Here is a 144,179-nt window from a genome sequence, read left to right as displayed (position 1 = left end):
ATTTCTTTCTGTGATGGTTTCCCAGGCTTCAGTAACTGATGAATGCTACTTCCTGGAGAAGTTGGAAGAAAACCATTACAACACGTATCGGTCTGAGAGGTACAAGGAGCACATCTGGTATGTTGGACTGAAGAAGAACGGGAAGCCAAAACTGGGCCCAAGAACCCACATCGGACAAAAAGCTATTTTCTTTTTGCCTCGACGGCTGGACGTCACGGCGGAGTGATGGGGGCCTGTGGTCTACTCTCTACTACACCACCTACCAGAGCACCATCAACTGTGCACCATCTACCTTCAACTCTATACTTCATGTCAATGACTCCAAAATAACATGTACTGTATTAGGCTGTAGACCCCCATTCGAAAAAGATTTGTTTCCGGGGCCCCCATTAGAAAAGATTTGTGAGATCTAGTGCATAATTTTAGAACTGTCCACTGTAGGTGGGTAGAGAGAGAGACATACAGTATGATCTGAATAGTCAATTCAGAAATTAAACACTTTCCCCAACTAGGAGTCCCTATTCTGGGCATGTCATAGGCAAAAACAAATGTAAGTGTTGTCACTGGAACTGGTTTGATGATCTGACACTGAATGCTTATATTCCTAGACCAGGGGTTTTCAAAGTGGGTGACAGGGCACCCTGGGGTGCCGCAATGGCAGTCCAAGGGTGCTGTGAGATAATTTGACATTAACATTTCAAATTTATTTGGACACTTAAAAATATATTTTGTATCACATTCAACTACAGTACAAAGTTGTTTTCACTTACCAAAACGGCTATCTCAACATTTTCCTCGCAACACAATCTTGGGGAGGATAATGGCAAAAATGCCTTTGTTTTCCCTTATATGGAGGTGAATTCATTTGAATCTACAATGCAATATTGATTTACTCAATTAAACACAAATTATGTTATGCTAAAGGGCATAAATACACTATAAGGTGCTGGGAGTAAAAATGATAAATATAATGTAGGGGTGCCTCAGAGGGAAAACATATTTATAGGGGTTCCCTGAGCCAAAAATGTTTGGGAACCACTGCCCTAGACAATATCTAGATCTATAAAAGAGCAATCTGGCTATAGCCATCGTCAAAGAAAAGGGAAAAACAGACCCTCTCTGTTCTGTTCCTTTTCATTAGCACTACATCTGTTCTTGAGAGATTAATAAAAGAGAGATAGTGCATGCACATCCTAATCACAGTCCAGCAGCATTGAAAATAGTCTGCACACTGGTTCCCAGCTCCACCTTTGTCACACTCTGGCATCACAAGCTCACAGCAGCAGTATAACCAACACTAAGTGAAGTATCACTAATCGAATTTCTGGCTAGTGATCTGTTGAATGTGCAGTCCGGAACTTATTTTAATGAATAATCAGACACTGACATTGATTTTAATACATAACCAACACAACCACTGCAGTTGAGTTAGTTATATTGTATTAACATACTCTATCATGCAGATTGGTCAAAAATGTTGTATTCTTAAAAAAGAAAGGAAAAGCTTAAACTACTGATCTGTTTGTGCTCATTAGTCATTATGCACTGTTTGAGGAGATATTCTCATAAAACATTCTGTTTAAAGCTGCTTGTTATAACCTTTGAATGTATCATAATGTGCTGTAGCATTATGGCTCAATGTGAAATTGTATTTTAGTTTTTTACCCTCACATAATGAACTGCCTCATCTTTGTAATTCTGACAATCCAAGGCAAACGTAAATATTATTGCACAGTGCACACATTATGAAAATAAATGTATATGTACCAGCATTATCATGCATTATCATGATTGTCTTATTTATCACCTGTGGAACTAATAATAAACCCTTCATAATTTCATACAATGAGGACATGGGAAGATTACAACATTTTTATGAACTGTGCTCGAACCCTCGCATCCCTATTCTGGGGTGAACACACACAGCAAATATAGCAGATCTACAAGCTCAAGATATTTGGTGTAGAGGGAAAATATTAGGGGGCCTTGTTTAGGGCCCTGGGGGGGGGGGGGGGGGGGGCTTCAAATGTGTAAGTTTGAGTGTTTAATGTCATTAATGTTTCACATTTATGCACACAATATATCTTAATTTAATCCACAATAGCTGCTGTTCATCTGAATGTTATATTTTGTCTGATGGATGCCCAATATTTAAACACAGCACAATTTCGGGAAGAGCTAAATGCTAAATGTCATAGACTAGAGGCAACAATTTCTCTTCTCTGGCAAAGTTCAGCCATTCTTATTCCTTTCCCAGAAAGCTGCCTCTGAATGAGGATAGAGGGGTCCTTACTGCATGCGTGGGGGGGCAGTTTATGCAGAACAGGCCGTCTGAATGGGAGGCAAGGAGAATGCAGCCATCGCATTAAATCATTTCCATTGTTTACTTGAAGGAGGTCTTCATTCCCTCCCTGGATATCAGTGGATTCGATGTGTATAGAACAGAACAAGACTTATTCAAAAATAGCATTTGCAATGCATTGTGAGCTTGTATATTTGCTATTTTCAGTTTTCACGCTATAATAACATGCCCCAAATAGTTTAAATGTTGTGCCAAACCTCATTCAGTGTTCACTCATGTTCAAGACTTGCAACAAATTCTTCCTCATTTATTACTTATTACTAAATGCAAGAAGTAACTTTCACTTATAACATTGTATACAAACCAAGTTACTATAACCCAACTGTTGAGTCAGAAACTTGTATGATGTGCATGGAAGTTAATCCAATTACACACAGTGCAATTCACTGTATGCAGCCTTTTAATCACTGCTCTTAATTAGGCATAGTTAGAAATGTTCAAAAGAATTTCAAAGTCTAATTTGTTAAAGGAAAAAAAGAAAGTTGACATGATGTGAACATGCACTGTACAACATTATCAGACTTAATTGTACCATTCAACTTCTTGTCTATGCCCCAAAATGACATATTTACATATAGCAATTGTAGATATTAGACCTTAATTGTCGAATGTTTAAGCATGCAATGATCATGTGTAGGCCCTATAATTTCTTTTATTTAAGACAAATTTAAAATTATAATAATAACAAATAACATTTTGGACAACATAGCAAATTTGGTGCCCAGATGTCCCTAGTGCCCACCTGAACTGTTACCCCCAATAAGAATGTTTTGTGACATTACAGAGGGAGATGATAGAAGCATAACTATAACACAGTGTGATAACAATGTCTTTTGTCTTCTGTGGAGAAAAAGCAGCTTGTTGCATAATGATGCTGAGGAGAACAGTTCCACTCATGGTTTCCTCCTACGCATTCTTCTACCTCCAACCATCCTCTTCAGCAGAAACAATACAAAGGCTACTGTCCGTACTTTATCATCACTGTCAGTGGTTCTCAACGTGGAGTCCGGGGACCCCCAGGCATCCTTGACAGGGTCCCAGGAGTCCCCAGCGACAATGAAAGACCTCTGTCAGAAACATCAGAACCTGCACTGAGTTTAACCTTTTAAACCCTATACTTACTAGTGGAAACGTGCCTTTAGTTTATCAGAGTCCCCCAGGGCGCTGTACTAGAGCTCCTCCTTTTTTCACTCTACACTACAGGCTCATCACTATGTCCAGATACACGGACAAATGTGTCCGTGGCAAAGACTGGTCTTGTCCGTGGAAAGTTTTTGATTTTCTTTTTTTACACGCCATTATAATGTTCTTATTTTGATCACATAAGACCCAATTACTGAATGTCAAGTCTCCAGGGTTTCTTCAGAATATGTACAGTAGTATGACACTTATTTACCACAACACGCTCATTAGGAGTCCAACTAGTACTAGTGGTTCACAAATGTTTTATTTGCTTAACTCTGAGAGTGTACAAATGAAACCAAATGGACCTGTAAGGGTCAATTTGGTTCCATTTGAACACTCTGAGTTACAGACCTGTAAAGGCCAGGTCTAGTTCACTTTGAACAAAGTCACAAAAACATATGGCTAACAAAACCGAGCGACTCATTCTGGTGTTGGTGTAGGTGAATAACACCAGAATCCCAAAGATCAGTGTATGGAAGGCCTATAAAAGGCTGGATAGAAGCCAGGGTTTTGTAACCTAATGACAACATGAGTTTCAGATCTTCCTTGAGTTTAAGTGTAAGTGTAATGAATCTCAGAAAAAAATACATAAACCGCCCATCTGTTTAAGTTAATTTCATTACCACAATCTGACAAGTCGAAAGTTATTAAGTTTTGTGCTTTTTAAGATTCCCCGGTTTCATTAAACATTATCAACATTGACCAGTCCCAGTTAGCCACTAAATGCCATCGAATTCTAGTCTGCCAGGAGTTGGAAAGAGGCAGTTTGGTGTGGAGACACGAGACACCTTTAGAAAACAACTCAGCATGGTCATGTCTTTTGTTCCTCAGAGACCACAAACTTCTGTGTGTGTGTGTGCGTGTGTGTGTGTGTGTGTGTGTGTGTGTGTGTGTGTGTGTGTGTGTGTGTGTGAGAGAGAGAGAGTAAGTAGGCCTACATTTTGAAGTACTGTAGGAATTCGGAGTTAGTTCAGCCCCAAAATAACTTTTTTTCTATTTAGTTTTTGACAATAACAATAATAATTTCATTTATCCGCATTGATTCCGGATTATGGGATAGGAACCCAAATGCATTTGGGTCCCCATCCGGAATCAATGGGGGTATATTTACTAATCAATATTTTTTCATAGGAATGTGAAAAATACAAATATATTTATGTATTATTGAACTCAAGTCTCCATATGGCATGAGTAATCAATAGGAGGGAGAAAAAAAAGTCATTTTGGGGTTGAACTAGATTAGTCAATATTTGTACTTTACAAGTATTTAATTATTTTACTTAGACAGCTAGAGTAGGCCTATTTTTAAAAGTATTAATACTTTTACCTAAGTAAAACATTTGATTAGGCTACTTTTTGTGGTACTGTGTGTGTGTGTGTGTGTGTGTGTGTGTGTGTGTGTGTGTGTGTGTGTGTGTGTGTGTGTGTGTGCGTACACGCGCGCGCGCCAGTGCGTGCGTCATGCGTGTTTTGTTGTTAGGCATCTCGGACCCCCCTCTTCGCGTGGTGGTCGGTGATCTGTAGCCACTCCGGGGTTGTAAAAGTAGAAAACAAACCCTGTTGAATTATTCCACCAAGGATCGTTCCTCGTTCGAGTGCATGGAATTGATCCGTAATTTATGCGATAATAATAAGACGATAGCATTGATAAAGGATGGCGGATGGAGAGGTGTTAGTTTCAGCAGCAGCAGCAGTGCCAGGGCCCTGGATGTAGCAACAGGAGCACATGAAGCTGACTCGACTGTACTGCATGAATGGCGGACATCACCTCCACATTCTGCCTGACGGCACAGTGGGAGGCACCAGGGATGAGCATGACGTTCATAGTAAGACTGTCTGGAGGCTGTCCTGCATTAAAATGTGTACATGCTAGTGGTGGTGGACCGTGGAAGAAGTCTGTAGGACTATTCACTTTTGCTTATATAGCCTTAGTAGCAATAGCACAGTATAAAATAGCATGCTCTGTTACAACAGTAGCCTATAACTATAAGTAAAAGTCCTGCATTACATGTTTTACTTGAGTAAAAGTAGCCTATAGTCTAGTCTGTTATATAATCCTAGGCTATATCAGCATGCATCAAATCTTCAAAATAATAAGAAATTTAAGGATTCCACTTAAAGGGTTTGCAAGAGAAATGTTAAATAGTGTTAACTAGCTCTAGCCTATTTTCAGATCAGAGTTTGAGTACGAGGGGTATCTATCTCCAGCTCTTTAATAAGCATAAAATACATTTTCAGATAACGTTTTAAAAATTCAAACTGGAGATAAAACAATCATACATAGGCCTACATGATATTGGCAAGTGAAATTGGAAATTAAACAAAAGCAAGAAATCATCAGACAAAATTTGATGGAACACTATATGAATGTACAGCTGATTGATTATTTGTGTGGGTTTCTCTCAATTGTTGTTTAGTGTACATTTAACTTTTAGAACTTTAAGAAATTGGAACAGAAATGTTAAGCAAGCATTGAAAAAAGCAAGCGAGAGAAGAGAAATGACTCTCAGGTAATACAATGAATCTGTGGCTACTGGCTACAAGAGAAGTTATTTCTTCTTTCTTATCAAATATAGTGCATAGCATGCATACCAGAGTTTTTCTTTCTTTTTCTTCTTTTTTAGGTATCTACCTATCACATAGCGAACAAAAGCTACTGTATGTCTTTTCTGTATAAATGTGTCATGATAACAAACCTGAAAAGACAGTGATACAGTGTTGGGATGGCAATCTCACAAAGAAACATAAACACATTATATTCCTGATTGATTGATTGCTTATAAGATGTATTTAAAAAAAATCTCTCAACAGCACAAATTACTTTATTTTGGTCTGTCTATTTTCTTTTTTGAACTTTGATTAAATGTTTCAACTTTGTACAGCTGTTCTCAGGTTGAAAGCTGTGGAGCGAGGGATCGTTGTCATCCAAGGGACTGAAGCAGGAAGATATTTGGCCATGAACGACGAAGGACGTTTGTTCAGTTCAGTGAGTATCTCACCCTTTACCGAGGGCACGGCTCAGACAAGCTCAATAACAGCAGAAGAATGCCAGCACTCACGGAATTGTCCTCCAGGTACTTTTTATCCAGACAGAAAGTGGTGGAAGAAGTACTCAGATTGTTTACATAAGTTAAAGTAGCAACCCTGTTACTAAGTAAAAGTCCTGTTCCTGTATTCAAAATGACAGTAAAAAAGTACTGTACTGTACTTAAGTATAGTACCTGAGTAAATGTACTCACTTACTTTAGATAGGCTATCTCAAACATGTTGGTGTGTTGGCCTTGCCCTCGGCAGAGCCATCCTCAGTGTGATAATGCTTATCTGAATAAAAAGAACCTGAAAGGGCACTTCTGTGAGTTCTGGAATTTCTTTCTGTGATGGTTTCCCAGGCTTCAGTAACTGATGAATGCTACTTCCTGGAGAAGTTGGAAGAAAACCATTACAACACGTATCGGTCTGAGAGGTACAAGGAGCACATCTGGTATGTTGGACTGAAGAAGAACGGGAAGCCAAAACTGGGCCCAAGAACCCACATCGGACAAAAAGCTATTTTCTTTTTGCCTCGACGGCTGGACGTCACGGCGGAGTGATGGGGGCCTGTGGTCTACTCTCTACTACACCACCTACCAGAGCACCATCAACTGTGCACCATCTACCTTCAACTCTATACTTCATGTCAATGACTCCAAAATAACATGTACTGTATTAGGCTGTAGACCCCCATTCGAAAAAGATTTGTTTCCGGGGCCCCCATTAGAAAAGATTTGTGAGATCTAGTGCATAATTTTAGAACTGTCCACTGTAGGTGGGTAGAGAGAGAGACATACAGTATGATCTGAATAGTCAATTCAGAAATTAAACACTTTCCCCAACTAGGAGTCCCTATTCTGGGCATGTCATAGGCAAAAACAAATGTAAGTGTTGTCACTGGAACTGGTTTGATGATCTGACACTGAATGCTTATATTCCTAGACCAGGGGTTTTCAAAGTGGGTGACAGGGCACCCTGGGGTGCCGCAATGGCAGTCCAAGGGTGCTGTGAGATAATTTGACATTAACATTTCAAATTTATTTGGACACTTAAAAATATATTTTGTATCACATTCAACTACAGTACAAAGTTGTTTTCACTTACCAAAACGGCTATCTCAACATTTTCCTCGCAACACAATCTTGGGGAGGATAATGGCAAAAATGCCTTTGTTTTCCCTTATATGGAGGTGAATTCATTTGAATCTACAATGCAATATTGATTTACTCAATTAAACACAAATTATGTTATGCTAAAGGGCATAAATACACTATAAGGTGCTGGGAGTAAAAATGATAAATATAATGTAGGGGTGCCTCAGAGGGAAAACATATTTATAGGGGTTCCCTGAGCCAAAAATGTTTGGGAACCACTGCCCTAGACAATATCTAGATCTATAAAAGAGCAATCTGGCTATAGCCATCGTCAAAGAAAAGGGAAAAACAGACCCTCTCTGTTCTGTTCCTTTTCATTAGCACTACATCTGTTCTTGAGAGATTAATAAAAGAGAGATAGTGCATGCACATCCTAATCACAGTCCAGCAGCATTGAAAATAGTCTGCACACTGGTTCCCAGCTCCACCTTTGTCACACTCTGGCATCACAAGCTCACAGCAGCAGTATAACCAACACTAAGTGAAGTATCACTAATCGAATTTCTGGCTAGTGATCTGTTGAATGTGCAGTCCGGAACTTATTTTAATGAATAATCAGACACTGACATTGATTTTAATACATAACCAACACAACCACTGCAGTTGAGTTAGTTATATTGTATTAACATACTCTATCATGCAGATTGGTCAAAAATGTTGTATTCTTAAAAAAGAAAGGAAAAGCTTAAACTACTGATCTGTTTGTGCTCATTAGTCATTATGCACTGTTTGAGGAGATATTCTCATAAAACATTCTGTTTAAAGCTGCTTGTTATAACCTTTGAATGTATCATAATGTGCTGTAGCATTATGGCTCAATGTGAAATTGTATTTTAGTTTTTTACCCTCACATAATGAACTGCCTCATCTTTGTAATTCTGACAATCCAAGGCAAACGTAAATATTATTGCACAGTGCACACATTATGAAAATAAATGGATCTAGACTCGTAACTATCAATTTTCTTTGTGATTATTACTATTCATTAATGAAATAATACAAATTTACAAATCTATATTTTTCAATCCGATTAACCACTTGAGTTTGTTGAATAACATCGTTGTGCAAAAATAGTTAGCCAATATACAAGCCCACAATGCATCAAGCTTGTATAGATCTCGCTATCTTCACTATTTTGTATTTTCTTTCCCCCAGCCATTATGCCCCAAATAATTTATTTTAATAAAATATAGTTTTTTAAATTATTGAGTCGATTTGTTTGATTAACCGTTGCACCCTGACTCTGGAGCAACATCTGTTGGTGCAGTGCTGTCCCTGATTTGGGATAATGTAATAATAATGAACAGTAAACCACAACGCATTAAAAGTGACATTTATTTAACATGAAGCTTCTGTTTACAATAAAACAATATCATAACAATAAAACCCCAAGGTTGCAGCTCTACAGCACACATAATTAAGTATGTGGTTTTGCATTGAAGCTATGGTTGTCTTGCCAATCAGAAGAGAACCAACTCTAGATTGGATTCAGGCCTTCTGTCTGCTTCTACCAACCGACTGCACACAAAACTGATGCGGGTTTAGCTGATAAGTTGGATTTCATCATGAATAACAAGACTAATAATGTTACAAGCTCAGTCACCCCGAGTACAAAACGGAACCAACGCGATGCACCGCTTCAGTATGACACTCATCATGTAGGCCAGTGATTCCCAAACTTTTTAGTTCGAGGCCCAAAAGAGAAATTAGACCCAAACTAGTGAAGACAGCAGATCTACATGCTTACAATGCGTCGCTTCGCACTGCGTTGAGCTTGTAGATCGGCTATAGCCTATTTTGGCTACTTCTTAAAACATTTGTTTTCTAATTTATGGAATTTCATAGATTTTTCTGTAATTTATTAATGAAATGACTTAGAAAAATTATTACATTTTCTTTTTAATTCATAAAAATCTCAGCTTTTGGGGGAATGTTTTTTGAAAATGTTTTGAAATAATTAAAAAACTAAATGTAGGAAACTAAAAATTAAGGGACCCATAAAAATATGTCTGCAAACCACAAACGGGTCCCGACCCAGTTTGGGAAACTGATGTATGCCAGTCATTCTGAATCCTTCTCATTTCAAAGACCCCCAGTTTGATATGCATCAAGCCTGCATTTAATACAACAAAATAAAAATGATCTCTGGAACCCCGTTCTACACTGTAAAGTCAAAGTCTTATTATAACTCTGAGTGTACATAAGGGACCAAATGGACCATTGCGGGTCCATTTGGTCCCATTTGATACAATCCGATACAGATGTACAAGTGTCCACTTGGTTTCCATCTGATACACTCTCGGAGTTACAGACCTGTAAGGGTCCACTTGGTTCCATTTGTTCAGAGTTACAGACCCCTATAATATCATTTACCCGTGGACCACCTGGGACCCCCTCAAGATCCCATGTTGAGAAGTTATGAGAACCACTTATGTAGGGAGAAGCCTGTGGGTTTTAATTGGTTACGTTTCTAAAAGTGCACCTGCTTACACACAATCTTTGATATCATAGTTTTAACACCGACTAAATTACTCTTAACATACATACGTAATATACATACTATGCAATACGTCGCTTAAACCCCCCCCCCCCCTCAAAGAAAAAAGAAATAACAAAAATAAACATCTTTTTCTAAACATCCCATCAGAGACAATTAAATCTTTGTGTAAAAATCCACCCTAAAACATTAAAAAAATGTGCCTCTAAAATTATGAACTTAAAAGAGCTATAGTCAACCTTTTCTTGAAAAACGGATGCTAAAATAAAAATAATTTTTCGAAAATATTTTGTTAAAAAAATAAGCTTCATACATGTGTTTCTATTCAAAAATGACCACAAAAACGTAAAATAATGATAAAATAATCATTTTGGCCATTGTCAGACCGACACTTTGTTTAGATTCTAGTCTATAGACTAGGATGTAAACAAAGTGTCGGCCCTACAATGAAAAAGTTGACTATAGCTCCTTTAATTTCTTTTTTACATTATTTCTTACTCTTTGAGGGCGTTGTAAGAATAATTAATAGTATGCTGTCTGATGTTTTCTCAAGTGTTTACATCCAAAAGAACCTTTATTTATCATTTATCTCATTTTAGTGGCAAAATGTATAAAACAGAAAATGTTCCCATCGGTACAAACACCATCAACAAAGTCACATTTTAGGTTAAAACTTAAAACTAAAATAAATGCTGAACACATTCTGCTCTAGAGTGGATTTTTCCCTGATTTAATGCACAACAAAAGACTTTCAGAGGCAAAAATCATAATTTCTTGATGCATGGATGCAATTACATTTTACACTTTTTTCCCCTCCTCCATTTTACTTGGGTGAAGTATATTTGAACTGCATGCATGAATGTTTGTATTATGACAAGGCCCTTTATGAATAGTTTGTAAAAAAAAATAACAATAAAAAGGAAAAAAAAGAAAAGAAAGAAAAAACAAACTAACATTAAAGTGGAGACACTGACTCCAATAAGGACAGCACTACTAAAAGCCACCAGGAGAGTGAAATTCTATGTGGTAATAGACATATAGACAACCAAATGATAAATGTGGTCACTTGAATACATCTTATAATAGTCATAATAGATCAACATATAAGGTGACACTACTGTAGAGTACAAAGCGTATTGCATGCTCATGGGAAGTGTCTCTAAATCATAATTAGGAGATGAAAATACCTGTTGGCTTTCAGCAAAGTGTCGTCAACGCAACGCTGATCCCTGGTGGTGGGAGGGGCAGATGCATGCTAGTACAACTACCATCAAATGATATTATAATAAGGCATTATTATTACTCATACATTACAGACGTGAGAGTGAATAGCACTTAACATTCGCCACTAATGAGCACAGAACTACTACTGTTTCCGTTTTTCCGTTAATAAAGTTTCAAACATGACAGAACACGTGACATGGTTCCTGAACGTTAATGCATGCTGTCATCGCTCGTACTTGTTAACGCCACCTCCCCCGGCTGATCCGACGATGACGCGGTGGCTTCCGTTTAGTTTGAAACGTTTCGAAGAGTCGTTGGCTCTGATGGTATTCAGTTCCTCTACATCCAATGTTCCTAAATCCACGTTATGGAAAGTTCTGCCCCATTTGAAGAGAAACACAAGTCAAATCTAGTTAAAGATTGAATGGACTACATCTTCAAATTGCATTAAAACCCATAAAAAAAATATTACATGTTGGTAACGTCACTATCATGACATTTTAGATTAATGGTCATACAAACAATGAGATAAATGATTTAATTTGTTTTTGGCAATTTAACATCGGAGTGTATAAATTAAATTCTGTTTGCCTTTTACACAAAAAATAGCTTGTAGATCTGAAACTGTAGATTTTTCAACAGAAGAATTCATACAGATAAATGATTATCTCAAATCATTGCGACCAGGCAATTATATGTAATAATTGTGACAGGCTTACGGTATGTGTGTACCGTGGCCTTTCAACAAAACAGGGTGTCTCACCTTTAATAGATAAACAGCACCCTTGTCCGGGGGAGGGTGGCATATGCTGGGTCCGCCAGTTTACGAACTCTGGAATAGTTGACGAACCCTCGGATGAACAGCATGAAGCCTGCAATTAAAAACACAATAGCACATTATCAATATATGAACCAGGGCTTGAAAAAGGTTCAAAAAATCGAAAGGAATTGGAAAGAGTTTTCAGAAATATTTTTGTTAATTCCTGCAAATGTCAAAAATCGTTGGGGGAAAAAAAGCACCTGTGTTCCAATTAGAGGATGACATTTTATTCCCGTTCCCGTGGGTCCCGCGGGATTCCCGTGGGACAGGAGTCAAATTTGTATTAAAGGACAACTTTAGTTTTTTACAACAAGGGTTCATATTTTAGATTGTAATTAGAGAAAAGAAAAAGTGAGTGTTAAAATGTTTTAATTTTCTTCGATCTATTGTGTTATCGCGTTTACCGTGCTAAAATGTGGGGCATGCGTACGCATGGGGGCATGCGTACAAGTGGCTAAATATGTCTTTTTAGACACAATTAGCCAGCAGTTTCTTTATTGCTATTTACAGTAACACTTCTAGCCCCCATAAGTCACATCCAACCATGAAAGGTTGCGTTGTATCTTGGGAATGTGCTTATTCTGTGTAAAATAACATATTTAGACACTTGTACGCATGCCCCCAACCACTGAAATAAGAATCTCTAAAACCATAGAAAGAAGTAAATGAAATAATTTTAACACTCATCTTTTATATTCTTTAATTACAATCTAAAATATGAACCCTTGTTGTAAAAAACTAAAGTTGTCCTTTAATGCCAGGATTGGGACGGGACAGGAATGAAAATCAACAGGAGTGGGCAGGAGCGGGAATCATCCCAGACCAGTTCATCAAATCGCAGAAATAAATTGCACAGGAAAGTGAGGTCTTTGAACTGCGAACATTATAAAATTATACATTATATAATAATAAACATGATATCAAATATAATATGGATCAAAATAGAAAAACATCTGCGCAATTTTATTTTTTATTTTTTTTTCGGGAGCGGGATGTGAACGGGAGTGATTTTGACCAGGAGCGGGATGGGACCAGGAGCCATTTTACAGGAGTGGGACAGGATGGGATTTTTTCCCCCACTCTAGCCCAGGATTGGGATGGGACAGGATTTTTTCTGCAGGAGTGGGACGGGACAGGAGTGAAAATTCATCAAAATGTCATCCTCTAGTTCCAATGGAACCTGTGTAGTTAATATTTAGTTCTTGTCAAACTCTTGTTAATACTAAATATACAAAAAAATCATTCCTAAACCCTATAATGTTTGTTAATCACAATTATTTAATTTCTATAAAAATCTCTCCTTTACATCACTGGTTACATAATGTGACCCAAATAAGGAGGAGCAAGCTGACAGATTATTTAATGGTGGGTAAAATTACAGTTTTCACGCAGGTCTGCTCTAGGTTATTTTTGTGGTAGAGATCATCAGTATGCTGCCTTCACACAACAGCAACATGAAGAACATTACACATTCATTTGTCATTTCTTAGACAGGGGGAACTGAAATGTGTTAAATACGTCATTGAAATGAAACACCCTATTTTAACCTATTAAGACCTGGAATTATTTTACACTTTAGCTGTAAAAAAAATATACTGTACAAGCTCATAGCGAGTGCCGCACTGCAAGCTTGTAGATCTGCTATTTCTGGAAAGATTTGTGCTAATCTTTGAATACATCTTTTCTTCTGGGGGGTCCCTGGAAAAAGTATTTTGAGATGGGGGTCCGTGGCCAAATACATATCATTTGACAAGAAAAGGTTTGAGCACCACTGACAGAGACATAGGTTTTTCAGAAACCTGTTCAGATTTAGGAGACATTTATAGAATAGGGTCAACATATTCAAAGTCAAAGACTTGCTCAAATTGTCATGATCTTTAAAAAATAGCACATCTACAAGCTCGCAGCGTGTGAGCTTGTACATCTGCTATTTTTTAATAATTAAAGCATAAAATAATGGTAATAATGCGTTCTTATTCAATGTAGTAGTCGGAGAGAGAGACGTGAGCATATTTTTAAAGATGATGACAGCAGTGGTACACAGGGGTAATGTGACCAAAGGTTTTGAACTCACCCAGTGCCAGGAACACCCACCACAGCCAGTACTGACCATCGAAGTAGCCGGGGAAGTAAGTGGAGAACTGCAACGTGTGGAAGAGAGAACCAATTAGGAGCAATACATCGGTTCTTAAGGTTGTTACACGGATATACGATAAGAAAATCACCAGCGAGTATTTTGCATCGAAATGATCCTTATTGTTGATGCATCCTGAATGTTGATGCTCGTATTCCATGTGGTACTCATAACACAGGTTGAAAATATATACTTTCAGATGAACTAATCGTATGAAAACACATTGAATCGTCCACTTTTCCAACATGACAATACCCCTGACGTATGCACAAGTAAAGTTTACCCGGAACCCATTATCCACATGCCAACCTCTTGTGTGTGTGGAAGGATCATCATTAGTAAAATTACAATTTAGATAATTAGCTGATGCTAATAGCCAGGGTGACTTACAACGTGCAAGGTCGGACTAAGCGCCATGAACCTTTTGGACAACAAACACAGCGTATGTGGTTAAGAGTACTTTTTCCACCACTGTATACGGCTCAAAAAGGTTCTTACCCTGACAATGAGAACCCATTTGATGAGCGACAGGCCGAACCCGGAGATGGCGCCGTATCGTCCGGCGGCCGACGTGGTCAGACAGAAGGACAGGAAGAAACCAATCCAGTTGAAGAGGAACGCCACTGGAAGACACACAAGGAGACCATCATTCATCGGGTCACAGCAAACACACCAGTTTCATTTAGTTAAAACACTAATTATGTTTGGCAACCCAGACTATTGAGTCCACAGTGCAAAGAACTGAATATAAAATTTAAGGGTCATTCCCACCGGGCAAGATAAAGATAAAAAATATCGTTCTCAATTGAAGTGTCCACACTGGACGCTACCATCCACTTCAATTGAGTACGATATGTTTTATCTTCATCTTTGGAATGACCCTTAACTCATTGAGTGCCAATCCCGAACTAGTTCGGCTTTATTAGCGTATCGTAGAGTGCCGATCCCGAACAAGTTCGGCTTTTAAAAAAAAAAAAAAAAAAAATTGAAAAAAAATTTTTTGAATTTTTTTTTTTTTTTTTTGGACCCCATCAAATCTGGTGAACATGATTTCAATCGCGATTTTGCATGTTCCACCCCCATACAACCCCATCTAACATACAGGGCAGCCATTTTTGTTTACATTACATGTAAAACATAATGGCGATTATCTCAAGAATGCCTGAACGGATTTCCAATCGGATTTTTTTGTTTGAAAGCTGTGAACAAACTGCACAAATCCACTCCAATGCAATCCAGGATTGCATTGGATTTTTTAGAGCTCATTCTTCTCTGTTTTTTTCCCATGCATGAGGTGTGCAAGGTTTAATCATGGCTAAGTTGACGAAAATAAGGCTTCTAAAATGCTTGGTAGCCAATAGCTAACTTCAAGCTAACTTCATCCTCTTCCTGTACATGCACAAAGGAAAGTGTTCAGGCAAGTAGGGCTTGGGCTTGGGCTCCAGGGCTTGGGCATGCATTACCAGCATATCTCTATTATTCTCTGGTCACTGGGCGCCCTCTAGTGGTGATAGGCTGGCACTCAATATGAGGAGGTCCACTGATGGTTTCTTTTATATTCCATATTTAGCACAACTAGAACCATTTAAACCCAAAATCAGCATCCCCTAGGGTTCTACAATAGGCCCACAATAGGTCCTTTGCGTTGTTGAGGGTTTGTAGATCGGCTATAAACGTCAAATGATTACCCTCGAATAGTGATAGTAGGGATTAAATGGTTAGATAGAAAGAAGCTAACACACACACACACACACACACACACACACACACACACACACACACACACACACACACACACACACACACACACACACACACACACACACACACACACGTACTGTATATGCAGCACAGTCCACACATATCAACCTGTCGAGCAGGTTTTTACATAATGTTTAACGTATAAGCATTCAGAATTATACTAATCACCTATCAGACAAACAGAGACTTTAACATACTGAAGAACGTCAGCATGAAGATTCCATCGTTTCCTATTCTCAGCTGGTCGGCATCTTCAAAGTCGTCCCGCGCCACAAAATCATCCTCCTGCACCAGGAGCAAAGAATGAAGAAAATGATTACATGTTTTCTCTCAACTATGTTTTAGTTTTTTTCTGTGTGTGCAGGGGTGAACATTTTACCCAACCTACCTAAACATTAGGGACTTTTCTTTATTATTAGTGACTAATGATATTATAATAATTAATCCCAAATTGTATTGTAACAGGATATCAAGGTGAAACTAGTTCATGTCTAATCATTTCAGCTGAAAATATTTAGGAAATTATAATACAAATAATACTTCAAACTTATTACCGTATTTTCCGGACTATAAGGCGCACTTAAAAGCCTTTAATTTTCTCAAAAAACTACAGTGCGCCTTATAGTCCAGTGCGCCTTATATATGGATCATTCATTGACATTGACATTCTCTTTAGCACAGCTCCATCTGTTGGATGCATAACGCAACGGTAGCGTCTATTATGTGCGCCTTATAGTCAGGTGCGCCTTATATATGAAAACAGTTTGAAAATAGACCATTCATTGACAGTGCGCCTTATAGTCAGGTGCGCCTTATAGTCCAGAAAATACTGTATATATTGCTTTTCTAAAACACTCAAAGATGTTTTACAGTGGATGAAAAGAATACAAACAAAACCAAAGACTTCAATGAGGACGAGTGAAATAAATTAACAGTAAGCCATTTTTGCTTCTTCTCTCCGATTTCAAGATGCAGTTTGCTCTTAGGTCCTGTCTATGATCAACTGCCAGCAGAGGAATAAATGAGACATCATTCCATCAAGCGTGTGAAAGTGAAACACTTTAGAGCCCGACTGATTTTTGGGTCCGATTCTGATCCTGATTTTGGAGAGTCCACCGATTGCCAATGTTTTTGTTGTCAAAAAGCACAACATTTTCTAATCAATTTAGAAAACTGACTCAGGTTTGTTTAGACATCTCAGATTGGTTTCTATATCAGAACATTTGACATATAAGCAAACAAATAAATAGATAATATAGAGATACGTACCGTCACTCTGCCAGTGACCAGAGGGACTGCAGTCTCAGCTTTGCTTCTCTCCGCTTCGTCGTAGGAGGGGAGCGTCGTGGCCACGTTGTACGACGGTGGGTTGGGGAATCTGCTTCCATCTTCTTTGTAGTCAAAAAAAGCTATGAAAGCAAAAGAGGGGAAATGGCTTCTGGTCTGAGTGAGAACGTACCGGTCTAACGTCTCAGCAAATAAACTGAAAGGACTAACCCCAGCTTCTCAATGATACTCCAGTCCATACGGACACTAAACTGAAGTAAATATAGACTTTCATATACTGTATGTAGTTTTCTCTCTGCGTGGGTTTAAAACACCAATATTTGCTGCTCTGGGGACCCAAGTCATAGCTAAAAATAACCTGACATAATGTATAGATTAACCACGTGAAGTTTAGCGTCCCAATTCTGGGGAGCACAAGCTCATTGTGAGCTTGTAGATCGGTGTTTTTTGCCAAAGATATTTGGTGTAGTAGAGGAGGAACAGGAGCGGGCATTATGTCAATGGATTCAGCATAGTCTAAATGTTCAGGAAGTGGACTCACGTATCAAAATGAAATCCATATTAAAACCTAAGAAAGCCTTTGAGCTCTGATGGAGTTGTGCATGACAGGAAGTAGAAAACTGCTGTGTTTGTTGAAGCATTGCATTGTTTTTGTTTGAAGCTACGAGGCAAAGCTTTGTTTGAGCCATTTGACGGTTGGGAGTCTCCTGGCTGTTTAGTTTAGATGTGATTAGCATTGATGCAGCAACACAGCCTTATACCCACAAGCAATAAAGAATCCACTTATTCAATCTGATGACCTGGCTGTGCCCACCTCTACAGTCTGCCTGCCTAACATTAGAGACACTTAAGGGGCTGTGTCCACACTAAGCATTTTTGAGCAGGGGAGTGCTTTGGATATCACGTTTCTTACAAAGCGTACGGGACATTTATCAGCGCCTCAACGTTCAAACCTGTTAACCGCTGCTGTACTGCTGTATCAGCACATAGCCTAACTGTAAACATGGACTTCTCATGGTTGTGGTAAAGATTCAAAGTCTGGTGAGGTAGTAAATGACTGGGTTGTCAGACACAGCCAAATGTGACAGGACATAGATGAGCTGCACTCATTTCCAAAACTATGTTCTGCTTGAAGACCTCAGGCACACTTTCTATTCACTATAGAAACGCATGGCAGCAAGAAACTGGCAGTTAAAAAATAAAAACCTTTCAGTGGACACGGCCCCTAAGGCCTTTCTCTCAGGCACACACCTACACATAACATATTCCATATATCAACACTGGAGGGATCATGTAAACCCCTTTTAAATCCCTTCTGAAAACTCACACTATTATAAAGCCCAGCCCTCCCCACCCCCCCCCTGTTGTGGACTCTTCTGAGACATTATTCTACACAAATAAGGCTTATTATTATTAACTCGTCATGGAACAGTGTGCTGATGGGGTTGTGCCTGAAAGCAGGGGTGTCGCACCAAATTCTGGGCACTGGGTACAAGGAGTCACTACGGCCCGCCACGAATGTTCTTCATAGGGGGAGGGGGTTTAACCCATTTAGACTGGGAACGCGTTATTACGTATTATTTTGTGCTTTAACCAATGAAAAATAGCAGCTCTACAAGCTCCCAGCGTGGCACTCACGCTGTGAGCTTGTAGATCTGCTATTTTTCAATAGCTAAAGTATAAAATAATTCCAGGGCCAATCCAGGCCCCTCCACTTTGGGTCCTAGTAACTCAGTCCCACTTTCCCCCCCTTGTGACGCCCCTGCCTGGAAGAGACGGCTGCAGATCAGTGAGCTGACCTGCGTTTGCTGCAGTGACGCTGCTGTAGGGTGGGGGGGCGTCCTGGGCGGCGGCCTCCTGGGACGTCTGGGCGGGCTCCTCCTCCTCGTTCACCAGCTGGGAAGACAAACCAGCATGTCTCACACTTTGAATTGAATCACAACCGTGTCCTCGTGGTTCAACGTCATACGGGCAGCAAATAACGTCAATGATACAGCTCCACAACAAGTGTGGGCTGAACAGATGTTTGTCCGCTGACATTTATTTACCAGATGAGACAGGCTTATTATCTGATATGAAGACAGTAACCTTTGGTAAAGCAATAATCACGCTGTAACTAACCAATGGACCGGGGTTGTTAAGCTATCAGGATTTCATTAACTATTTAGAAAATTAGAAATACATAGTCTAAACCAGTGGTTCTCAAATTATGGGGTCACTCTGAGGACCCCCAGCCCCAGGGGTCCTTGAGGTAGCTGGTTGCCCACTTCACAGCTAAAAGATTGATTGACAATATTATGAAGTGAATACAACTAGACAACATTCAAGAATGTCTATTTGATCACTTTTCACTGTTTCACTGTTATCTCTCTATACCTACAGTACACAGACAATTCTGGACATGGAAATTACATACTGTGTCGGACCAAACCCTGTCCAATGCTTCTTTTAGATTGGGGTCACAGAGATACAAAATTACAAATCTTGACATATTGGGGAGGGGTCCTAGCCTCGTCCTTGACATAAAAAAAAAAGGTTGTGAGCCACTGGTCTCTCTGTCCAAACATGTAATCTCAAGTCATGTCCCACCAAGCGTCCACTGACTGGCTGTGTTTGTTTACAAATTAATATTTATAGGTGTACTACTACTAGACTAGAACGACACTGGGAGGCATAACTCCTCACTTATGCCAGCAGGGGGCGCTGTATGCTTTTAAACTGAAACGTCAAATATAAATGAGACTGTATGTTACATAACATGATCATGAATGATTATTAACTACTAATCAGTCCAGATTGTCGATTGTCACTTTGATTAAAAGACAGCCAATATCAAGAAACGAGGTCTTTGACCATTTCCTTTACATTTACTCAGACTAGAGGAGCTGACCGCTTTTAAGTGCTTTTATTGTGTTTTATGAAAATGGCAGATCTTCAGGCTCACAAGACGTCACATCGCGAGTCGTGGCGACGCGTTGTGAGCTTGTAGATCGACTATCTTCGGCGAGCGACACCGTTGCGCGACGAAAATACAAATGAGGCGTTCTTAGCCGTGAATGTAGCTGTGAATTGTCGTGTTTACGTACCTCTTGGTATCTGACGTTGCTGTTTTGCTCCGCCATTGTGCTCAGAGCCCCGTAGTGATGTAGGAACGTCCACTTCAAGTGTGAAGATGCGCTGGTATTTTTGTATAAAACAGATCTTTGTATTAGCTGAGATAACGTTGACTTCAATACAAGTCGGCCATCTCCTTTTCCCCCGCCCGTCCGAGTCAATACGCTCAGCGTTACACCAAATGTGGTGTCCTATGGAACTCAATGACTCCAGGGGTCGCTGTAGCCTAATTTTGTTTCATCTTCCGATTAATAATAATAGATTAATAATGTACATTTAATGTCAGACTTATATTAATGGAAAACATAGGCCAGCAGAACAGAATCTTAACACTTTCCATCCATTACTTTCCATACAGATATCACTTTCCAAGCGCAAGAGCCATCAGGGATTTACGATTATCATGTGACCGTAACTAAACTAACGGATCCACAGTGTCACACTATTGTATAGGTCACAAATGTTATTGTAGCGCATGTTTCCCTGTCGTTGTGGTCGTTCCATGTCATGTGACACGAGAAGAGAACAGACAGCATGAAGTAGAGCACGTAGAACAAACGTCCCCATTCTCCAGTGGTGGAAAGGGTACTCAAGACATTTTAAAGTGAAAGTAGAAATACCACGGCATGGTGTAGAAATACTGTTACATTCAAAAGTATTAGGATTAAAATATACTTAAATTAAAAGTACTCATTCATTATGGCAGCAATGGCCCATTTCAGAATATTACTTTATAATATAATAAAATTAGGTCTACTGCATCTGGTAGTAGTGTAATTTTATCTTAATCTATAATAATAATAATCCTAATTTGTTTATTATTGCATATAGTTCAATCTGCAAACTAAGGTGTATTGGAGACATTGTACTTCAGTAAAATACCGTACTTGAGCAAATAACACAACAATACTTAGAAAAGTTGGAAATTAAATCATTTTTAATTAAAAGAAGGAATACAAAGTAATACCATACAAACTGGAAATGTCAAAGGCCCCTGTAATGCCCGCTCAAAGCAAAGACCTATCGGTTTCAATTCATTAGATTTCACTTCTGTAGGCTATTAAATGATTAGTTCTGTTGTTCACCATGTAGAAAACAAAAACAATGTCAAAGTGCGGCTCATTTTCCCTTAACGAGGTTTCTCCACCAAGAGACAAAGGAATCAACTGAAGATGAAGATGAAAGAGGAGGTCCTTCAGTTCTTCTTGGACATGCATGGCAGTGGGTCCACCAGCTTGTTGTGTACATGCATCATACCTGAACAAACAACCAAACCAGTGTGTCAACACAGGAATGCTGTGTACAGTAAAAAACTAAATAAATAACAAAAACATAGCATCCCTATTCTGTGATGAACATTCTGCAAAAATAACAGATCTACAAGCTTGCAGTGAGGCACAAAGCGATGCGTTGTGATTTTGTAGTTTGGATATTAATCAGCCCAGATTATTTAGCATAGTGTGAAAACAGGAGGTGGCATATTAGTCCCATTAGTCTCCTAATCCAGATATAGCTTCATTTAGCTCTTACTTTCTATCTCGACACTAATCAGCACATTGTTTATGATTCCTGTTTACGTGACAATGATCTGTGGCATAAAGAGAACTGAAGGCAGCCTCGAGTGGCCCGGTGTGGCCATAAAACGATACCTTTATGAGTCATAGCAACTTTAATGACTCAGCCTCACCCTTAAAGTACTTCACAGTTTTGACACGCAGCTCCAGAGTGGCGTCCTCGTCACAGACGAATACCGTCTGCGGGTGCTGTTGGAACGCAGACACTGTCCACATGTGATTGACGCCATCCTCGATCGCCTTATAAAGAGCAAAGGACTTGTGTGCTCCGGTGATCAGGATCATCACCTGAGGAGAGAATGATTCATAATAAAGTAATAAAGAAATAATATTATTCACCGCACGACTTTACACATTCTGTAAAGTCGTGTGGTAAGTACTGGGAGCTGATGGTAGGTGTTGGGCTGAGGTGTCCCTCAGCCAGGAGTCTAGCCCATTGAAACAGGGATAGACTACCACGTTCTCTGCTGATACAGACAATACGCCTCTCAGATCTTACTTAATAATAACAATTAAGTTACATATAGAGCATCGCAGCGGAAGTGGATTCCTGGGGTCACTTAATATTCCCCATTCATTTTCGCCATAGACTTTTACAAAAATATTTATAACAATTATGTTAAGCCTCGAACCAAGCCATCCAGGATGGAGGTGAATCATGACCATATAACCTTTGATCCTATGTGAAAACATATTTTAATATTAAATTATTTGATATACTAGTCTACATTTAATAACTACCCTTTGTTTAGCGATTTTCAAAATGTTCTTTTCATAGAAAAAAAGGTTATATGGTCATGATTCACCTCCATCCTGGATGGCTTGGTTCGAGGCTTAACATAATTGTTATAAATATTTTTGTAAAAGTCTATGGCGAAAATGACCCCAGGAATCCACTTCCGCTGCGATGCTCTATAGGCAAGCAATAACAGGCCCTGACCCCTGTCAACATGTCAGTTTAGGTGACACAAGCTGTCACAGGCTTTGTCACATTATGCATATATATATATAATATGACCTTGAATACACTTTTATATCTGCTGCTGTCGTCTGTCGACTGTTGCCCACGACTATCCCCTAAAACTAACACTAAGACTAGTCAAAACGAAACTAAAACTAAGCCTTTAAAAAACAAAACTCAAGTGAAATTGAAAGCAAAAAGTCAGAAGGAAAGAAAAACTTACACTAATAATAAAACATAATAACCTGGAGCACTGGCAGCGGGATGTCCCTTACGTGCATGTCTTGTGGTATAGGAAGAAACCCACGTTGGGTTCAAACCCAGAACAATCTTGTTAGGGACATCATGTTTAGAAAGCATATAAGGATGAGCGCACACCTAAGTGAGTGAGGTGCTGACCACGCAGATAACACTGAATGAGAGGAAAGAGGCCGCACAACTCTTCAGCCACGATGCAAATAATTTATTTAACCAATGTTTCGACTGTTGCCAGTCTTCATCAGGGTTTTGATAAACCCTGATGAAGACTGGCAACAGTCGAAACGTTGGTTAAATAAATTATTTGCATCGTGGCTGAAGAGTTGTGCGGCCTCTTTCCTCTCATTCAGGGACATCATGTTTAACAGGTATTTTGTGTGTATACTATATGTGTCTTGTAAAAGTGCTTTACAGTTTAACATTGTCAATATTATCTTTGTAAGTTCTGAGGAAACAAGGTTCTGACAGCATACGTCAATTCATAATGTGACAATCGGACAAATGTACCGTTCAGGAACAGGAAATAAATAACAAACTGCACAAAAAACAAAACAAAAAGGGGGTACATGTGAATGGGGTTTCAAATCTAATCTCCTGACCTCTTTGGCGTCCATGACGGTGCCCACGCCCACAGTCAGCGCCATGGTGGGCACCTTGGAGAGGTCGCCATCGAAGAAGCGAGCGTTAGCCATGATGGTGTCTTTGGCCAGCGTCTTCACCCTGGTCCTGGAGACCAGACTAGAGCCCGGCTCATTAAAGGCGATGTGTCCATCTGGTCCAATACCTGCCATGGAAGCACACATAATTATATTAGTTATATTATTATTATATTAGTGTTATACCATTGGTTCCCAAACACTGGGTCGGGACCCATTTGCGAGTCACAGACCGATTTTTAAGGGTCATCCTATTTTATTCACATTTTTTAAGAATTTTATACATTTTAAAAACAAAACAAACAAAGACATCTAAGAAATTCCATAAATTAAAAAATATATAATTAAGAAGTGGTGAAAATAGCCGATCTACAAACTCACAGTGGCTATTTTCATTAGTTTGCGTCCTGGGCAAACGTTACTCTTTTGGGTCTCGACCTAAAAGGTTTGGGAACCACTGTGTTATACGATTGGTTAATATTGTTAATATTGTTGTTGTGATCAAAACATTTGACCTCCTCACCTCCTACGAAGAGTTCAATTCCCCCAGCAGCTTTTATCTTTTCCTCGAAGGCCTCACACTCCACTACAAGATCGGAAGCGTTGCCGTCCAGAATGTGGGTATTTTCTGCTTTTATGTCAATGTGCTTAAAGAAGTTGTTCCACATGAAGGAATGGTAGCTTTCTGGGTGGTCTCTGGGAAGTCCTATACAGTCATTTCACACAAAGTATTACAAAGTCACACATCACGTTTCTACTTCAGAACTGAAATTATTCATGCAAGAAAATGGTCAGTCAGTACATACCTACATACTCATCCATGTTGAATGTTTTTACATACTGGAAAGAGATATCTCCGATTTTGAAATACTCAATGAGTTTCTTGTAACAACCCAGAGGAGTGCTTCCTACAGAGAATAATAAAAAGAATAAAAACCATAACCATATTGATTAAATGTATTTTTATATAACAATACACTAGGAAAATAGGCTACATGTAAAGTGGGCACCAAAACAAAGTTTGGCCCATGATACAATTGTGCAATCAAATGAAGTGGGCACAGAGAAACTTAAATCCTTGTAAAATAATGTTCAGGCCTTTTCCTCAAAATTAAAAAAAATTTCACATGATAGTGCCAGGAAATCACCAAGTAGTTCCAAGTTTCTGCCCAAATATCCCCAGGTAGCCATCCCCAGTTTTCCCTCAAATATAAAGACATATTCCCAAAGAATAAAGAGGTGCCCATGTAATTTCAAGTGTCTTCTGCATGCCATGCCCACTAGCCTAGACCCTACTAGAGAATTATGCAAGAATTGCTTACCAGTGGGAAGTCCCAAAGTAAAGTATCTCTCTGGTCCAGGACTGAACTTCAAAATCTTATTTCTAATGTACTTGGCAGCCCACTCGCTTGCCTGTTCGTAGTCATTTAGGATGATGAGCTTCATGGTCCCCTCCTGAAAAATCAAGAACAACAACCGTGTCTCTTAGGAGCTGGAACAAATTAATCAAAGCAACACACCTTAACGAGACTTTAGACTCATAAACCACATTGATCAACACCATGACATGATCCAACAGTTACAGGGAGGAGCGAATTAAGAGGAATATAAAAAGGGAGTCAGATGGATTAGCCTACACACTATTTCAACCGCAGTGTAAAATGTTGATCACTGAGGAAAGTTGATTTAAGATAAAAGTGAAGTGCAGTGCATCTACAGTAGCAGTAGCCTACCTGTTTATTCAACGCTGTTCCTCTTGAATGTGCTCCGAAAAAGCAGCACGGAACCAGATCAGGTCATATGACTGGAGTCGGATGCAATGCAAACAGCGCTCATTCCGGAGGGAGGCGGGCGTTAAACCAAACTCCTTCCTTGAGGTGAATCACTGGTTCTTAAAGTTGGGGTCCGGGCCGGGGACCCCCATGCTTGAGGGGGTTCTAGCAGTTCCACAGCGAAAAGAAGAACAGATGAACCAGTTAAGCCCTACTTTCAACTTGAAAAGGGTCGATCTAGGAGCCTAGATGTTACTGCGGTCACGCCATCTACTCTTCAGGAAAAGCTGGTCGCGCTATCCTCACTTCAAAATATGTTGCGCTTCTACACGGCTGTTTACGGTTTGACAAGGGGATGGTGCGTTCAAGGCGAGCTGGTAAATTAGAATTTCTAGACTTTCGAGACCAAGGGTGTATAAAATATGGAACTACATACTATTCAATCGACAGATGCTTTAAATTAGACCCCCCCCCCCCCCACGTAGTGATGTCAGTAGCTCATATACTGAATGAATATGATGCATAGTAGTGATGTCTGTAGCTCATACTGAATGAATATGATGTATAGAATAGTGATGTCTGTAGCTCATACACTGAATGAATATGATGTATAGAGTAGTGATGTCTGTAGCTCATATACTGAATGAATATGATGCATAGAGTAGTGATGTCTGTAGCTCATACACTGAATGAATATGATGTATAGAGTAGTGATGTCTGTAGCTCATATACTGAATGAATATGATGTATAGTGATGTCTGTAGCTCATATACTGAATGAATATGATGTATATAGTAGTGATGTCTGTAGCTCATATACTGAATGAATATGATGTATAGAGTAGTGATGTCTGTAGCTCATATACTGAATGAATATGATGGCATAGAGTAGTGATGTCTGTAGCTCATATACTGAATGAATATGATGGCATAGAGTAGTGATGTCTGTAGCTCATATACTGAATGAATATGATGCATAGAGTAGTGATGTCTGTAGCTCATATACTGAATGAATATGATGTATAGTGATGTCTGTAGCTCATATACTGAATGAATATGATGTATATATAGTAGTGATGTCTGTAGCTCATATACTGAATGAATATGATGTATAGAGTAGTGATGTCTGTAGCTCATATACTGAATGAATATGATGTATAGAGTAGTGATGTCTGTAGCTCATATACTGAAAGAATATGATGCATAGAGTAGTGATGTCTGTAGCTCATATACTGAATGAATATGATGTAGTGATGTCTGTAGCTCATATACTGAATGAATATGATGTATAGTGATGTCTGTAGCTCATATACTGAATGAATATGATGTATAGTGATGTCTGTAGCTCATATACTGAATGAATATGATGTATAGAGTAGTGATGTCTGTAGCTCATATACTGAATGAATAAGATCTATAGAGTAGTGATGTCTGTAGCTCATATACTGAATGAATATGATGCATAGAGTAGTGATGTCTGTAGCTCATCTACTGAATGAATATGATGTATAGTGATGTCTGTAGCTCATATACTGAATGAATATGATGTATAGTGATGTCTGTAGCTCATATACTGAATGAATATAATGTATAGAGTACTGATGTTGTCTGTAGCTCATATACTGAATGAATATGATGTATAGAGTAGTGATGTCTGTAGCTCATATACTGAATGAATATGATCTATAGAGTAGTGATGTCTGTAGCTCATATACTGAATGAATATGATGCATAGAGTAGTGATGTCTGTAGCTCATCTACTGAATGAATATGATGTACAGAGTACTGATGTCTGTAGCTCATATACAGAATGAATATGATGTATAGTGATGTCTGTCTGTAGCTCATATATCTTGAGTGGGACTTGGAATCACAATGTCTGGCTTTTGTGGGGCCTTCGCAGCTCCACTCGCATCCGACCAAGGGGCCTCCGCCTCGGACTACAGAGTGGCAGACCCTTCACCCGGGGACCACCTCCAGGGACCCCTGGCGATATACCAGCGCCCCTGGGGATATAGAGACTGAGAACCGGGTGGCGAGGGGCCGACGCCGCTCCTTCTCGCATCCGACCGAGGTGCCTCGGCCGAGGGACCAACCGGGGACCCCCTCGCGCCGCGCCGATTTTTGGACCTCCAATGTTAACTATGATCGGACACATTTTTTTTGAGAAATTCGGGACTTTGACTTCGTAGACCCCCTCGCTATACAGCTAAAAGTATAAAATCTGATAAAAATTAAGAAGATTTGTTACCATAAAACAACTATGTCACCTTGTTCATGATGTTCCTAAGTACCTCTAAAAAATATTCCCAAACTGTTTTACTGTGCCAATAATTTATAATAAATTCGACAAATATTACCATAAACCTTCGCTATACAGCTAAAAGTATAAAATCTGATAAAAATTAAGAAGATTTGTTACCATAAAACAACTATGTCACCTTGTTCATGATGTTCCTAAGTACCTCTAAAAATATTCCCAACCTGTTTTACTGTGCCAATAATTTATAATAAATTCGACAAATATCACCATAAACCTTCGCTATACAGCTAAAAGTATAAACTCTGATAAAAATTAAGAAGATTTGTTACCATAAAACAACTATGTCACCTTGTTCATGATGTTCCTAAGTACCTCTAAAAATATTCCCAACCTTTTTTACTGTGCCAATAATTTATAATAAATTCTACAAATATCACCATAAACCTTCGCTATACAGCTAAAAGTATAAAATCTGATAAAAATTAAGAAGATTTGTTACCATAAAACAACTATGTCACCTTGTTCATGATGTTCCTAAGTACCTCTAAAAAATATTCCCAACCTGTTTTACTGTGCCAATAATTTATAATAAATTCGACAAATATCACCATAAACCTTCGCTATACAGCTAAAAGTATAAACTCTGATAAAAATTAAGAAGATTTGTTACCATAAAACAACTATGTCACCTTGTTCATGATGTTCCTAAGTACCTCTAAAAAATATTCCCAACCTGTTTTACTGTGCCAATAATTTATAATAAATTTGACAAATATCACCATAAACCTTCGCTATACAGCTAAAAGTATAAACTCTGATAAAAATTAAGAAGATTTGTTACCATAAAACAACTATGTCACCTTGTTCATGATGTTCCTAAGTACCTCTAAAAAATATTCCCAAACTTTTTTACTGTGCCAATAATTTATAATAAATTCGACAAATATTACCATAATCCATCCGCTCTAGAGCTAAAAGTATAAAATCAGATAAAAATCAAAAAGATTTGTTACCATAAACCAACTCTGTCACCTTGTTCATGATGTTCCTGAGTACCTCTAAAAAATATTCCCAAACTTTTTTACTGTGCCAATAATTTATAATAAATTCGACAAATATTACCATAATCCATCCGCTATAGAGCAAAAAGTATAAAATCAGATAAAAATCAAAAAGATTTGTTACCATAAACCAACTCTGTCACCTTGTTCATGATGTTCCTAAGTACCTCTAAAAAATATTCCCAAACTTTTTTACTGTGCCAATAATTTATAATAAATTCGACAAATATTACCATAATCCATCCGCTATAGAGCTAAAAGTATAAAATCAGATAAAAATCAAAAAGATTTGTTACCATAAACCAACTCTGTCACCTTGTTCATGATGTTCCTAAGTACCTCTAAAAAATATTCCCAACCTTTTTTACTGTGCCAATAATTTATAATAAATTCGACAAATATTACCATAATCCATCCGCTATAGAGCAAAAAGTATAAAATCAGATAAAAATTAAGAAGATTTGTTACCATAAAACAACTATGTCACCTTGTTCATGAGGTTCCTAAGTACCTCCAAAAAATATTCCCAAACTGTTTTACTGTGCCAATAATTTATAATAAATTCGACAAATATTACCATAAACCTTTGCTATACAGCAAAAACTATAAAAACTGATAAAAATTAAGAAGATTTGTTACCATAAAACAACTATGTCACCTTGTTCATGATGTTCCTAAGTACCTCTAAAAAATATTCCCAAACTGTTTTACTGTGTCAATAATTTATAATAAATTCCACAAATATTACCATAAACCTTTGCTATACAGCAAAAACTATAAAAACTGATAAAAATTAAGAAGATTTGTTACCATAAAACAACTATGTCACCTTGTTCATGATGTTCCTAAGTACCTCTAAAAAATATTCCCAACCTGTTTTACTGTGCCAATAATTTATAATAAATTCGACAAATATCACCATAAACCTTCGCTATACAGCTAAAAGTATAAACTCTGATAAAAATTAAGAATATTTGTTACCATAAAACAACTATGTCACCTTGTTCATGATGTTCCTAAGTACCTCGAAAAAATATTCCCAAACTGTTTTACTGTGTCAATAATTTATAATAAATTCGACAAATATTACCATAAACCTTTGCTATACAGCAAAAACTATAAAAACTGATAAAAATTAAGAAGATTTGTTACCATAAAACAACTATGTCACCTTGTTCATGATGTTCCTAAGTACCTCTAAAAAATATTCCCAACCTGTTTTACTGTGCCAATAATTTATAATAAATTCGACAAATATTACCATAAACCTTTGCTATACAGCAAAAACTATAAAAACTGATAAGAATTAAGAAGATTTGTTACCATAAAACAACTATGTCAGCGTTTTCATGATGTTCCTAAGTACCTCTAAAAAATATTCCCAACCTGTTTTACTGTGCCAATAATTTACAATAAATTCTACAAATATTACCATAATCCATCCGCTATAGAGCAAAAAGTATAAAATCAGATAAAAATCAAGAAGATTTGTTACCATAAAACAACTATAACCCCTTGTTCATGATGTACCTAAGTACCCCTGAAAATATTTTTCTTATGTGAGGGGGCTCCCTGGTGCCTCAGCGTGCCCACCGAAAAGAAAAAAGGAAAAACGGAAAAATTGGAAGGGGAAAAAAACAGTGTAGCACCGCCTCGGACACCCGGAGAGTGCGCTCTCCCTGACAGCCACCTACTCGGCCGTGGACTTCCTGGCGATGGGTTTTGGGGCTGGGGGGTTGTCGGTAGGGGGTTGGGAATCGGAGATCGGGATGATTTTGCTCAGTGGACTCTTGGGGCGGTCGACGGCACCCACGCGTTTCGGTGGGGGGGAGTCTTAGGTCTCAGCATCGGTCCGGGTTCGAAGCGGGAGGTTGGGGATTGGGGACTGTAACGGTCCGGCTTGGCGGCGTCGTTGGGCGAACGGCGCCACCCACGCGTTTTGTTAAGGGGGAGTTTGAGCCCCGTCGTCGGTTCGGGTTCGAAGTGGGAGGGGGGGATTTAGGGAACTGGGACGGTACGGCTCGGCGGCGCCGTGGGGAGAGCGCCGGCACCCGCACGTTTTTCCGGAGTCGTGGCCTCGGCGTCGGTCCGGTTTGGAGGTGCGGGGTCGGTTGTTGGGGGATGGGGGTGGCCCGGCTAGGCGGTGTCGCGGGCCGGGTGAGGGCACCCGCGCGTTTTTCGGTTTCGGGCGGCGCCGTCGTCCCGTGGTCCCGGCGGCGGTCTCGGAGCGGCAGGCGTGTTCCGGCGTGCGTGCGGGATCGGGAGTTCGAGACGCGGGCGGGCGGCGCCGACGCGTTTTCGGGGTTTGTGTCTCGGCGTCGGTCCCGGTTCGGGGTTGGGTATCGGGGGGTCGGGGGTTGGGATGAACCCACTCGGCGGCGCCGTGGGGCGAACGGCGGCCCCCACGCGTTTTGGGAGTTTATGTCCCGGCGTCGTTCCGGGTTCGAGGTCGAATTTATTATAAATTATTGGCACAGTAAAAAAGTTTGGGAATATTTTTTAGAGGTACTTAGGAACATCATGAACAAGGTGACAGAGTTGGTTTATGGTAACAAATCTTTTTGATTTTTATCTGATTTTATACTTTTAGCTCTATAGCGGATGGATTATGGTAATATTTGTCGAATTTATTATAAATTATTGGCACAGTAAAAAAGTTTGGGAATATTTTTTAGAGGTACTTAGGAACATCATGAACAAGGTGACAGAGTTGGTTTATGGTAACAAATCTTTTTGATTTTTATCTGATTTTATACTTTTAGCTCTATAGCGGATGGATTATGGTAATATTTGTCGAATTTATTATAAATTATTGGCACAGTAAAAAAGTTTGGGAATATTTTTTAGAGGTACTCAGGAACATCATGAACAAGGTGACAGAGTTGGTTTATGGTAACAAATCTTTTTGATTTTTATCTGATTTTATACTTTTTGCTCTATAGCGGATGGATTATGGTAATATTTGTCGAATTTATTATAAATTATTGGCACAGTAAAAAAGTTTGGGAATATTTTTTAGAGGTACTCAGGAACATCATGAACAAGGTGACAGAGTTGGTTTATGGTAACAAATCTTTTTGATTTTTATCTGATTTTATACTTTTAGCTCTATAGCGGATGGATTATGGTAATATTTGTCGAATTTATTATAAATTATTGGCACAGTAAAAAAGTTTGGGAATATTTTTTAGAGGTACTTAGGAACATCATGAACAAGGTGACAGAGTTGTTTTATGGTAACAAATCTTTTTGATTTTTATCTGATTTTATACTTTTTGCTCTATAGCGGATGGATTATGGTAATATTTGTCGAATTTATTATAAATTATTGGCACAGTAAAAAAGGTTGGGAATATTTTTTAGAGGTACTTAGGAACATCATGAACAAGGTGACATAGTTGTTTTATGGTAACAAATCTTTTTGATTTTTATCAGATTTTATACTTTTTGCTCTATAGCGGATGGATTATGGTAATATTTGTCGAATTTATTATAAATTATTGGCACAGTAAAAAAGGTTGGGAATATTTTTTAGAGGTACTTAGGAACATCATGAACAAGGTGACAGAGTTGGTTTATGGTAACAAATCTTTTTGATTTTTATCTGATTTTATACTTTTTGCTCTATAGCGGATGGATTATGGTAATATTTGTCGAATTTATTATAAATTATTGGCACAGTAAAAAAGTTTGGGAATATTTTTTAGAGGTACTCAGGAACATCATGAACAAGGTGACAGAGTTGGTTTATGGTAACAAATCTTTTTGATTTTTATCTGATTTTATACTTTTAGCTCTATAGCGGATGGATTATGGTAATATTTGTCGAATTTATTATAAATTATTGGCACAGTAAAAAAGTTTGGGAATATTTTTTAGAGGTACTCAGGAACATCATGAACAAGGTGACAGAGTTGGTTTATGGTAACAAATCTTTTAGATTTTTATCTGATTTTATACTTTTAGCTCTATAGCGGATGGATTATGGTAATATTTGTCGAATTTATTATAAATTATTGGCACAGTAAAAAAGTTTGGGAATATTTTTTAGAGGTACTTAGGAACATCATGAACAAGGTGACAGAGTTGTTTTATGGTAACAAATCTTTTTGATTTTTATCTGATTTTATACTTTTTGCTCTATAGCGGATGGATTATGGTAATATTTGTCGAATTTATTATAAATTATTGGCACAGTAAAAAAGGTTGGGAATATTTTTTAGAGGTACTTAGGAACATCATGAACAAGGTGACAGAGTTGGTTTATGGTAACAAATCTTTTTGATTTTTATCTGATTTTATACTTTTTGCTCTATAGCGGATGGATTATGGTAATATTTGTCGAATTTATTATAAATTATTGGCACAGTAAAAAAGTTTGGGAATATTTTTTAGAGGTACTCAGGAACATCATGAACAAGGTGACAGAGTTGGTTTATGGTAACAAATCTTTTTGATTTTTATCTGATTTTATACTTTTAGCTCTATAGCGGATGGATTATGGTAATATTTGTCGAATTTATTATAAATTATTGGCACAGTAAAAAAGTTTGGGAATATTTTTTAGAGGTACTCAGGAACATCATGAACAAGGTGACAGAGTTGGTTTATGGTAACAAATCTTTTTGATTTTTATCTGATTTTATACTTTTTGCTCTATAGCGGATGGATTATGGTAATATTTGTCGAATTTATTATAAATTATTGGCACAGTAAAAAAGTTTGGGAATATTTTTTAGAGGTACTTAGGAACATCATGAACAAGGTGACAGAGTTGGTTTATGGTAACAAATCTTTTTGATTTTTATCTGATTTTATACTTTTTGCTCTATAGCGGATGGATTATGGTAATATTTGTCGAATTTATTATAAATTATTGGCACAGTAAAAAAGTTTGGGAATATTTTTTAGAGGTACTCAGGAACATCATGAACAAGGTGACAGAGTTGGTTTATGGTAACAAATCTTTTTGATTTTTATCTGATTTTATACTTTTAGCTCTATAGCGGATGGATTATGGTAATATTTGTCGAATTTATTATAAATTATTGGCACAGTAAAAAAGTTTGGGAATATTTTTTAGAGGTACTTAGGAACATCATGAACAAGGTGACAGAGTTGTTTTATGGTAACAAATCTTTTTGATTTTTATCAGATTTTATACTTTTAGCTCTATAGCGGATGGATTATGGTAATATTTGTCGAATTTATTATAAATTATTGGCACAGTAAAAAAGTTTGGGAATATTTTTTAGAGGTACTTAGGAACATCATGAACAAGGTGACAGAGTTGGTTTATGGTAACAAATCTTTTTGATTTTTATCTGATTTTATACTTTTTGCTCTATAGCGGATGGATTATGGTAATATTTGTCGAATTTATTATAAATTATTGGCACAGTAAAACAGGTCAGGAATATTTTTAGAGGTACTTAGGTACATCATGAACAAGGTGACATAGTTGTTTTATGGTAACAAATCTTCTTAATTTTTATCAGATTTTATACTTTTTGCAGTATAGCGAATGGATTATGGTAATATTTGTAGAATTTATTATAAATTATTGGCACAGTAAAACAGGTCAGGAATATTTTTAGAGGTACTTAGGTACATCATGAATAAGGTGACATAGTTGTTTTATGGTAACAAATCTTCTTAATTTATATCAGATTTTATACTTTTTGCAGTATAGCGAATGGATTATGGTAATATTTGTAGAATTTATTATAAATTATTGGCACAGTAAAAAAGTTTGGGAATATTTTTTAGAGGTACTTAGGAACATCATCATATTCATTCAGTATATGAGCTACAGACATCAGTACTCTATACATTATATTCATTCAGTATATGAGCTACAGACATCACTATACATCATATTCATTCAGTATATGAGCTACAGACATCACTACTCTATACATGATATTCATTCAGTATTTGAGCTACAGACATCACTACTCTATACATCATATTCATTCAGTATATGAGCTACAGACATCACTATACATCATATTCATTCAGTATATGAGCTACAGACATCACTACATCATATTCATTCAGTATATGAGCTACAGACATCACTACTCTATACATCATATTCATTCAGTATATGAGCTACAGACATCACTACTATATACATCATATTCATTCAGTATATGAGCTACAGACATCAATACTCTAAGCATCATATTCATTCAGTATATGATCTACAGACATCACTACTCTATGCATCATATTCATTCAGTATATGAGCTACATACATCACTATACATCATATTCATTCAGTATATGAGCTACAGACATCACTACTCTATACATCATATTCATTCAGTGTATGAGCTACAGACATCACTACTCTATACATCATATTCATTCAGTATATGAGCTACAGAAATCACTACTATATACATCATATTCATTCAGTATATGAGCTCAGTATATGAGCTACAGACATCACTACTCTATGCCATCATATCCATTCAGTATATGAGCTACAGACATCACTACTCTATGCATCATATTCATTCAGTATATGAGCTACAGACATCACTACTCTATGCATCATATTCATTCAGTATATGAGCTACAGACATCACTACTCTATGCATCATATTCATTCAGTATATGAGCTACATACATCACGACATCATATTCATTCAGTATATGAGCTACAGACATCACTACTCTATGCATCATATTCATTCAGTATATGAGCTACAGACATCACTACTCTATGCATCATATTCATTCAGTATATGAGCTACAGACATCACTACTCTATGCATCATATTCATTCAGTATATGAGCTACAGACATCACTACATCATATTCATTCAGTATATGAGCTACAGACATCACTACTCTATACATCATATTCATTCAGTGTATGAGCTACAGACATCACTATTCTATACATCATATTCATTCAGTATGAGCTACAGACATCACTACTATGCATCGTATTCATTCAGTATATGAGCTACTGACATCACTACGTGGGGGGGGGGGGGGGTCTAATTTAAAGCATCTGTTGATTGAATAGTATGTAGTTCCATATTTTATACACCCTTGGTCTCGAAAGTCTAGAAATTCTAATGTACCAGCTCGCCTTGAACGCACCATCCCCTTGTCAAACCGTAAACAGCCGTGTAGAAGCGCACCATATTTTGAAGTGAGGATAGCGCGACCAGCTTTTCCTGAAGTGTAGATAGCGTGACCGCAGTTAGATGTTTGGGTGGGATGGGGTTTTGGGGGTCCCACCCTATCATGAAAAGAGAGAATCAATGAGGAAAATAACATCGCTAAACCTCCTGGAGTACCTGTGGAAGGCAGGTTCCTATTTACTGTTCAGAGCTCAGATCCCGCCTTACAACCCGCCTACTGTATCCAGTACGTTCCTCACACTTTTCTATAAAGGCATACAGGCCGTTTCCGTTCCCCCTCTGGAGCGGATGTGTAATATGCAAAGTGAATTGATCCTAGGATGCGAGGTAACAGTCTGGATCGCGGGACTAACCTCCAGAAAACGTGCAGTTCAGTCGATTTAAGGGGCAATAATCTGATTCCATTCCGTACGAAATGGCCTTAAACACACAACCAAACAAAACAATAAACATATATTTTTGATGTATATTGTACAAAGGCATTGTTCATAAAATATGCTAAACGCTTTTCCTCCGATGCACTTTCACTCCGCGTGCCGGGACTATACCACAAGGGGGCGCCCGGGGCAAGATATCTAAATGGAACCGGTCAGCAATGGTTAATCCACACTGCTGCAACGGTCTCTAAAACGGGTTTGTTGCAATGAGTTGCGTTGGTGTGGACTGGCCTTTAAACTGATTTAAATATATTCACCATAAAGCAGTAAACATTTACTAAATTAACACCACATACTGTGCCTTTATTATATCAAGTAGTTACCTTTTAAAGGTATATCATAATCATTAATAGGGTTGGTCAGAGCTGATCAGTGAATGGAGTCAGAATAATACAAAACCATTGAGTGATTTTCAATAACTTTATTAAAACCATAATGTGACACAGACCAGAACAGATATAATAGGGCACACAACAGAAATAAATACCATCATGTGTACAGCGCTCATTTGTCAGTCAATAGGCTTATTGCAATTGGCTTTTCAATGTTATTTCAGCAGAAATGGATAAAGTACATGCCGTGGTAGCAGTAGCAGACACACCAAGAATCGGGGTCAAATGCCTTACTAATGCTCCGCCATACCATAGTGTCGCACAGCGAAAGTAGCCGATGTACAAGCTCATGCCGCTTGACACCATCGTACAACAAAGTGTAATTCAGGCTAAGTGCTGAAAACGTACGCCTGCGCTTGACTGTTAAGTACTGCAAGTTACTGACACTCTTCAGCAGCTCTGATCCATCGGGTCCATAACTCAATCAGAAACAATCAACTCCCTTTTGCACCATCATAATTACTTTAATAATTTTTTTGATTCTAGAGAAGAACTCTTTTGAACAGTTCGTTAGATGCAACAGTATTATTTGCTGGCCGTCTATTATGCCAATACAATAGGCTCTCTGCATAACTGTAGCACCGGGTTTCCAGAAGGTGGTATAGCAGTTTGCTGTTCCAGTTCAGTTTCCCTTAGCTTTGTCATTTGAAACGAGAAAACACATCTGACATCTTAATGCACGTTTCCAGTTAAATTCTTCTGTTGAGCCAATCAAATGGCGCTATGGAAAAATGAAACTGAACAGGAAATGGATACGCCACCTTCTGGGAAACCAGAGACTACATTTATGCACAGAGACCATTTCCAATGAACAGCTTTGATTTCTCTCCATCAGTGAAGTCATCTTCTGGTGCAGGAAAAGCTTGTAGACGATGACAGCCGGTGAAGGAAAACGTACACGTTGCTTCAGAGTGAGGCACAGGCCCAGCTAAGCCAGGGCTGGAAGAGGTCATTATTTTTGTTGTTGAATGGCCTGCTCAGTCAAGGTCCATGTCAGGTTTGCTTTCTGTGGATTGTGAGGCCGCGTTTCCTGTGTCTTCTGCCGCTGCCGCTGCTCCCTGGTCTGTGGCGTTCTCCTGGCCGGCACCGCCGACGGGTCCGTTCTGCTCCGCAGGCTTGTCGTCTTCCTTGGGAAGCTCGACCTTGGGTTTGGGCTTGGTCACAATGGGGTTACAAGCAGAGAACAGCTCCTGGGGAGAGACCAGAGCAAGAAGAAAACACAATGTATGGGACATTTGTCAACGGAATAAACACAAACAATATGTGAATGCAAGCAGAATTGATAGATAGACCGACTGCTGTCACAGGCTTGTCATATCAAGTCGGAGATCCATATTGTAGCCATGCCTTTTCTATATGGGTCACTAGTTTTCAAAATGCTTTGACATCAAGTAAATCCACTAACCCTGGTTTTTGCCTGGATTTCTTTTACTTTGACAGGAGGGTCTACTGACAGACTGTGTTTACTCTGTTGGTTCATGGCACTGTTCATCCACATCATGGCTTCACTGGACAGTTTGTCCACTTTGTTGACATCCACTTCCTCCAGATGGTCATACTGTTCCTCCTAGCACACACAAAGAGAAACATCAAGTACTGTACTGAGCTCTGGAATTAAAACAAATGCTGTAGTGAGCTCTGGAATTAAAATATCAAATATTGTACTGATATTTAGAATCAAGGATGCTAAAATAAATAAACATGTTGATATTAATCAGCCCAGACAACATTTGTCAGAGGAAAGATTCATGCTGATGATGCACCAGCAGAGGGCACAATTGAGCCACATATAGGTCATGAAAGATGATGAAGAAGATGTTTTTAGATGACTATTAAAAATGTGACAGGGACAGTTGTGTTGAGCATAAAAAGGTGATCTGCATATATCATCAATTGATAACTAAAAAGAACATTAGTTGGTGTGTTGTCCCCTTTGGTGCTCTAAGTGATATGTTATGGTTAAAAAACATCAAGTTAAAGTTATATTCAAGTTATATCAAACAATCCAACTTTTTATAAAAATCACTTCCGGTCTGGTACCGGTCCATTTCCAGATCTGGGTAGGCGGGACATAGCGGTTCTCAACGACCGCATTCGGTTTTCATTCGTCTACAGAGAAAACATGGACGATCGTAGCCCCAAGACGGCTGCATGGATTTCGCTCTGCTTTTGTAATATTTTGTAACGGTGAATGCTGTGCACACGCGTGATACATAATCCGTGGGCCGGCGTGCACAATCTACATGCACTGCGTAAAAGGTAAGAAAACTTCAGCAGTGAAGCGGAAAATGTGATTTTAACGAGTTTTAACACTTAATACATTCATTTGGAGACGTGAAAGCCATTTGCATCTTATTTAAATTAAGCCAATATAAAACTGGTTTAATAAGAAACCACGTCAACTTTATGTGTGGTTGCCAGCCAGACACTCCAATACTGCAGCTCCTGTTCTCCAGAAGCTTTTTGGTTCGCACCTTGGTTTTGTACGCTTCTACTATTTTCATGTACTGCTGGATCTGTTTTCCCAGGTCCTCGAAGGCTTTGGGCCTCTCCTCCGCTTCCATGAACCTCTCCTGGATGGGCTGGCCCAGTATCTAAGAGAGAAAAAAACACCAGACCATCAAAACTTCAACATCCACCAGTGTTAATGATAGATGCTAGTTATACTGTACTACACAGATGCCTGTTGGTTACTCAAATGCTATGCATGTTATTTAGATCGACATATACTGATTGCTTGTGTCAACAAATGTTATGTAACATGTATTTAGATAGTGTGTTGTTTATACAGATGCTAGGTTTGATGTTAACTTAGTAAACTAGTTTCTTTTGCGCACTCCATTGTTTTATTTGCACTCTGTGACCATTATCCTGTTTGTATTCTAGGGATCGTAACACATACTTTGATCTTGTACTTGTAAGTCGATCTGGATAAGAGCATCTGATAAATGCTCAAATTGAAGACTTACCTTTAATTCTTGCAGCTTATCGATGTAAACCTGCTTGGGCTGGTCCTCTCCGTCTTCATACAGCCAGTTCTCAGTGTCTTCCAGTTTTAAAGACAATATATCTCGATCCTGACAAAAAATGAACACAGGCAAGCAAGCTGTGAACGCTTAGATCTGCTATGTAAACCAAGTATAAATCAGCCTCTAGAGAAAGCCAGTAGTTAACCAAGATATTGTGGACTCTAGACTTAAAATCAGTCATGGGGACTGAAAACTTTAAACCATTAACATAATGCACTAGTTTTATTTGACCTTTATTTAACCAGGAAGGTCACAATATAAAACAATATCTCTTCTTTCAGCAAAGTGCTGGAAGTGTCACATTAACGGTGCTATGGGTGACTAGTGTGAGAACAATTCTCCCCGTTTGTGTTGGGCAAGAGGGCAGCTCTACGCTGATGACTCACCGATTCACTGACGAACTTCTCAAGCCTCCCGTGCAGCTTGTCCCTCATCTCATAGACGTACTCCTCCACATAGTTCTTGGCATCGTTACGCTCCTTCTCCAGCTTATCCTGCATGATCATCTTACCCTGTAGAGATAACACTTTGAGTAACTCCATACAACACGGTACACCACATCCACATAGATACAGTTTAAATAATGTAAAAAATTAAATCCAAACTGTTGAAAAATAAGTGTAGCGATGCAACGCATTGTGAGCTTGTAGTTTGCTATTTTGTGCACAACCTGCTATGAAATAACAACTACAAGTGAAAACAGACAGATGGATGGGAGTGTGTGTTTGTGTGTGTTACCTCGTTCTCTACAAACAGATTGAGCATGTCAATGGCCAGCTGCCACTGTGGACTGTTCTCAATGGGAAGCTCCAGGACTTTTGTCTTGACTTTGGCTTTCTTGGCTTGAGGAGGAAGGTCAGATTTCTTCTCCGTTTTACCCTCCTCTGCCGGGGTCTGATGGAATAAAATAAAAAATCACATTACACATACACACACATATGTATACACACATATAGGGCTGTCACAATTATTACATAATCGTCTAATCGTGATTATTTGACATTATCGCAATTATTTTGTCATAATCGTCATAATCGTGAATGTAGAAAAATGTCAGAAATAGTGGAAATAGCAGATCTACAAGCTTGTAGATCGGCTATTTCCACTATCAAAGTTATTTTTTAAGTAGTAAGTTGTCAAATATGTCAGTAATGTATTTGTATATTTAGGTTATGTGTCGTATCTACCATATGCAACTTCAAAGCCTAAAAGCCAAACAGAAATGTAATTATCAACGACAAATACACAATTAAATCGTTAATCGCCAATTATTTGAGTGACAATTAATCGTCATGTAAAATTTCATATCGTGACAGCCCTAATACACACATATGTATACATCTTGTTCCAAATTAAATTTCTATAGCTTTGCCAATGCATAATATTTGCTTATGATGCAACGCTAGGGTTCATGTGGTTAAGAGTGGTGAAGTGGGGAACCAACCATGTCTACGTCTTCAGGTTCTGCCGTGTTTTTCTCCTCTGTGTCTTTCTGCGTTTCCCCCTGAGGCTTCTGCTCTTCCTGGTCCACTGGCATTTTGCTCTACAGAGAACAATGAACATGTTTTATGATCATACAAGTCAGAAAATGTAACCTGACTTGCGCCAGATGGTGGCAGTAGTGCGTACCGCCCTACTTTACCATCTGAGATCTCTCTGGGAGAGTTGATCACACTCGTAAAGCCCCGGGCCGGACCAATCAGCGGCAGCTACGGGCAGGCTCTGAGCGGCTCTGAACCAATAGAGTCTGATTGCAGACCACGTGGAAACCCAGGAGGCGGATGGGTGGTTGGAGTTGGCACTCCCAGACTGTGATAGAGAGACGGCCCCATCCAATCACCTGCTAAAGAATTTGAAAAAATGGCCCGCCCCTTACATCGAGTCTGCCCGAACGGTCCCAGATGACGGTAAAGCGGAGCAGTATGCAGCCAGGCATACGCACTGCTGCCATTATCTGGCACAGTCAGGTTACAGAAAATGCAGACAGGACACATCATCTATCATGGTTTTGTCTTTACCTCGGCTTCCTTGTCGTTGCTCTGGTCCGTTTCCATGGGTTCCTCTGTCTCGTCTGATTTCTGTACCTCCACCAGTGAGGCACTAGACACGCTGAAGATGCCATGGACATTCACCCGGACCTTCACCTTCACTCTGGAGCTCTCCCCAGACGCTTGTGGAACCACCTTCTGGATCAAGAACTGACCTGGAAGGATACAGGACATTTATGCTTACCAATGAAAACAGTTAATACTGTGAAGACTGAATAACATTACAAAAACAACTAGACAAACTAGAACAGTGTGCTCCTCTGAGCGCACATCTCCACACCAGGCTGGGTTGGATACCCAGGGCCCTCAAACTCTCTAAGTCAATCATGGCCAATCGAAACGTAAAATATACAAAAAAGATATATCTTGATCACTTGAGTAAAGAGATAAAGTGTACCAATTTGAGCTCGGGACAAACTCTGTAGTAATAAAAATGGTGGATAAATGTGCCAGGTGGAAACGGACGTGGGCTACATGGGAAGTTGCATCATGATCAGAGAATTCCAGAGATTTCTTTTACTGTATGACCTACGGTTCAAAATGTGAAGCGGTATGTTATAGCATCACCATAGGTTGATTTGAAAAGGTACAGGGACAGAGGTTCTTCCTTGACCTACTGGGAGTGTGTGTGCAAAGTTTCAGGCCTATCGGTCCAGCAGTGCTCGAGATTGTGATTCAGACAGACAGAGAGAAACAGACAGACAGACGAACAGAGAGGGGCAAAAACTATCCCCAGCCTTCGGCCGTCCGGTCTGGAACAGATTTCCTTTTTAACACATTGGGTGACCAGCATTATTAGGCTATTATTAGTCTGTAGCAATATGTAGTAGTCAGTTTTTTGTAGATTTTTTATCCCACGATTTTGTAACCCATTTTTCACCCAGTGCCAATGCCTAAACTGTAATCCTGGGTGCTTCCTTTCCTCTGCCAACCTGGGGAGCGCCCCGATCTGAGCCACTTCCTATCACCTGACAGGGGGTTGTTTCCCCGGTAGCAGTGGTGGACAGTAACTGAGTAAATGTACTTGAGTACTGTACTTAAATACAGATTCTGAGGATTTGAACTTTACTTGAGTATTACATTTGTTGATACTTATCGCTCTTACTTGAGTACATTTTCACGGCAAAATAGTTTACTTTTACTCAAGTAAATTCTTTGGAAGGCTAAAAATTGATTATTAATGATGATTATTCTTAACATGCATATTACCAATAGTGGGATCCGGATAAGGCAGCTCTGCAGGGCAGCTGTAATAGGCCTCCAAAGAGAAGGGTTCTCTCCGGTAGAAGGTCAGAACTTTGGAGAAAGGCGCTGCATGGTTCTTTGGGAACACCTCACAATCACTGCAGTGGAAAAACACTTGTTTAAAACCAAAATATAAGAGGCAATTAAGACTAATTAAAACCAAAATCACCTTCTGAATTCTAAGTGTTCTGAAAACGTAAACATTTATACAGCTAATGTGACACAGATGCTGTCCCGGATTGAAAGGTCTAACAACGTCCAGTATATGTTTAACAGGTCTAATGATACAAAGCATTGCAAACAGGTAGGAAGTGTTGTTTTACCTGCAACCCTCCTCTGCAGCAGAGTTCCACTTCAGAGAGATGTTGTAAGGAACTACGTCTGTGATGGAGAACTCGCGCACTTTGAAGGCAGGAGACAGTATCGCACACTGCAGAGACAAAAAAGAATGTTACCCGATAGCAGTACAGTCACATCAAATTATTTTGAAATAAATTATGTGACTTAGTTCTCACTCACACCAAGCAGCACATAGCCCCCCCCACCCTTCTTACCCACCTGCACTTGCTACCGGTTAAATTACACATCACATACTAACTCCTCCACCACACCTACAAATGCCTTTGTCCCTCGTATCTGTCTAATCTCGTACATCATTATGCTCCCTCACAGGCAGCATATAATAGGCTCTACAGCCCTCTGACACGGTTATTCTGTCCTCACCCCCCAACACCAGAATGCAAACATTTGTCACCAGAAACTTCAGTGTGGCTTCTGTTCACCAAGGCCTTTGATTGCTAGTTTTTCTTTTATTTTCCTTTCCTTGGTTTGGTGTAAAGCATCCCTGAGGGCGCTTGTGCTATGTTATTATTAACTCTCAAATACCTGGAGTCGCGTTAGATTTTATCCACTTTAACCATTATTTTATGCTTTAACTTTAGAAAAATAGCAGATATACAAGCTCACAGCGCGGCGCCGAGTGCCGCGCTGCGAGCTTGTAGATCTGCTATTCTTGAAAAATCGTGAAAATGTGTGCAAGACAGTCTTTGACCCGATCTTTGACCCGACTTCTAAATCCTTCTTCTAAATCAGCTGTTCTCAAATTTCTCTTGTCAAGTACCCCCAAAATGACATGTATTTGGCCACGGACCCCCATATCAAAATATATTGTTCCATGGACCACCCAGAAGCAAATATTTGAGTTACAAATGTTTGCTTTTAAAGAGATATATTCAAAGACTTGCAAAAAAAAACATGATTTTTCAAAAATAGCAGATCTACAAGCTCGTAGCGCGGCACTCGGTGCCGCGCTGTGAGCTTGTATATCTGCTATTTTTCAATTGTGAAAGCAATCAACAATTTTAGGCCTAAATTGGTTAATATTAAATAATGCTAACCTGCAGGGCACATCCTCTGGCTACAGCCTCGTCTGCGTTCAGGGTGGTGCTCAGCTCCTTCCCAAAGAACCTGCTGATTCGCTCCTTGATGGCAGGAATCCTGGAGGCTCCACCCACTATCTCCACTGAATAGATGTCCTCCTTCTTCATCTCTGATTGGACGATAAGACAACATTAGGACAGCCAACACAAATACATTAACCACTTGAACCCTTGCATCGCTATTCTGGAGCAAACATTTGGCTCACGCGCTATGGCGTGTTGTGAGATTGTAGATCGTCTATTTTCGGCAAAAAGATTCAGTGTGGTGGAAAATACTAGCCACCCTAGTATACGGCTCTGGGAGACAGCAGTAAACTAAGTATAGGGTTTTAAATAGGCTGACCGATGTGGGATTTATGTGGAACCGATACAGATCTGATATCAGACTGATCAAATATATTATACTACGTATGACATGACCATGTTTTCAAGCATCACAGCTGAAATGAAAGATATAGCTTAGATTTATTTTAATCAGAATGAACCATTGATGTTTCCCAGAGGATGTGCTCCAAACGGATGCATACAACTGTACAGCAGATAATATGAAACAACCCTGGTGTCTTAAGTTTGACATCCATTACCGACAGATCAAAAGCCCGAGCAACATATATAAGGTATTTAAAGCTTCATAAGTGCCAAGTCTGCCAGCCAATACATGGATGAGGCTCTTTTTTTCTTGAATATAATGTACAGGTGTAGTAAATACTTACTGGTGCTTTCCAACAGGTTCTGCAGGGGGGCTTCAACTCTGGCCAAAATGTCAGCACACATCTCTTCAAACTGACCCCTACAACAAAATATCATACCATAGATTTAACACACCCAAGTCAAAAATATGTAACCAGTGTCATCTCAATTTTGGGTATATCGCTATAGGTGAAAATTCCCTAAATTACCCTCAGCTTATATGCTTAATTAAAGGGGAGATATAATGGACCGAACTCAAGTTTCCACACTTTTTGTGCACGGTTTATGACGGTGTCAGGTTTAAATGGTAAAAAACTAAATCTTTCGCCTGGAACTCACCTGTTGAGTTTTCCAGAGACGTCGATGTCGTTCATGAAACACTCGATGTTGAGGGGCAGGTCAGACATGTTGGCGCTCATCAACTTCTTGAGCTTCTCACACTCCTGGTAGAGACGGACCAGAGCCCTGGGCTTGGACCTCACGTCCAGCTTGTACTTCTTGGAGAACTCCTCACAGAAATGTCTCACCAGCATCTCGTCAAAGTCCTTCCCTCCCAGTTCTGGGTCGCAGGCCGTAGCCAGCATCTGGGAGAACAGAGAGGTTGAGTTCATAGATATATACACACACAAATACCACATTTGGACACTGCTGTTCATTGGAGCAGTGCATCAATAAGGCTGCCATATTGGCAGGGGTATGTCTATTGAGGTAGGACGTCTCTCGACGATTAAAATCATAACTCGCTGAATTCTCAGTGTTCAAGTATTGTGGGTTGTTATGAATGTCAGACAAGTAGTTATGTTATGATATGGGATACTGGGTTAAATAAAAAAATGTGTACCTAATCTTACATTGATATTAACTCTAATGGTTATAAAATAGAGTATGCCAAGGATTCTGTGGTCTGTTAAGTTTAAAATAGACCTCCATAGTGTTTACCAACCTTGAGTTTGCCTTTATTGAAGGCACATATGGAGGTTTGGTACCCAGAATGGCCGATATCCACAAATACCACTGTCCTGGGTTTCTCCTCAGGCGCAGGAAGATCCTGTTTGTAGATCCCATATGCCAATGCCACTAGGGAACATTGAAGGGTTAAAAATGTATCCATTGACACAAACTGTATACAATTATTGAATTATTAATTTAAAATAATTCCCCAAATGTCAATGCCTGTCATTGTTCCACATTGTACTATTTACCTTTAGTTTACATGTTTAACTGCTAGGTAATCATTTGTTCCAATAACTATATACCTGCAGTAGTTTCATTCATGAGCCTCAGGCAGTTGAGTCCCGCGATCTGAGCTGCATCCACCACTGACCTCCTCTCAGCATCAGTGAAGAAGCAGGGAACCTGCCATCAAAACACGCAATCAAGAAAATACACTGGGGAAGTACACAAACTACTAATGTAGGGTGATCCTACAGTCTGAACCTGTTAACCACTTTAAATTAAAACTAGCATCCCTATTTTAGACATTATTAGTTATTATTGGTGAGAACTTTCCAAAAATAGTGAAAAGGTGCAGATCTTGAAGCTTAAAAGGCATTGTGTTGTTTTCACCAGTCCTCATACGAAAACCCCACCCCAAACAACTGCAATGACTTCACTACGGTCACATTCCTGTTTGAGCTTCACCATCCTGTCTCAGTACAGCAGACACAGCCAGCAAATAACATTTAACATGATTACTGTGTGTCCTGGCTGGTACTCACTGACACCACGCAGTCAAACACAGGTTTCTTCAAGGCGAACTCTGCCGTCTCTTTCAGCTTGGTGAGCAACATGGCGGTGACCTGCTCAATGCTGAACACCTTCTCTTCCTCCATGTACATCACCTGTCATTAGGGATGGAGATTGTTGTTAGTGTGGTACTGTGGTTGCTATAGGCAACACACTGTTGTTCCAGGTCCGAGATCTTTTATGCCAGCTAAAGTGAACCTGTTTTTTGTTAACCTTTTAACTGAAGTTATCTGGGTTGAAAATAGTTATCTGAAGTTATCTCTTGGACAATACAATGTCAAATCAGACAGGATTGGTCTTGACATCACAATACAAAAATGGTAAAATGTCATTTCATTGATATATACCTTTGTTGAATCCTGGGTAATAGTGTTCTTATCAACACACTACTGATCAAGATGACGCAACAATAAATTAACAGAAGCGTGTTGCTATTTGTTTAACTTCAATTAATACATTTGGCAATATATTTTGACCAATCATTAAACAACTCTTATGGGAAAATGTGCTAATATTGAAGAAACTGGTTTGTATGTTCTCACACTGGTGTCGTTTGTCTTAACTCTGTCCATTGAGCTACAGCATATAAGAGTACAATATACAATTACAATTTAGGCATTTAGCAGACGCTCTTACGATAGCAAGGTAATTCGTCAATACATCAACATCAATACATCTAAAGCATAGAAATAGTAATCTTAGAAAAAAGTAGGTAGACCAAGCTTTATAAAAAACAAAAAGAAAAAATGCTTTTGCATGCATGTAATCTAAATTACATGTATGGTCATTGAGTGTGGGCAAGTGCTACGGTAAATTCTATGGACTAAAGCTGGTTGCACACTGCTGCGTTTTTCGGGCCGAATATCGGAGTGAATTTCGGAGCACGCAAATAAAAAAAATCAACCTCACGTTGTGTCAGTCACGTTTGCACACTACCGCCCGTTTCGCGCACCACTCAGTCCCTTGCTCTCTCTATCTCCATCTCTCTCCTTGTTCTGAAAAACTCATTTCGTAACGAAAAACGCAGCAGTGTGCAACCACCTTAAGGTGGAGTCTGAAGAGATGAGTCTACTACTGTTGCTTTTAATAAAACGAGAGGTTGTATGATATCATTGGTAGTGGGTGAAATCAGATCTATAAACTAATGTGTCACATTGCGTGTTAGCTTGTAGATCTGTTTTTTTTTTTGATGCGACGAGACACAGAGTATACTTTTCGATGTGCAATGTTGAGGTTGATTTGCTTTGATATTGACTGCTCAACTGGATTCAAAAACATTAATAGACATGAACCGTTTGTATACCAGTGATTTCTTTTGGTGTGTCGTCTCTTGACGCAATACAGCACTTGATGGACACACTAGACTATGAGGGAATTGATAAAACCTGATTGATATCTGGTTCTCAATAATTTGGAACCGGTTCTCGATCCATCATCCCCATCCCTACCATGTCATACCATTTTTGTTTTGTTTTTTGGTGCTGTTTTTAGTATTTCTTTGTAATACAATGTGATATTTTATATATTTTTCCTCTTAGGAAACAAGGCCTACCTTGTTTCCCAAGCGGAAACAAGGGAGGCCAAAAACAACCTGACAGAACTGTGACATCAGAACTGAAAACAGCAACCCCAACTTGGGGCAAGGCTCAACTTGCTAGACAGGATAGGACCAGATGGAAGCAGATAGTAAGTTGCAGCCTTAAGCATCCCTAAAGTTGCAGCCTTAAGCATCCCTAAAATTGATAGGCATCCCTAAAATTGATATATTATCATTAACTGGGGGAAATGTTTGCTTAAAATAAGTGGTCTACACATTTGCGTTGCAAACACCAAGCTTGTAGATCGTCTGTTTTCTGCAAAGATATTTAGTGTAGAGGGAAAAAGGAGGGGCCCATCGTAGACCTCTGTATATCTCTAAGATGGAGCTCAGCTGATGTATATCAATATACATGGCTATCGATATTTGACTTATATCCCACTTTGCGATACTTATAAGCCAGTGTCACACTGTCAAAATAAACGTATATACCATGGGATGCACATGAAATAGTCATGTTAATGTCTTACCTTGATGCCAGTGGTGCCTGTAGGCATTTGTGCAAGGTCATAAACCAGGCTTGATTTCACACGCTGAACAAATGGATCTGAAAACGCTCTGCCATGAAATTTCTTGAACCCTTGGACTGTGTTCTTGCAATTTGTAACAACCTGTTTCACACAGACAGGACAACAATATAAAGTCACTATTTATGTGTCTCTTATGACTGTACGTCAGATAATTATACATTTATCCATTTTCTTTTACTTACTGTTAGTCAAGTTATCTCTTTGTTAGAGTTACTTATTGCTGCTACAATGTTCAGGAACCAAAACAAAATATTTTGACTAATATAATGTGCCTGATATCTAGCATGTTGTGGAAGGAGCTTCTCATTGGCAGTGCCTCATTTCGCTGTGTCTTTTGTATGCCCGATTGGTTTAAATGGTTCATCTGAATAAAGTACACTTCCCATCAAAAAATCTATTAAAACAAATCAATAAAACACCACCACTTCGCATAAAACGTACCTGGCTTTTGGCAGCAGCACCAATCGATCGATTCCGAGGTCCAAAAGAAACACATGACCTATAACAACAAAACATAAAAGACCGACTCAAGCTCTGCAAGTCAAAAGAATATGGTGTAAATGGAGAAAATGTATTTGGGAGAGGCATGATATAGACATTACAATAATACACTACATGGTAGTATTCTAATCTAGTCCACTGGTTCTCAGCGTGTGGTCCAGGGACCATCAGGGTTCTTCCAAATGGACCATCGGTAACTCTTGAGTGCACAAATGGGACCATTTCGTTCCAAGATGTGTGCACTCTCAGAATCTCAGTTATATAACCACTCTCAAGAGTTAAATTAACTGAGGATTTAGAATGACATCCCAGAGACAAAACAAACAAAAGTTCCATTGTCTAATCATATCAAATGGGGCCCTTGGAATTCTAAGGAGTAAAAAAAAAAAAAAGACAATCACTGGTGTGTACACTGTACAGTCAAGTGTAGTGCACTGGTTCTTATGTATTTACACTCTCAGAGCTAAATTAACACAAAGGATTTGGCTGTGTAGGTCCTAGGCTAAAAAAAAATGCATCCTCGAAATGAAAAGGGTTGAAAATCACTGCTGTGTGTGGAGTAGTGACAGTGTGTGGCCTCCTCTCAATATGAAGCCCCATCATTAACACCTCTATGGACAAACAAGGTGTTTACAGAGCACATAATTTATCGTGGATTATTTTGAGTCACGATACGAGGCTTGTGAGAAGAAATCGGACATCCATGATGGCGTGAACAGTGTCGATTATCAGTATCATGATTGTATTGTTATTATTCATCACAAACCGCTTGACCGGTTTCTGTTAGCAATTAGCATTAGCATTCACGTGCTAGCCCATTTCCTGTGTGGAAATTCGTTGATAGCTGGCTAGGTAGCTAGTAGTTAGCTAGCTGGCTAACACGACTGACAAGAGTTAGCCTCCCTAGGCCATAATTAGATGTTTCTTACGTTATGAAATTATATAACTCGAGCCCCGTTTGACGAATTAAAGAAACATTGAGTCACTCACGGTGTACTTCGGTCGCTATATTCATTGGCGACAGTCTCAATCCCTCCGGCTCGTGCCACCGCTACATAGCAGCTCATAAACCCGACGTCAAAGCCGACCACCGACATCCTTACAAACTGTTGCTTAACGGGACAGTAACTGTGACAAACTGGTGATAATTAAAAACCGCGAGACAGTGACAGTATAACTACAGGTCGTGGTTTAAATTCATGGATGTGAGTTCTCCATGAAGGAAGGCGCTGCTGATGCCGGTTGCCGTCAGTCACCACCACCGTGTGTGTCTGCTGGCATAAACCTCGCGTCACCGTGCGTAAGGTTTCTATGTGGTGCTCAGTGCTCATATCCGCTCTGAATCCCGCCTACTGTATCCGTCCATTTCAACGCTCACATACTCACAAGTCCACACGTTGTTTCCATATCCGCTCTGGAGCGGATATGCAAACTGAGAAAGCAAATTGACCCCACTCTCGTTTGTCGTGTCTAGTCTAGAGCCTAGAGTCTGGAAGGACTGTCGCGCGGTGATTGGATAAATAGTTGACAGGGAACCCCGGGCCGTAACCGAGGCAACGCGTGAGCGAGCCCACCTCCCCTGTAGGAATACCACAATGAAATGAATGCATTTCTATTTAGTATGAAAACTTGCAGCTCGTGTCTGTCTGTCTGTCTGTCTGTCTGTCTGTCTGTCTGTCTGTCTGTCTGTCTGTCTGTCTGTCTGTCTGTCTGTCTGTCTGTATGTCTGTCTGTCTGTCTGTATGTCTCTCTGTCACACCTCATGCTCTTCTGACATCACAATGATGTTGCAAACGAATGGCCAAGAAGACAGAATTAATTTGCATGCACTACTGACCTGTTCTGACATCACAATGAACAATGATGCAAACGAATGGCCAAGACAGAATTCGTTTTTCACTGACCTGTTCTGACATCACAATGATGACTTGACCAGCTCAGCAGAAGGATATAGGCCTATAGCGGACCTATTTTGAACTTTTGACATCACAATGACGACTCACAGCTCAGCGTTCTCAACAGGCCTGAAAATTAAGGCTTGGCCCTAACTCGGCCACCCCGAGGCCCTGTCTGGCCTTAGCATACATATTAAGCCCTTCATGCCATGGTGGCCTGAAAACATCAATATTAAGTCCATATATGGGCATTCCCAGATTATGCCCAGTTAGGGCAACCACACTATACAATCCCTTTTATGCCCATATGAATGCATATGCAGGGATTGACACTAAGGCTTTCCCACCTGCCTCCGGCAAGTAAATAAAAATTTCGGGCAGGTGAAGTTTGCTTTCAGGTTGCCCGATCAGGCACGTGCTCATTTGAGAGGGGAACACAACACAAGATATCTGTCTGAAAACCTGAATGTACGTGGCCAGTGTGCTCTGTCTTCTGGTCTGTGGAATGTAAAATAAGAGCACTTACCCAGGGGGCAAACCAGACTTTTTTTAGGAAACCTGCATTTGCCCCGACATAAAAGGTTGTCCACCAGAAATATTATCTATGACCCAGTAGGATCACAACCTATATGGACAACCCGGTCAATTTGTACGGCAAAGTTCCAATATGGCCGCCTCAATATTAGCCCCTATTAGTTTTAATGGGGGGTGAATAGGGAACATTTTTAAACTGAGGGATATTTCCACGAAACTTCACAGGTTGATCAATGGTATACATATGAACATTTTTTGTATTGCAAGTTTCCATGAAATCCAATATGGCCGCCACAATATGGCCGCCATAATGTAAGGACCCAGAAAATAGGTTTTGCCTCTAACTTCTGAACCAGATGAGCTAGAAACGCAAACTTGGTGTCCATTTCATGGTGTCTGACCATGGGAGACTCAATGGAATAGCTAATTTTATTATTGGGTGTGTCTGGACCTTTATTGTGCATATTTGCAAGATGGTGGATTCCCAAAATAGAGCTTTAACATAATTTCTACCATGATTGTTGACTGCTTTTGCAAATACAAGCAATATGAATCCATTTGCTAAGATTTATGGCACAGAAGGGACTTATACCTGTATTATTCTTGAGTTTGCATGTTGTCAAAATGGCTGTAAACGAGATATTATATTTCCTGTCCGATTCTACTGTATGTAGTTGTAGCAATGACTTCAGATAAAATCAGAGACCAAAACAATGTATCTTAGAAATTATTTCTTTATTTAAAAAATTTATAAAAAAAAGAGAGAGATTATCTCAATGAAATGAATGCAACTGCCTTTTTGGGTCTTTCACACATAGACATGCACATGCTTTCCAACAACTTCAGCTTCAGGGAAATTATAATGAACACATGATTAAAACAGGCTGCATTATAATGCAAATAATTGCTAGTCACTATCACTGTCATGTGTACCTATCCTGCTGCATCTTGTCTCCAGTCCTTGGCAACGACACCCCAAGTATAGCATGCAATTCCCTTCTTCGCACATGAAGTTCAATCACCCGAGAGAGACTTGGAGTAGAACCGCTGCTCCTTCACTTGGAAAGGAGTCAGCTTAGGTGGTTCGGGCATCTAGTAAGGATGCCCCCCGAGCGCCTTCCTAGGAAGGTCCTCGATGCACGTCCCACTGGGAGGAGACCCCGTGGCAGACCTAAGACCAGATGGAAGGATTATACTCCCAGAGGGAGTATAATCCTTATAATATATAAGTATATAAGTATAATCCTATAATCCGGTATACTCCCAGAGGGAGTGGAGGAAGTTACGCAGGATAAGGAAATCTGGAAGTCTCAGTTGGAACCGTTACCCCCGCGACCCGATTCCGGATAAGCGGTTGAAGATGGATGGATGGATGGATGGCACATGAACAGTTTTTCTGTCAGCCTTTGATACAGCTACATGATATTGCCTTGTCCATTGATATAGGCCAGGCTGGCTCTGTAGATGGACAGGGGACTGCACTGAGAGACCATCCATATTCAGTGAAGCAAGGGATGTCTGGCTTCGCGATGTGTGCAGTTTTATCTATTATGGCTGCAAGAGCAGCTCTTTTCAGGTGCAGGCCAAAGGCATTTTCTGTAGGTGGCAGCAGCTTCAACAGGGTTGATCGGTTATTTAGGAACTTGTTCACTCTCAGCTTTGCCAGGTCAAAGTCCTCCGAATGGTCAGCTTTTGATGCATATACAGCTATCGTGAGGTCTCTAGCCTGATTCTTGACATCCTCTGAGAGGGAATAAGAGGAATTCTCACCAAATTCCTGAAGTGCAGGGAGATCTAGACCCATGCTGTTCTTGAACCATGCCTTCTTTCCAGTGAAAAAGGGATAGCTGGTGGTATCTCTGCCACTCAGGCTGTGAATAAAGGGCAGGGCACGACACTGTGCGAGTCCAAGGGCTGAGACCATGTGATGGATAGGAAGATATGCATCCTGCTCTGTTCTCACCCACAGCTCTGGAAGGTCTAGGAGGTGGGTGGCAGCATGATATAGATGCCTATATCATGCTGCCGCCATGGGAAGGCAGTCCCCTGTCCATCTACAGAGCCAGCCTGGCCTATATCAATGGACAAGGCAATATCATGTAGCTGTATCAAAGGCTGCCAGAAAAACTGTTCATGTGCGAAGAAGGGAATTGCATGCTACTTGGGGTGTCGTTGCCAAGGACTGGAGACAAGATTCCGGGGTAACTGTCTGTTTACCTTTAATGAGCTGTCTTTACTAAAATGAGCAGTTCTTTTTAATAACAAGTGTGAAACTATAGACATATTTAATCATAGCTATGTATGTATTTGGATTTGGAGGTATTTTAGGTATGACATTTTTTATTGCACAGACCCAGAAAGTAAAGAAATACGACGTTAAATTGAGAGGTAATTAAAATCTTACCTATCATTTTATAATGGACGATTTACTTTTCGGGCAAGTGGGCATGACCTTTAGACAAGTAAACATGACCTGTACTTGCCCGACCGTCAAGTGCCTCTGAGACCTTAGTGTCAACCCCTGCATATGGACATAGTCAGTCATCTCCATATTTTCGGAAAATATTGCCACATTTTGTCCAACTTAAACAATCAACCAGGTCTGTTCATTTTTGAAGCGGTGAAAGCCGCTTCCAAGGAGTGGCTTTGTCTGTCCCGTACATGTCCCGTGCATGCAGAATTGAGGATTGGTCAAGCTTCACATGACAATTGACAAAATCATTCATTAATTCATTCAGAATTCATAAACAAATAGAACTAAAGCACATAGAAAGTATAGATCTAGAACACAGAATGTATAGATCTAGAACACATAGAATAAAAATTCACTGCTTCACTTCGAACCGAGGTTTGATTTTTTGGGTCAAAGTTGATCCCATGCCAAAGTGCCAGCGCTCACCCAGTCTGCTGTCACCCAGGCAGATGCGTGCATGCGCCCATACGCTCCCATGTGCACACGTCCATGTGTGCGCTTTAGGGCGAGGTCGCTTCTCTCCCTTACTGGTATGCCTACTTAAAGTTGTTGAAAAGTAAAACTACTCTATTAGGATAATAGAGTAGTCAATGTGTTGTCAGTCAGCGGTGGGAGTACTGCAGTAGCCTACTCAGATGTTTTACTTATAAAAGTGTCAAAATCTTTTGAAAATAGATCTAACAGCTCACGTTGTGTAGTGAGCTTGCTTATTTATTTATTTTTAATTGCTTTTCTCATTTTATGTAGCCTACTATTTCAGTGTGCAAAATCCATTGAAGATACCATTGTTTAGAAGATCTCCAAAACCACCTTTGGAGGGGGTTAGAAATGCATTTGATAACATGATAATTTACAGTTAGTAGTGATTCTCTATTTTCCTAACCAGACTTTCCATTATTTTCCATTCTATTATCTGCTCATTCATCATACCAATATCAGACAACATTATTCCATTATAAAAAGCCCCTTCAGAGTAGTAGCCTTTCTGAACAGAGATGATGAAATATTTAAAAAAGGAGATCCATGAGTAAACATCATGATATCAACCCCAAATCAGTCATATCAATCTGATAGGAGTTAAACAGAGACTGGTGCACTGGTGTAGTAATGACACATTCAGTAAAGTCCTGAGTGTTACCCATAATCTTTTAAGTAAAAGTTTTTGGATGTAATTCCTTTGGTAAACCAGTCATAGTTTCCTCAAGCTAAGCTGTGACACAAAACTGATCACATTTTATCTTCACGATTCCCTGCAAAATGAGTAAAACAGCATCACTCTATCTAAATGAATCAATATTAGTATGAATGTGGGTATCTCCACATTAGCGAATGTTTCAATTTCCTATAAAGCATGATTTGTTCCTATTTATTGCGACCATAGGTCGCAGTTAACTATGAAAACCGGTATATCTTCTTGTTCACGTATCTCTGTAGGTCACGCCTGACACTGTGGTTCTATGGGTTTGTCGCGCTGACATCATGCTCTGACGTCACTGTGATGTCAGGGGAAGTACTCTTAACACAATGGGTTTGTGGCTCTGACATCACGCTCTGGCTTCACTATGATGTCACACTAGCAGAATCCATTTATGCCCAATTATGGAGTTCCCTGATGCCCAATTATGGAGTTCCCTGACACTAACGGCTGGTTCTACAGACAGGGATCACCATGTATGGGCATAAAAGGGTATGATGTCAGTTTGTTTCACATAACCAATAACTGAGTAAGCGGACCCTGATGAAGGCCACATGTGGCTGAAACGCGTAGGTCGTTTTTTTATTCTTGCTGCCATGACCCAATAAAATTGTTTTTCTACTTTGAAAGTAACAGAGCTGCCTTGGATATTTTCTAAGTTCCCCAACCTTATCCTTGTACATGTTTTTGACACTGGAATGGAACTAGAGTTTTTTGTCTTTATAACTGAGTAAGCATGTTTAGGCTCTCACAGCATATATCCATATAGTACATGGATCTCCATATATGGGTACCAGGGGTCTCCATATATAGGTAACTGGTCCGATATGCATCACTGGCCAGATGGCCGGGCAAGGCCGCATGTCGCCCTGAGGCGTCTTACTAGTATTATTTAGTCTTCCAAAATTGCTGCACCCAATTACTCTAAAATTGGAAAAATAAATGTGTAATCTCTCTATTTCTCTCTCTCTCAGGGACATGATCACAACTGATGTCTCTCTTCACAACACAAATGCAACACAAACATTTATAATTGTTAATAACAATTTATTAACAACACTTATTTGTGTTATCACAAACACAACTGTGTAATTTCCTGTAACACTAACAAATACATATAGCAACTAGAAGCAGTGCTCTTCCGAGCACAGGTCTCCACCAGGCCGTGCGTCCTGGTGGTGCTACTGTATAATAGGCCAATGTAAAAAGGGTGGCATATGTTCTTCACCTTAGATCTTTCATGGCAATCGGACGCTGCATGCATGATTTCAAGCATTGTGTTCCAAAAATGCGTTTTGCTAAAGTCTACCTGCTGGTGGCGCTATAACAGGACAATGTTAAAAAGGTAGCATTGTGGCAAATGTCACGGTAATCGCAAGCTGCGTTGATGATTTGAGGCATTTTGTTCAAAAACGGAGCAATCCTGCAAACTTTGGAAGCTAATATTAGCCAATCAGGATGGAATATGAAATATCAGACGGATCGAACTTGATCACATGACTATAGAGATACTGTGTACCGATTTGCATGATTTTTGGATAAAATCTCAAGGAGTAATATCCAAAAATGTGTTTTACATAAGTCGGCCCAAAGGTGGCGCTATAAAAGGCTGATGTGAAAAATGCAGGGCAAAGGTTTATCCTTAGCCTCTAGGGAGTGCGCTTACAAAGTTTGAAACTGATCGGTGGAGTTATAGGTAAAACCACAAATCGGGCTGTTATAGCGCCACCATGAGGCTGATTAAAAAAAATTAAGTGGCATTTCTTCCTCGGCCTAGTGGGAACGTGTGTGCGCGATTTCATGATAATTGCACTTTGCGTTTGTGATTTGAGGCATTTTGTTCAAAACGGCTCAATCCCACAAACTTTGGAAGCCAATCTTAGCCAATCAGGATGGAATATGCAAAATCGGACAGATCCGTGTCGATCACATGACTGTCGAGATATTGCCTACCGATTTGTAGGATTTTTGGACAAAATCTGTAAGAGTAGTGCACAGAAATGTGTTTAGCAAACATCGGCCACTAGTTGGCGCTAGAAAAGGCCCATTTGAAAAATTTAGGGCAGAGGTTCTAGATTGGCATCCAGGGAATGTGTGTGCTCACTTTGGCAGCGACCGGGCCAACGGCGACTGAGATTTGGCGCTCACAAACTGCGAGGACGCACGGACGGACGGACGGACGGACGCACGGACGGAGAGGAAAACATACTCTCCCCCATGCCTTCGGCTGGTGGAGACAATAACCCTAGATCTGGTCCATAGCTTTGAAAGGAGTGTCTTGCGGTATTTTAAGGATTTGGTTTACGGGGGGAGGAATGAAGGCTCATGTGACAGAGATCAATTGTGCTCGTATTGACTCTTGTCCCCGACCCCTGGACTCCACAATGGTGGTCAGGTATAGGGGATTTCAGTAGTCAGAAAGATGCACAGCTCTTTTTGCTATCTGATGGCAGGTCCTTATTTGTTCATCAGAAAGATCATGACGATCTTGACATGACAATCTCATCCTTCATCAGGATAGTAGGTGAGAGTGTCAGCATTTAGTAGAGTATATAAGCAAGTATTTGAGTGTGTTTGTTAGTAAGCTTTCCATCTCAACTTGACACCTGTGCTGTACCTTGAAGCCATGAAGACTCTCTGTATCCTCTCTCTGACATTTATGATGGTCTACTCAGCACATATTCATCACAACAACCATGGTAATCCTCAACGTCCTGTTATTATTGACCTGAAGATGGAAATTAAAAAGATGGCAGAAGACATGATAACACAAAATGACACGGTAAGCTATGTTCAGAAAATAAAAACATTATGCTAATTCTTTTTCAAATGTATCATTTTAATAAAATGTTTTCAATCATATTCTAATCTCTAAACAGGCGCTATTGAATGAGTTAGTCTACACAACATCAGAGGAAGAAAGATCAAATCCATGTGTGGTATGTTATAAACTTTCCCATCTATGACTATGACCAACTGTTCTTAACATAGTTTCTTATTGTTGTTAATCACCTGTTTCGAGATGTTTTCATGAAAGATCCAGTGCAAGATCAGCAGCATCATGTTGCATTGTGTGCACCCTGACAGACACTAAAATATTGTAAATTCGAAACCACTGTGGAAAAGTAAGTAGTAAGTAAGCCTTGCCGAGCTATGAGGCCCATAGGGCAGGAGCCTATCTCCTGTCTATGTAGCGTGAGGCAGATTAATGTACAAGTACACCCCCTGGACATGACGCAAGTTTGTCGCAGTCTCAATCGAACCTTTGGTGCTGAGCCAAGCAGGGAGGCACAGGAGGCACTGGGTCTTTGGTATGACCCAGCCGGGGATTGAACCCCAACCTACCAGTCTCAAGGCAGACACTCCACAAGGCCACTGAGCTGCTTTAGTGAGATAGCTGAAAAGTGGCATTCCAAAATTAAGGATGCAAGGCACAGATAAACATTTCTCCAAACATTTATTTTCAAAATGTATTCTGTAACATGTTCTGTCTTCCTCCCAGAATAAATTCTTCTGTTTGGCTGAGAAGAGTCTGCGTACATTTCTGGCTCTGAACGAGGTCCAGGACAGAAAGTTGAAGACACTTGATAATCTCGTGAAGAACTTCAACACCCACGTAAGCAATTCTCTAAATCAGTGGTTTTCAAAATGGGGTTCAGGGACTGTCATGGTTCTTTGAGGGGGTTCCCAAATGTGGTAAAGGTGTGTAAGTCCATTTGTACTTATTATTTCTTTGTGTGTGTGTGTGTGTGTGTGTGTGTGTGTGTGTGTGTGTGTGTGTGTGTGTGTGTGTGTGTGTGTGTGACTACCTACTGTACAATAGGCTCACCAACCTTCATTCACAACTAGTTTTTGTCATTTTGTTTCTGATGCAGGTTACCAAGTGTACGTGTGGTGCGCTGATTCATGCCAGAAAACATAAACTGTGCACACTTCTGACACATATCACCGACTGTATCAGTGCCGACACAATTGTGTGTCATGTGTGAACAGTGAAGAGGTATTACATCGCGGCTCTGCAGGAGGATAGTCTCTCAGTATGCGACCCCTGGACCAAATGCTGCCAGTAGGCCAACAACAAAGGAAGCCTCCAATTTTTGTGTTTATCAATTTTATGTTTTATTTTTTTACTCAATGTGCTGTACTGCCAATAAAATATTCAATCAACAAAATGTCATTATGGAAGTCAATACCTTGCCCAAATATTTTTTAGTTGTAATGTACATTTTATTTCTATATCTTGTGTTCCTATTACCGTGACAATAAAGGATTAATTAACACACAATACATTTTGTTGTGTGAATCGTGTAAACTACATACATGACCCACATAAATATGGAACATAATAAAATATTCAAATTAATTCATAAGATAAAACCAAGGGAATGAAACACAAGACAACCCCTAATTTAACTACCTTTACTAGAGGAAGATGTGATTTAATAGTGCACAGGAATAAAATGCAATCATTTGATGCATTAAAAATAGAAAAGTTTGATATAATATCATAAAATGTTGGCCCCCCATGTAAATTCCTGTTCAAAACAATACACAATCAAACTAAAATTAGCTCCATTTAATAAAGATGAACATAAACAAGGGGCGCTCCTCAGTGCAGATCTCCATGAAGTCTTACCAGAGCATTTTTCTATTACATTACTTATTTATAATTTATTTTAACCAAAAATGTAATAAAACATTTCTTTAGACTTTAGACATTTAAAATACAAGAGGACAATATCAGTCACCAGAACCAGGGACGTGTATTTTCAATTACGGTTAAAATAGAGTTTGAAGTAGAATGGCCTATAGGAGGGTGGCACGATTGAACATAACATATCTAAAAAACTAATCTAGCTAATCAAGCAAGAGCAGACATTAACAGGAGTGTTTTAAAATGAATTACCCCTTTAAAGTAATCAAATTGACTAGATAACACATTGGACACATCCGACACAAAAAGACAACCATCTAAACAGACTGGAAGTGGGTCAGATAATCTTTGTCTGCATGCATCCATGAGCACTGCTCAAACCACCATGCAAACATTTAATCATGCACCAAACACAAGTACATGCAGGCTATACACATATATATTAACACTGTAAGGCATATTAGGCCTATTTGATTTACCGTTCCATCTTCAACCGCTTATCCGGGTCGAGAAGGCAATGGTTTCAGCAGAGAACTCCAGTCTTCCCTTTGATTTACCTATATGCTGATATAAAATGTGATTTCGCCTGCTTTTCTTGAAGGCATGGTTCTTTATACAGTTAAATCGTACTGATGCAAGAGGTTATATATATGGACCGGGCCAATAGGGCCAGTGTCCAGGGGCCCTTGACTACCAGGGTCCCTGGGCTGTGAGGCAGATCACAATTTACTAAAATGTATATCGTTTAACACTCAAATATGCAGAACTCTCAGCCCATTCATGTGACTAACAGGACTAACGTCTGGCTAACTGAACTGATAAGTAGCCTAATTTTTACATGTATATCGTCACTTTCAGAAACCTTGCATCTCCAAGTTTCAAATGTATACGTTTATTCGTAAGGTAAAGCCCTGCTTCATCGTACAAGAGCGTCCCACAAAACGAGTGAAAATAGCAGATCTACAAGCACATAACGCATCACAATGCCTTACAACTCGAGTAGTGTGTTTGCTTGCCCATCTGCCTCAGAGGGGCTTTTTCCATCGGTTCCAACCGGTTCCAGAACCAGTGCCGGTTCAACATACTTGGGAACCTGGTTTGTTCTTGTGAACCGGCTTGCGTTTCCACCAGATTGGACCAGAGCCAAGGATTTGGCTCTGGAACCACAAAAACCAAGGATTTTGTGGTTCCAGTTCCGAACCAACTTTTACTGTTCGGAACCAACTCCGGTTCTCGGTGGAAAAGCACACCTCTGGTTCATCCCATGGGCTGGAGGAAGAACCCGAACAGGTTCTTTGCCGGTGGAAAAGGCCCTTTATTTGTCCAGCACACAGGAAGATTCACCTGAACAACTATTCCACCCCTTCAAGTCTTTCTGCTCCATTCTTACATTGTGGAGCTTCATGGTGCAGGTGCTCAACCTGGAAGGAAATGGGTTGAAAGGAGTTGATGTTCTATGTCTCCAAAGTCAAATATCATGTTACCTTCATGTGGCTTTTCACATTAATGTTCAAGCAGAGTTCCCAAAATACTGTATGTTCCAAGGTGACGATAAACATGTCAGACATCCTCAAACAAGCATTACATTGTACTAACTGATCCCATTCACCAAAACGTGTTATATCCAAGAGTGGCAGCTCCCTGACCAGCCTTTCATTCACAATGAACATCTACATATTTGTGGAATAAACTCCTAGTTGCAGACTCACTCCCTAGCTCTTAAGACTCAACTCTTCAGACTCCACCTTAGCCCATAGCACTTGCCTACTCAATGACCATACATGTAATTTAGATAGCAATTTTTATGCTTTTTGTTTTTATGAAGAATTACTGAATAGGTGTTTTGTCTATGTTTTTTTCTTAGATTACCATTTCTACGCATTTGTTGTATTGATGTTGATGTAGTGATGAATTACCTTTACTGTAAATCGCTCTGGATTAAGAGCGTCTGCTAAATGCCTAACCCTAACCCTATTTTAATACGGTAACATTACGGGTTGCAGACACCAGGATTCACTGCAGATTAGAAGAGATTCAACCACAGCTTCTGGCATCACAGATCTTTTCCTGTTTGGAGATATGGTAGGTGCATGATAACTAATTTCTCAGAATAGCAGGATACAGCGATAAGATCTATAGTAACTTGAGTGTAACGTCCTTCTCAGATGCTCACCCAACTGCCTGGTCTTCAAATCTTCAATCTCCCCAAATATTCACGTTCCCCCTTTTGCATTCCCCTTCACTGACTTCCAGTTGCTGCTGTCACCCAAAAGGTCTTGACCTTACTGCTGAGTGCAAAATAACCCTTTCCACTCACTTACATCAGCTGATTTTTCTTTTGAGCTGTTGACCGTTCCTTCCTGTTTTTTCTCCTTACTCTTCTCCTGTCTCCCCCTTTCCTGAAAACTATGAACGATGGAGCCTGCACGACAAGTTTCCCCCATTTCTTTACACCTGAAAACCTCTGATGTGACAATAAAGTTGATTATGATTCTAAGGGTATGGCAGCAGATAAGCGGATTCTGCCAATGCATTTCAATGGGAATGGAGTGGAATTTTGAAGAAATCTGCAAACGGAAGATTTCTCAAAAAATCCACTCCATTCCCATTGAAATGCATTGGCAGAATCCGCTTATCTAGAAAAAATAATTTGGTGTGACCGTACCCTAATACAGGAATGCTGTCCAAGCCATCCCTAAAACACCCTGGACAATACTCCACACATCCCAGACTCTTCTTCCTCCTGGCTCCCAAACATTGGAATAATCACCCCTTGTTTACTTTAGCAGAAACTCAGTTTCCACTGTGGGTAGATTTATTTTATTAATCTTTTTTGTAATTGTGTTACCAATATTTTCAAGGGGAGAATACATATACTGTGTGATATGCTTTATAATGTGTTGTATTTTCAAACTGATTTCAGAGTAAAAACATTATCGAAAATAGTAATTCTGGTTTCAGCATAATACTGCCACTCAGTTCAGGCCAGGGGCCAGACATCGAGTTGAACACTGTGTGTAAACTCTGGATGCCATTACTCTAACAAAGCAATAACATCTAGACTAGTATACAATCTGGAGACAAATAAATGATTAATTAAAGTATCAGCTGGTGTTCCAGTTCAAAATGTGTCTGCTCATTTGTTTCATTACTTCCAATTTCACTTTAAGTGAAAGTAAGTTTCACTTAATGTTTTAAGTGAAAACATTAAGTGAAAACAGAGCTATTTAACACTATTTAACAACGCTATTAATATCACGAACAGTACCTTATTGGTATGAACCCTAGCCTCGCTATTCTGTGGCAAAGCAAGCACCGCCAGTCTGTATATCTGCTTGATTTGCTATTTGTCGTACGACAAAGTATACAGTGCATAAGCGGTTAAATTGCTTTTGTGGAATTCAGATTCAGCAATCAAAACTCACTTCACATAAATATTTGATCTTTAATGGTCAAACATTGGAAGTTGGAAATTGGAATTAACAGAATTGGGAGACAGTAGAGTAGCAGGCAGATCATTCGTCATTCTCAAAGTCGGCATGATTCTTCCTCTTGCCCTGTTGATGGACGTGGTTTCCCCAGGTGTATGTCAGGTACATCATCGTCATCGCTGCAAAACAATCAGCACAGAAACACAGCTGATGAAAAAACTATAGGTGTGAGTTTAGGGGTTTGGGGGGGGATTTCATGTTTTTAAAAAGATCAGCAAATGTACAAGCTCACGTGAGGCATTGTGAGCTTGTAGGTCTAGTATAAAGTATAAAAGTATAAAATAGGACTTGAGTGGTTATTCAGACTAATCCATTTATTTCATAATTTCATTTTTAAATCAAATAAATCATACAAATGAAATGAACATTTATAATGGAAATGTGTCATGATTCAAAATATATACAGATATGAATACTTACGGGGAGCGACTTTGAAGAAAGAAGCGGTAACCCGTCTCCATACATTGGGGATTCCTTTAGAGAAGTAGTTGGGGAAAGCCCTCTGTTCAAATGGGGAGATACTGAAGGATATGATGTGCCTGACCTTGGCCAGGTTTCCGAAGTGGCGACCCATGATGTTCAGAGAGCTGAAGTGAAATAACACATTTTTATGTTACAATCTTAGATAAATCAAACATCAAAAAGACACTAACAACAGTAGCGAGTGCTCTGGAAAAGCAGGTACTACTTTTGTTTCAAACACGATCGCAATGCATTTTAAAAAGCTGTAGTGAAAGAAATATGTATATGTAATTTAGAACCAAAAGTAAATCCCTGCATAACTTTTATTATTTAAGTGAAAAACATTTCACATAAACGTTCAAAAATGTTTTTGCCAAAACTCTTGAGTACGAACAGTCACAGTGGGGTAGAAATGGTTAAACATCTCCATTCTAAGGTCACACATCTCCATTCAGAAACATTTCTATTCAGAAGATTGACTTCCATCATTCTAAATGGAGGTGTCACATAAGCTTAGGTTTAGGTGGTCTAACCAAAGGGAGTGTACTACCAACATGTCAACTGTGGATTTTTATGAATCAAACATTTTGCAGATAGAAAGAGGATAATTCCCGTACAGCTGCAATGTTGGTGAGTTTAACATAGTTTAATACAATCAGTTCAATACAAAAAGCCCACGAATGCATAAGCATTTACGTTTGACAAGCCAAAGGTAAACAAAGGGCAAGGAGGTTAGCTAGTTAGCAAACTACAGCTAACTAGCTAAAACAGGGTCTTCGAATATTTTGCTTTTTACTTTCATCGTCAACACAGTTTGTTAATGGAACCATATCAAACTAGAGGAACCTGTGACAGAGAAACGAAGTAATATCTTGTATACAGTTGTTAATGTAGGTAAATATACAGTCATAGTTATGACATTGAATCTCACCGTTGCTGCTCGAGAAGCCTTCCTAATGGTGCTCAGTTTGGTTGTGGCTGATTGGTCCATAAGTCCACCGGATGCTGACTTTCGTATTTCCCTTGGTACGAAACCCAGTTTCCCAAACAGTGAGTCGGGACCATGGTCGGGACCCCATATAACTATGGTCGACTCGGGACCCATTTTTATGGGTTTTATTGATTGATTGATTGAAGAGTCTTCAATAAAGACTTTATTGATTTGCATAGGAAAAGGTACAGTTACATGACAGTACATGTCACTGATACAAGGTCAACTAAAGGAACTCATAAAATACTAAAATGTCCTATTAAAAATATATATTGCAAAAATGTTTCCTTTTTTTTTTAAAGAAATAAATTAGAATTATTAATTTTAAAACAAACACATCTAAGAGATTCCAGAAATTAAACAAATATATAGTCGATCTACAAGCTTATAGATCTGTTTTCACTAGTTTGGTACCCGGGCAGAAGTCTAATTTCTCTGAGCCACTGGGTGGGGTATAAAGCTATTATTCATACACAACTTTTTGCAATGTTACATGAAAAATGTAAGCCACAGAGCCACCACCATACCCCACCCCCCTTTTACCGATGGGTTCCCAGATTGCGACTTGAATAAAATTGAATTATTTGAACAGCTTCCATGGCTGGTATGTGAAGCGCTTTGATTTTATTTATGTATGGTGGACTGGTGGTGCTAAAACGAAATATAGTAATTCTACCCAAGGAGGGAGTACAGATTTCCACTGGGCTTGCCTTGACCACACAAAATTCATCAAGGCAAAAACTACCATATCCTTTCCATTTGCGTTTTAGACGCTACTGCCATCATGTGGTGAAGCACACTGTTTTTTCATTGTCATCATGAACATGGTTATTGCCAAGAATACTTTCATAACTTGGATGTTATGAATGTATTCCATTTGTGCTTACTTTCTTATTGGAAATATATAGTCGCATTAGTAATTTAGTTGGTAGCAACTGAGACCAGACAGACACCCAAAAAATGCTAAACTTTTTTTTTTTAATTGACATTCTTTTTTCAATGTTTCTCATTATGTGAATAGCCATCCATCAGATGAACACAGACATAGTACATTAATTACATTCATATAAATAAACATGACATGCATTTAGACAGAATTGTCTGTACAAATTCATAGGTATGCCGTCATGTGATGACCAGAGGTAATAAATACACGCTATTTTGATAGATTTCATTCTGGACATTAGGGAAAACCCAGACAAACATCTGTAATCCCCAGCAATAAAAAGGAATGTAAAAGGTATGACATATTACCGTGTTAAATAATAGACAGACCACCCACCCCCTAAAATAAATTAAGAAAAACTTTAAATAATAATAAATTATACATTTTCTTCAGTGCATCAAACGTCTCTGTTAAACAAACACCCCCACCTACTTAAATAATAGAACAAAACAAATCAAAGAAAAATAAATTACTAATTTCTTCATTTTCATTGGAATAAAACAGCTACCATCAATATACACTTGTTTAAGTAAACTCCATCTGCTGCTGTACATCAAAATACTGGTTTTACAAATCCTGACCGACGTCATTGAGCCTAGGCAGGTTATGTGATGGTTAACATCTAGGCATTTACAGGAATAAAGTGAATTAATCCATGTTCACCGCTAAGAAGGGTTTAAGGTTGATACGCTGTCCAGCTTGTACTTTTTCCAAATACATATATATGATAGATGTGGACTTAGCGACAAGTGCACCTGGTGGCCACCATATCTCTTAAATCCTTAAAGACATAGGATCCATCCTTTTCGAATATCATGACACTTAAAGGTCTGTAATGGGAGGGGACGCACGAGGGTCTCGGCACAGAGGAGTCCAGCTTCTCAAAGATGATGTTCTGGACCATGGTATGGACAGGGGATCCGTAGATGGAGCCCATTGGACTCGGACACTGGCCCCTGCAGTACCTGGGATTGTACTTGGGAGGGAAAACGATCCAGTGGTCTAGTTTGAGCTGACTGAATCTCACTCTGAAGTCGTACAAGTCACAGTCGCTTGTTTTGAACTCAGAGCTGGGACGAAGGGCCGGTAGCTGAGTCTCCAGGCTCTGTTCGCCTCTTTTGCCCTTTGGAGATTCCCTCCGTCTCCTGCTGCCGTCAACCTTTCGTTTGGGATTGAACCCCACCTCCCAGCCAAAACGGTTCACTGAGGTACCGAGCCGCTGAGCTGCTTTCACAGGCCCAGGCGACCACTGATGGGCTTGCTTGCTGGGGTCATTGAGATAGAGGAGGAGAGATGGAGACCACAGAGCGGGTTCTATTGGGGCTTCATTCTTGTCCCCGACTTTCCCTCTGTCCCCTGCACAGCTCAGCTTGATGAGCAGATGCAGGTTCTTCCTCTGAAACCTCAAGAGAGGGAGGAGAAACGGACCGATATCAACCTCCACCCAAATCCCCCTGCGACGTCCGTTTCCACTTACTGTGAAGTTGGTAGTGTGGAAGCCGGGGCAAAGCGTACACTGGTTCAAATCCTTCTGCTTCTCTTTGACCTTCAGGTAGCACACAGTAGAGACAGGCGCTTCTTGGTGTCGGTCAAAAGAAAGCAGCAGAATGGATTTCAAAACCTGCTCTTGGTCTCTCAATTGATCCAGGTTGTAGAAGACGTCTTCCATTAGTACCTCTGTGGGAGATGAAAACATACTTCAGTATACAGTATCACACTGTCAGTCAATCCCAATTTGCAACCAATCTAAAAACAAATTTTCTATTTACTAGAGCTGGAGAGACCCCTAGTACTGGACAAACACCTACTGACTACTATGCTATCTGAATATACATATTTAACACACACACACACACACACACACACACACACACACACACACACACACACACACACACACACACACACACACACACACACACACACACTTTAAACCAGTGGTTTAAACTCTTTCGTACCAATGTCCACTATTTATTCTGCATTTGAGCTACGTGCATTGGGCGACCATTTGATGACATATAGCCTCTCAGACACAAAACGTAGAACATTATTTTGCCGTTGGATAAGATGATGTCCACAATTCCAAGCTGTTTTGTATGTGGTGTCATAGGGAGAGATAACAGGCCAAAATAAAATACAATTCTACATTCTCCAATTATGTAGACTTCGTGTAAATTATGAAATGCAGATGTTTAACCATAATTTAACTCTTGAGAGTTTTCAATGAAACCAAATCAATTTGGTTTAATTTTAAGCTCTAAAGAGTTACAGAAAATCTATAAGTGTCCATTTGGTAACCAACTCTCCATCATCACCACCTGGAACTCCCTCAAGGACCACTGGTTGAAAACCACTGTTTTAAACCATAAAATGGGTAGCATGTGACTGAGGGGTCTAAACTATGATACCCTACAAAGCCAAAGTGCAGTAACTACATTTCTGGACACACCAACTTATTTGTGTTTCCCAAAGGTCAAATTAGCCTTTGTGATAAACAATAATTATAACCTCAAGAACAGATATACAATCAGTGTAATATCACTTATTATACGCTGATATCTCATTTGGCTGACCAGTTGGAACACTTGACATCTTTCAGTCATTTTTTTATACGCAGTTACTGCACATTGGAGAAGAAATGTATTCCCCTTTAGCCTAGGGCTAGAAGTCAGAAGAGCCCACTTACCTTTGCTTGGGTCCAGACATTCACCTCGAGGCTTGATCAGCCGAATCGTGTTGATGAGGTTGTTGTCTCCCCCATTCAAACTCCTGCGCTCCCTCGACAACTTCTTATGGACATCTCTCATGTATCTTATGTATCTGTGGTCAGGTTTCAGCAACACGTTTTCTTTTAGATCCGCGGTCCAGGTCTTTCCGTGCTCTGACATGGCTTTGAACAGGGAGGAGAATATGCGTGCATGGGGCAACTCGTCAACATCTAGAGATTTCACCAGGAGGCCACACGGTCCGCTACCACTACTGACAAGCAACACTAGAACAAGTGCATGGAAATAATGAACTAAAACTGACATCAGCGTTTGTGTCTCCATTACAAAATAAAACATAAAAAAGGGGGGGAAAGAAATGGGGAGAGAGTTCAGGTAAACTGAACCACACGCTGAGTGCCACCAAACCCCAGCAGGTGTTTCGAATCAATCATCACGTCGTCATCAGGGAAAACCTACGGGGATGGATGATTGACCGGCTGTGATTGACTTCAACCAGTGGTGGAAAAAGTCATTATTATTTTTTTACTAGCAAAGTAAAAGTATCAATAATGTAGAATTACTCAGTTACAAGTAGAAGTCCTGAATTCTAAATGTAATTGAGTAAAAGTAGGCCTACTTATAGTAGCCTAGACCCTGGCTATTACCAAAAATGCAGAATGTCCCATTTCACAAGTTTTCAAATGTATAAAATGTCTAAAAGTCCTTTGAAAATAGCAGATCTACAGGCTTTATAGATCAGCTATTTTCAAATGACCAAAATGTATATAGCCTAAGCCAAGGGCTGAAGTGGTTAATGTATGTTTTTGAATAATAATCAAACCTACAAAGTAACTAGTTAGGCCTACTAAAGTTTTCAAATTAATCTAGTGAAGTAAAAGTAGACTACAGTAGGCCTATTTGTCTCTCAGATTTAGAAAGACCCAACAACCCACAAATTGATATTTATATTTTATTAGGCGGCGGCGGACCCTTTAGGCCTAACTGAAACGAAGTGAAAATTCAAAATTATTTCCAAATTTATGCTATTCAGAAAATGTCAACAATTGTTTTTATTGATCTACAGATCAGATCTACAAGCTCACAACGCATGGTGTCTATTTTCAAATAGCCAACTATGTGCAGTGGGTCTCCACTCTCCAGTAGTCCTGACATAAAATAATAAGAAATTAAGTATAATAATAGTATACTAGTAAGACGCTTCAGGGCGACATGCCAATTATTGGCCATCTGACCAGTGGTGTATATCTGACCAGTTACCCATATATGGAGACCCCTGGTACCCATATATGGAGATCCATGTACTGTATATGGAGATTTGCTGTGAGAGCCCAAACATGCTTACTCAGTTATTTGTGAAATTTTATGTGAAAGTCCTATGATGTTAATGACATCTGACATCATACCCTTTTATGCCCATATATGGAGATCCCTGTCTGTAGAACCAGCCGTTAGTGTGGTATTTGGCCTCCATATATGGGCATTCCCATATGAAGTCCTGTTAGATATGGGCTTAATATTGATGACATCTGGGAACTCCATATATTCTGTTAGTGTGACATTACAGTGAAGCCAGAGCGGCAAACCCATTCTGTTAAGAGTGGTTCCCCTGACATCACAGTGACGTCAGTGCATGATGTCAGAGTGACGAACCCATAGATCCCCAGTGTCAGGAGATATAGACAGAGATACACACATACGGACAAGCTGTGACCGTTCACATACTAAACTGTGACCTACAGTCGCAACAATACTATGACATTGTGTATAAAATAGCTTAGTAATGTATGTCATCATGTTTAATCAAATAAATAGAAATAGTGAAATAGCCTAGTATGTCATTGTAATCATTAAATGTAGGTATGTATGTCAAATGTAAATGTAATAAACATTAGGCCTATATAAGACAAAACAAAATATTATATACACAATATATTTCTATTACATTAAAATGTTATAACAATATGTATTAGCATAGTATTACAGATTTAGTATAACACTATAGTAGCCTATGACATGTCGTAGTGTAATAGTGTTTGTAAAGCAATTTTTCTCACAGGACAGTGAAAGAAAGGTGAGGTCATAGCTGTCGTTGATGAGGAATGGGCTTATGAGATGAAGACACTAATCGATTGACAATTAGGCAGAGCAAAGAACACAAAAACATACAACTTGCAATGACCCCCAGTCCCCCACAGAGGCCCAAACACACAACTCCTGACAATCTGAACTTGTAACCAGAGCACCTCCAGCTCCATTTCTTTATCTTTTTCTTAATATTGTTTTCCCATATTTTGTAACCCATTTTTTCAATTGTCTAATGTAATCTTGGGCGCTACACTCCCTCTGCCACTTCTTTTCACCTTTTCTTCTCACCTGAGGGGGAGTTTACCCGGCTGGACGTAGTGTGTGGAAGGAGCACGTTATTCCAACCAGTTCCTTTCCCCTCGATCAGGCAGTATAGAGACCAGGATTACTGCATGTTTTTTTGTGAGGGTACCTACCCTAAGAGACATGGGGAGAACATGCAAATACCACACAGAAAGGCTATTTCCCCAACCCCACCTAGGGTATGGGCACTGATGACGCAGAGGAGAGGACACGTCCCCAGCGGGAATCGAACCCAAGACCTTCTAGCTGTGAGGCAACAGCGCTATACCAGCTCCATTTCAATTGCTCTTAAGATCAAGCCTGAGGTATACATTCTTTCCCCAACTAAAACTTGAACCCAACTGAGAATTGAAATGAAATACACATTTCCCCAATAGCTCTTAAGTGTCCAGTGTCCCTATTGTCAAAACTGCCAACTCCCCTCATCCATCACTCAGAATGTGATACAGGGAACACAAAGTACATGGGGGAGAAAAAAAAGATTATGATTAGGGGTGGGACGATTCACTTATACCTCCCTATTCGATATTACGATTTTTGTGATTTCTCTTTTATACCAGAACATTTTAAAGTGATCCCTGGCTAATACGACAAATATGCCTTAATACGTTATAATTGTCCTCTATAACTGCAAAGTAAAATTAAAAACACCTTAAATATTTTATTTCTTCTAGAAATAGCTAATCTTTAACTTAACAGGGTCGCAAGTTGATGATGTCATAAATGTCATGTGTGATCTATCCCTATGGTATTTATGGCATGCATGTGAAAATAAAAACAAACTTAATATTTCCTATGGTTAATATGAGCATCAAATCAATATTTCAAATGTGTTTTTTGCACATGCATGCCGTAAATTCCATAGGGATAGATCACACATGACATTTATGACATCATCAACTTGCGACAGGCATTTCCCCTATTGAGTGAAAGATTTGTTATTTCTAGGAGAAATAAAATATGTAAGGTGTTTTTAATTTTACATTGTAGTTATAGAGGACTATTATAATGTATTAAGGCATATTTGTCGTATTAGCCAGGGATCACTTTAAATATATTTGAGTGAATACATTGTTTCCCCACCCTTAATTATGATTATGACAAACTAAACATAGATGGTTTGAGAATTCACACCAACTCCCTTCAGTCAGTAGATTGTGACTGAGTCAATGAAACAAGCACTGTGATGGAAAAGCTCATTTATTTAATGAACAAGTGCTTGCTGTGACCATTAAAAGCTTACCGTTTCCATTGTTCAGAATCAAGTTAATATCATGTCATACATCGCATACAGTTCCATGTTTTGAGAAGTACCACACAACGAAGACATAGTTCAACATTTAATCAATGGAGGAAAAGATCAACAGGAATTCACACTAGAGGAGAAATAATACAGAGGATATAGAAAAACTATTATTTTGAGACAAATACACCACATTTTCTTTACAATGGATTATATGTACATAATTGAAACTTTAAGCAAAAACAAAGCTTTAAAGAAAGCATATACCAGTGAACGTGATCCGCCCTTAATTTCTCAAAAGTTAATGTCTGCATATATTTTATACAAAATAGATTTTCAAACAATATTTGGGTAGTGCAAATTTCTCTTTTCTTTTTTAGATTCAAGCTGGTTGATTACTTTCACAAACAGTTTGTGTGGAAAACAAAACAAACAAAACTGACTAATTTCCTATTCACAGTATTACACAATTTGACCAAAGCCGTCAAGATAGAATACAAAATGTGTTACAAAACAAAGTGCTGTACACTTCTAAGAGCTAGAGTTCTTATGTTGAAATATGCTGAAAGTTTGACTGTTATTTGCTTTGGTCACCTTGTATTCAAACTTCAAATAGGCTTTCCATCGTGTGCAGTCTGCCTGAATAGTTTATTGACAAGCGTACATCTTTTCCTGAAAATCTGGCCTGCAGAGATAAAGGATAAGTGTTAAAACTCCTCTGTGTGAATAGCTTATATTTGAAAGTAAGAATACATCAAAGGAAGCAGTTATATGTATTTTCATGCAATAATGAAATAGTATGTTTATCTGGCATTTCCTTTGCATATTCGGTTATCCTCGTAAAAAGGCTACAACAGGAAGGTGACCGTAGCCTATACGTTTTTGAGGAGAGGCAAGTGTGTGGTTTTTGTATATCTGTAAAAAAAAGGTTCTGAACAGCAGCAGCAGAGGTGTGAAGACTGGATGTGAAAGTAACCGTTCTGCAGTTTAAAAAGGATGGTTTTCATCACAACTATCTCTATTGAATCACCCAAAAGGAAAACACAATCGTTCATTTTGGAACATGGGAAGGAGTGAACAACAGCTGGGAGGATGACACTTGTGATGACATAAGCCTGATTTATACTTCGTCGCATGACGTTGTCGGGCTGAAAATAGCCCATCTACAAGCTCCCAAAGTGTCACATTTGCGACACGTTGTGAGCTTGTAGAATGCCTATTTTCAGCATATGATGGAGCATAAATAAAGTCATCGGCATGGCAGCCCATACACACCCGGAAAACTTACCTGATCAGTCTTAAAATAACATAAAACACAAACAAACACACAAGCACACCATGTGGGGAGTCCAAACTAAAAACATTTGTTGTTTTTGGTTTTACAGTTTTACCAGTGAATATGGGTGACCATAAACACTTCATCAACCTTCAACCAATGGTGACCCCGAGCATGGAAGTAATGAGTATTACTCCAGTAGCTTCACATTGGATGTTGGCATAAGAGTACTGTATCTACAGTATGGTTGTGTGAGGATGTACTGCTCGATTGTGTGAGAATGTACTGCTCGATTACTGTTCCAATGTTCTCTTGTGTATGAACACAAAATGCAGTTGTCAAAATTACTCTTAATAACAATAACTCAAATTTAAATAAGTACCCAAAGACTCTTGATATCCAATCATCTAAAACATGGACAGTGTGCCACCTTTCACACTTATTGTTTTTGTAAAGCACAGGTGTTACGTTCTTTTCTTTTAAACAATTTCGGCTTTAAGTTTCACATTCATTAGAGTGAAATCTGGATACATTTTTGTGCTTTCAAACACAAAAACATACAGTAACTGGGGTATTAAAGACAGCCATGACAAACTAAGCAGACAAACCCAAATGGTGCTAAAATGACAAAAATAAAATAAATGACAATAACACATTTCAAACTCCCATTTACTTTCATAACACAATGAGTTACTGATAGATCTATGTTATGCTATGTAATTATACAATTAACGAGTGAATCTCTTGCAGTAGAACATAAAGTTGAAATAAATCTGTTGTGATCATTTTGTTTGTGTAGTGAGAGTGCTAAATAAATCCTATTTAAAAATAGGAAAGTTAACTTTCACAAGCTTTACTGTTGAGATACATGTTTCTCTGATGATGCGGTATGAACACTGACTTACGGTATCAAAATGATTTAAAACGGGCAGAAAAACAAGAGTTTGGCACTGAAATGGTTTCCAGAGAATGTAGGATGGAATCTGCCTGCTGTGGAGTCACATACTAGACAGAGTGCTTTCAAACATTGGGGGTTGTCTAAGCATTAACACACACACACACACACACACACATACACACACACACACACCTGCTGCAAATATATGCGGCTTGCACACAAGTGCGCACACATACACACAATAAGAAGCGCCAAAATGATCACAAGGTGCCTAAAAGGTCTCTAAAAGAGGTGCAGGGGGCCTGAATGGTAGATCTGAGGTTTTCAACAGCTGTGTGAGGTTTTACCAGATTACATGCCTGCCACTGGTGGTCCTTAATCACTTAAACCCTATGTACTTAGTTGACCGGAGTCCCCAGGGCTCTATGCTAGGCCTCCTCCTCCCCGCTACACTAAATATCTTGTGAAAATAGCCGATCTACAAGCTCACAATGCTTTTGCAGACCCATAGGGGACACTAGGGTTCAAGTGGTTTATAAAACATGTTTATAAAGGACTCCAGTGGGGATAATGTTTGGCAGAATTGGGACTGCATGTGAAGTTTCTAATTTCCTATCACGACTTAGTAGCTCCCTAAGAAAAACAAAACAAAATAAAACCTCGCAATAAATGACGTCCGCTTTCCCATCATTCTGAGCCACGATGGAACCACAGACACCAACCGGTCATGGAACATGACACATGTACTTTCTAGTACAAAAAAGAAAACCCAACATAGAACATGCCCTCTATAGTCTGATTGGCTGACGCAAATTTCTCTTACATTCCAGTCACATTACACAATTTTGGGAGGGGGAGGGTACTTGACAAACAGACAAACAATACTCCATCATCCTTCCATATTTCATATTCCTCTGTACAGAGATCAGTCCAGCCTCTCAGAATGCCTTCTTTCACAGTCTTTTTAAAGCCTTTAAGTAAGGGATGTTAAGTGCTCAAACGTGCGCCAGAGGGAGGGAGATCACGGCAGGAAGTTTGGATATTCATTCTTATTCCCGTTTAAGGACCGCTTCTTTTCTGTCGTGGTATAGGATGACAAAGCTGCCACTTCAGTAGATTTAAGTAGTTTCAACAAAAAAAAGTGTAGAACTTATTTCAGTGGAAAATGTTCCTTTTTGTTTTTGTCACCGAAGCATGAATCAGGCTTAACATTGCAACTGAGAGAGAGAGGGGGGAAAGATGAAACTGCATGTCTTTCAGAATACAATCAGGTATGATGAGGGTAGACTGTGGTGAATGGATGAAGGGACTCTCACACAGGTACAAACTGAACAGCTAAAAAGCAAGGTTGAAGCGAAAAGGCACATCGTCTTCGTTTCCCTTTTATAACAGACGTGTAAACCTGGAAGAGGTTAGCTTGTGTGAATTGTACACATCCTCATAAAAACAAAACAAAAGTAATTATCCAACAGAAGTCCATGTTATGTCCCAACAACATTGAAGCGATAACGTTAAGCTTTTTTAAATGACTGTTCGGAAAACGAGGATATCACTTTCCTGTGACTGTTAAAACACGCTGTTCCTGTTTGTGGATCCCTAAAAACTAGTCTACAAGTCTTGTTTATTTAATAGCACGAGTTCTACTTTGTTATCTTCTCATGTAACAAGGACCTGGACAAACTGTATAAAGTGTGACATAATTTGAAAAATGTAGAAAATATTATCATAGCCTGTACATAGATATCTGTCTTATCTACTGCGGATACTGTGTTGTTTTTCAAGGATAAGAAACCTGAGATGACATGAATGGTTAGCCTATTTCACTCTGTGATTACCTCATATCATAATCTTACAAAACAAAAATAACAATCCTACTTGTTATTATATACTGTATCTCAGACCGCTCGACAAAACTAAAATCTCTGCATTCGTCCTCCCGTCACTACATAAATGTCTCTCACTCTCTCTCGCCCCGTGAACCCCCACAAGTATGCATACTCGCTCCCGAAACATCCGTCGCTCCCTCTGTCTCTCTCCTCAGAGCATCTCCGTCTCTCCGTGTTCTGTCCACTAACGGTTCCTTCCGTGTCCGTCCGTGTCTCTAGGGACGATGAGGTGGGTCTTTAAGGCATTGTATCTCAGAGAGGGAGGGGTAGGTGGGCGGTGGTAGCGGCCACACGGTCATCTCTGGTGGAAGAGAAGCGGCTTGACGCTCCCGGCTTTGAATTTTGGTAACTGGTTGCTGATGATCTCTGCCAGCATCTCTGGGAACTCCACGCTCAGGGATTTATTCACAAAGGTGTAGAAGCAGAAGTTGAGCAGACCGCCGACCATCTGGAGGCACAGCACCACCACCACCACCATCATCATCATCATCATTATCATTCTCAACCATATATCAGAACATTATAGGAGTCGACTGTAAAAGCTGCTCAAGGACCACTGACGTTTAACAAATTACACAATTGCAGACCTGTCAACCCTGGCAAATTTTTTTGAGTACTCATGCGCGGGCACGCAGCGCCCGCGCAGCGCCCGCGTTGCAATTTTTGTTGTTTTCCCGCACAAAACAGCGTATATTTTGGGGGGTTCCATGCACCTTTTTGGGTGGGACCTTTACAGTTATGTTAACAAAATTTCACACCAGAAATGTAGCACATTGCATGTCTTGACTTACACTAATAGGAGGAGGCAAGATGTTAGAACAACCTTTTAAATAAAAATGCCATTTGGTCAGGAGAAAAAGTAGGCTAGTATTACCAGGCAATACAGTAATGTTGCTTTGGCAATATTGTTGACAAATCTTTAATAAAATATACTAACTGCACTTGCTCAGAGTTAGTTAACAATAGACTAGCAAAACAGTCTCACCAGTGACTTAATGAATGAACATACATCAACATAATCATGTTATTCAAATAGCAAAATAGCTTTACATTGTCAGGTAGGCTATTTACCTTTAAATATTTACCTGTGTCTTTGTTAAACATTGTTCATTGAGCAGCCTAAATAAAACCACCTTTCTATGCATGATTTGCATTAAGTTGAAAGTATTCAACTCATGTAGGTTTCTATTCCATCCATTAATTGATATATAGGCCTACATTGTGTATAGATCACATACAGCCTAGTCTGTATATTCATTCATATAGGCTGTAGGCTACTCATTGTTGATACTGATAGACCATTAATGTCATTCATATATTCACAGGTGATAAATGTGTTCACTGTTAATGTTTTTGACAATACACATAGGCCTAATTCATTCATTCATTCATACTCGATGGGTCACACGTTTTGACATTTTCCGACTGGTTGCTCGCTGCAAAACCGTCGTATGACGAAGTATAACTCCAGGCGGACCGGAGCAGCTCGTTGTTTCGTTTCACCAGCGTCGCCAGATAGGGTTAGGTTAGGCATAGTACAAGATTTCACCAATTCTCACCATCGTGGCTGCTATGACATGTGAATTCACCTCAGAGGAGGGTTTTAAAAGTTTATTACCTGTTACTCGTTGGCAGCACTACAGGGCGAACAGTCGCTGTGCATCGACTCGCGCAACACCACGGCCCTTCTCCGTATCATCTTCTTTATACATTAATCTGATTAATATCGCCGTTATGTATCCGATCGATAACTCGTCTGCGTCGCTGTGAGATGCGTGCATGCTGAACTAAACCAAAACCTTCTTCTATAACTCTATTACCAAAACAAACAGTCCGCCAATCATTCTTCTTCTGTCGATAAAACGAGCATCGCTTCCGTTCTAGTGCTCCCCAGCGCCATGCGCCCCATTCACACACCATTCATGTGGTGCCTGGGAGGAACTACACGGCATGGAGCAAAAATGTTTGCCTCACTTTACCATCACCCGATAATGCGTAGCCGTTAGAGGAGTTTGCGTACCTGCGTACAGAGACTAAAAATGCGTGCTTACTACGCAAAATGCGTATGGGTTGGCAGGTCTGCAATTGATGTTATTAAAGGGGTCATATTAATTCACCAGTGTATAAAGCATGTTAAGAAAGTTTCTTCAAAAGAAAATAAATGTATTTCACAGCATATCTTTCTGCCCATGGAGAAAACAAGCTGTTTTGGTGGGTTGCCATGGAAATCATATTTAGACTATAGCACTTTTGTTTTTACATAAAGCACAGCTCTGATTAGCTGCCAGATTGTTTCAGTATTTAGCATTTGCAATTGGCTGGAAATAAACTTCACCCATTTACAAGGCATCCCAAAATCTTCTTGAAAATCATGTAAAGATTAATGTGCTTCCTAACAGTTAGGAACAAAGCATTTGACATTGAAGTGCTAGTTACTTTATTTAATATTTATGCCATCAAATCTACCAACAACAAGGACTAACTGAGCCCATCTAAGGGATGGGATTCAAACAGTTGGTTGAAGCTGACTGGGTGGACCAGATGGAGCGTGGGATCTTGCCAGCTGTGCCATCACAACTGGGAAGATCCAATGCTCCAAACGGTTTGTAAAAAAATATATATATCAACAACTGAAATGATAGCAAAACAAGTACATGACTCCACGTTGAGGAAGAGGAGGTGTATTCGAAAAGACACAGTATTTCCCTACCTCGTGCATGGAGTCCAGCAGCTTGGTGAGTTGGTAGAAGCGCTGCCAGTTCTGACTGGAGTTCTCCTCGCGCTTTACGATGGCTTTGCCCAGCTCCTTGATGTATGACATCCTGATCTCATCAAACACCGCCTGGCTCTTCAACCCATCCTTTGGCACTGCAATGAAAGAGACAAACCGAGTTAGCATCCTGATTTGTACAGGGTTAGAGACTAGAGTAAATGTGTTTCAGTACAGGAATCAATAATGAGCAGAGAGAGAGAGAGAGTGGTTAGAAGGGGGTCAGAGCATAGAACTGGAATTGGATAGAACGGATGTTACACTGTCTGCCCAGCTAATTCAGCTAGTACACCATTAAATGGCAATTATGGAATAGCTACGGTAACAAAGCAATCGTGTCATGAACCATGTTCAGTTCTGTGGTTAGTTTTAATAGCAGTCACAAATCAAACAGCTCATGTTTATATAACTAATATATAATATATTTAGTAATATATAATATATTTAGATTGACTTAACACAAACTATACTTCTGCTCTAATGTGACGTTCACTATATATAGAAACAGAACTGAGCTTAAAACATGTATTCATCCCAAAAACTCTGACTTAAAACTTTTAGATATGAACATATATCTAAAATACTGCTTATTTAACTTAGAAGACAGTGTCTGCTTGCAAAAACAATTAGTGGTGACATGAGTTCATGAGTAATAGTCGTGAACTCAATAGTAATAAGTCTTCAAAATGGCCGCCCCTTGACCATCCCAGAATGCTGACTTGAATAGCAATACCTATTTTATATAGTTCTAGTTCTGTGTTGGCAAGTTAAAGGAGGGTTGGAGATGGGTAAGGTTGACAGACAGACCTGTGCTGAGCAGCAACAACACCTTCATACAAAGGTATTCATCGTGGGAAACCTGCAGTCGGACGAACTCGCTGGAGATCTTCAGCATCTGGTTACACTGGTCAGACATGTAGGGCAACTTCATGCGGTCCCTGGTACAAACATGGCACAACCACAAAGTTATTCAAAGCGTATTTACTTAATGTGCGGTAAGATATCATCTCATTTCTCTTAAATGCCTAAACTCTATAGGAACCTTCTAGTCTGAGACAAGACAAAAACCAAGACAAACTAGAAAGGGGTGCTCCGCAGAGCGCATATCTCTACCAGGCTGGGTTGCCTACCCAAAGCTGTGTAAGTCGTGGGTTCCTAATTTGGTGAAGATAAAGTTTCTGCAACAAAATAATAACATTTCTAGCCTTTGTGGCACCCCAATAATTGTCAAAGTGAAAAAGGTGTTGGTTGTGCCCACTGTTCAAGAGTTGCAGTATAGGCCAAAACAGACACACAAGTCACTCACAGACACACACAGAGGGGCTAAAACACACCTTTCGGTCCGGCAGAGATAATAACATGTGCCACTTACAAACATTGCTGACTCTTTGTTAGACTCAATGGAATAGAGATCGGATGACATCAACCCCTACTTTTTGGCTAATGTTCACCCAAAATATGTATGATGGGGTGCGAGCAGTTAACATTTAAAGTTTTAAGCATATTTGAATCATCGTAATAATATCATTAAACGCAATTATTTTGTCCACAATAATCATGACATGAAATGTCAGGATATCCCAACCCAACAATGGAAACAAAGATCTTTGAGTTCTGGTCCATAGATAAGTGTACGACATACTCGTTGATGACGAGATCTGGAGCGAAGCAGAGCATGTTGCCGTTACATTGCTGGTACGACCTCCAGCCCAGGCCGAAGGACATGAGGAAGAGCCAGGAACATTGCAGCAAAGTCATCTGGTCATCCAGGTGCAGGTTCCTAAAGCCTAACACACAGCAACATACATACTCTTTCAAACTGACAACAATAGCAACATTCTATATCATATGTGTACTTTTCCCGCTGTATCCTAGGGTTTTGGCTTGTCTCCTACATAGCAAAAAGAGAACATGTTTGTCTCCAATTTATGCAACTGCCAATTTTAACTGATTACGTCTGTCACCAAGACCTCAGACGGGCAGTCCGACAGTAGTCCTCTACACACATACTGTATAGTCACAAGAGAGTGATAGAGAAGAGAGTGATGGAGAAGAGTGTGTTCGTTGTTTTCATGCCAGTTAAATGAATTATGAGACCAACTTCACCAGTGAAACAAAGAGGACAGAATTCAACAACGAATACATTGTTTTGAGCACTAAAATAGAATTAAATTTAACTGCATGGGCCGACATTAAGGGATGTCCAAACGCCCGAGGCAAGAAAAACAAAACAGCAGGCAAGTGAAACCTATCTAGACCTGTCCGGTTGGGCAACTACAACCATAAGCGTGATGTTGTTTTCGTTCTCAATTTCTCTCATCAGTTGTGGGCTGTCTCTACCTGTAAGTGCAATATTGTTTGTTTAAGTAAAACGTCATGATTGTGATTTGTGACAACCCTAAGTGAACCGGGTTCCCATTCTACCTGGCAGAGCCTTGGCCCATTTGACAGCAGAGATGACCTGCCGCCCTCCCAGGCGGTTGAGGGTTGTCATGAGACGGGTGGAGGTGTCGGGCAGGGTGCTGTCGTAGCCGGCGTAGATGGTCTCCGGCTCGATGGCCTTGAGCAGCGACAGCATGGTGGGGATGAGCTGTGGCATGGACTTGGGGACCAGGGACCGAACCTCGGGAGGAGGGGGAGGAGTCAGCTCTGCCTGGTTGCTCTGCTGGACGCCCTTTAAGCGGTTCAGTTTTTTGGTTTTACGGGCTACAGTGAAGAGGAGAACAAAGAATGATCAACCTTTACAGAGTGTTTGAGTTTATCAGGGAGTTACAGACTGCTGCCTCAGCAGCTGATCTAACCACTTGAGCTCTATCATCCCTATAACATAGCATATCTGCGAGCTCATTGTGTTGCTTGTAGATCGCTTACATCTTTTTTAGATTTGGTGTAAAAGGGGGGATAAAGCGCACCAAGTACAGTGCTACCTTAGGTCCGTTTTATTAAGTATAGAGGGTTTAAGTGATTAAGACTTCTCATCTGACGTTATATTTATTATATCTTGTATAATATATTTTATACACATACACACATCTATAAATCTATATCTATATCTATATAGATATACACAGCACACTGTATATGACTGGTTCGTACCTTCCAGGTTCATTCCCGCCATCAGACACTTGCGGAAGCGACAAGCCGGGCAGTTTTTCCGTCTGATCTTGTCTATGATGCAGTCATTCCTCCCAGCACACAGGTAATTATGTTGCCCTGAGAGACACGAGGGAAAGGACAGTTGGTCTGTTACTGACATGGCAAAAAGCAAAAAAGACTGCAGGGGAAATTAGCTTTGGACTCCAACTAAGAGTGTGCTTCCGAGTTAAAATAACATAATGACAACAACTGGTGCAGAATCTACAGAGTTAAATGCAAGGCTGCAAGATGCTCTTCTTCTAGAGGGCATGGAGAAGTGGCCACTTCTCCATGCACTTCTACATGTGTACTAATTTGTGTTACTGCTGCTACTACTACTCACATTAGGCATTACTGCTATCACTACTAATGTTACTACCGGTATTGATACTCCTACTGCAGCCACTGTCTATGGAGGCTCTTGTAATCATCTTCCCTTCTTTCTCTCTCCACAGCCATAACCCACACGGCTTCCACCCCTACCCGGGTGCGACAGAGCCTTCCACAGCTTCAGTATTGTTGTGCAGTAGTGAAAAGACAACCATCATGGCTAGTACCCTAAGAGTAGCCGCCCCAATCCAGCACAACGCAGCACTGTCACATCAGTAACACCACTATGGCTGCCTGAGAGTGCCTGAACCAATTCCCCACCAGGTTTGTTCCTGCAACAGCAGTTTCAACTTCAGAGCACAGGTTGTTTTACATTGAGTCAACATCCAGCCTTCATTCCTCCATCCATCCATTAATCATCCATCTCTCCTCCTCCCACCCATTCATTCAATGTTTTACCATTCGTTGTAAAACAATTCATGTGTGATTAATACAATTCTAAATGGCATAAAATAGATATGCCCTGTATGGAGTTGCATCATGATCCTAAGAAACCAGGGAGCAAATAAATTTGATTGTACCACCTACAGTTCTAGTGTTTTTTTTCCAAACTGTAAATGGTGACGATAATTATAAATGTAACTATGGACTGATGTGACAGAAACTAGATCCCAGGTCTCTTGCCTGGTATTTCCTTGCTCCTCTATCCTCACTTGAACCTGGAAGTTCAAGTCGGTTTGCCATTTTGACAGTCATGCCAGCCAGGTCTCTTATTCATGCCCCAAGGAGAGAGGAGTGTGGATTAGGCGGCATCTCTAAGGACTGAGGAGTTATCAGTGAGGAAACGTGAGTCCATCCTTCATAAGACTTCCCAAGCTCAAAGACTTATATTATTTGCGTGTGTTGGTGTCCCGGGTGCCAATTTGAAACTGTAGCAGTGCGAATTAAACTGTGACATAATGGGCAGCTGTCTTGGGTAGGGGGGCTGTTTGGCAATCAGACTGCCTCTAAGGCGCTGTATTAATGTCCTCTACCCCCAATAGTTATTATGAGCTGAATCAGAGGACAATTTTCACGTTCAAATGTACCAATATTAACACTTGGGCTGCCTAACACATCCAGGAACGTGATAAGGATTACCTCCCGTGGAGTGCCACGGCCCCGTTATCACGTCCAGGGACGTTTACTGGTTACCATGGTAACCAATAGCCCCCGCGCTGCGGCCACTAGAGAGTGAAATAAATAAATAAATAAACTAAATTTCCCATGATGCCTCGCGAAAACAGCTTCTGCTCACTTCCTTTTCCTCATTGCTTTGTATACAAGCTCCTGCACAAACATGGATTTATCTCCACTTCTTTTCCCATATGGCTTGTTTGGTCAAAACCGCATGTTTTCTATGGACCATAGCTTACACACAAATCATTGCGGTTGTATTTTTTCTTCTCCGAGACAAGATTTTGAACGAACAGGAACTGCCACACACATAACCGTGTGCACGGCACCACCAAAAATCTAGTAAAATCAAACCTCGTTCGAAGTGGAGCGGTGAATTTAAGCAGTTCCAGGTCTATGTTTTAGATTCTATGTGTTCTAGATATCTGAATTCTGTGTCTTAGATCTATATAACGCAGTATGTTGCAGTATCCCATCAGCCTCCATGCATCCGGGCGGAGGGGAACTCAATTCGATAGGTACCGAAATGTTGTGTAACTGCTGTGCGCACGTGTTTGTGTGTGTGTGTGTGTGTGTGTGTGTGTGTGTGTGTGTTTGTTTGTGTGTATGTGTGTGTGTGTGGTAAAATCGCGCATGTGCAGATCCTCTTCAAACTTGACTGGACAGACTCGTACTAGTGAGGACAGACACACTCGTACTAGTGAGGACAGACACACTCGTACTAGTGAGGACAGACACACATTACTGCCTATAGCGGAGCTGCTGTGTTACACACACCGCTCCAAAAACAATAGGAAAGATCCATGGCAGTTAATCTACGTTAGTTATGGCAAAACTATGGCAGCATGAGTGTTGAAGACTGTTCTTTCATTGCCATCATTGTTTTGTATGTGTATAAACAGAGTCACACAATCATAAATGGTTGCTTCAAAAAGAACTCAAGGACCACTTCTCTAACAACATATTTCTTCATTTCCTCTATCCTTGCATCAGGTACAAGTGGGGGGTGGGGGGGGGGGGGGGGGGGGTGGGGAGGGATTTAATTTCTAGACCTGACATGTAGCCATAGAGACAGCTTGTGGTCATATATACATATTTTCTGTACCTTCCACTGCTCTCTTGAAGAACACCTTGCAGCTTCCACAGGTGAGAACTCCATAGTGGCAGCCTGAGGCCTCGTCAGAGCACACCAGGCAGATTTTATGAGTGGTCCCGCTGGGCTTTCCCTGGGTTGTGGCTGGAGCAGCACCCCCTTCCAGCCTGGAGGGGACAGACACCAAACAGAAAATGTCAAGTTACCATCGATGAAAAAGGTGTCGTGTTCAGTAATCAATCAGTACTCAACTTAACCACTCATTTTATTTCGTGTGTAAACGGTGTACTTCCGATGCCTACAGACTGAGAGTCAGATGAGATTAGACGCGCGTGATAGCAAGCAATGTGCAGTAGCGTAGAGAAGGATATGAAATAAGTACCTTAAGCCTTGAGTATTTAATTTTTTAATTGTATTTAAAAGTATTTAAAAGGGCATTTTTAAAACCGGCCTCAGGTCTAAATGGGTTAGGCAGGCTTTAGTTTCAGAGTTTAAAAAACTTTACAGCACATGTTGACAATGACATCTGTCTTTTTAGATGTGGAGTGGTTTGGTACTTTATGGCCAGATAACGCTATAACCGAACAATGTCTGTGACTTGACTTGTAACCTATAGTTACTGTACAACAGCGCAAGAATGTTGACTCTGCATCTCTGAGCTCCTCAGGCTTGAAGCCTTTCTGGCAAAAAAAGAGAAGAAGTCTAAAATAGTTAGCACAGATTTGACATAAGCCCCATTTTATACTATGGCTATTCAAAAGATTAAAAAAAGATATAATGCCTATAATGAGATTCCCAAAACAGGGACACCTGATCTAACTGATCAGTTAGATCAGGGCGCTCTGCTGTCTTGCCATTCAATTTGTTCCATTCTGCCTTTCCTCAATTACTATTACTATAGTAAAGAAAATACCTAGTATATATACAGAGTATATTTAAGCTGATAATCCAAGTGCACAACTATAAATCTAAGACAGGAGCTGGAGAGAGACACAAATAGTTAAGCTCTACTTCTGAAAATATCTTCTCAGTTTCCACAAGTCTAACTTTAGTACGCACACGCACGCGCACGCACACGCACGCACACACACACACACTTACGGGTCCGGTCTAGTTTACAAACAAGCAGTGCTGGAGCACCTCCCAACAGAGACAATGCAACCTCTGTTGTCTTCACATTCCCCCCAACTTAGCATCAAGTCCAACATCTTAAGAAGAGGGCGAGTCCCAATGTGGCTTCCTTTAAAAGCCTAAATGATCCTGCGGTCTGCTCATCATGATGCCAGCGGTTGTCATAAAGGAACTAGGCCCCTTTGATTTAAGAGTAACTGCTCTCATTCAGCCGCAGTAATGGCTGGTTTGCAATGTGCACTCGCTTGAGACCACCACTAGAGGGCTCCTGGCTTTGCGGCATTCATTCTGCGCCAGAGGTCCCCACCCCCTTTCCGAGCCTGGCCACAGCAACAACAACGCCCACACTCAGAGGATATGGAAGCCTGAGCAAGGCAACAAACACGTCTGTCCATCCGTCTGTCTGTCTGTGTGAGGCCGTCTGCCACCACAACAAAAACAAACAGCTAACTTTGATGGCAGATATTTTAGTGACCGTCAGCCGTGCGTGCACCACAAACCGTTATACATAGTGGCCCGAAGAAGTTCACATACTTGCACAAGATCAGGTTATTGAGAGAGAGCAGGCCAGGTACTGACAGCCAGTTTGTGTTATTATTGACCACATTGACCCGCATTAGACTTCAAAGAACTGACTCCAGTAGCACTCAGCAGCATGATAAACACCAATCAAGTAGTCTGCCCCACGGATATGACAGGGCTGCTCTCAGTACTGGATGGAAACGATACTGCAATGTGGTCAATAAAGAGTCTGGTCAAGTCAAGTGCCCTTACCTCTGCAGAGATGTGGTCAACAGAACGATTCTGTGCTGGTTGGTGAACTTTAATTTCCTGCATCTTCAAAGTGCTTTAGCATCTGCTTTCATTGGTGCGCCTGAGCAGGGCCCTGAGGGCGGGGGTGTGTTCGATTTTCTCCGTTTCAACAACCAGGCAACGATCAAATCATCGCCCGCCTGCTCTGCCAAGACTGGATGGTCCAGGGTTGTTTTTTGTTCAGTTCATCTGACAAGAATGCAATGCAAGTCAAGACAGAGAAGACGTTCACAGTTCACACCCACCCTGTGGTCATTGATCTCTCCGTCTCTCGCTGTAAACATAAAAGAATAGCGTTGTGCTAAAACAGGTCGTATGATCAAGTAGCACACTGCCTGTGCTTCCGAAGCTGTGATCTATGCCATACAGTACCCCTGCCCAAAAATCTATAATAAATGTAAAACATCCCATATCTTTGAGTTTGAACACAGTAGTACCATTCATTCCCAGACAGGATTCCATTTATCCCCTTGCTGCCCACTTCACAGTACATGGATGTGAATGTAATGACATTGCAAATACATTCTGGGCCTGGTAATGACTAAAACCTCCAAAGTGTGTTGGGAATTATAAATGCCTACTGTTAAAAACAGACACGTTCCAGTCACAATTTATGTACCGTCACCCATGATGGACAGGGAACAACAAACTTATCCTGCTTTATTTAAACTATATTGTGTTTTTCTTTTAGTCCTCCAGATGTGATTTGTCTTTTGCATATGATCTATTTCTTACAATACTACTTAATGCATGGGTCAGCTTAATTGTAAATATTTGTCTATTGTTTCTTTGTACAGTTTATTGTGTGTGTTTCAGTTAAGAGCATAATTATGCACCCCCCCCCCCCCCCCCCCCCCCACCCCATTGTCTCAGTCCTCATGTGATCTTGTCATTTCCTTTCTCCACTTATATGTTGACATGTCAGCATTGTGACACTGCGTGAGGAAGCTTGAAATGTGTCACATTTGAGTAGCTGCATTCCAAGCCATTTTTTGTGTACTGTGCTTTTGGACATTCAAGTGGCTTCCTAACCTCTTCTCTCTATTGGGTTTCTCTATCTATTAGTGCATAAAAGAGAGACAGCCGCTGGCCGCCGCGTCCACGTCCATGGACGCGACCGTGGACGCGTCCATGGACGCGGCCGCGAAAAAAACGTCCGTGGACGCGAGGCCGCGTCCACGGACGCAAACGGCCGGCCGTCCCGGCCGTGGACGCGACCGTGGACGCGGCCGTGGACGCAGACGGCCGGGGACGCGGCCGTGGACGAGGCCGCGGCCGTGGACGCAAACGGCCGGCCGTGGACGCAAACGGCCGGCCGTGGACGGGTCCATGGACGAGGCCGCGAAAAAAAGGCAGCAAAAAAGAAAAAAAAAGGTGTCTATTGTATGTATTTTTTGATGGAGAATTCAAATATGACCTTCTTTTTTGCATAGGACAACTCTAACCTGCATCAATTGGTATTTTATAATTGCCAATTGTACCCTATCCATCTAAAAAACAAATTGGATGTCTATTGTATGTATTTTTTGATGGAGAATTCAAATATTACCTTCTTTTTGGGATAGGACAACTCTAACCTGCATCAATTGGTATTTTATAATTGCCAATTGTACCCTATCCATCTCAAAAACAAATTGGATGTCTATTGTATGTATTTTTTGATGGGGAATTCAAATGTTACCTTCTTTTTTAGATATGACAACTCTGACCTGCATCAATTGGTGCATCAACCTACTTACTATCTATCTATCTATCTATCCATCTATCTATCTATCCATCTATTTATTTATACTTCACCTTTAGTCCAGAAGAGAGTTCAGCCTCAGGAACTTGCACACATGGAACTGTGTCATGACTGTGTCATGGAGCTAAAACAGAGCCATGTTAAATACTCACAATGACTCTGATGGACCAATCAGGGTGGTGGTGGGGGGAGGGATCAACAATAGACAGAAACTGGATAATGCTTTGTTAACTGTCCCACCTAAGTCCCTGCTAGTCTGAACAAACATCACCTTCCCTCTCATAACACTACTACTACTACATTTATATAAAGCTGCTCTTGCATTTGAATTCAAGTCTGACACAAGTTAAGGTTAACTTAGGTAGTATTTCATTTTGCTGGCTTTTAGGGTCTGTGTGAGTGTGTAGGCTCACAAATTATTATAATTGTCATTAAGTGACTCTGAGATCTATCCATCCATCCATCCATCCATCCATCCATCCATCCATTTATTTATACTTACTGTTTACATTTTCTATAAATATTTATTTCTATATAAAACTCAGTTGTGTGGAGTTATTGTGTGCCTTTTCTTGTTTTCTTGTTGCTAAAGAGTCCATTTGTTCACTAGACATTAAGTCAAGGTTACTATTTTGAGTTGAAGCTAAGTGTTTTATTGCTTTGTGGTTTAACATGATTTAAAAGGCAAATTCATTGTTATGGTTACTTTAGAAGACTGCTTTTGCATTCATGAGTTAAGAGAGCCAAGCTAATTCAAAGAGTTAGGTTAAAGGAACACAAAACATGACCTAACTCACAGCTGCCATTGGACAGACAGTTACAACATACTCTTATCTTTCACAGAACAGACAATTATCATTTATTATCTATTTGAGACTATGTAGCTGCTCTAGGGGAAATAGAGCATTATATCAGCCTATTCAATTGATAATGACCAATGGGTGCCAGTTTCTAAGTAGTTAAAGCATATTAACATAACAATATATGTGGCCTAGACATGGACATTGCCCAATCAACTCGTAATCTACAGAAATGTCCACCACATCACACAGTATAAAACCTAGTAGGCTTAGTGGATTACCTATGTTAAATCATGTCAGGTTAGTTTGGTTCAAGATTCAAGTATAATAATTTATGAGACAAAAATGTAAACAGCACAAATGTACAATCACATCTAGGCTAGAATGATAACATAAAGTCCTGACTACTCCTTGTTATTGTGGTCCTAAATACTACAATGATTAGTTTGGATGCATTGCTTCTATCATGTCCAATTAAAAATAAATACATTACATACATACAGAAATCTGCCTTCTCCTGTATTGTATTAGTGACATTCATTATAAATAGTAAAATAACAGGACAGAGCAAAAAAGGCCTCTGTTGTGTCTTTATCTGATCACATGCAATCAGACACTCACACTGCACAGCAATACTTTATTACAGGCTCAAGGCCCACAGGGTAAGAAGACCATACATTACAAAGATAATAATTAAAAAAACAACAACAGAGTACATTCTCCAAGCCCCACCGGAGCTAAAGAGGCACTCATGCCAGTGGCCTCTAACGGTAGACGTGTACCTGACAGAGTTTTCCCCACATTGGTTACAGATATAAGGTTTCTCTCCGGTGTGAATTTGTTGGTGTATTTTGATATGTTCCAGTCTAGGAAAGCTCTTTCCACACTGGTCACAGCAATAAGGTTTTTTTCCAGTGTGATTTTTCTGGTGTGCTTTGAGATGATGCATATCACTGAACCTTTTCTCACACTGGACACAGCAGTATATGGCTTCTCACCAGTGTGGATTTTCAGGTGTCTTTTCAGAGCCGTCTTCAGAGTGAACCTTTTCCCACATTGGTGACAGCAGTAAGGTCTCTCTCAAGTGTGAATCTTCTTGTGTTGTACGAGGCTAGATTTTACAGTGAAACGTTTGCCACAGTGTTCACAGCAGTAAGGCTTTTCTTCGGTGTGAAATCTCTGGTGTACTTTCAGAGCAGCCGTTAAACTGAACTTTTCCCCACATTGGACACAGCCGTACGGTTTCTCTCCTGTGTGAATTCGTTCATGTATTTTGAGATAAGACAATCGAGTAAAGCTTTTCCCACACTGGTCACAGCAATAGGGCTTCTCTCTAGTGTGAATTCTCAGGTGTTCTCTTAAAATCCCCTTTTGAACAAATCTTTTCCCACACTGGTCACAACAATCTCTCCAGTATGTGAACGCTTATGATCTTTTAATTGTCCAGACGAGCAAAATACTTCCCACATTGTTCACAGCTGAATGGCTTCACTCCGGTATGAATTCTCTGGTCTACTTTGAGATAATAAATTGAGCTGAAGGCTTTTTCCACATTGGTCACAACAGCACTGTCTTGGTTTAACTGAGGACAGCACAGGACAGGGAGAGAAAACACACACCTGATAAGAGCCAGATTCACACATTGATCAGCATTTAAGTAACATCATCATTATTATTGTTGTTGAGTCTGAAAAGAACAATACAATGTGATAGATCTTTACACATCTGACCCATAACATTATTAGCAATTCACATGGTTACTATAATAGGTGAGTCTTCTAGCTTTTTAAAAAAATAATATTTCATTAATTCTTTCTCTTACTAAGTGGAACATCCCACTTCTTAATTGTATATTATTTGGAAAGGGTTGAGTAGCAAAATGTTTGCCATAAATTCAATGCTGAGTTGCATTTGTTTTTCTACATTTCCCCTTCAATGTATTATTACAATGTATTTACTATTTCTTACTTAGGTCTACTTAACTTTGTATTTTTACATTATTATATTGATCAACATTAACACATAGTGTGCGTTAGGTTAGGTTAGTTGCAGAGTGTCCACAACTGTCCAGAATACACTGTACATCATTTCAAGACTCCAGACTTCAAGTGAAGATGAAATCTCTAGACGGCACCAGCGGCAATTCTGATGAACAGGTGGAACCCAAAGACCATCAAGATCTCTGTAAGTCACAGACTGAGTAAGTCTCCAGATGAACTCACACACATCAAAGTGTTTAAACATTACTTTTATCATTCATGACATAATATCATGTTACTGTTACCTACATGCCTTTATATGGGGAGAACCAAGCAACAACTTTGACCCAGTGATGATTTTGCTTTTAATAGAAAGGAATCCCGTACATTGTTGTATGTTAAATTACTTTCTGATCTGTTTGTGTTCATTATAACAGCCACAGGAAAGATACATTGTTTCAGATTGTTCCAGAGACTGATGACAGACCCTGGATGTAGCTCTGTCAGGTACACGTCTACCATTAGTGGACACTGGCATGAGTGGCATGAGTGCCTATTTAGCTCCGGTGGGGCTCGGTGAATGTACTCTCTGTTGTTGTTTTTTTAAATTATTATCTTTGTAATGTATTGTCTTCTTACCCTGTGGGCCTTGAGCCTGTAATAAAGTTTATATATTGCTGTGCAGTGTGAGTGTCTGATTGCATGTGATCAGATAAAGACACAACAGAGGCCTTTTTTGCTCTGTCCTGTTATTTTACTATTTATAATGAATGTCACTAATACAATACAGGAGAAGGCAGATTTCTGTATGTATGTAATGTATTTATTTTTAATTGGACATGATAGAAGCAATGCATCCAAACTAATCATTGTAGTATTTAGGACCACAATAACAAGGAGTAGTCAGGACTTTATGTTATCATTCTAGCCTAGATGTGATTGTACATTTGTGCACATTTGTGTTACATTTTTGTCTCATAAATTATTATACTTGAACCTTGAACCAAACTAACCTGACATGATTTAACATAGGTAATCCACTAAGCCTACTAGGTTTTATACTGTGTGATGTGGTGGACATTTCTGTAGATTACGAGTTGATTGGGCAATATCCATGTCTAGGCCACATATATTGTTATGTTAATATGCTTTAACTACTTAGAAACTGGCACCCATTGGTCATTATCAATTGAATAGGCTGATATAATGCTCTATTTCCCCTAGAGCAGCTACATAGTCTCAAATAGATAAAATAAATGATAATTGTCTGTTCTGTGAAAGATAAGAGTATGTTGTAACTGTCTGTCCAATGGCAGCTGTGAGTTAGGTCATGTTTTGTGTTCCTTTAACCTAACTCTTTGAATTAGCTTGGCTCTCTTAACTCATGAATGCAAAAGCAGTCTTCTAAAGTAACCATAACAATGAATTTGCCTTTTAAATCATGTTAAACCACAAAGCAATAAAACACTTAGCTTCAACTCAAAATAGTAACCTTGACTTAATGTCTAGTGAACAAATGGACTCTTTAGCAACAAGAAAGGGCACACAATAACTCCACACAACTGAGTTTTATATAGAAATAAATATTTATAGAAAATGTAAACAGTAAGTATAAATAAATAGATGGATGGATGGATGGATGGATGGATGGATGGATGGATGGATAGATCTCAGAGTCACTTAATGACAATTATAATAATTTGTGAGCCTACACACTCACACAGACCCTAAAAGCCAGCGAAATGAAATACTACCTAAGTTAACCTTAACTTGTGTCAGACTTGAATTCAAATGCAAGAGCAGCTTTATATAAATGTAGTAGTAGTAGTGTTATGAGAGGGAAGGTGATGTTTGTTCAGACTAGCAGGGACTTAGGTGGGACAGTTAACAAAGCATTATCCAGTTTCTGTCTATTGTTGATCCCTCCCCCCACCACCACCCTGATTGGTCCATCAGAGTCATTGTGAGTATTTAACATAGCTCTGTTTTAGCTCCATGACACAGTCATGACACAGTTCCATGTGTGCAAGTTCCTGAGGCTGAACTCTCTTCTGGACTAAAGGTGAAGTATAGATAGATAGATAGATAGATAGATAGATAGATAGATAGATAGATAGATAGATAGTCAGTCACTTATAGACAATTATAATAATTTGTGAGCCTACACACTCACACACAGACCCTAAAAGCCAGCAAAATGAAATACTACCTAAGTTAACCTTAACTTGTGTCAGACTTGAATTCAAATGCAAGAACAGCTTTATATAAATGTAGATAGATAGATAGATAGACAGATAGATAGATAGTAAGTAGGTTGATGCACCAATTGATTTAGGTTAGAGTTGTCATATCTAAAAAAGAAGGTAACATTTGAATTCCCCATCAAAAAATACATACAATAGACATCCAATTTGTTTTTGAGATGGATAGGGTACAATTGGCAATTATAAAATACCAATTGATGCAGGTTAGAGTTGTCCTATCCCAAAAAGAAATTAATATTTGAATTCTCCATCAAAAAATACATACAATAGACATCCAATTTGTTTTTTAGATGGATAGGGTACAATTGGCAATTATAAAATACCAATTGATGCAGGTTAGAGTTGTCCTATGCAAAAAAGAAGGTCATATTTGAAATCTCCATCAAAAAATACATACAATAGACACCTTTTTTTTTCTTTTTCGCTGCCTTTTTTTCGCGGCCTCGTCCATGGACCCGTCCACGGCCGGCCGTTTGCGTCCACGGCCGGCCGTTTGCGTCCACGGCCGCGGCCTCGTCCACGGCCGCGTCCACGGCCGCGTCCCCGGCCGTCTGCGTCCACGGCCGCGTCCACGGTCGCGTCCACGGCCGGGACGGCCGGCCGTTTGCGTCCGTGGACGCGGCCTCGCGTCCACGGACGTTTTTTTCGCGGCCGCGTCCGTGGACGCGTCCACGGCCGCGTCCATGGACGTGGACGCGGCGGCCAACGGCTCTTGCTGGCATAAAATGCCACCGAATGACTACATCCTGGACCTGCAAGAGCTCCATTGGCACAGCGCAAAACCAACCCAGCTTCATGGATCAGAAACATGGCTTTCTTCCTGCATTCTTATCAGCCCTTAAATGTCACAAAGAAGGGGACCAGTAGCCAAGCATACAGCTTCAGGTTAAAGGTTCATGTCAGATGCTGACGAATGGTATATTCACATACTGAATCCGGCCACAGCTATTCTCTTCACTGACAACTTGAAGGGTGCTGTAGTCACGTTAATGACTGATTCTCTGGTCTCTGAACGAGGGGGCATGCATCACGTTAATGCGCTGGTGTAAATTGAGGAGGGCTACAGATTGAGCTGTTGCAAGCTGGACTGTAAACTGAGAGATGCTGCCACTGTCCTCTTTACAAGTGTGTGCGATGGCCTGCAGTTTGTACAATCAGCATATGAGTAACTACAGCTGAGGGAGGGTTATAAATACAGTGTGTGTGTGTGTGTGTGTGTGTGTGTGTGTGTGTGTCACACCAATACAAATATACACACACATAGGGCCGTGCGGCTGCTATGATGCTGCCAACAAGCCATCTGTTTAATCACATGACTGGACGGTAGAAGGCATTTTCACAGGATCTCCTTAACACACAGTTAAGACGGACACACACACACACACACACACACACACACACACACACACACACACACACACACACACACACACACACACACACACACACACACACACACACACACACACACACACACACACACACACACACACACACACACACACACACACACACACACACACACACACACACACACACACACACCTCAAGCCCCTAGAGTGAGGCGTGGGGTGGGTGGGATAGGCTGATGTCACTGCAGGGTGATGTCACAGAGGGGAGTGGTTGCAGCCAGGCTGTTCTTCATTGGTTGACGGAGATCAGGGCTAAAGGTATGAGCAGGACAGCTTTATGGAAAGACTTTAGAAGCTACTGGGCTAAATCCAATTACTATGGCATTGCGCTTGTTATTCCACTTGACTCCAAACAACAAATTAGAGCCAGAGTGACTGCTTTGCCCCCAACACATAGCTGTGCAAAGAAGATCTAGAGACCCATTTGGCAGTAAAATTACTTAAGAAGTACAATTTTGAGGTATTTGTACTCAAGTATTTCCAATTTTCAATGATTTTAATTCTACTCCAGTACATCTCAAATATTGTACTTTTACTCCACTCTATTTCTTTTAAAACTTTAGTTACTAGTAACTTTGTAGATTTTTGATTATTATCACAAAACATACATTTACCACTTCAACCCTATTTAAACTTGGCCATTTGAAAATAGCCAGCTATTTTCAAAATACTTTTATACAATTTAGTTGGGACATTCTTCATAACTAGTACATTTACTTTAGCTACTTTAAGTATATTTTGATGCAAATACTTTTGTACTTTTACTCTCAAGTAGATTTAGAATTCCAGACTTCTACTTTTAACAGTATTTCTGCATTGCAATATTGATACTTTTAACTTAAAGTATCAATATTTGAGTAGTAAAACATTTGAGTACTTTTTCCACCACTGCCATTTGGTATGTAGAACTGTCCCAGCTTCACCCGGCCCGCCCTTGCTGTGATAAAAGTCAAAATCTGTTTCATCTCTTGTGGATTTCACAGAGGCACGCCAATCATGGTGCATGACAAGGCGGAGAGACCGAATTTCCTCTTTTCAAAAACCATATGGCGACTAAGTGCCTGGGAGCTGTCTGCCGGATGTTCTCATTTTCTCTCAGTCGGTCAGAGCACAGAGATAGGGGCTGTGTGTGCGCGGGGGCTCAAGCTAAGGGCTGTGCACTGTGACTCGCACTACATGCTGTGCATGTGAACGCGTGCTGCGGGCTGTGCAGTGCATGGGGACTCATGCGGCGCACTGGGAACCGTGCTAAGGGCTGTGAATGGGGATCCACAGACAACTTTCACTCGCCTCAAGTGAGAGAGAGGTGCTGTGAACGGTAACCAGTCAGGTTAACCCGAGGTGATCACATCAGCGCGGGTTTAAATAAGGTACTTAGCCTGTGTCCCACAGCTCTGCTTGACAAGTCCTAATCCAAGGTTAGCTGGGAGGCTGGCAGATCAGAGCACACTCCCATCTAACATCTTCATCTTTTCAGGTGACGCGCGTGTGTTTGTGTACACGTACGTGTGTCCGTCTGACTGCCCTTGCATGCACATTTGTCCCAGTTACAGCCTGCATCATCCTCATTAACCTACTTCTGCCCCGTCAACCCCGCTGACACAAACAGGAACACGATCCTCAATGCTTTGCTCAGTGTGTGTAGGGGGAGGGGGGACTCTGTTAAGGTCACACCCCTAAACAACCAACAGCCTCCCCATCTCTCTCCCCATTTCCTGAGAGAGGGTCAGCAATAGGGCAGTCACGATTAATACATAATCGTCTATTCGCGATTATTTTTGATATTCGCGAATATTTTTGATATTCACGATTATCGTCAATTATCCAATTTAATTAAAAAGCTCGGAAGTACAGACACATGTACCATACATATCCCGGGACTATATTCCTTTTGATACGATACAGAAAAAGGCTTTGAGGACAAGAGTCTTTACTGCAGCTTAGCTTAGCGCTGCTGCTCTGTTCTGGAGGAGGATGATGATGAATGATCACACAAAGACGACGACTAGACTATAGTAGGCTATAGATGTTGGATTGTGATAAACATCGGCTATTGTCGCTATTTTCAGTTGTCGGCTATTTTTTCAGTTGTCGGCTATTTTCACAACGCATCGCGACGCGTTGTTGTGGGCTTGTAGATCGGCTATTTTCACTACGCGTCACTTTGCTATTTTCAAATAGCCACTGTATAATAGGGCTAAACTAAAGTTTGCAGACTTTGCACGTAAATATACTTAATAGTTACTTTACACCACTGAACTGATGTTCAAAAAGCATTGCTCTTCATCAAGGTGTACAGTATGAGTAAAGCTCATAGCCTACTATCATAGTAGCATAAAATGGAGAAAAGAAAGACGATATATTCGTCAATCGCGATTCTTTTGTCCTAATCGTGACATCGATTATTTTGTCCTAATCGTGACAGCCCTAGTCAGCAAGGCGGTGCTGGGTGCAATTTGTATGTGCTGGGTGGTCCTGGTTGGTCGTGGGTGTGCAGGCCAGGGTGGTGGTGTAAATATGAAGAAAAGAAAAACAGATGGGCCTAACAATTATCTCACAATTTCTCATCTATCTGGCTCACATAAGCCAACCTCATTTCACACCACGACTTATCATAAACTAACTCTCACGCTATTCACCCTCTCTTAAATTCCCTCCCTCGCTCTCTCAGAGTTAACCGCTCCTTCCCTCAGGGCAAGAGCCACCAAAATAGACAGAGGAACTGGTCCCTTCACTCTGAATCATTCTCACGACAAACAAAAGCACAGGGCTGGACGAAGCCTGCAAAGCTTACAGGAGATCATTCTGCCCCCACCCTGCCTGCCTCCCCACAGCAACATGGACTAATTCTCATCTCATGACGTAGCTAATTAATTCTTTTTACGGACACCACGGCCGCCGCGTGGGTCTGTGGGATATTCGCGTGATGCAAGCCGTCACTAGAGAATTAACTGCAATAACAACCACTGTGTATATTTTGTCAGCCTTTCTTCAGAGCAACTTGCTAGTGGCACTTGGAGGAAGAGTTTTCATGGCCACAGGCCTTGATTATATTTGTGATACGCTAGAGAGGAAGCCCTCACACATGGTATCTTTAAACAGATCCGTCTCCATTCTTTCGCTCCTCTGTCCTGCCACTCCTGTGAAGGCTTTCAAACAGCTCACTGCAAAGCCATTATATACTGGCTGATTTTTCTACTTCAAGAGTAGATGATTTACAAGCTCACAACACATTGCAGTGGGAAGTTTTGTCAACGTGTGAGCTTACAGATATGCTATTTATTTCCAATGTGCAACACAACACGTAACCAAGTATAAATCAAGCCATTATTCGCAGCAGAGTTCTGTAGGCAGGAGCAGTCAGCCGCCATTTGGCTTCAAACATCAGAAGGGAATACTGAACCTAACCCTTGACTCCATAAGAGAAAAAAAAAGTTTCCAAATAAGTTTCCATATTAAGCACAGCAGGGACTGCGCGGCTTACTGGAGCTGTGAAAGAGGCTACTAGGGTAGCTACTACTGTTGCTGTAGGACTGTAAAGCAGGAATGCATACCACTGAATGTGGGAGGAACTCCTTCAGAGAAGAAGTTTCAATCTGCTGACTCGGCAGCAACCGACTGTACAGCAGCAAAGCGAGCAGGATATGTTTATCAAACCGAAAACACAAGCTTAGCTGGATCCTCTTAACCTCAAAATCTGAGTTTCTAGAACCCCGTTCAAAAACAAGGCAATACAACAATAACGAAAGAAGATGTGGTTAAAGGAGGAGGAGGAAATGTGCACAGTAATGAGAGAAACGCAACTGGAATGGCAGGCATTTGATCCGGAGTGTTTACCCTGCGCCAGCTGTGGGACGCAAGAGGGAAAAGTAGGTCAGGAGAGTGGAGGAGCGCTACACAGCACAGCTCTGTGGTCTGCCTGCCTGCTAGCCACAGTGCTAATCACACACCCACCCACACGCACTCACACATGCGCACACCACCTACCTACACACTCATGCACAAGTGTGTAGGTGCGAGACAATTTCTCACTCACTTATACGCATGTCGCATTCATGCACTCACACTAACTCGGCTACATAAAAGGTGATTTATGCTAGCACATAGCTTCTGCTGACTGTCAAGGTTTCTGCCCTTGTCCACAGGAAGCTGGAGCACCAAAGAGGACAATAGCAGTAAAAGGGAGAACACGAGCGAGAGAGCGAGAGAGAAAGAGAGGGGACGAGGGCGTGTCACAGACCTTAAGACTGAATAGAGACCCTGTTCCAACGCTTGCTCTCAAAACACTACGTGAAGACTGAGGCCTTAGACTATTCCTGTGGCTTAATAAGATGTGAAAACAGTTCATGACTAAAACACACACACACACACTGACCCAACTGTTCAGCAGACTCCAGATCAGCTGTGCCCTGCCTTCCCAAGTTATCGCTTGTCCCTGTGCTGAACCAGGCATGCCAGCAGGTCAAAGACACTTCAATGAATACTAATTATTTAGCATCTCTGTGCCTGAACAGATTGACATGCTCAAAGGAGGCCAGGCCTCTGTGACGTATGAGGACCAACAACTTGGGTTTATCGTAGTTTGATTAGACCCAGGTTTTGAAGTTGGGAATAATTTGCTACAATAAAACGTGTTGATAACAGGACCTGGTTACAAATCCCAGGCAACACAAGGGCCATTCAAGTAAGTCAAGATTAAACTGGATTGCTGAAATCTCAAGAGGTTTCCTCATCAGACATTGGTTAACTACAACTGACATTAATCACCATGCTAACTTGTGTACATAACTTGTATAAATATTTCAATGATATTTATGTTAGCATGTGTCCAAGATGGGGTAAAGCCACGAGGCAGTGGTTGGAAACGATCCATATTTAAATTGCACAGCTATGTTATTTATAAACAAAAACATCTCTTTCGACAGTGGTTTTAATATTTATAGTCTTCTTTGCTTTATGAACCAACCGAGTCAGTGGATTGTGGCTACACACAGCTTATGAATTACAACAAGAAGCAAAGAGAAAGTGTCCATTTCATTTCCCCAATCACTGACCCAGCTGTTCCATCATACAAGCCAATGTGGCTTTTTATAATTCAGTGCTTTAGGCTCGTGTCATATGAATATATATGGCCCACTGAGTTATACACACAAACAAATAGGTTGAAAAATAATACTTAGCTATGTTGAATTGAAACATGTCTTTATTCTATCGTTTTTTTTATTCCATTTGATAGATGAACTAGCAGACTAGATTATGTTTAAATTGTATTTGCTGAATTCTGGGCTTTTCAAATCAGTTTGTTGGTACCGTTTGTTATATGTGGGTCTGTTGAGACTGTAACAGTGATTAAGGGCAATATAAATAAAGTTGAAGGAAAAGAGACCTATACATTTGGATTCATGGGAATATAATATACTGTAACCCTAGTATGTTAAAACAATCCCAGATAAAGGGCCTTTAAAGTCAATCACTATTGCATCCAATGAAACTTGCCACGCTGAGACAGGCGTAAGAAGACTTACTGATGTAACAAACTAATGTCTCCAAGTTATGATCCATCGACGTGGATTTAAAAGCACAGGAAATGAGGGCAGGAATGAAGAAATTACATTTGAAAACCAACGCCTTGCATTCATCTGAAAGCCCAAATGACACCTTGAAAAAACATGCATATTGGTCATAAAGCACTTCATGCTGTAACATAACATGCCTTAGGCCTTTGTGTTCTGTGTTGTGCGAGCTGGTGATTAACTGATTATATCAACAACTCTTTTCATGAAACCCTATGCTGTGTTCTTTACATCCACACATGATTTGGCAGCAGTCCACTAACCTATATGAGACATTGTGAAGGACTGCGTTGATCATATGGAGCAGAACGTCCCTTATTTCAGCAAGCAGCCATCTCTAATGTGACAAACAAGAGCGAGGCTGTTCTGAAGTCAACAGCAGCATATGTGCTAATTATGCATAATGCCGTTTCTATACAACAAAACATGCGAGCTAAATTCTGAGGCATGTCACTGACTGAGAGAGGAAATACCACAGGGGGAGAAAAAAAAACTAATGTTACATAAGACATACTGCTGGATTATCTACAAGATACCCATCCATCCTGCAACATATTTCATGCAGCTAAGCTTACAGGTAAACCCCAACCCATTCAAGTCAACTCAGAGATAGGTCACGATGCCATGAAAAGAAATGTGAACAAAACGATGAGGGTGTGGGCTTCCAATCCAAACAACAAGAGAAAACAAAGCAGACCATTATAAGACATTGTGAGAACTGGTCCTTGAGTAAGATGGTAAATGGTAATGCACAAACGCATACGAGCAGAGAGGAGGTATGGAAGAAAAATAAACCTCGGCCTAGGAGGGAGAGAGGCACACTGGCATGTGATTAAACTGTTATTCCACCTTTTCTATGACTTATGTCAGTGGGGGTGCAGAGCACAGATCCCCTTGGGGGAGGGGCAGGGGAGGACTGCAAGGAGACTTTGCCTGACGCCAGGGGGGCTCACACAGGTCCACAGAGTTTCAACTTCAGCGGGGTCGCTGCATGCTAATTCAGAGGAGCCAAAACCAAACCCCCTGAAATCCAGGGAGCTGCTGTTTGTAGCCCCCTCTGCGATCTCCCAGGCCTGTAAATGTCACACAAATGGAGGTGGACAGACGCCTCACAAAAATGATGTCCAGCTATCACGCAGCAAATGGAAACACAGGTCATATGACCTCACGTATGCACACACCTCTGGATAGCACAAGGACAGTGCTTAACAAAGCTGTTTTTGCTACTTGTAGATCTGATTTTAGAATGATTTCGCCTATAACAACATACCCAAAATAGGGACACACAGGTGAAAGTGCCAATACTTGAAATCAAGATGTGGCATATCTTGTGTCATGGCCGCATCTGTTCCCGATCACCGCCGTTAGGGCGGCTTACAGGAATCCATGACGTTTCATGACAGAAGGCGTTGTCCATTCAATAATATTATTCCGTTTACACTGCCAATGTCAAGTCAGGTCACAAAATCATTTGGACAGAATGATTTTTCATAAAGGAAAACAAACCCATAAGCTGAGGTGTACTCCTGGCTGGAATGAGACTCTTCTGCATGTCATGTTTTTTCTTTTTTAGACATCACCTCCCTTCAGAAGCTGCGAATCAGACAGGCGTGAAGTTCGTGAACGCGCGTCGACGGCGATTAACACCGAGACAAACCTGAGAGCAGCTGCTTCATTCTTAAGACGTGTCAGTGTCAGCTACAGCTACCGGGCCTCGGGCCCCACGGCCAACTTTACAGGCAAGCCCGTAAAAATCTACACGGGCAGCAAACAAATAAGTGGACAAAAGATACATTGTGGGGTCTCACGCAACACCAGTAACACGATGGAACAATTTCTGCACGAGCTTCGGCACTCACTGTAAATGGCTACAAGCCTAAATGAAGTCAGAAGTCAGCTCTCTACGGGAGCAACAATGTGAACAACTGGACCACTTTTTCCTTTCGGTTATTCCATATTGAAAAAGCTTCCTCTAACAGAACAATTGGCTGTAACAGCATTCCATAGATGCTACAATCCCATTCATACCATTTGTTGAATGAACCCACTGACCTGCTCTGAGTCTTTGGGGGGGGAAGGGGAGGGGTTGAAGTTGGATCACCCAGATACTGCACACCCCGTGGGTTTATTTTTGGCACTGTGTAGCTGGAGGATTTAATGAATATACCTAAAATGACCTAATCGAGAGTGGATCACACGGTAACTGTAACTGTACATCTGTCATCTGTTGAGTTTAGCTGGAGCTACTCAACAGCACAGCGGGACAACAAACTTAAGCAGATTAAAAAAAAGCAAATGCAGGGTGGTTCTTAAAATGAACAAAGGCAAACTTAACAGTGGTAGGAGGAGGTCAGCCTGCTAAACAAGCAGTGAAACTGACTCAGGCTTGTTTTGCAGTCGAATGTTTGAGACTTGAGGGAAGTGGAATTCCCCTGGCGTTTAGCAGTGGTGCCTGTTTTCACCACAACACAAATCTGAGCCCATTATTGCAACGGCGTCATCATGCAATGCACTGTACATTAAATGCTGTGAGATTTGGGCTAAATAAAAACAGATTTTATGCAAACATTTCTCAAGCCTGCCATGAGACAGCACTTGTTGGTAAAGAACCCAGGACCCACTTTCACTCTACTATTGCTAAGGCAAAAGCGCTGTTGGTAAGATCAGAAATGACAGCTGAAACGTCTGGAATTTAAACATTTCTCTATAGTCTCTACACATACTACTACAAACAAAGAAAGTGAACTGCTGCATGCTGATGCAAGTCTCAAAGATGCAAGAAGTTACATTAAAATATTTACAAAACAAATGACCTCATATCAGAAATTAAGTTCAGCTAGATATTAAAGCTCACAACACATCATGGTGCACTGTGAGCTTGTAGACTGGCTATTTCCACACAACACTGTTTTACAATAAAGTATAGGGCCTAAGTGGTTCATCAGAAAAATCGATTTAAAGCTGTACTGTGGAAGCTGCTCAACTAGTGGTCAGTAGCGGTATTGCTTTTTTCGGCCGTAGTCGCCGCGGACCACCGGAACGGGGGTCCGCGGACCACCGCGGTCGTCGCGAGCACCTCCGCCTTGCCGATACGATTCCGTAGAGCCGTCTCCCATCATTTTTAGACCAGAATTGAGGGAGTAGCAAGCAAGATTCCTTCACCAATGTAAACACAGTTGCTGAGGGAAGCTACTTCCTTTAGAGACAGCAAGACTCGCTGTGATTGGCCGGTGGTGTATGATCGGCGCTGTGATTGGCCGGTAGTGTATCATGTGGGAGATGACATCATTTTGCCGGGAAATTCTCCCCCCCTCACAACTCATAGAAAACATATAAAGAGAAGGCTTCAGAAGCTGAAAATAACAGAGTGGGGGTTCTAAAACTTTAGCGATTTAACAGTTAGGACAATTTTAAGATTTGTTTTATAAAAAAAGTTACATGGTATAACTTTAAGTCATTATACAAATCATTGATTTTCTTTTAATAGATTAATTGATATATATTTTTTTAAATCAATTATTCAATTTAGGGTTAGGGTTAAGAAAAATAATCGTTAGTTGTCACTGACAGGCCGTCAGTAACATCCAAAGGCACATATGAACTGCAACTCATTCCAACAGTAATATGTAATTCTGTCTGTGTGTACAGGAGTTCATTCCACTCATGGATCTAAACATAACTCTGACACAGGCCTCCAACAGACCACAGCACACATTCCTTACCTGGAGTAGCTGGCAGTGGAGAAAGTCTCGCTGGCCCTCTGCATTCCCGCCGCGTCTCCAGCCCCCTGGCCCCGGTTCCAGGAATCGCCGATGGTCGTCAGCTGCTGGTACACACTGAACATGGGCTTCTGTTCTTTCTGCTGGGGGGACCCGCTGCTACCGCCGCCACCAGAGGCCGTGGTGCTGCCGGAGGAGTTGACTCCGAAGCGGTAGCTCTGGCCGCCCGAAGTGCTGACCCCACAGATGGAGATGGTAGCGCCGGGGCTCGTGGGGACATCCGATGAGGATGGCGTCCCGCTCACCTGGCAGTAGCTCCGCCCCGCGGACGACTTCTCCTGCTTGATGACGCCGGGGGTGCAGAGCTGAATGAAGCCGGCGTCTTTCTCTTTTTTTACCACCACGGTCAGGGAGGTGCTGGTGGTCGTGGGGGGTGCTACGGGGGTGGTCGGGGTGGGAGTGTTGGACGTGCTAGAGCTGGATTCCTCCTGCGTGCCGACACTGCCGAGGCTGCCGCCGCCATTGAGAGTGGCGGAGCCGGCGTTGGCGGCCCCGCTCAGAGAGGACTTGCCGTCCTTCTCCGAGGTAACGTCCCCAAGCAGAGAATCATCCGCCAGGGTGGACAGGAAGGCGTCATCCCCGACATAGAAATCTGAGGGTGAGCCGGTGAGCTCGAAGTCGTGGAGCAGGTCCAGGGTGTTGTCGCTGAACAACTTCTGGTTCATGTCCATGTCTCTCCCAATGTGCCCGAAGGCAACGTGATCCAGGTCCATGGGGTCCTGGTCTCCCTTATCAATGGAGAAGTCCTCGGTCTTCATGGGGAAAAGGTTGGGGTCTGAGCCCCCTATGAGAGAGTCCATGGAGTGGGAGTGGGTCAGCTCCGTGCTGCTGCTCTCCAGGCGGGAGAAGCAATGGGTCTGAGCCTGGAGCCTCTGGTCCCTGGCGTTCCCTTTGGGTTCTGGATCCTCCAGGAAGAGGCCTACGGAGGCCGAGGTGAGCTCCTCTGGAAGAGAGATGTCGCTGAGGCTGCTGGGGACGTCACCGGGCTGCATCAACGGGCTGGACGGTAGGACGACAGAGGCAGTGGAGGTGATGGACATGGCACTGTGGGGGGCGATCTTCAACGGGGCTCCCTCCTCTGGACTTTCAGTGTAGACCAGCTTACTTAAATGGTCATCTCTGGTATATCTGATCTTCTTCACTCCACCTTGATCCATCTTTCGATCCTTCAGAGAGTCAGTCAGACAGACAGACATATTAGAGGCAAAGGGCAAGGATGGTTGGATTGATTGATTGAATTCTTTATTAGATAGAAATGTAAACAGCAGATATTTGGGTTTTGGGCTAAAAGGATAACACAAAAGTCCTGGGGACTTGTTTTCCATTGTGGTCCTATGTAACAGTGGAACAAATTAACTCCCCCTGTCTTATGGACAATTTATAAAATCAGGAGGGCACTAGCAAGAGGGAAAGTTGAATGAAAAGGATATCAACCCTTGTCACTTAAAGTAGCTAAATGACAAATCATGAACTATCCCATGAACTATCCCAAAAGTAGTGTTGTTTTTTTGTGCAATTTCTGGATTTCAAGTCACACTTGACCCTCATCAACAACTGTATACTGAACTAATCTTTTACTAAGAAGCTCCACCACCAGTTACTGAGTTGATTACTTTTGCGTTCACGTTACACGGGCAGAAGTTGCCACGCGCGCCGGGGTGCTGGTCTCCTCTCTGCGGGCAAGCGCGCGCCCTCGTAAAACGTTTCTTCAGCTAATAAATAAACTGCTAGTGCACACGTCATAAAGTATAGCGCTATCATATCGTGTCACCTAATGAGAATCATGTCCTTCATCTGTAAAAAATAATTTTCCAAAAAGCAATATATCATCTAGTACACTACGGTTGGTGTTTTTAGCGCTCTGCGCAGTGCATGATGAAGTTTGGTCCAAGAAGCTAGGCTAACGTTAGCTCAGCGCTGCTGGCCGTTTAGCCTGACATTCCCCCCCTCAAATGTCGTTAGCAGCAGCCACATAGCTAGGTAGCTTAGCCACCTAGCCAACGTAAACCCCCCTCGTTAATCCCGTCTGTTTGCAAACATAACCCTGCGGCGATAACATTCTCACTCAAAAGCAACAGCAACAACAACAACACAACGGGTGCATATATATATATATTTACCCTTTAAACGCCTGATAGCTGGTGTGTGTCCACAGGTCATCTGACAGCATTGTTTTGGTCGCTGCAAGTTGCTATGATCAACACCAAGCTGTGGATGTTTACCTCCTCCACCAGCTAGCCTTAGTTAGCCGCCTAGCTACATGCTAACGCTGGCTAATGTGGATAATATAATCCCGCACGGGGGCTTTCTTCGGGCTTTCTTCTCTTCTCTGAGCGCTGGAACGGTTCGCGGAGGAACGCGTGAAACGCGGGGCAGCGGTGGAGGAGCCAGTTACCTTAAGCCATGGAGAAAGCAGGCGCTAACCTCTTGAAAAACATACAAAATGGAGAACCGACCAGGACCTGTTTACAACGCGCACTGCCACCTACTGGAGGCGACGGGGTACGGCACTTTGTTGTCAACAAAACAACACCGCCGATTGTCGGCTAATACCTTATTGACGTAATTCATTTTGATCATTATTCTGTCTGACTGAATTCTTCTTTTCCTTCTGAGTTTACATGATATGGCTGAAGAGGCACACTTAAATATGTGGCTCGTGGATTAAAAATAAATATCTGTCTGCGAAAGGCTGTCTGGCCTGACAATATTGTTTTTAGGATGGCAGCAATTAACTCACATTCAACTCTTATTGATTTGCTTCTTCAGTTATTCGTTCGTTGTACAGTATGCTAGTACTGTAGTGCTACCCTCACGCACGCACGCACGGACGCATGCACTCGCATGCATGATGCAGGAGTATTTGTTGTGGGGGGGGGGGGGGGGGTGCGAATGGAGAATTGTGTGTGAATTTATTCATCCATGACGTTATGGCCTTTGTCTCTCAACTGGTGATGATAGCGTCTAATTAGATCATGTACCCAATTTTAAGATTGGCTGCTCATTTATTTATTAATTAGTCTATTACTATAGTCGAGTAAGTTGAAAGCACTGCAGAATATTAAGGTATTTGGCAATAATATTAATACAAGATTGCTACATAAGTTCACATTTAGGTCAATACATTAATAATAAATAATGGGGTACGGGGAGAGGGGAAAAACAAAGTCAATGGGCTTCTCAGTTCTATCTACCACCTAGTAAGTAAGATGTGAGCCATTTAAATTTTTAGGCCTATATTATATATTTGGTTATATTGCTTAATTAGGCCTTAATTGCTTAATTAGGCCTATATTGTTATTATTATTATGTATTTAATTATTTATTTATTGGGGGGCACATGGTGGCAGCCTGGCAGGAATTTGATGGACTTCACAGGAGAGTGGGCCACGTTTTTGATTTATTTAAGTACAGTATTAGCAGTAGAAACAGTAGGCCTATACAGCAGTAGTAGCTTACTGTTATGGGGGGTGGGGGGGATTCCAATTTGGTCAATTGTATTAAATTAATCTCAATTCAGACAATGACAGACAATACATTACATATCAGCAACAACACTAAAAGCAATATATGTTTACAGAAAAGCAATAATAGGTATTTGTACAGAGGGGGGGGGGGGAGGATGCCACTCACACAGGGCTCTTTCTGTGGAGCTCCCTGAGGGAGTGTGTTGTTTGCATTTCTGGGGCAAGCTATTAGGGAGTCAATTTATCGAAGTCCAATTATATTTCTAGAACAGAACAGCCATATTTTTATGTCAGATTTGGTTGGGGAATCGAGAAGTGTTGTGGCTGTTGGTAGGACATTCCACATTTTGGTGGCATTATATCAGAATGTATTTCCCCTCATGTTTGTGTCGAATTTTGGGTGTCTCTCACAAAGTCATCCTGGGGTGGAGGTTGAGTATCCTACTACGTTCTTACTAGACAAGGACAGAGAAATAGAAAAACAGCTACAATCTGGTATACGTTCTTTACCTGTAAACTGCAATATTAAATAAATACCAACTAAACTGGAATATCAAAGCTACTACCCTATTTCATTGCTTGTGGAGTTGTGAGGAGAAAACATTTTGGAGGTCAGTTTGGAGGTCAGTGGTAGTGTTACAGTATATATTATTTATTTTGCCTGTTTCAGTTCCTCTCTGTCCTAAATGCTGTTGCTGCTTTAGGTTCCACCAGCATTTAAAATTATCTCTTCTAAAACATTTTAATAATAATAATTTATATTATTTCCTCCATAGAGTAGGGAGGCCTAAGCCCCATGCACCCTCTAACCCATTGATAGGAGCCACCCCTGTACATTATGTATATTCAGTATTTACCCATTAAATCGTGCACTAAATAAAAAAGAAAAGATAATGATTGACCTCTGCCTGTTACATGCAATCACATGTTGGAAGAATGTTACTGCCCCCACGGCTTTTGGTTGAGGAATTTAACTTCCAGTTTAGCATTATGAGAAACTAACATAATAATTAGGAAGAAACCTTCTGTGTCCTGTAAGATATGGGAGAGGTTCTTGGAATTAATAATAATGGTTACATTGAAGAAGCTTCAGATAGTGTGATAGGTTGAGTTGATTTGTGTAATTCTGTGTTTATACATATCTTATTTTTGGTCTTGGTTTTTATTGATATATATTATTGAGAATAGTTTTTTCTTTTAAGAATTTATGTTATTATACATACTGCCATCTGTGTACATGGGAAGGGGGGCATGCATCTTTTTGGGGGGTTATGTTATTATACATACTGCCATCTGTGTATATGGGAAGGGGGGCATGCATCTTTTTTGGGGGGCGGGGGGTATGCCTTTATTGATTGTACAGTAGGTAGACAATGGGAAGAGAGATTGACACATAAAGGCTGTTGGGATCAGGACTCGAACCTGCAACGCACTGTCAGGCTATACATTGGAGCTTAGGCTGCTGGACTGCTACGCCTGTGGGCCGGGCCCATGCATTGATTGATTGACTGAAGACTTTATTAGAAGTTTGCATTGGAAAAGGTACATGACAGTACAGTTCACTGGTACAAGGTCAACTAAAAGAATGAACACCACAAGAAAGCCTCCAGGCTTGTTTCAATTGTGGTCCTTTTTTTAACTTAACATTGAATGACGGACAAATAAAACACAGTAGGCCTACTATAGAAAATATCATAAAAAAAGAAGAAAATAAATGGTAATTACAGTTGAAAGGTCAGGGGGAGGTAAGGATAGGCTTATAGTCTTTTTACCCATTTTTTGCGGCATAGCAGGAGAAGGAATTTAACCCATTGTTTGAGACAAATCTGTGTTGGACGTGATCTCATCCTTGACGTTTTGGAAGTATTTTGTCAGGTACATGGGTATCTTAATTAGTGGTGTAGTGTATCTTGTACACCAGGCCCATTGCAAGATGTACTACTATACCGGTATGTACTATGTCCGCTACCATGAGCCACCTCACAATTAAAAAGCCTGCCTGGTCCCAGGTTCGATTCCGGTTCTCAGCAATGTGTCAAAGAGTGCTTGAACAAAAGCACCCCTGAGTGCGACAGCCAACAGCTGCTCACTTATGATGGATAAGATTTAGTCATACAGTACTTGAAATGTGTCCTCTGCATTTTATTTTTAAGTGAGCAGCGCAGCATTAACAACTGCCATGCAGCCATTGGTGGTGATATGAGCAAGTGCAACTAGCAGACAGAGCATAATATGCTTTGTGCAGCACTTTGGTTCAACCCTGTTGCAAATGTGCTATACAAATAACATTTGATTTGATTAGTGCATGAGCATCTCAATCATCAACAGGAGTCTCTCAATTTGAGAGACTCCCTCCTATTGGTGTTGGGTTTGATTATGTCTCTCAATTTCTGAAGGCCACTGCAGAAGAAAGAGCACAGTTGCTCCTGGACACGGAGACCTGTTGACCTCCTTCCTGCGAGTGCAGTGGAGAAAGGAACCGGTGGCAGGCCTGGGGCAAACCTACTTGGCTTTTTTCCCTTTCTTTCTTTTTTTAATGATAGCATACAAAGGCCAAATGCAAGGCCTAGGCCATCAAATAAAACAAACAATTAATTGAATGATACCTGAAAAAAAAAGAAAGCTAAATAAGCTTATTTAACTATAGGTATCTCAAATCTATAGTCAACTGATTCCCATGTTAACCACATCCACAGACACACATGTGTCATAGGGCTGTCGCCTACTACCCATCACAACAGTATGTTAATACAATATAACTTATATACAGTTGGGCTGGTTGTACTGTATTCATTGTGTACACCTAGACACAGGATCTGACAAAAGATTATATTTTTACATTAAATACATTTAGATTAAACTTATCCCCTGAGCAAGCAGGCAGGCTCTTTTAGCTCAAAATGGTACAATTTCATGTTCAAATCCGGGTTAGAAAAGGAAAGATAAATATAGTGCAGCTTCAACTATTCAACAAATGACAGTGTCTAAAAACTGTATTGACGTGAAAATGGCAGAAGAGAAAATGATTAAATCAGCTGCGGCACAGGGGCAATGTGGTCATCAAGGCCACACTGTGGCCTCAAGGTCTAAGGACATAAGACCAAACTGAAGGGGTATGGTGGCCATGGCCTTCATGGCCTCCATGAAATTACTGCAACATGAATCAACTGGACCCCCATTGAAAAGGGAAGTAACCCTATGCAGAAGATAAGTAAATCGTGGATTTTAATGTTGGACAGTCATTGAACTAATGACTCTGACCCTGTAGTTCAACTCTGGACTGTTTTGAGAGGCAGTCAAACAAATCATACGAATAAAAGAACACACTAAATATATCATAGACGGAGCCTTTACCTTTTATTAGGCTACTTGTGTTCAAGAGTTTACTCCCTTTAAACAATTTAAGCATCTTAACTTTTTTTCCTCCTGCCATATTCCCATTATGAGTTGACCTTATGGTTACTCCTGAAGTCATTTGGTACAAAACAATGGGTTGTAAGCTAATAGTAGAGAACACCACTTTCCTGGTGCTCCAGTAATTCATAACTGAATATATCACAGATGCATGTTTCTCTTTCTCCATACACTTAAATGCAACACTGCCCTCTAGGGGCCGAGGACGAGGTGCATAAACTGAAGTGGCTACAACCCAAATCAGCAGATTATGAGGTCAGCACAATTAGCCCAGCCTTGTTTTCAGTCCAAACAATGAGCAACTGTTGGCAAACACTGAGCCCAACTGCTATGTTATGAAACCTGCACATCTCTTTGGTACACTTGTGTAAAAGAAACAACAACGTTTTTAGGAGGAACTACAATTATCTTATAACCTTCACTGAATAGTGAATAATCAATGCACTCTAGTCTCTTTAGTCTAGACTCTAGACGTATTACTTTGGGTGCTGAGTCCCCCAAAACGCATAAACACAAAATTAAAGCAATAACAACGCTCCAATAAATCTATTAGAGTACCAACATCCCCAGACGTTTGATGTTAAAGGAGTAGTTCACCCCCAAAATGAAAAGTTTTCTATTGATTACTCATACCATGGAGAGTAGAGTTCAATAATATTTTTAGTTTTTTGTCACATTCCTAAGACATAAATGTGATAACAATAAATTTACCCCCATTCATTTCGGATGGTGACCCGTTTCGAAACGGGTCACCATCCGGAATCAATGGGGGTAAATTTACTCAAATCAAATTTTTGTCTTAGGAATGCGACAAAAACCAAAAAATATTATTGAACTCTACTCTCCATGGCATGAGTAATCAATAGAAAAAAAGTCATTTTGGGGGTGAACTTTATCGGCTTGCTGTAAAAACTTTGAACAATGCCCCCAAAAAAGAAACAAATGTTTTAATCCAACTATAGAGGCAGGCATTAATTTACAGAGTCATGGGAATGTGCTTATAAATCAGTGAAACAAATGAAAGCGATCAATTGTTTACTTTATTTGCAGCATAATCTCATTGCGTCAAAATCCATATTATTCAGTTTGAATATAATGTTGAGCTGATTCACATGCTGAGATACAAATGTTATCAGAAACGGGGATCCATGGACTATAATCATAATGCGACTTGAACCCACTTGAACCATAGCATCCCTATTCCGGGGCAAACATTTGGTGAGAATAGCTGATCTACAAGCTGACAAGTTGTCAATGTGTCACGTTGTGAGCTTGTAGAGCTGCTGTTTTCAGCTAAGAGATTTGGTGTTGAGGGACTAGCCTATAGAGAACACTGTACATGGGCAACTGGCAAATTCATTTGAAATTCTATACAATTTTAACTTTTCAGGATTCCAATTAAAATCACACCCAACGTGAAGTGCGCGGTGGCACGTTTTGCTGAGGAAAAAGGCTACAGACATACGCACAGCCACTTATAGGAGCGGTTTGCACCGCTCAAAAAGATATCTAAAAATAATTCAGGATTCCAATTCCAATAACAGATCTACAAGCTCAAAACATGTAACAGTGAGACGTGTTTTGAGCTTAGATCTGCTATTTTTGCTATTTTTCTGACTGCATATTGTGGCCCTCTCGAGTGAGTGTGAAAATATAGTGGCCCTCTCCATTGTCAAAGTTGCCTGCTATAGAGCCCTGAGGGACCCTGATCAATATGGTGTTTAAGTGGTTAAAAAGATTGATAATCAAAGTCGTAGTTGAAATGTGCTATATAGAGTAAAGCATTTAGGTCAGTGTATCACTGTGTGCTGCTATGAAGCATTTAGTTGAGCCAACTCGCTGCTATGCTAAATGCACTATAGGCCATACTGCATCACACACATTTTATACAAAAACAACTTTGAATGGCCTCCCCACAAACACATAAAACACACATAAACAAACACACATAAAAGTGATTTGAGGTTGTTTTGGTGGACAGTGCAGACAATTCTTCTTTTTGGTGCAGCTACTGGGATGAAGTTGCTATTTTTAACTCATTTTTATTGACAGAAATGGAGCTTATGCCTCTAAAACCGACCCTGTGGTGGCATACATAATGAGATAAAACCGACCCTGTGGTGGAATACATAATCAGATGATCTACTTAGGTAAAAGCAATAGGTAATAGCAATACCACAATGTAGAACATGCTCTATAATGTATTAAAAATTGCCATGTAAAAACAATATTGGCGTATACTTACAATACCAAGCATAAAATACTCATTATGCAGTCCTCCATTTCACAATCCTTGGACTGTAATTAGTGATTCATTGATGTGTTGTCACAAATGTTGCAGCTGGTAATGACTATATGTTGGGTGTAATATAATAAAAAGCCATAATAATAATAATAATAATTAAACATGTCAAATGCCTTAATAATACAATATTTTCTTCAGAGAGATATAGTAGTATAAGTATAGTTTTAAATGAACACAAGTAAGGTTAAAAAAAGTACCTAATTTTGCCTACAATAGGCTACTTGAGTAAATATACTTTCTACCACTGAACCCATCTGACCTGCATTTAAACTTCTTATAACCACTTTCAAACTGGCATCAGCATCCCTATTTGGGCATGGTGTGTGAACATTTAAAAAGAAGAAAAAGAAATCTAAAATCCCAGACAAGGTCGTTGTGAGCTTATTTTTGTTCATTTTTTAAATAAATCCCTGTATAAGATAGGGATTAAGCGGTTAATAATGTAGTAGGCCTGTTATCTTTAGTCTGAACGGCCACAAATGTTCCTACTGTACAAGACAAAAGTGTATACATAAGCCACAATGGTACAGTTAAATGTGTCTTACTTCACACTCAACTGGGATGCATCCATATTGTCTTACATTATTCAAGCTGAAGTTGCATGAAACTCAACACCATATAGAACCTGGAGTATTATTGCGAAACAGCAGTGGAGATGAGTGACAAAGAGAAAACATTTCCAATAGAATAGGAGACTGAGTGAGAGAATTCAGAGAAATATGAACGCTTCAAAGTTCAAACGCTCTATTTGTTTGGTCATCACCTACAGTATAAGCGAATATCACTCACTGCTGTAATTGGTTATTTTCCTAACCTGCATCCCTGCATGAGAGACCAAATGTCTATCTATCTCTCAGGCAAGAGCTATGGGGCTGTTAAGTATGACATCATTTTGTAGGCAGAGGACAATTTTTGCCCCCAGTTTCCGTGAATCTTTTTACTATTTTTACTATTTACACATTTTTCTTCTCTTTGTTGTTGAAAGGAAAGTGTTAGAATTATACTTTAGTCGTTATTTCTGTCTCGGATCTGTTGAAAATAGCAAGGGACAGAAAATGCTCTGGGGGCAGATTCTCCTCTGCCTACAAAATGATGTCACGGCTTAAAAGCCCCATAGGCAGTCCCTGCTCAGCCAGAGGATATGAGCTTCAGACAGGACTACACTACTTGGCAACCAGCAGTGGTGGAAACGTTTACATTTACTCAAGTACTGTATACTTAAAGGGGAAGACCACCCATTTTCAATGTTGAAATATGTCATTAATATACCTTAGAGGAGTTGTGTGGAAATAGAAAAAAAAGTTCCCCCTCTTCTGTGTTGCCTAGAACTGGAGGATTGATTTTGGGGTTTGTATTGTAAAGTACAACTTGATGACATCACACCGTTGTACTTTACAATACAAACCCCAAAATCAAGCTTCCAGTTCTAGGCAACACAGAAGGGGGGGAACTTTTTTTCTATTTCCACACAACTCCTCTAAGTTATATTAATGACATAGTTCAATATTGAAAATGGGTGGTCTTCCCCTTTAAGTACAATATTCTTTACTTTTTACTTTACTGTATAGGCTACTTCCAGTTTTCTATAATTTCATTTCTACTCCACTACATCTCAAGGCAAATATTGTACTTTTACTCCACTATCATTATTTTACCACTTTAGTTGCTACAGTTACTTTGTCGATTTTTATTATTATTACAAAACCACGTCAGACCTTTATACTTTAGCAATTTGAAAATAGACGATCTACAGCGCTTTGCGATGCATTGTGAGCTTGTAGATCTGCGATTTTACACATTTTATACATTAAAAAACTTGTGAAATGGGACTTCATGCATAATGAGTCCTGTACGTCTACTTTTAAGTATATTTTGATGATGCAGATACTTTTGTGCTTTTACTCAAGTAACATTTTGAATACCGAACTTGTACTTCTAACAGACTATTTTCTACATAGATTGATAGGCTACTTAATGTTATTTTCAAATGATTTTTATACATTTGAAAACTGCATAATGAGTACTTTCTACTTTTGGTACTTTAAGTACATTTTGAATAACAATACTTTTGTACTTTCACTCAAGTACATTTTGAATTCAAGACTTTTACTTCTAACAGAGTATTGCAGTATTGATACTTTTAAGTATAAAATGACTAAATAACCTTTTCCACCACTGTCAACGAAAGACCGCTCCATGGCATACACAGCTCTAAATCCCCACTGTTTGAATGCAACTGAAGTCCCCCATCATGGCTGCTATAGCAACCCCTACATCCACAGCAGCTCCACACCAGGCTATTCTGAATGACCACTGGCTGCTCAAAGTCAAAACCATGTGTGTCAAGGGTCCTTTCATTTCGTCAACAACGCCTTCTCGCTCCGAGAATAAAAGGCTTCAGAGATTTTATTTCACCACTGTCTCTTTTTTCTTTTTATTGGTTCAGAAAATGAATATGCAGAGAAGCAAAGAAAGTAGGCTACGCTTTCAATAACACATTAGAAAAAGGGAGCCCTGCATGAATCTTTCTCCACACACACACACACACACACACACACACACACACACACACACACACACACACACACACACACACACACACACACACACACACACACACACACACACACACACACACAATTTCAGGTGAATTAGAACATGCACAACTAGTGCAATTCTTGGAAATTGCAAGTGTGGTTGCACTGACGCTGACCATTTATAATATATATTGTGATGTCAAATGAAGCATGAACCTATCCTGTCAATTATCTGGAATTTTCAACCCAGATAACTTCAGTCAAAATGTTAATAAATAAAGAGGTTCACAATAGCTGGCAAAAAGTTTCTCTGACCTAGAACAATTGTGTGTTATATAGCAACCACACTAATTAGGACAACTTAAGTTAAAATACAGACATACCAAATAGGCTATATAGGTCTAAAGACTTTTATTACTTGGGATGCTTTTTTGGGTATTGAATTCCATCTCTTGCAAGTTGCAACTCACTGAGTCTCTGGATTTTTGTTGTTGCATTGTTGTCTGAACAGTGATGGTTCAAATAGGCCCTATGTCCTAAAACAAACAAAAATAACTCAAGGTTAAAAAGACCTGCATCAGCTGAATTAACACTACCCCTTCAATGACATCAACATAATGTAACATATAGTCTACCTATAATATTCTAATGTCTATTAGACATTTTCACAACAATGGACTCACTTATTCTACGTCGACCGTTCAGCAACCTAAATGTCATTTGCCTTTAAGATGATGTAAGACGTTACTTCACGGGACGTTTTTCCCCCCCTCTCTTTCCCAGCTTGGAGCAACATCATCTTGTGTGCTGTGCCGCGCTGTGCACGCACGACGCGGCGCTCCACCGTACTGCACTTTGGAGAGATGGCGGGTGCGCACAGGGGTCCCACATCGTACCACCTCTCCCAGTAGCCGACCTCGGAGTCTCAGTTTCAGCACCACATTTTTGTGGAAAGCGATGCATATTAGCACAACGAGGGGCACAGCTTTCCAATTACCGTGGACCAATTAGAAGAGGATCCAAACGCACGAAGGTGAACCTTTTCCTTAAAAACCAAAGGCAAAAATAATAATATATAGCCTCTTTTTTTACATTTCCTCATCGTGGAAAATGTCTGTGTGAAGAGAGGATTACATGCAGTTGTATGAAGTTACAGCCATGACTGGTGGTAGCAGATGTGTGTAACATGATGCGTTCTGTAGTTGAAATAATCGATTCTGTGCAGAAGGCAGGCACCGCGGATAGGCACGTTTACGCACGGGGTTAAAAAAAGATATGGGCACACCTTGGAGGGTTGATTCTCGTGGACATTCGTGAGGCAGGATTTTTGCATCGGCGCTGCTATGTGGGTGTGAGGGCGCAGACAGGCAGCATGCATTTGCATCCCATATGCTGCTGAACTTCTGGAACATTTGCGCTCCGTTGACTGAGACTCTGGGATTTCTGTGCAAGAACTGAACATGGCACTGAGTGAGAACTGCAAAACCCAGCCTGCCAAAGAGGAAGGGTCAGTCCAGAACCCACCATCAGATGTCATTGAACTAAATGTAGGTGGACAGGTTTACTACACCCGGCACACCACCTTGACGAGCATCCCGAATTCCTTACTTGGAAAGCTGTTTTCCAACAAGAAGGGCTCTACAAATGACTTGTCGCGGGACCTTAGGGGACGGTACTTCGTCGACAGGGACGGCTTTCTCTTTAGGTACGTATTGGATTACCTCAGAGACAAGCAGATCGTCCTGCCAGACCACTTCCCCGAGAGAGGCAGGTTGAAACGGGAGGCGGAATACTTCCAGCTGCCCGAATTGGCCAAACTTTTGTCCTCCGACGAGTCCAAACTAGTTCCAGATGACTGCTACTACAGCGACTTCGACGAGCCGTCGCAGGGCAGCGACCCCAGGTTCTACTCGTCCTATTCGCTGGACCGGCGGTACGGCTACATCACGGTGGGCTACAAGGGGACCTGCACCACCGCGGGGGGCAGAGAGGGTCACATCGATGCCAAAGCAGCAGCGCCCAAAAAAGTACCGCGGATCTTCATCAGCGGCAGGATCGGCCTGGCCAAGGAGGTGTTCGGGGACACCTTGAGCGAGAGCCGCGAGTCGGACAGGCCGCCGGAGCGCTACACGTGCAGGGTCTACCTCAGGTTCAGACACCTGGAGAGAGCCTTCGACATGCTGTCCGAGAGCGGCTTTCACATCGTCGCCTGCAACTCGTCGCTGACCGCGTCCCCCATCAGTCACTACGCGGACGACAGAGTCTGGTCCAATTACACACAGTATGTCTTTTACCGTAAGTGTATATATTTTTGTTTTGAATAAAGAAGATGCATTGCTTTTGGGAGGCATGGCACGTTTGTTTACACGAGGAGGATGGTCCAAATGTGAAAATGTGGCTTAAGCGCCTACTTTGGCTCACACACACCGCCAGGAGGCATGGTTGGCTCGGTTCTCATACCCTTGACTCTCATTTTCACATCTTTTTACAGAGAGGATGACTTTTAATCTGCCCGACATTAGAGGCAGCCCTGACCTCTGGTTTCAGGGGATGTGAGTCACTGTACAGTAGGATGTGGAATCCCTGTGGTTATGCATCACACTGTACTTAAACATGGATGACTGCCTGGATGCAGGCAGCTTAAGGGGGCATATGTTATGCATAATTTAATACCATTTGGCATGGAAAAAAAAAAAATCCTCATTCAGTGCTGCTAGATGTTCACACAAAAAATTGGACAGACAAAGTTTGGCAATAACTGCCATCATTACAGCCACTAATTTGACTAATTCATTTCTTTGAGGAGGGAGAAGTTGGAACATATGGCCAATTAAAAAGCACTTTGTTCATAATTCCGATTGGCTCCCTTTGGAAACCTGAAGCAAATGGAGCTGCTAGGTCAAGGTTGGTGGTGGAGGGTGGGTTGAGAAACATAAAGGCATATGGTTCGCTAATGAAGTGCCCATAGTCTTAATGTAGGCCTAACTCTAACACAGAGGCATGCTTTGACTTCACTATTCATATTCACACAGCCAAGCCACGTTTTGTCACTCCACCATTCAATTAAATTCACTTAAATTCAATTAAAAGCGGCTTTATTGGCATGATAGACCGTACATTGTCAAAGCAAGTAAGTGTGACATATTAAAACCACCATCAAAACCTAAGGAGAACAGTACCTAGACCCATCAATAGACACTGTCACTGTCATAGGACAGCTTACCCACTTTAAGATCCCTATTCTGAGCTGAAATAGTAGATCTGCAAACTCACAATGCGTTGCAACACAACACTTTGTGAGCTTGTAGATCTGCTCTTTTTGGTGACAATATTTATGCTAGAGGGAAAACAGGAGGGTCCCAACTCCCAAGTATAGATCCCTGGGGCAAGAGGGAAAAGCAGGTTAGCGTTTGCGCCTATAGGGGGTGGAGAAAAGGTGCATGTAGGCCTGTCACAAACATAATCGCAATTATGTTTGTCATCATCGTCATAATCGTTTGCATGTTGAAAAAAGTTAATATATTTTAAAATAGTGGAAATAGCAGATCTACAAGCTCACTATCAATGTTCTTTTTTAAGTATAAAGTTGTCAAATATGTCAGTCATTTCTTTGTATAGCCTTTTTAGGTTATGCCGCCATGTACAACTTGCAAAGCCTACAAGCCAAACAGAAATGTAATTGTCAACAACAAAAACACAATTAAATCATTCAATCTCATGAAGTAAAATGTCATAATCGTGACAGCCCTAAGTGCATGAAAGATTTAGAGAACAGAGCAAAGAGGAGAGAGGATCAGACTCATACTTAGTGCACTAAGAAGGGAAGTCAAAATGGAGAGGGACATACAGTAAGGGAGAGCAGATGGCCAGATGGGTGATTGAGTGCAAGTGAGAGAGTAAAAGTTGCATGAGACCTGACTAGAGAGGAAGAGAGAGAGAGAGAGAGAGAGAGAGAGAGAGAGAGAGAGAGAGAGAGAGTACTCAGGGAGGGAGATGGACTGAGAGAGAGAGGGATAAAGAGAAGAAAGGGAGACAGGGAGAGAGCAAAAAGGAGAGAGCGAGAGGGAGAGGAGGGGGCAGAGAGCAAAAATAGAAAAAGTAAGTAAAGGAGCAGGTGAGTTTGGGAGAGAGAATAAGCTCAGTAAGACAGCAGAGAAATTGAAGGAGAGCAGACAAGATGAAGCTGAGAGGAAGCAGATAGAGAGAGTTAAGAGACAGGCGGGCTTATCGTATAATGATGGACTGACTGACAGGCAAGTCCTCACTCCTCAGGACCAAACCTGGCCCATCTCCCCTGTTCAAAGCGATACTGTAACCTGATTCGGAATGTGGGGCGCAGGCTGCAGACCTGGGTCAGCTAGACTTGAACCAAGAATGAATGGAGACAAGTGCGCCGCTGGGAGCACTCAAAACAGATGTGTTTTATTTTCAGCAGCGTGTGCTGCCTGCCTGGTGCTGCTGCAAGCTCCCACTTGGCTTGTACGAAGGCGAAAAGCCGGGAGTGTGGATTTCTGTGTTTGTTTCGGACGTGTTGTTAAAAGAGCAGCACGGTGCAATGCAGTAGCTAAACAAATTGGGAGTTACCCTCCCAGACCGATGGGTTCCTCACTGCCAGTCGCACATACTTCCTGTCAAATGCACCAGTTGTTTCCTGCAGGCTTCACTGACTCCTTTCAGCATCATGACACCAACAGGGCCCAAGCAGACATTCGCTGATTCACTGCTTGGCCTCGGGGACTGAGTGGCTGATAATGGCTCATCTGTTGCGACAGTGGGGTGGACTCTGTCGCTTTTGACGTAAAGACATTGTACTGTCAATTATTATTTGCAGTCCTGCCAAGCAAGGAATGCATGTTTGGTGTCTCCTTTCTGTCTCCGAGAAAGACACTCTGATGCTTTGAATTAATCAGGAGAGGGCAATGTCAATGCATGAAGCAAGTCTGACGCCATCATAAAGTATGATGAAATAGACAATCTACAAGCTCACAATGCGCCACGAAGTGATGCGTTATGAGCTTGTAGATCTGCTATTTTTGCTGCACCGGCGTATGACTTGTTAAATTAAGCATGCACGACTTGACTATGATTGAGAATTCCCGCGACATATTGAGGTTAAGTATATGGTTTGAGTAGGAAAAGTACCATATTGGAAAGGAACGATGTATGATTTGCATTTAAAGTGTTATGAGAGAAAGCGCATTTCCCATGTGTGCCAGAATGAACAGGATTTGAAGTGGTGGCTCAAGTGATTGGAAGCTCTGGAATCATCTTGTCGTGATCATGGGCTCATTGCTTTGTGCTGGGAGAAGCTGACTGTCAAGCATGCATGCTCAGGAGACAGGAGAGGCGTTCACTGTGGCAGACATGAACCTCTGAGTTTATTTGTTCAGCCGAAATGTAGGTCATTTATTATGATGAGGACGTTTAGGTTGTAGATTATTAGTGACAACATTATTGCCATGGTGATAAATGGCTCTAACCTCCTATTTGCATTGGGACCAGGCTCCATAATACTAATTATCTCTGGGGGGTGGGAAGAATGTTGCCTAATTAAAAAGCAATCTGAGCTCTCAAAATATTACCGTGTCTCTACTAAACCACTGGAGAGTTACAACTTATTATCAAAGACAAGCAATGTCCCATTTTAAATTGCCTAAGAGATTAAGCCAAATTGACAAGATGATTAAAAGCATTAGCCTTTTGTTTAATGTCTGTTTTAACCTACTGCTTGAAACAATACGGCATGTTTTCCATAGGGAGAAACTTTGTTTTGTTGTCGTCATTTATGCTGAGGGAAATTCAGAAGAGGAGATTAGGTGTTATTACTGTTGTGGAATAACATGGCCTCGGAACAATGACAATATTGCTTCCACATCACTGTGGCAGAGAACATAATCATTGTACAGCAGTGCAGGTAATGTCAGACACAATTTCATTTTCCCTCTTCTGAAAGAGCCGTGAAATGGTGTCTGTCAAAACGGGAGGCACACATAGATGGAGAATGATTGCGCTCTCCATGTGCTCCGTTAATATAAATGTGCAGTCTTCTTTTGGCCTGTGAATGGGATGATTTGTGGCCATAATGGCCTCTGAACAATGGCCACAAGACCGACAGCAAGAGAGGGGAAGGTAATCAATTGCTTGGGTGTAATGGAGGCTGAGATTGGGCCGTCCCAGGCCTCCCCGAGAGCCTGGTTGCAGCCTGGATGGATCGGCGGTGCTTACGAGAGATGAATGGAGCCCCTATGAATAAAGTCACATAAGTCTAAAGAGGTCTGAAGTGACATATGGAGTCTATGGACGCGAGCCTCCGCTGAACCATGGATGCTCCATCACTCCATGTAGACAAGCGTCCTCACCTCTGGAGTATTTATTTACAGTGTATTGAAAAGCTCCAGAAGGAAAAGGGGGAGAGTTGTTGTTTTCAAATGTAATCAATCGTCATTATGGATTGGATTTGGTGGCCCTCTATAAAAACAAAACAACAAAGAAACAAGGAAATCATAACACAGCCTTTGTGATCTCAGAAACACAAGGTCACTGTCATATCAGAGCTAGCCTATACCCACGATGGAGCTGGGCTGTCACAATTATTACATAATCGCCCGATCGCAATGATTTGAGCTAATTTTAATTATTTTGCAGAAGCACTGAATCATCGTTTCCATTCATGTACATAAAAGCAGGCTAAGCAGCTGGATGAAATGAACAAAAATGTGACATTTCCATCATAATCATCATTATCCACACTCTTTTATCCACTTTCAACCTGGCATCACTAATCTGGGCATTTAGTAGGAACTAGCCCTTACCCGTTCAAAGATATGAGCTCCAAAATGATGTGCAGTGTGTGGGTTATGGGATGTGCACTGTGCACACAGTATATGAGGGATGGAAAGTAACTTTAACTGGTGCTTGCATGATGTAGGAGCATCAATGTAAGAAACCCGTTTCGTTTAATGGCTACAGAGATACTGTTCCCCCCCCCCCCAGCCCGCCCGCCCACCCGCCTGCACACACACCTGCCTGCCTGCACACACACACACACACACACACACACACACACACACACACACACACACACACACACACACACACACACACACACACACACAGAGAGAGAGCTGGTTAAACATGTTGCCTCATGCTAGATGCAGAATAGATTAGCCTCAAGCTAGATGCAGAATAGATAGTAGATACACCATAAAAATGCTAATATACAGCATACGATTTGTGAAAGTGACAAACGGGCTTCACAGTTATGTCAGGTGTGTTCATATGCTTATGGTGATGCGATTTCAGATCAATTGCTCCAGCCACCGAGGAGAAACGCTGTTTCAGACAGACAGACACTCACTCACTCACTCACTCACTCAGACAGACATTCGCAAAATTATAGTATAGATGTGTTTTTCAAAAAAAAATCAAAACAATGTTCATAGTCTGAGCTCTCTCTTTCTGATGCTTGTAGCTTGTAGATCTGCTCTTTTTGTTATTTGTAACAATTTTATATATCAATTTATTATATCCCTTTTTGACCATAGTAGAACATTTTTATTTTTGTTATTGGCACCTGTCATTATCAGTTATTTTGTTGAATATTTCATTGATTGGCTTTATATAAGCTATTTGTCATATCTGCCCTGTGCATTACAGAAATGTACATTTTATTTATCAGCTAAAATGCCATGATGCTGAGAGTGTCAGTCGGGATCCCTGGTGTTGGTATGCAGGAGGGACGCTGTGAGGACAGGACACCTCCTCCATCCCTCCCTCGATATAAATGAAGTAAAGCGCAAAGCCAGCCAGCAACAATCCCATCGACCCTGAATCTCATCCACGCCAATTAGCAGCTGCGGCGGTCGCGTGGCATTTTTGGCTGCTGGTCGTTCTTTAACACCCGGCCTGACCTCTACCTCGGCTTTATCAGCTATATTCTACGGGACAACGGTTATTTGCATCATTGATCGCGTCCAAGCCTCTGAACGATGTCTTTGTAAGGCAGTGATTGCATTGGCGTCTGTACACCTGCGGGTGCAAGGCAGCCAATTTAGAGAACAAATGACAACAGCGTTTAAGGTCCCAGCGAGGATTCCTCCTCGCGCGCTGGGACCGAAGCGGTCTAGGCCACTGCCTCAGAGATGAACGGAAGAGCTGATGACGGAGGTTGGACTTTTACACCCACCGCGTCTCTCAATGTCCTATCCTCTGCATTGACAGGGAGAGAACTCCCCCAACAAGCACACACATGCACGCATGCACACACACATGCACACACACACACCACCTGCTGTGAAACATTTATGTGATGACAAGCGCTCTCAAATACTCTCCAAGACACGCTCTCGCCCTTTTTCCCTCCCTCTTTCCCCCCTCCTTCTTTCCCCCCTCCCTTTTTCCCTCTCCCTCTCTCTCCCTCTGTCTCCCTTGCTCTCTCCCTGCCTCATCTGCCTCCATCAGTACTTGTTGATGGGAGGCTGTGGGGTTGGGCTAGGGGTCAGGCCTGTGGGGAGGGAGGACACAGCACATTCCAATCTGTGAGCCCGGGTTGTTTATTTCTCCATCAGGGAGACACTCAGAGCCGGGGTTGTTCATTTCTCTGCCAGGGGAGACACTCAGTCGGTCACCCTTCTGACTCTGGGTGAGGACAACGCCCACTTGTCACCGTCCGTCAGCCAGTGGAATTGTAACTCGGTTCTGCAGGCAGCAAGTACCCGGCGGCATGAGTGTCAGTCTGCCCTTGGGTTGTCACTATGAGCCCTTCTTCTTAGATGAACATCTTGTTGATGTCATTAGCTCTGTTTTCATTTAGAATATGATTAAAGGTTGCTTCAGGAGCATAGTGTGGATGAGCAGACGTAATTTGGACTCTGATATTCAAATGTGTGCAAATATTATGGACATACGGTATATTATTATGAGACTAGCCCCATATAGAACCTCACCCTCCACTGTTAGCTCTGGATGAGATCCTATAGTCCTCTATACCGATTGGGGTAGAATTTGTCCACAGCCGTGTAGATCACCCTTTCCAAATAATATCCAAAAAGTAAAGGTAGTTCCAGACACCTAAAGATGTGCCATGTTTTCCCCTTGTAGCAGAATCGGGAGCAGTACCGACACCTGCCGCCGGGGGGTTTTCTGGGTTGAATGGGAAAACATGGCACAGGTTGACAACATAAGCAATTTTAACAGTTTCCCCAACCTCAACGTAAACTTTGTATGTGCCGGTGTTTAGTTTTAAACATCTTTAAGTGTCTGGAACTACCTTTACTTTTTGGATTCGATGTGGCGAAAAGGGCTGTGGCTGAATTCTATCCCAGCAGGAATTGAGCACATAGGACCTCATCTCAGAGCTAACAGCGGAGGGTGAGGTTCTACGTATATGGAGATAGATTGAGACCTGCTGAAAGGTTGACACTCAAGGAGGTAATAATGAGTTCCCTGCTAGGACTGGCATTGGTTTCATAAGACAAGTCTTTTTCCACTGCAAGGACACTCTGGCCTAATTTGCGAGTTAACTCTTTCTCAGCCCCCTTAAATCTGGCTCTAAGTCTCTACTGCCGGATTTTTCACTCATTTTGGGGGACGATTACGCATCGTCTGTAGAGTGTATTGCACACCACACCCATATGACTGGAAAGGCCTGCTCGCGCTCTTTCCGATACATCAAACTAGAAAATCTGTATCTTGTTCTATAGTCTAGTAAATGGCAACTTTATAAAGATTGTTTTGCTATCAAAACAGCCTTTTTGCATAGACATTTTGAGATAAACGACTTTTTAGTATAATAAATAGAATATCTATTCATTCTACTGTGAATATACCAACTTCCATATACGTATGGAAAGATCAATTCGCCCTCTTTACAAATCCGCCAAGTAGTAAGTTGCTATCATTTTCTATTGTTTAGAAATAGGGCTGTTTGTAGGCGATGTAATCACCAAAACAGCTTTCTGAATACATGTTTTCGAAAGGATGCTATCAAACATAACTCTTTTCAGCCTTCTATTTTTGGCTTCAATGATGCATCAGGCAGTATGTTTTCAAACAAATGGGTAAACAAATACGTGTTTTACAGACTTTTCAAGTATAAAGGCACATTTCAGCTCAATCCCTCAAGTTATGTGGACAATAGACCTATAAGGGCTCTGGTCCATACTGATAGCAGTGGATGCAGGCACGCCTGTCATCCACACGGCGGCGCTGTCTATCTCAGAATGCAGTCTGATGCATGTCTCTTACATCAATAAACACACGAGCACGCAACGTGCATGTGTTTACGTTGTGTCACTGTCTCTCTCTCTCTCTCTCTCTCTCTCTCTCTCTCTCTCCCCCCCCCCCCCCCCCTCTGCAACGTGCAACATGCATGTGCACGCGAACATGGGCATGCGCACGCACACGTGCACTCTTACTGTTTTCTTTTTTGTTTTTCTTTACATATCTACTGCATAGTACTGTGTTCTATTTGTCTGTCATTCAATGTTATATGAGATATATGGTTTACTATGGAAATAAGCCTAGTATTTTCATGGATCTCCTTTTAGTAGACCTTGTACCAGTGAATGAAACTGTACCTTTTCCTATGCAAACTTCTAATAAAGTCTTCAATCAATCAATCAATCAATCAATCAATCAATCAATCAATCAATCAATCTCTCTCTCCCCAACTTTCTCAGAGAGAGAGAGAGAGAGAAATTAGAGCAAGAGAGAGAGAGCAGTGTAACAGAGCGAGTGGGTCGAGAGACATAGAGAGTCTGCTACACACTCTCTCTCCCTTTTTTTTCCGCGAGAGGTAGAGAGACATATAGACACGGTGAGAGATTGCCGTCCATCCAGCAAGTCCTCAGTAGTATAGTAAAGCACTAAACTAAACCCCCCCCACCATACACATGGCTGCTGCTACGTGAATGCCGTCCATCCAGCAATCCCAGGCCTGGGGAGGACGGTCATGTACCAAATCACCATGGTAACACAAGGTAACACAAGCTGATTGGCCACACAATGGTAACCATGGTGATTTTAGTCATTCCAGGGCCCAGGACGGCTGAATCCAAGCGTCAGTGATACATATGCTCCTAATCTTGTAAAGACATTCCAGCGTCAACCTTAGCTTTTTCTGAACTGACGCCGCTGAGCTAAACGCCCTGCTCGATCGGCGGTGGTCCGCGGACCACGGCCGATCGAGCAGGGCGTTTAGCTCAGCGAAAAAAAAAGGTATGGCAAAAAAAAGGTATGGCAAAAAAAAAAAAAAAAAAGCTGTCTTTCACGCGCGCGAGGCCCGGCGTGCAAGACACCAGTCATGTTGCCATACCTTTCCAACAGGCACGATTACAGTACATTTTATTATATTCCCCCTGTAGCCAAGGTATGTGAGCTGCCATAGCTTGCCATACCCAATTGACGCCTCTCTTTTAGCTTGGCTTGTGAGACCTGGCTCACACTACCAACAACAACACTGGATCTTACTTTTACTACTGTCTGTTACTACTACAAACTATGGATGGACTATACAAAAGGTAAATATAATTATGATGTGTTTTTCTGTGATCTGAGACAGTTTGTTGTGTTTGGGCTGGTGATTTGAGACTTTACTGTGATGATCACCTCAAACAATGTCAGCTGTTGGGGAAAAAAAAGAGAGAGAGAGAGAGAGAGAGAGTGGTCGAGAGACATAGAGACACGGGGAGTGAAAGATTGCTTACTGAGAGAGAGAGAGGGAAATTAGAGCAAGAGAGAGAGAGAGGTGTAGCAGAGCAAGTGGTCGAGAGACATAGAGACACGGGGAGTGAAAGACCGCTTACTAAGAAAGAGAGAGAGGGAAATTAGAGCAAGAGAGAGAGAGAGGTGTGGCAGAGCGAGTGGTCGAGAGACATAGAGAGTCTGCTACACTCTCTCTCGTCCTGGGCCCTGGAATGACTAAAATCACCATGGTTACCATTGTGTGGCCAATCAGCTTGTGTTACCTTGTGTTACCATGGTGATTTGGTACATGACCGTCCTCCCCAGGCCTGGGATTGCTGGATGTACGGCATTCACGGCAAGGATCAGCCATGTGTTTGGGGGGGGGGGTTTAGTTTAGTGCTTTAGTATACTACTGAGGACTATACTTCTACAGCCGTTACAAAAAGTTTTACTGGATCGTCATGGTTCTTACTTTTACTACTGTCTGTTACTACTACAAACTATGGATGGACTATACAAAAGGTAAATATAATTATGATGTGTTTTTCTGTGATCTGAGACAGTTTGTTGTGTTTGGGCTGGTGATTTGAGAAAAAAAAAAAATACTAGCTCTTTCTCTTTTTTCCTCTCCTCAAACACACACACACACACACACACACACACACACACACACACACACACACACACACACACACACACACGCACAGTGTCTCTCAGTGTCTCTCTCTCTCTCTCTCTCTCTCTTTTTATCAATCAGCCATCTCAATTGCTCTCACTCGGCTAGAATGCCAAGACGGTTCCCACAGCTCTTGTGTCTGGTGATTGTTGTGGTAATGTGATGTGATTTTCTCTGATCTGAGACAGCTGGTTTGTGTTTGGGCTGGTGATTTGAGGCTTTCCTTTGATGTGGTTCACTCCAAACAATGTCAGAAGTTGGGGAAGGCTTTGAAGTTTCAAAAAAAAAAAAAAAAAAAAAGTGCGTAAAAGTGCGTGTCGGCTGGGAGGCTCTTGCGCAAAATTGCGTAATAGTGCGTTCAGGCTGAGAAAGAGTTAACAAGCACATAAACAATGTTCATCCTGAGGCAGTGGCAGGACAAAATCATTTGGGTAACTGGAGATGGGAAGCAGATAGAAAATAGAGCTGTATCTAACATTAGATCTCTGCCTGCTTACATGATGCAGTGTGGTGGGAAAAGTAGTACTCAACCCCAGTCAAAGTATGGGGGGAAATCTCACTTTTGCGAACACCCATCATTTCGACCGGAGGGTTAGCGACTCACTCCACGGAGGTTAAGGTTAGGGTGAGGGTTAGAGTCGGGTGTTGAAAAGATGACATGTAGTAACAGCGACACGCTCCCAGTGTGGGTACTCTTGGTCAGATACTCAACTCCAAGAGAAAGTTGCTCAGTCGAATTTGTACAAAGTACTGGATTATTCATATCAATGCATTTGTAGAAATGTTGGGTTTGGGTATCGGGGGTTCATTCATAGAAATGTGGGGGAGTCAAAAGCACAATATTTACAATTTACATTTTAGGCATTTAGCAGATGCTCTCAATCCAGAGCGATTTACAGTAAACAAGGTAATAGTATCTAAATGACATGTATGGTCACGGCGGAAGCAAGGGAGTGAGTCTGCGGTTCTAATTGCACTGGGGAGTTTATTCCAAAGTTTATTCCAGGAGGGTGAAGAGTCTAGGACGAGTGGATCGTTGCCCTGGGTTTTTTAGCGAGGGTTCTGTCAGCTTCCCTGTGTTAGTTGATCTGAGTGAACGGAGGGGTATTTGAATATTTGTCTTTAAAATGTAGTCATAAGCTTAAAAAAATCAAAGAATACAAGTATTTAAGTACAGATACTCAGAAACTGTACTTAGATACAGTACTCAAGTAACTGTAGTTACTGTCCACTAGGGCTTACATGATATGAGATTAACTCTGCCTGGCTTTAAAAAATATGACAAGGTTTTGGGGTTTTACAGTTTGGTTTGGAGCTTTGTGTATATTCTGTCTTCTGATTGTTTTGTAACAAAGGCTAGAATATACAATGGGCTTGGAATAAATCCATGCATAATTATGTCATCACTCCAGTGTTTGAAAATGAAAGTGTCTTTACTGGATTATTCACACCGCTCAGCAATGCAGGCTTTTGTTGTGGGAAGACAAGACGGCACGCAAAAAAGTGACTTCAAGCAAGCGAGTGAGCAAATAAACAAACAAAACCTATATCTTCTGAAATTCAAAAGTTCAGCAAGATTTGGTCTGACTCAGGCGGCTTAGCTCTTGAAAGGTTTCTTTGTGCCCCAAACCTATTTTTATCTGTTTAGATTGGGGCCACGGAGCATGTTACCACCGAGATTGGATCCTTCATATTTGAGAGGCTGACAGGGTTTGGGTTTCTGAAGACACCGCATGCAATGAATTGCTTGGATTGCTGTTACAGCTCGCTGATGTTGCACAATGCCTTGAAGAAGAGTTCAACCCAGTGGGGTTTCCTCTGTCTGTCTGCCTTTGTTGCTGTCCTTACAGACTTCTGACTCACATTTCTAAGGCGATCTGATGAACGATATGATGGTGTCTGTGGACCAAATGTTTTTCATTATGTTCATCATCCACAGCAGTGGTTCCCAAACTTAAGTTGTGACCCAAAAGAGAAATTAGACATTCGCCCGAGACCCATAGTGAAACTAGCAGGTTTACAAGCTGGCGCAGCGTTGAGAGTTTTTAGATTGGTTATTTTCACTACTTTCACTACTTATTTATTATTATATGTTTTATATATTTTATTTATGGAATTTCTTAAATAAATTTATATATTTCAAAAGATATTCTATATTTGGAAATATATATATATATATATATATATATATATATATATATTTTTTTTTTTTTTTGTAGAAGAAAAAAAGATTTCGAGTCGTGACCCAAGTTCGAGTCCGTGACCCATTTGACCACCGTTTGGGAAACAGTGATCTACAGTATCTATCTATCTGTCTGTCCGTCCGTCCAGCTATCTATCTATAAACTAGTACAATGATTAATTCAAATCTATCAATCATGGTGGAGAATTCAATATGTTGCCATGTATCTCATATATTACATGATTACAAAAGCATGAGATGAATGGGTTGTTAAAAGAAACACATCCATCCACCCTCTCCTTCATCACAAACACGGATGAGTCAATATAGAGACAAAGCAAACAATATCATCCTGGCGATAAATCCACTGACATTTGCATGTGAGTGTTTGTGTCACAGAACACTGCATTCAATCCCCAACTCCTACATCCACCCATTTACTGACTTAATTGCTTCTTTTGTGTTCAAATTAAAAAAGAAACATTCAGACATGTAAACATTGAAATGTTTGCATAAAGTCGCAACCGCTTCCTTCCTTTCATGAGCAATGAGCTGCAAATTCACACTGTCAAGAGAGACGGAGAAGTTGGAAATATCCATGTAACATTCTCTCTCTCTCCCTCTCTCTCTCTCCCTCTCTATCTCTCTCTCTCTCTCTCTCTCTCTCTCTCTCTATCTCTCTCTCTCCTGCCCTTCCTCTCTTGACCTCTCTCACCCCGACCCCCCCTCCCCCTGTCCAGTTATAAAAAATAATAGTAGGTGGCACTGCTGCTATTGAAATGATTTTTACCAGCCTGATGGAGGGGAAAGGAACTGCTACCGAGGAAACTCCCCCCTGTCAGGTGATAAGAAGCGGCCTGGTTCACTCCTCATGCCAGGTTGGCAGAGGAAGAGTAGCGCCCAAGATTACAGCTTAGGCAATTGGAACCAGGTGAAAGATGAGTTACAAAATCGTGGGATAAAGATTTTGAAAAAGAAAAAACACGCGTCCTTCCACAGTGCAGAGCAACTGGCTTCCATCCCCGTCTTATTCATGACTTGTGAGCTGTGCACTCTCGCACAGCCACAGAAGTGAAGCCCCAGCCTTTTTAATGGGGCCTGGAATATGATCCGTTGTGCGGGCTCTATGGATCTGAGAAAAACACATTAGAATCAATGGCTTCCCTGAAAAGATACCATAGTCTATAATACACACCCACTTGTTTAAATACTGCCCGCCTGTGACTACGCCGTTTCCTGGCAAGGTTTTATTACAGAGTCCTGTCTTAATGGCCATCACATCTAAAGACGTCCCCAGTGATACACCACACTGTGCACTTTAAAAGCCACATTTTACACATGACACACAATTCACCATTATTCTTTTTTTTTTGGCATGATCAAGAAGCTGTACGTACCAGACCTGCAGGGTTGGATTTGGGGGGCGGGGGGGTTGATTTGGGGGGTTACAAATCGAACCCTGCAGACTACGTTGAGGTTCAATTTTAGGCGAGAGTCAAGTGGTTGAGATGATGAACCAAAGTGCGAGAGCCGGCTCCTCCCTGCCTGTCAGTGGGCTACATTACAATTCATTTCCCTGCATTGGCCTGAACAGTTTATGATGCTATTATTGGTTGCTGGCCGGAATCCTAGACATACAGGCAGACCCTCTGGACTCACATCCATCCATTTAGAGACAATCAGTGGTGGAAAGTGCATTTACTTGAGTACTACACTTAAACGTACAATTTCGTGGTACAATTATTTTACTTGAGTGTTTCCATCTTGTGATACTTTAAAACTTAAAGGTGATACACCATGCATTTAAAAGTATTTATGTCATATTGTTTATGTCCCAAAAACGTTTTTCAAAAGGTTCGAGGCTAAATTACCACTCCTGAATAGAGAGCCTCTCTCATTTTTGAATGGCTCTCAGAGCATTTCAGCTGCAGTACCACCTTTGGCCTGAACTTTTTTTTAGATTCTTTTTTTATGATGACGTCACAATCGGCAGATGACGTCACAATCGGCAGGAAATCTGGATAGCCTGTTTTGAGAACCCGTGGGATACTTTTAACCTTCGCCTTCTCAAAACCAGAGAAAGACACAACGGTCAGAAATGGGACTTTGTGAGGATAGAAGGTGCTAGTGGGACCCCAAAAAAAGGTTTTACAATAGGAAAAGTGAAATTTCATGGTGTATCACCTTTAACTTAACTTTGAACATCTCAGAGCCAAATATTTTACTTTTTTACTCCACTACAATTATTTTTCACAACTTCAGCTACAAGTTACTTAGATTTAGTGAATTAACATGCATTAACCCTAACCCTTATTTTATACTTCGGACATTTGAGAATGGCCGATGTACAAGCTCACAACACGTTGCATCGCATTGTGTTGTGAGCCCTAGATCTGCTATTTGTAACATTTGTAACTAACATATTTGCTCCTGGGGTGCTACTTATAAGTACTGTATCTGAGTATACTTCTTTCTCCACTGGAAACAATATGCTTGCTCTTCCTCTGCTAAAACGCCAGCCTGCATTTTGTTGCTGTCAGGCAGAAACCTTGTATGTCCATATTTCAACTTTTTATGTGATTTTCCCCAAGCTAAATTAATGCCCTAGTTCATCATAATCGCACGAAAGTCTATTTTCTATTCACACAATTTGTAATTGTTAGTATTTTTTAATAACCTTTTAACGCTTTGGACATATGTGGTTTTCACCCGACAGCGATGATTTGTATGGTGCCAAAGGGGTTGGTTCATTTTCTGTGGGGGGAAATTGGCGCTTTGATTGGTCTCTTTACTCATGGATTAGCCATTAAAAAGCTGTTAGGGTGTCTCCCACTATCAGCCCAACGCAATCATAGCACTGGCGATAAGGTCATTATTACAGTGAATATAGAGGGGTTAAAATCCCTCTTGAACTCTGCTCGATATAAATTGGTATGCACTGGAAGGAGCTAATGGCTGAATTATTGCTCCCACTGAGATATCATTGCTATTGAGTTTGCAGCATTACATCGGAAAAGCTATTAGGAGTGTTTTTTCCCCCGTCAAGCCTATGCCAAGAGTCCATTTGTTTCCTACACAATACACATTGCTGTTTCATAGCGATCAAACCATATTTCTACTCTGCACATTGTTGTTTCTGTGTGTGTGTGTGTGTGTGTGTGTGTGTGTGTGTGTGTGTGTGTAGTCTGTGGTGTGTGCGTACGTACGTGCATGTGTGTGTATGTTTGTTTGTGTCTCAGTGTCTTTGTGTACAGTACATTCAAATGAAACATAGGCCTAGTTGTATGATTTTTCATATCTAGAATGAAAGCTAGCGATGCATTACCGTACACAGAAATGAAACCCTAATCCCCCCCCCCCCCACACACACACACACACACACCCCAACCCACAACAATGGCTATTGCCAAACGATTATGAAGACAGTAGTTGATGAGCACGATACAGAAACCTGTTCCTTCTATAAGACAACATGCCTGGCCACGCCCCCTACTTCCGACCGGAAGCCCTTTTTTGGGCTTGATCGTAGCGCGATTTCCTGTTTACGTTCATCTGATCTGATTCTCCTCTTAACTAATGAGACGGGATTGTTTTACTTTGTAATTTTACTTTGTAACTTATGTTAACAATGTCACTTAATGGCAACACTCATCCACTCTGCTGATAAATAAATGAGCTGTGACGATACACACCCGTTCTGCCGTCATTCAATGTTATGAGTTGGAGGAAAAAAAAAGAGATCTCAATTGAAACAATGCCATAGGCTTTCTTGGGCGTATGCTTTTAGTTGACCTTGTACTAGTGTACTGTCATGAAACTACCTTTTTTCATATGCAAACTTCTTAAAAAATAACGCTATTTAAATGGTTTCAAAAGCTTTATACCCTGTATATATATATAAAATGTCACAATGCGACATAGCTTTTTACACAATGCTGTACTCCCTCCAACTGCATGTCATATTATATGTTCGCCATTTTAAACTGTTTTTATTTTATTTGACACTTGCTTTGGCAATATAAACATGTCTTCTCATGCCAATAAAGCTCCTTTGAATTGAATTGATATAGGCCTACAAATAAACAGATTTGTGTATTTGAAAGCAAGCATTGAACCTAATCAGTATTTCATGGAAGCGAATGTTGTATGATTCTAGCTAGCAAACCTTTTCCCTTTAGAACGCTGGTTGATCATGTCAAACGTCATCTTCTCCATTCTCCACTCTTCTGGGATGTCACCATGAAGTCACAGTTGGCTTGTGTTGTGTGATATGCATTAATGTTTTTACAAATAGGCCTGTCAACAACTCAACCCACTCCAGAATAGACATAATACACATTAGCCCACCTATTATGTGCATCCTATGCTGTGTTCATTTCACTATATCACTGTAAATCATCGATTTAATCCTAATCAAGGCAATATAAATATCCATTCATATTTAATGCTCATTTAATCATTAAATCCTAAACTGTCACGTCAAAACAATGAATACATTTGGCTTTAATAGATACAAAAACAAACTGGATTAATTGAAAATGACAAGTGTTTAAAAGCATTCCTTCAAAGCATCATTGGGAACATTCCTTATCTCAATAACACAATATACAGTACAACATTTGAAACCCTCAACAGTTAAAAAAAAGGCATGGACAAGTCAAAGAAAAGTGTGTATAAATATTTTATTGCAATAAATATGATGAGGAGATCTCGACCCTCACATCTGGCTTCATTGGTCCTGCATGGACGTACAGTACAGGTCTGAAAGACAGAAAACAATTGCATTCACAGATACAACACAACAGCGAAGAGCTTTTATTTCAATTATAATCAATGTTGTGTTGTCACAAGTGAAAATAACTTTTACTTAGTTGTAACAAGAGTAGTAGTCACCATACAGTAAAAGATCGTAGCTAACAATGCTAATTAGCTAGCATGAGAGTTTTACCTTGTTGTTGTTGTTGTTGTTGTTGTTGTTGTTGGTCGTGCTGCTTCTCTGGGGAGTTTGCTGAGTTTAGGATATGTTAAGGATGTCATCAATACTATTAACTGGTGTAGATAGAATAAAAACATCGAAGATAGCGGTGGCTTGCATATCAAGAGACCATGACCGCACCGCACCATCTAGCTGACAGCTGGAAAAAAAAACCTCCGTTGGTTTAACCCTTTCAGTTCATTGTCATAATCTTTTACTGCAGCGCTGGGCAGTGTTGCCAAAATTTGTGAGAGAAATAAGCCAAACAAGCCAACTCTTGCAATATAAATAAGCAAAAAAACAAGATAGTTTAGGTAAATAAATTGACTTGGCAACACGTTTATATGCATGCCTGACAGAGAGAACCCGGAAGTTCCCTTTCGACTTGGGGGCGGGGCCCCCCTCCTGCAATCGGCCAGGAATGTTGTCATACAGAGAACTAGACCAGACAACCAACCAGCAGTAATGTGTTCTCCTGTTTCTATAAACTGCAGGAGGAAGTTAGGTGAGTAGGAGGAGAAGGTCTGTTATACTTAATATTAGACATGATTTGGTCTGATGTGGTGTGTCATTTGGTCCAGAATGGCTGTCTACATCTATCTCCCCCCCCCCCCATCTCTCTCTCTCTCTCCACGGGACGCTTAATGAAACTAGAAATGCAGTGAGTGAGAAACTGTGTGGGCTCACTGAAAACACCCACTATCTATCTATCTATCTATCTATCCATCCATTGATCGATCTATCTATCTATCTATCTATCTATCTATCTATCTATCTATCTATTTATCTATCTACCGGTATCTACCGGTATCTATCTATCTATCTATCTATCTATCTATCTATCTATCTCCCCCCCCCCCCTATCTCTCTCTCTCTCTCCACGGGACGCTTAATGAAACTAGAAATGCAGTGAGTGAGAAACTGCGTGGGCTCACTGAAAACACCCACAAAGTTTATTATGAGCAGTACAAAAAGTACACATTGAAATTCATGCACAGGTGTAGAATATATAGCATTATACCTTTATATTACTAGTGGGTAATAGTACTAGGGACTAGTTAAGTACTAAACAATTAACTATTAAATAGCACCGCTCACTTCATATTGGTTTGTTTTTTCCATCACTGTCAAGTAGAAGTGAATGCACTTTGATACTGTGTTCGTTTTCTCGCATTGTTCAATAATTATTACATTCAAACTCGGTCTGCAAGGTCCTTAAAGGACTTCATATACCGTAATTGGTCCTCAATCATGCTCATTATAATATTGTACCATTTTGGTCTACTCAGACTGTGTCTCAGAGGAGGGCGGTGGACAGTTCGGAAACCCGCCTACCAGTGACATTCAAATGAAATGCTGACTATGACATTACCCATTGATGCGGGAATCCAAGCTAATAGAAACTGCATGCTTTCTCTTCCTGCAAAGTTAGCACGCTGTAATGGAGGCCATTGTTCTCGCATTAACACAAATCCCAAATCTTGTTTGAAAAAAGAAACCTGCCTAATGATGATGTGAGATGGTACCTTTTTATCATGACTATTGGTGAGGACCAATTATTATGAATAGGGGACCCCCCTGGAACCCCTCTCAAGCAGGGACGTGCTGGCCATTGGGAAAAGCGGGACAACGGCCGAACGGCCGGTTCATTCCCGGCCGGTCCAGGCCGGCCATTAGGAAAAGATTTAGCTGTTTGCACAAAAGTAAAAATTAAACTGTTTGCACAAAAGTAGTGAAAACAGCCGATCTACAAGCACACAACGCCTCGCGGTGCGAGGCGTTGTGTGCTTGTAGATCGGCTGTTTTCACTAGTTTAAATTATTTTTAAAATGATAAATACAAAACAAACGGTTTTGGACATACACGGTTTCCACCCGACAACGACAAAATATAACTCATGTAATTGGACCACTGGCTTGTCACTTGTCATGATCTGAAATGGCAAATCTTTGAGTAGCAGCAGTGCTATAGAGAGAGATCTCTCTCTATAGCGCGCAATGAGGGGCCTCTACAACTCTTTTTTCCCGGGCTGAATCAGGGGCCCAGCACGTCCCTGCTCTCAAGGACCCCTGCGGGTCCCCGGACCCCACGTTGAGAATCACTGAGCTCCACCAATCATATCCATCCTGCGTGACAGAGGGTCACGACAGGGCACCAGTGTGGTCTCCTGGCACCAGCCCACTGCTCACTGACCCCATTCTGTTGCCAACGCTCCACAGCGCACAGATGACTTATTATGATGTCTTCTTGGGTCTATTCTGCCGACTAGAGGTGGGACGTTCGCGAACGAATCGAGTCTTTTGAACAGCTCTTTGAAATGAGCGATGGGATCCGGTTTGCAGTAGCTGGGAGCTGTTCCTTTCTAAATGAACAGTGGTGGAAAATGTACAAACATTCTTTACTTAATGTAAAAGTATCAATACTGCAATGCAGAAATACTCTGCCACAAGTAGAAGTTTGGAATTAAAATGTACTTGAGTAAAAGTACAAAAGTATTGGTATCAAAATGCAACTAGAAAGACTGTTCCTTCGAAACAGTGTGGGCTCGCTTCCAACCCAACAAATAGGATACTTTAAGGTACTGTAAGGTACAGTACCTTACAGTATTGTACTGTACCTTACTATACTGTACTGCACCTTACTGTACTGTACTGTACTGTACTGTACTGTACTGTAACTTACTGTACTTTACTGTACTCTACTTTACTGTATCTTACTGTACTTTACTGTACTCTACTGAACCTTACTGTACTTTTACTGTACTCTACCCGAACCACACTTTGGCAACCAGCCATGGACCCCCTGGAAACCTTTCAGGGACCCTCGGGGGTAACCGAACCACACTTTGGGAACCAGCAATGGACCCTCAAGGACCTCCAGGTTTCCCTATGTTTTGTATTAATTCTAAAATCTGCAAAGTAACAAGTAACTGAAGCAGTCAAATACTGTAATTGTAGTGGAGTTTAAGTAACAAAAATGGAAAGTAAGATATGATGAAAACATAATAAAAATGGTGTCATTCTTTAGTGCTGAATTGTGCCGTAAATTTTATAATTTGTGCTGCTATCATTATTGAGATATTCTACACGACACCACTGTTCTGCTGCTATCTTCTACAATGAAATACTGCTGCACCGGCAATCAGTAAACTGCTGCTAAATTTGCTAATTCATAACCATATAAATATTTATATATATAAATATATATAAAAGCACAATTGATGATTTCAACTGTGTGTGTGTGTGTGTGTGTGTGTGTGTGTGTGTGCGTGTGCGTGCGTGCACATTGTAGATCAACTTCATAGCAGTATTAAGTGGTCCATCTATGTTTTTTTATTAATAATAAAATCTGCAAAATAACAAGTAACTGAAGCTGTCAAATGCTGTATTTATAGTAGAGTATATGTAACAAAAATGGAAAGTAGAGTAAAAGTACCTCAAAATTGTACTGTAGGTACAAGTACTTGTATATACTTGAGTAAATGTACTTGGTTACTTTGCAGCACCACTAGCCTTACATGAAGACGTCTCTGCCGAGACTTTCACATTGTCACTGCAGGGCCGACTTATGTAAGGCTACATCACCACAGAACAGCCAATGACAGCCAAGCCTTTAATCACAGCTGTGTCAATCAGTAGAGTGTAGAGGGACATTTATTTATAGTTTTAACTATAACTATAGTTTTATACATCACACAGCTTAGACATTTGGATCAAATCAGACAGCAGACCTGTGTGAACGCATTGATATAAATAGCATATCTGAAGTGTGAATATTGCAGCCACAGCGACTTAATATAAACATGGGTCCCTTTCCTATGTCTCACTCTGTCTAAACCCATTGAAAATGCATTGGGTGCTTAAAGTTAAACATTTTTATTTTTTTATAATTATACTACAAAACATTTCAAAATGAAAAATACACGCACACTTGTCCTCAGTAAGCTGAACACATAAAAATTTGAATGGTGTTGAAAGGTGTAAGCGTTTAGGAGATGAATCGCGCCAAAGTTTTGAGGATACTGACTAGTATAGTATAGAAATAAATAATGAAGATAACATACGTGTGCTCGCCTTCCAGGCGAGCCCACAATTAAAGTACCAATAGCAGAAAGTACTGTCGTGCAGAAACCTTGTACTGTATGTGTCCAACACTCACTTAAAATCACTTAAAAATGTGTATGTAGATCCAATGCAGTTACTATTTAGTCACAAAGCTCTTACTAATACTTTTAACTGATTCAATACTTTTTAAACCCCACAGACAAACCTAACCACTTTCACATTCAAAATTGTTCAACATTTTTGAAAATAGCAGATCTATACGAGCTCAAAATGCGTTGTGATGCCAACACATGAGCCACATTTTTCGTAAAACATACCTAGTGTGAAGTGAGTGGTGCTATTTATGAGTTAATTTCATCAAGCGTCCCGCTGGCCAATCACCGCGTTTCCCGCGAAGCTTGGCCAATGGGACTATGGGCTTACAACACACTTTGAGCCGTTTGTGCCAAGATGTAGGCTAGGCCAGATGTAGGCCACGCTTCACATTTTTGGGGCCCGGACATCTTTTGGGAACCGGACAAAGCCAGATGTTGGAGCTTAGCTCCTTCCAGGAGCACCGCTCAGAAACGTTAAAAGTTGAAATATGGAGTAATGAGGTTTATGCCCCACGACGCCGAAACAATACACCGGCTTCATTATTACGGGGTGGCCAGGTTATGGTTTTAATGAGACGTTGCGAGGATGCAGCGATTGCTTTGGCTATGAGACAAGCGCTGCCGTGGGACGCGGGGAGGGCCTTAGCGAACTGCTCGGAGCTCTACTGAGCTCTGGGGCTCTTCGTATCTGACAGAGGAATATGCATATTACCACCACTGCTACCCCAGCTCAGTAGTTAAAGGCCAAAGGCAAGAACCTACACCTTCTTATATTGTTGCTGTCGAGCAGAAACGTTGCATCTCTGTATTTCAACTTTAGTTTTTTTTTCTTGTAAATGAATGCCTTACTTCTTCTTACAAGAGTGTCGCACAAAAGTATTATAAATGGTAGATCTACAAGCTTACAACGCCTCGCTATGCGATCACGTAGAATGCATATAGACCGTGTAGTCAGTCCCTTAAGAAACTAGGATTCCAGGTAAACCAAGAACCTAGCATCAGTCTAATAAATAACATTCTGTACAACACCATATGGTAAACAATGAACATAGCATCTGTTTAAATAACATGCCATCTAAATTATTTTGGAAGACATTAAAGTGGCCGTGGACATTTTGTCAGGGCGTGTTTGATCGCAACATAATCTGTTCCCTTTAATTACTGCATGATTGTGTCTCACACAACACAGTGCTGCTGCTGCTGCTGCTGCAGCAGCATATTTACCGTACATCTGCTGTAATGTATGCTTATGACAACTGACATGTCATTGTGTGCGTGTGTGCGTGCGTGCGTGTGTGTGCGTGTTTGCACTTCTTTCTCCTTGCGTGGACTTTAATTTAGGAAAGGATTCAGGTTGGAGTTAGGGTTATGAATGGATCAGAGGTTAGATTTAGGGGTTGGTGTTATCTGTGCCTGATCTACACTTAGTCGCACGACGGTGTCATGCACTGAAAAAAACAGATCTAGAAGGTCACAGGCGATCTTGTAGATCTGAGGCTCTATTTCCGTCCATGCCTTACTCCTTATCCCTGCACTTCTTTATTTTTGGAAAAACATTTTTAAATACTTAAATAGCTAATCTACATCGACACGTTGTGAGCTTGTAGATCAGCTATTTGAAAAATTTAAAAAATATATATAAATAGTCAAAAAGGGGCAAAGACGTTTAGGGATAAGGGGTATGGCATGGACGAAAATAGAGCCCCAGGTATTCTCGGCTTTAGGGTTAGGATTAAAACTCATTTACTGCCGTGTGACAAGTTTGATGATATTTGGCCAATGGTCCAGGCCACCATGGGACGAGTTCCTTATTTTGAAGCTACCTGTTCGCTAGCTTATGGATCACCAATTATTTCCGGGCTACCCGGAAGGTCACCTGACACGTCGATGACGTAACCGGAACAAAAACAGCTTTCCCTTTTTTTAGGTGTCCACCCGAGCTTGGTCTAAGGGACGAGTGGCGGAAAGCGAGGTGGACCCAAGAGCCTGTATCTTTCAAACAGATGGTTGTGTCTAGACAAGGATTATCTTTCAATTCCACGACATCCGTGCGCATCTTTTGAGGACTCCCATCATATTTTATGATTTTTCAAAGGATAGTAAAAACACTCATAAAGCGTGGCAGGGAACCAAAGACGTAAAACAATTATGGCAGTCATTGAGTTCTGGCAAAAAAAGGTGAAAAAATATCATTTTGTCACTGTTGGGCAGAAATCTCGTATCTCCAAATTTCAAATGTGTATGTTATTCTTTTATAAAGTAAAGCCCTGCTTCATCATACAAGACTGTCGCACAAAACTAGTGAAAACAGACGATCTACACGCAATGTGAGGCATGGTGTTTGTAGATCGGCTTTTTTCACTAGTTTAAATCGTTTTTAAAATGATAAATACAAAACAAACGGTTTTGGACATACAGTACAAGGTGTCCACCCGACAACGGCGATTTATAAAATCACTGTCTCCCAAAATGTGTTGCAGGTGGGCCCTCCAGGTGGTCCTCGTCTCACTGTGACTGCTGCTGCAAGAGCCACAAGAGCGAGCGGGAGGGCGAGAGCGGCACGTCCCTCAACGAGCTGTCCACGTCCTGCTCCGAGTCGCAGTCAGAGGCCAGCTCCCCGCAGGTCAGTGGCGGAAAAAGTACTCACATTTTTCTTACTTTACATAAAAGTTTCAATACTGCAATGTAGATATACTCTGTGTTACAAGTAGAAGTCCCGAATGAGTAAAAGTGCAAATGTGTTGGTATCAAACTGTAGTACCAAAAGTACCAAAAGTAGAGCAGTAGTACTCGTTATGCACAATGTTCCATTTCACAAGTTTTCAAGTGTATAAAAAATCCTTTGAAAATAGCCGATTTACAATGCATTGTAAGCTCGTAGATCGGCTATTTTCAAATGGCCAAAATGAATATAGGGTTTTTGAATAATAGTCAAAAGTAACTTGTAACTTAAGTTTTCAAATATATGTAGTGGAGTAAAAGTTCAGTATTCGTCTCTCAGATTTAGTGGAGCACAAGTAAAAGTACTGGAAATTGGAAAGTACAGTACAAATACCTAAAAATTGCACTCTGGTACAGTACTTAAGTAAATGTACTCAGTGACTTTCCACCACTGCCCGCAGGGGACCGTCATCTGCGGGCCGGTGACGCGCCAGCAGCAGCCGCCGCCACCGCATCCCCCCAACAACATGCACAACGTCCAGACGCTGGACCGGGCCATGAGGAAAGGGCCCGCCGCGCACATGCTGCAGCAGCACGGCGACATGCGGCGCAAGACGGACGTGCTGCGCGTGCGGACCTTCGGCGTGCGGGAGCGCGAGGCGGCCAAGAGGAAGGCCAACAAGGAGAAGATGACGCCGGAGCAGGAGCTGGATAAGTGCATCCAGGAGTTCCGCCGCATTAGGATCCCCGAGCACTTTCCGGAGAGGAAGTACATGTGGCAATCGGAGCTCCTGAGAAAGTACCGTCTCTAAGTGTGTGTGTGTGTGCGTGTGTGTGTGTGCGTGCGTGTGTTGCGTGTGTTGCGAGTGAGAGAGAGAGAGAGAGAGAGAGATAGAGAGAGAAAGAGGAGGAGGTGAGAAAATGAGAGGTGAGGAGGGAATTTATCAGAGGTTTGGGTAGCGTGTATCTATTCTGCATCTAGCATGAGGCAAGAACCAAATTCAGAGTGAAAATCTTTAACTCAAATCTTTGCTTCTGGGGGTCCCCGGAACAAAATATTTTGAGATGGGGGTCCACGGCCAAATATAGGCCGATTCTACAAATGTCTTCTAAATCCTAACAGTTTTCT

At 40.8% G+C, this 144,179-nt stretch overlaps 10 protein-coding genes across 10 annotated transcripts in view; 4 read left to right on the top strand and 6 right to left on the bottom strand.

The window, feature by feature from the left end:
• Positions 1-226, top strand: part of LOC308302422 (putative fibroblast growth factor 1) — a gene marked incomplete at both ends in the record, with an annotated part of 1,864 nt that extends 1,638 nt beyond the window's left edge. The window contains one exon of the mRNA XM_080746676.1: positions 26-226. Within this exon, the coding sequence (XP_080602802.1) occupies positions 26-226 (201 nt within the window). The remainder of the gene's footprint in view (positions 1-25) is intronic.
• Positions 227-5,273: 5,047 nt separating this feature from the next.
• On the top strand, positions 5,274-7,137 carry fgf1a (fibroblast growth factor 1a; the record flags this gene model as incomplete). Its single annotated transcript, XM_080746675.1, has 3 exons — positions 5,274-5,373; positions 6,430-6,533; positions 6,937-7,137. The coding sequence occupies 3 exons, from the start codon at positions 5,274-5,276 to the stop codon at positions 7,135-7,137; spliced, it is 405 nt and encodes a 134-aa protein (XP_080602801.1).
• Positions 7,138-9,047: 1,910 nt separating this feature from the next.
• On the bottom strand, positions 9,048-20,710 carry ndfip1 (Nedd4 family interacting protein 1). Its single transcript, XM_080745455.1, has 8 exons — positions 20,541-20,710; positions 19,254-19,350; positions 17,437-17,576; positions 16,365-16,452; positions 14,905-15,029; positions 14,347-14,413; positions 12,216-12,324; positions 9,048-11,829 (listed from the first exon to the last, which is right to left on the bottom strand). Exons 1-7 carry the CDS (start codon positions 20,574-20,576, stop codon positions 12,218-12,220), a joined length of 660 nt encoding a protein of 219 aa, XP_080601581.1. The 5' UTR covers positions 20,577-20,710; the 3' UTR covers positions 9,048-11,829; positions 12,216-12,217.
• Positions 20,711-21,487: 777 nt separating this feature from the next.
• gnpda1 (glucosamine-6-phosphate deaminase 1) lies at positions 21,488-26,033 on the bottom strand. Its single transcript, XM_080745620.1, has 7 exons — positions 25,751-26,033; positions 25,340-25,472; positions 24,824-24,925; positions 24,541-24,723; positions 23,961-24,145; positions 22,256-22,430; positions 21,488-21,825 (listed from the first exon to the last, which is right to left on the bottom strand). Exons 2-7 carry the CDS (start codon positions 25,461-25,463, stop codon positions 21,764-21,766), a joined length of 831 nt encoding a protein of 276 aa, XP_080601746.1. The 5' UTR covers positions 25,464-25,472; positions 25,751-26,033; the 3' UTR covers positions 21,488-21,763.
• An 11,131-nt stretch (positions 26,034-37,164) lies between these two features.
• hspa4b (heat shock protein 4b) lies at positions 37,165-51,175 on the bottom strand. Its single transcript, XM_080745805.1, has 19 exons — positions 50,920-51,175; positions 49,870-49,927; positions 49,369-49,509; positions 47,274-47,396; positions 46,812-46,911; positions 46,499-46,632; positions 45,895-46,139; positions 45,579-45,655; positions 44,824-44,975; positions 43,750-43,856; positions 43,391-43,524; positions 42,152-42,336; positions 41,578-41,676; positions 40,872-41,027; positions 40,520-40,645; positions 40,074-40,181; positions 39,579-39,698; positions 38,510-38,671; positions 37,165-38,294 (listed from the first exon to the last, which is right to left on the bottom strand). The coding sequence occupies exons 1-19, from the start codon at positions 51,024-51,026 to the stop codon at positions 38,082-38,084; spliced, it is 2,547 nt and encodes an 848-aa protein (XP_080601931.1). The 5' UTR covers positions 51,027-51,175; the 3' UTR covers positions 37,165-38,081.
• A 7,516-nt stretch (positions 51,176-58,691) lies between these two features.
• LOC308301693 (uncharacterized protein) lies at positions 58,692-60,028 on the top strand. The gene is made up of 4 exons (XM_080745767.1): positions 58,692-58,808; positions 58,906-58,965; positions 59,529-59,642; positions 59,902-60,028. Exons 1-4 carry the CDS (start codon positions 58,761-58,763, stop codon positions 60,013-60,015), a joined length of 336 nt encoding a protein of 111 aa, XP_080601893.1. The 5' UTR covers positions 58,692-58,760; the 3' UTR covers positions 60,016-60,028.
• A 4,077-nt stretch (positions 60,029-64,105) lies between these two features.
• LOC308301802 (cytochrome b-c1 complex subunit 8-like) lies at positions 64,106-65,616 on the bottom strand. Its single transcript, XM_080745908.1, has 3 exons — positions 65,565-65,616; positions 64,592-64,758; positions 64,106-64,290 (listed from the first exon to the last, which is right to left on the bottom strand). Exons 2-3 carry the CDS (start codon positions 64,743-64,745, stop codon positions 64,196-64,198), a joined length of 249 nt encoding a protein of 82 aa, XP_080602034.1. The 5' UTR covers positions 64,746-64,758; positions 65,565-65,616; the 3' UTR covers positions 64,106-64,195.
• A 1,693-nt stretch (positions 65,617-67,309) lies between these two features.
• gdf9 (growth differentiation factor 9) lies at positions 67,310-69,458 on the bottom strand (the record flags this gene model as incomplete). Its single annotated transcript, XM_080746674.1, has 3 exons — positions 67,310-67,966; positions 68,048-68,247; positions 69,257-69,458. 3 exons carry the CDS (start codon positions 69,456-69,458, stop codon positions 67,310-67,312), a joined length of 1,059 nt encoding a protein of 352 aa, XP_080602800.1.
• Positions 69,459-73,045: 3,587 nt separating this feature from the next.
• On the bottom strand, positions 73,046-107,442 carry nr3c1 (nuclear receptor subfamily 3, group C, member 1 (glucocorticoid receptor)). The gene is made up of 9 exons (XM_080746350.1): positions 107,110-107,442; positions 104,933-106,155; positions 85,507-85,661; positions 82,857-82,973; positions 82,185-82,466; positions 81,403-81,547; positions 80,568-80,698; positions 79,701-79,858; positions 73,046-77,438 (listed from the first exon to the last, which is right to left on the bottom strand). The coding sequence occupies exons 2-9, from the start codon at positions 106,144-106,146 to the stop codon at positions 77,286-77,288; spliced, it is 2,355 nt and encodes a 784-aa protein (XP_080602476.1). The 5' UTR covers positions 106,147-106,155; positions 107,110-107,442; the 3' UTR covers positions 73,046-77,285.
• Positions 107,443-118,169: 10,727 nt separating this feature from the next.
• On the top strand, positions 118,170-143,862 carry kctd16a (potassium channel tetramerization domain containing 16a; the record flags this gene model as incomplete). The annotated part of the gene is made up of 3 exons (XM_080746356.1): positions 118,170-119,007; positions 142,870-143,012; positions 143,512-143,862. Exons 1-3 carry the CDS (start codon positions 118,173-118,175, stop codon positions 143,860-143,862), a joined length of 1,329 nt encoding a protein of 442 aa, XP_080602482.1. The 5' UTR covers positions 118,170-118,172.
• Between the last annotated feature and the right edge of the window lie 317 nt (positions 143,863-144,179).

Source organism: Nannobrachium achirus, assembly GCF_963921795.1.
Source record: "Nannobrachium achirus genome assembly, chromosome: 17".
Taxonomy (NCBI): domain Eukaryota; kingdom Metazoa; phylum Chordata; class Actinopteri; order Myctophiformes; family Myctophidae; genus Nannobrachium; species Nannobrachium achirus.
The sequence above is the reverse complement of the archived record's forward strand: the minus strand, read 5'-3'. Positions and strand labels throughout refer to the sequence as shown.

Coding starts and splice junctions, on each gene's coding strand:
- ndfip1 (XM_080745455.1), bottom strand. CDS start 20,576: ATGGCGGAGCAAAACAGCAACGTCAGATACCAAGAG. Junction 16,453..17,436: donor TGGTCACTGGCAGAGTGACG/GTACGTATCTCT, acceptor CTCCTGGTGCAG/GAGGATGATTTTGTGGCGCG. Junction 15,030..16,364: donor CTTCATGCTGACGTTCTTCA/GTATGTTAAAGT, acceptor TGTGTCTTCCAG/TGGCGTTCCTCTTCAACTGG.
- gnpda1 (XM_080745620.1), bottom strand. CDS start 25,463: ATGAAGCTCATCATCCTAAATGACTACGAACAGGCAAGCGAGTGGGCT. Junction 24,926..25,339: donor TACTTTGGGACTTCCCACTG/GTAAGCAATTCT, acceptor TATTCTCTGTAG/GAAGCACTCCTCTGGGTTGT. Junction 21,826..22,255: donor AACTGTGAAGTACTTTAAGG/GTGAGGCTGAGT, acceptor TTGTTTGTTCAG/GTATGATGCATGTACACAAC.
- hspa4b (XM_080745805.1), bottom strand. CDS start 51,026: ATGTCGGTGGTCGGCTTTGACGTCGGGTTTATGAGCTGCTATGTAGCG. Junction 46,140..46,498: donor TCAATAAAGGCAAACTCAAG/GTTGGTAAACAC, acceptor CTGTTCTCCCAG/ATGCTGGCTACGGCCTGCGA. Junction 41,677..42,151: donor GCAACGACAAGGAAGCCGAG/GTAAAGACAAAA, acceptor TGTTCTCTGTAG/AGCAAAATGCCAGTGGACCA.
- LOC308301693 (XM_080745767.1), top strand. CDS start 58,761: ATGGAAATTAAAAAGATGGCAGAAGACATGATAACACAAAATGACACG. Junction 58,809..58,905: donor TGATAACACAAAATGACACG/GTAAGCTATGTT, acceptor ATCTCTAAACAG/GCGCTATTGAATGAGTTAGT. Junction 58,966..59,528: donor AAAGATCAAATCCATGTGTG/GTATGTTATAAA, acceptor TCTTCCTCCCAG/AATAAATTCTTCTGTTTGGC.
- LOC308301802 (XM_080745908.1), bottom strand. CDS start 64,745: ATGGGTCGCCACTTCGGAAACCTGGCCAAGGTCAGGCACATCATATCC. Junction 64,291..64,591: donor TTTCTTCAAAGTCGCTCCCC/GTAAGTATTCAT, acceptor ATTGTTTTGCAG/CGATGACGATGATGTACCTG.
- nr3c1 (XM_080746350.1), bottom strand. CDS start 106,146: ATGGATCAAGGTGGAGTGAAGAAGATCAGATATACCAGAGATGACCAT. Junction 85,662..104,932: donor TCCACTGCCAGCTACTCCAG/GTAAGGAATGTG, acceptor TGTCCCCTCCAG/GCTGGAAGGGGGTGCTGCTC. Junction 82,974..85,506: donor CTTCAAGAGAGCAGTGGAAG/GTACAGAAAATA, acceptor CGTGTCTCTCAG/GGCAACATAATTACCTGTGT.